The sequence below is a fragment of the Oryza sativa genome, chromosome 12 (genome assembly GCF_034140825.1).
Source record: "Oryza sativa Japonica Group chromosome 12, ASM3414082v1".
NCBI classification, from domain to species: domain Eukaryota; kingdom Viridiplantae; phylum Streptophyta; class Magnoliopsida; order Poales; family Poaceae; genus Oryza; species Oryza sativa.
The window spans coordinates 10456593-10567805 of record NC_089046.1 but is presented as its reverse complement, the minus strand read 5'-3'; the positions used below and the strand labels follow the sequence as shown (position 1 = coordinate 10567805).

Below are 111213 nucleotides of genomic sequence, written 5' to 3'. Positions count from 1 at the left end.
AAAAAATACAGGAATAAGAAAAACATAGGAATAGGATAGAAATTCACATGTAAAATAGAGGATTGTCCTCTCAAAAAAAAAAAAGAGGATTGTAAAGCCATAGGAAATGTATAGGAATATGTGTTTGAATGGAGTATAGGAAAAACATAGGAATATTTGCTTAAGAACTTGGGACCATTTTCCATTTCTAATAAATATATTGCAGCTAAAACAAATTACCATTCATTGCTTGTTCTTCTGTAGTGAAGAAAGTCATTAGGAGCTTGATTGCTTCGATCCTACGTAAAGCAAGTGAAAAATGAGCTCAGACTCCTGTGTTTCTCCCATTGAATCAGCGACGAATGAATATTTCCTTCGGTTTTCCTATGACCAATTCCTACAAATCAAAGGCTGCTACAATGAATGAATCCATAGGAACTCACATACTCCGTTTTTCCTTTGTTTCAAAGGAGCCCTAAATCATCTTAGGGCACCTTTGAATCGTAGAATGAAAAAACGGAAGAATAGAAAAGGCATAGGATTCTGACAGGAATGTAAGCGTATAATAGAGGATTGTAAAACACAGGAAAAACATAGGAATGATCGTTTGATTGGACCACATAATAAACACAGGAATCGGATGAAAGAGATAGACTCAAAGGATTTTTTTTTCCAAGAGGTTGGACCTCTTGCTAAGTTTCCTCCAAAACCTATATACTATGAGCCATTCCATAGGAATTTTGTTGGATTTAGAAAACTTCAATCCTTTGAATCAAAGGGCTACATAGGAATTCCTATAGGATTTCAATCCTGTAAAATTCCTTCGTAATTCCTTTGATTCAAAGGGGCTCTTAAGATTTATATTTTCGTTGTGGTTGATAAGGAATGTATTTTGTATTTGTAGCGGTGTATGTTTTACGGTTATCAGTGGCCCTTATCCCCTCTCCACTAAAAAAGGCAAAATTTGCTACACGACATCCAAAAAAGTATAATTAGTTGTGGGACACCATAAGAACGCGTATCTACTGAAAAAAAACCGGTAATTAGCTATAGTACACTCGTGGCATTATTTTATTATATCCCAAAGAAATGGAGAGAGAAAAAGCTCAGGAAGTACAAATCTGCCCCTTTCTCCACCACCACACACCTCGCTCTCCCAACAATCGCTTCCTGTTATTGCTTGCTCCTGTGCCCAGGACAAAAGGGGAAGGCCGACGGACCCAAGCCCCACTGCGCCACCAGAGCTAGGAATGTAGGATCGAAACACAAGAACTAAGCCAACCAGAGGGGGTGAATGGTTGGTATACCCAAAAACCCAAACTTTTTTGTGGAATAAAAAGTTACCCTCAAATTCGATGGAGATCGGTCTGACCGAGATTGATCTGCTGGTCTGACCAAGTTGATACCGTCGGTCTGACCGGAGTTGATCGCCCGGTCCAACCGCCTAAAGATTGCCTCTGCCTCCTGTCACCGTTGCCGGTCTGACCGCAGGTATGCCGCCGGTTTGACCGTTGCCTTGCTGCCAGTCTGACCGCCGGTGTGTCGCCGGTTAGACTGCTGAACCCTAGCAAACACAAATCGAAGAAATCTCAAAGTAGATGACAACTTTATTACTTATCTATGTATTTACAAAGTGCAACAACACCACTCCTTACGAAAATCTCGACTAAACTCGAAACCCTAACTAAACTATTAACTCAATGCTCTCAAAAGCGATACCGGGAAGCCTCACGCTCCCTCACTATTTATACATGAGGTAGGCAGCCTAAAGCCACAAACCAAACTCATACTAGAAGTCCTAATCCACATAGGAAACCTTCCCGTACAAGAAACAAACTTTACAAACTCCAATCATACCAAATTTGGACTCCTTCCAAATTCGACTCCGCATCCCATACGCACACAATACCTCCATTGTATGACATATCGAATATTCACCAACCACGTGCATTGAACTCTAGCCTAAGTATCCCACATGATATCTGACCGTCACGGACATCGTCTTATCCCCAAGCCGACTCCCGATCCATCACCGGCAATACTCTCCCGAGACATCAAGTCACCTACATATGAATCAAACAAAGAAACCATATTTCAAGACCAAGCTATCCCCAACTTGACTCATTGTTAGCAAACAACAGTATTACATACATATAATATCCATCTAGAAGCCATAAATATGAAACAATCATGGATATCCAAATAAATAACCCGAAACCGAAACTAACACAGAGTCGGCCGGTCAGACCACGGGTTGGCCGGTCTGACCGCTCGATCACCGCTGGTCTGACCGGCACACACAGCCCGGTCTGACCGGACCAAATCACAGACAGCAGTTCCTGTAGATCACCTGTAAAATCCAATCATCTCCAAAACCACTTCGAAAATAAATTCCAAATATCAAAACCAATAATCTCCAATGCCAATTGTTCATCACAAAATAACAATTAAAAACACTTTTATTTTACAATCTCCTTATTCATGAACACATTGGCAAACCCATCAAAAATGTTTTGGTGTTTGGAAAAATAAAAACAAAAAGTGGTAAAAAGCACACTTCGTACAAATGTACACATCGTGCTCAAAATCCGAAAGAAAACTTCTCTCACTTTTGAAAAGAAAGAAATTCCCCTTGAACCAAAAAACATGCTCTTCTCAAACAACTCTCCAACAAAAATTCTTCTCTTCTCCCAAAAACTCTCATTTGCTTCTCCCCCTTTTGACAATGATTTCATCAAGCATAAGAATTATGTTCGTCAATGTTCAAGAGCTTAGCATACATATAGCATATCAAGTCATGAGTTGCAATAAAAAGAAGATGAACCCATCTATAATATAGCAAGCATGCATTAAAGTATAATCATGAATCAAAGATTTTACAATTAAGTTCAAATCAACAATCAAAATTCATGATTTCATAAGATTTATAATGCAACATCTTAACAAGCACATAGGTTGAAAAATAAACACTAAACATATAGACCTATTGCATTTATCACTATTTCTCAAATTAGCTTTAGCACAAAACAACCAAGAGAATTTTTATCTTTTATTTTACTTTAGCCTTTTTGCTCATATTTTTTTTCTCAATTTTTTCCGGGTACGTCCTTGTCGTCAAGACTGTTTCCAAGGATTCGGCACCCATTATTTTTGCTCATATCGAATACGTCCTTGTCGTCAAGACTGTTTCCAAGGATTCGTTATTCATTTTTTTCTCACTCATAAATATTTTTATCTTACACAATGAGCAATTACAAAGCTATTTGAGGAATAACAATTCAATAAAGCATATATATATAAAGCATTTATAAATCAAACCATATGCTAGCATCAATATTGCATATTTTCTTAATTCAAATATAGAATTTAAGTGTCATGCATCATCTCCTTTAAAAGCAATATCTAAGCCTCCTAAAAAGACTAGAATACATACAAGCTATGCTAGAGACAAATAAACCTTCATATTATTGCTAGCATACACAAGAAAATATCATATGTATAAACAAAGATCCAATCATACTTCTGTACTCCTTCTGATCAGCAGCTTCACCATCTTCATTAGGATCCAACACAGCTGTAGAACCAGTTGGTGTTGATATTGGCTTGCAATTCTCCATCTTGAACCGTCTCAAAAGATCTTTCGTGTACTTCGTTCGATGCACAAATGTACCTTGAGGTGTTTTCTTAATTTGCAATCCCAAAAGGAATGAAACTCACCCATCATGCTCATCTCAAATTCACTACCCATAGTCTCAGCAAACTCCACAACCAAAGCGTGAGTTGAACAACCAAAGATGATATCATCCACATAAATCTAAACGAACAGTTGATTATCACCATGCTTAAGAACAAAAAGTGTTTTGTCAACCTTTCCCATTGTAAAATCTTTCACAAGCAAAAAGTTCTTAAGCCTATCATACCATGCTCTACGTGCTTGTTTCAAGCCATACAAAGCTTTAGACAATTTAAAAACATGGTTGGGAAAATCAAGATTTTCAAAACCTGGTGGTTGCTTGACATAAACTTCCTCCTGTATAAAACCATTTAGAAAAGTACTTTTTACATCCATTTGATACAATTTAAAACCTTTTGAAGCAGCAAAAGCCAGCAAAAGTCTAATTGCCTCAATTCAAGTAACAGGAGCAAAAGTTTCATCAAAATCCAAACCCTCCACCTGCGTAAATCCTTGAGCAACAAGTCTAGCTTTATTTATCACAATCAATCCATCCTCGTTTTGTTTATTTTTGAAAACCCACTTGTTTCCAATAATATTATGTCTAGAAGGTGGTTCAACTAAGGTCCAAACTTTGTTTCCCTCAAAATTTTCAAGTTTTTTCATGCATGGCATTAATCCACGATACATCAGTTAATGCATGAGTAACATCTTTGGGTTCAAAAGAAGCAACAAATGCAGAATTTGCACAAACATCATGAGTCATTACCTTAGACCTTGTAGTCCACTCACCTATATTACCAATGATTTGTTTTGGCGGATGTCGTCATTGAATATGCAAAGGAGCAGCGACTTATGATGTTATATCACGTTTTGTACCAGTACTGGTCGAAGTTGTACCCTCTAGAGGACCATCTCGATCAGCATCAACAGAACCGGAAGCCAACGATCCTGGCCAGTCTGACCGCTCATCCTGAGTCGGTCTGACCGGGGGTGTACTGGTCGAAGTTGTACCCTCTGGAGGACCATCTCGATCAGTGTCAACAGAACCGGAAGCCGACGATCCTGGCCGGTCTGACCGCTCATCCTGAGTCGGTATGACCGGAGGTGTGTGTTGACTGTCATTATCAATCAATTTCGACCGTCAATAATACCAAAATAGAGGAGAACTAGTGATGCTTGCAATGCATATAAATGTTACAATAATAATATTCCACTAGTATTTGGTATACTAACCTTTTGCGGGGAGTAACCATAAAGTGGAGGAGAATCGACATCAACACAGACGATAAATCAATCGAATGATGTTGAGAATCAGACTTATGCATGAATGGGCCAGGAATTTGGAATTGACACGATAAATTGGGCCAAAATTCACAAGTCTACAAAGTGAAGCAATAGAGGAGGCCGCCAGCCGAAGATGGGCCGGGATGGCCCAGCCCATGGTTCGGCCGAACCCATCATGGCGCCGTTGGATGCAGGGTTCGGCGTGGACGTCCAGGATTGCATCCCAATGATGGTTGGAGGGCACTTCGGACAATTCCCCTTCCACAACCGTCATAACTACCTCTATATAAGGACTTCACTTTCTCACTTCACTCACACACCTCAAGCAAGCTTTCTCATACTCTCTCAAGTTTAGTTTAGTAGTATCTAGCTGGTGGAATAGGAATATAGTAGAAATCAGGAGTCCGGAAGTCTTCGGAAGAGTTCGGGTATGGCTCTAGTAGCTTTCCTTTCCTCTTTTGTAAGCTTTGTACTTTTATTAGAATACTCTTCTATATACATTTATGGTATTGAAATATTTTTCGAGTATACGAATGCCTACTTTACATTATGTTCATGTTATACTGAATATGCTGCTAGCTTATCTGGGAGATGCTTTGGTGCGGGTATAATGTTTGCATATGCAATTACTCTATGTCATGACGATGATATTAGAGTAGTATCTGGTAGTTTAGACAGGGTGTCTAGATTACGGGATATCATTATTTGGGGTTATATGCTGCGGATGATAGGTGGGCCGCTGATGGTGACAGCTCAGTACGGGTATTCCTCCGCGCCTGTATATAGTCCTAAGTTAATTTCCTGGGGAGGGTATTCCTCCGTTTTAGCCCCGGTTGTATGGTCATGACGGGCTGTCGTAAGGAACTCGGCAGTCAGGGGTGGCTTCTCGAAGTACCAGGAGGGCATCGGATAGAGGGTATTAGCTAGTATATCAGTTAACTAGAATATATGTATACTATGTATACTAGAAGTATAGGAATAGATTATCTCTCTCTCTTTTCTTTCCACTTGGCTTACATCATATATTATGGGAATGAGTAGCAAATGCTTGTGTGTCATTCTACGCTTGGTTTATCTTAACCCATGTTTAGAATATGATTATCACAAGTAACATATAAATTATTAGTCAAGTTCTCTCTACACGATCTTCCCACGGGATAAAATAAATACGATACCCTTGGAATACTCTCGGGTGCAATGCTAAAATGTTATATCCGTGCGCTTGCGGATGAACTCTGTAACCATAATATACCAAGAGTATTTATGCGACATTGCTGTGAAATATATTTCTAATAATGTCGTTAAGAAATACCAATAGTGTGCCGGCGGTCTGACCAGCCTGGCGCCCGGTTTGACCGGCCGAGCCGACCTCGTCGTCATCGTCATCGCTCTCGTCTTCAAAAATACGACCATCCTCCCTCTGAACCTGTGACATTGTACCTGCAATTTTGGCTCTAATACCTGGACTAGCCTCATCAAAAGAAACTTCACGAGTCTCAATAATTTTGTTAGTTTCCAAAACAAGTACACGATAGCCACGTGAATGTGCGGGGTAACCAAGAAACATTCCATTAGTAGAGCGTGCCTCAAACTTATCCAAATTTCCATATTTGAAGACAAAACATTTGCAACCAAAATCACGCAAATGTGAAAGCTCATAAGAAGCTTTTCCAAGTTTTGACCTCAAGAAAACCCGATTTGAAATATAGCATGCAGTGTTAACCGCCTCAGCCCAAAATTTTCTAGGAGTGTGATACTCATCCAACATCGTTCTAGCCATCTCAACCAAAACAGAATTCTTTCTTTCAACAACACCATTTGTTGCGGAACACGAGAAGAAAATTCATGTTCAAGACCTCTTCCGTTGCAAAATTGTTCAAATAAAGCATTTTTAAATTCACCACCATTATCACTTCGAATTATTTTCAAAGAACCAGGAAATTCAAGATCCAATCGAAGATACAAACCACGAAAGTGTTGAAAAGCCTCATCCTTAGTTGCCATGAAAAAAACCCAAGAATATCGAGAAAAATCGTCAACAATAACCAACACATACCACTTTCGTCCAACAGATTGCACTCTAGCTGGACCAACAATGTCCATATGTAACAGCCGTCCTGGTGCATCCGTCATCACAGAAACAATAGGAGCATGTGAAGAAGCAACCATCTTAGCATGACGACACGGTGTACAAATCAAATCAAGATCTTTCTTAAGTTTAGGCAAACCACAAATAAGATCCAAACCACTTAACCTAGTGAGATGATCAAAACAAACATGTCCAAGTCTACGATGCCAAAACATCACATCCTTATCAAACTTAGCGACCAAACATGTTATCACAGGTGAAACAGGATTTCGAAAATCAGCTTTAAACACTCTTCCATAGCGAGAAATATTCAGTACAGAATCACCACAAGAATCAAATACTTTACTTTCAGTTTTCTTAAAATGAACCTCAAAATTTTCATCAACAATTTGTAAAACTGAAAGCAAATTGTACTTTAAATCCTCAACTAAAGCTACGTTTTTCAATTCAATCTGTCATTTACCTTGAGCAAACCTGTAGCGAGAACTGCACTAGTAGAAGCATCACCAAAGATAATCGATTCAGTCTTGGATGCCTGTTTGAGGGAGGAGAACCAATTTTTATCACCGGTCATGTGCCGCGAACAACCGGAATCCACGATCCACACGTTCTCCTTCCTCGCCACCAAAGCCTACACACATGAAGATGTTGAAGCCTCAGGACTGGGGTTAGATAATACAAATTTAGGAATCTAGGACACACGACCAGTAGATCCAATAGGCATATATCCACGTGCAAAAACAGTTTGAGAATTTTCAGAAAAATTTCTCCGAGGCCGGTTTGACCGTAGTACAGTAGCCGGTCTTACCGGGGGCCGGTCTAACCGCTTCTGTACCACCGGTCTGACCGCCGCTCAGTAGCCGGTCTGACCGCGGGACCCACTGCGGTCTGACCGGTTTCCTCGAGGGAAAACCAGATTTTTGCCACTTTGATTTTGCAAAAGCAATTTATCTCTCCTTTTTTCTGTTTACGAGCTAATCTAACCAACAAGATGTCCATCTTTACCACAAAAAAGAACAAGTGTACTTTTCTTTAAAAGAAGATGGTTTTGAAAGATTTGTTTTTTTTCTTTTAGTGTAGCAGAAAGAGAAGGCAAAATTCTAGCAGACTTAAAAACTATTTTCTTAGCACTTGGTTTTGTCAAAATTTCACCATGTTCAGTCACACTCAAAACATTTGGTTGATTTTTGGTGAAATAGTCATGAACATCAAAACCAACACCCTATTGTAACTAGTCACTTTAGATTGATCCAAAATCATGTTAAGTTGTTTCTTACCATCAGAAAATCTTTGCAAAGAATTTTTCAAATAAGAAACCTCTTTTTCCAAATTAGCACAATTTTCACAATTTACCATGACACCTTTGCTTTTACGATATTTGGAGCAAGAAATCACTTCATTAGTTTTCACAACATCTTCCATTGACTCAACACGACCTAAAGCATCTTTTAGTTTCATCTTGTTTAATGTACATGTTGAGCAATCCAAAACATCATGTGGTTATTTTAACTTTTTGGCTCAAATTATGTTAAACATCAAACTAGCACGAAAAGCAATTTGATATTTTTGCAACAACTTTTTAGTCAAAAACAACTCATCCAAAGTGTGTGTGCGCAAGGCAAATCCAAGATCTAGAGAAGATCTATTTTTCAAATCATGTGCAGCATTGACATCTCTAATTTTTGAAATTTCATTCATTAAAACCTCACAACTTTTGCAATCACAATCATTGGGAATAAGATATTTTAATCTAGCAACTTCAGAATTAAGAGATTCAATAATAAACTCCTGTTTTCTATACATCTTCTCACACTTCTTATTTTTTGCACTTAAAATAAGAATAGCTTTCTCAAAAGAACGTACCTCATTGTCTTCACACTCCGAATCCGATTCACCACGTGCCATGAAGCAAACACCGGAAATGTTCTTTCCCTTATCTTCATCTTCACTTTCACCATCTACATCACTTAGTGGCTCAAAAGCAGCATAGACTTGATCAAAAGCCTTCTTGAGAGTCTCCTTCTTCTTCTTCCCTTTGAATGTGCTCTTCGGCTTGTTGTCATTGGTCTTCTCTCCACCATTATCTTCCATCTTGCCTCTTCCAAGCTTTGGACAATGCAAACGAAGGTGATCAAGAGAACCACATTCAAAGCAACAATTTGGACCACCTCTTTTCCTGTACCTAACATTATTCATAGCTCGAGAAAACTTGTTAGTAACCAAAACCAAATCCTCCTCGAATTATTCGAGTTGTTCATCGGATATGCCATTAATTAAAGCAAGAATAAAAGACTTCGATGAAGAGGCACCAACATCCAAAGAAGTCGAGGAAGAAACCTAAGCACTAGACTTAGAATCAACTCTTCGAGAAAGAATATTCATCTCATGTGTTTTGAGTTTTGTGTAAAGCGAATCCAAAGTCAAAGTAGACCTATCAACATATGTCACACCCTGAAAATTCAAAATTTATAAATTGTTGTTTAATTGGAATTATTAGAATTTATTTTTAAAAAAGCCTAGAAGAGAAGATCTAATTTTAATTAATAAATTCCAATATAAAATGGGGCCAGATAAAATTTCATTAAATACTTTGCTTAATTCTATAATTCCTAGATTTTTCTGGGATTTATTTGAGCTAAGGAAGTATTTTTAATAAATGGAATTTCATTTCATGAATAATTTAAATTGAAAAAGGTTTTAAAAAGTCTCTTTTGGCTTTGGGCCGAAAGTCGGCCCAAAACCTTTCTCTCTCTCCTCGGCCCAGTCCGGCCCAGTCCGCCGCGCGCGCGCGTCCGCCCGCTGACAGGTGGGGCCCACCTGTCAGGGTCGTCGTCGACCTCCGGCCGCCGCCGCCCGAAACCCTAGTTTCGCGCCGCCGCCGTTCCTTTCCAAATCCGGCCGTTCCTTTCCGTTTCCGGTGAAATTGATTGAGGGGAAACAATCTTCGGGATCTCCTCTACCTTTTCTCCTTTGGAAACATCGGCTAAATCGGTTTGGAATGTGTTTGATTCGAGTTCGAATCGGATCGGTCTCTTTCCTTCAAACCCCGATCTTTCCTTCTCGTCGCCGGCCGCCGTGGGCCTTCGCCGCTGCCTCCTAGCCCCTTTAAAAGGCTCCCCGGTGTCTCCTCTACCCGTCGCCACCTTCGCCTTCGCCTCTCGTCGTCCGTAGCGCCCTAGCGCCGTGTAACCTAGCGCCGCCGTCGCCGCCGCCGCTCCAGCCGTGCGCCGCCGCCGTTCCAGCCGTCGTCGTCGCTCGGGAAGACCGCCGTCGTGGTCGCCAAGTCGCCGCCGTCCTCGTCCGCCCCTTCGCCGTCGCCGAAGATCACCGGAGCACCGTCGCCGCCGTCGACTCGAAGACCGCCGCCGTTTCAACCTCGCCGCCGTCGCCGTCCGTTGATCTTCCGCCGCTCTTCTGGTCGCCGGTGAGTTCGCCGCGTCGCCCTCTACCCGTTGGTGCCCTCCGTTCGTGCCGTAGTGCAGCCGTTCGCCGGCGAGCGTGCGCCGTCCGAGCTGTCGAGCCGCCGAGCCGTCGCCGCCGGTGGTGACGTCACCGCCGACGTCATCGTCGCCCTCTCCCGTGAGCCGGTCGTGGACCGATCGATCTCGGCCGTCCGTTTTGGATGGATCAATCTCGGCCGTTCGTTCCCGTGAGCCGCCGCCGTGCGCCCGGTCCACCGCAAACCCTATCCGCTGACGCAATAAATCCTCTTTTCCTTTTCAAAAATAATTCATTATTGCGTCATAATTCAATTAAAATCAATATAAGTGTTTTAATCCGATTAAATCTTCAAAAATTCATAACTAATTCATCTTAGCTCGGATTTAGTTGGTTCAAGTCTCTAAATTTTTCTAAAATCGAGATCTACATGTTAAAAATATCCACATGTACTGTTCATGCTTGTTTATGTGTTGTTTTGGTGTTTTTGCTCTTTTCTGCTTAGATTCCGTCGTTTCCGGAGAGTCCGTTTTCGCCGGAGAAGAGTTTGAAGAGTTCCAAGGCCAGCAAGGCAAGTCACACAGATCCCAAACAACTGTCACGTCCTGATAAATTCATCCCGAAATAAAAATCATTCTCTAAAAGGAATAATAGAATTAATTAAAATTCGAAAAGAAATTGGCAAACACTAAAATACGTACAAGAAAAATTCAAATGTGGCCCGGAGAATTTTTGTTAAATTCTCCTTGGTCTAAAAGGAGCCCTCAAATTTTAGTGGAATTTTTAGAGCACAAATAATAATTATTAAGAAATAAACAAAGTTAAAATGGTTTTATAAAAAGAAAAGCTCTAAAAAGTCTTTTTCCCCCCCCCCCTTCCCCCTCTTGGGCCGGCTCGGCCCATCTCCCTCCCTCTCTCTCCTCCTCCCCGCGGCCCACTCGGCCTCTCCCCACGCGCGCGCCGCTGACGGGCGGGCCCGCCCGCCACCCTCGCTGACGGGTGGGGCCCACCTGTCATCCCTATCCTCCCGCCGCTCCCACCGCCTCGCCCGTGCCCTAGCGCCGCCGCCGCCGCGAATCCCGCCGCCTCCCGCCGTCCCCGCGCGCAATAAAGAGGGGGAAATCACTCCCCGTGTTTCCCTCTCTCTTTCCCCCCATTTTTCCCACCCTCTCTCCCTCGAATTCGGTTGGAAACCGCTCCCCTAATCTCGCCGGCGCCATTGATGGCGGCCGACCTCCCGCGCTGGTTTCCTCCCTTCCCCGGCCACCCTCTCTCGCCCCGGCACTATTTAAACCCTCCCCGCACCTCCTCCGTCCGGTTCCGCCTCTCGCCGCCCTTCCTCCTCGCCGGATTTCAGCTCGCGACGTCGCTCTCTCTCTCTCCGCCGTCGCCGCCGAGCTCCGGTCCACCGCCATCGTCACCCCGGACCGCCTCCCGCCTCGGCGTCGCCTCCTTCGGCTTCGCCGCGTCCTCGCCGACCTCGTCCACCCTTCCGTTTCGCCCGCCGACCGCCGGAACGCCGCCGTCCTCGTCAACCCGAGCCGCGCCGCCGCCTTCCTCCGCTCCGGTCGCCGTTCCCGTCGTCGCCGTCGACCCGGGGTGAGCCGTGGACCGCCCATTTCGTTTCCCCCTTCCCTCCCCTCTCTCGGGCGCCGCTCCGCCGCGCCGGTGGTCGCCGGCGGCGACCATCGGGGCGCGGGCGCGCCGCCTCCCGTCGGCTGTGCCGGCGAGGCCGCCTTCGGGCGCGCCCCGCGGCTGCCATGTGGGGCCCGGCCGTCAGCCGCCCGCGCCCTCGGGTGCGGCTGACGCGTGGGACCCACGGCGCCGGCCGGCGTAAGCCGCGTGCACCCGGTCCATCGTGGACCGAGAGGCTGCCGCGTGGGCCCCACTCCCGTGGACCCGGTCCGCGCGCCCCTCCCCTCGGCTGACGCAATAAATCCGATTTTAAATTAAAATTTAAATAAAGAAATTCGTAAATATCCATTTAAAGAGCATATAAACTTCAAATGGCCATAACTTGGCCATTTGAACTCGGAATTGGACCGTTCAAGTCTCTAATTTTTCCTTAAGAAGCCAAGAACCCATTTTTGTGCTTTGTTTCTGCTTGTTATATGGAGTTTAGTAGAGTAAAAGCCTTTTCTTTTCCGTTGGTCGTGTAGACGCTGCAGCTTCGGAAGATCCGCTCTTCGTGGAAGTTGAAGCCGACGTTTGGGAAAGCGAGCAAGGCAAGTCACATCATCCTTGAGCATATTGAATCCCAGTTTATAAAATTATTTTGATTTAAATTAATGCATTATCGCTTTATTTAAATTCCTGCGTTATCACTGTTTTATTTAGCCATGCCTATTTACCTTTGTTATGACCTTATTATTATTGCTATTGTTATTATTACCTTGTTCACCCTAGAATAAACAAAACCCCAACTAGTGGACACTCTATTCATGGTTCCACTAGTATGAATTTAGGTAGATGCTTCGCTGTTTAATTAGGCAACATTAGGTGGTTTTATAACTTTAGACTTGGGGAATTCTCATATCACTTGGATACTATGGAATGGTTGGCTTATTGTGGAATTGGACATACCCCTCTCTTCCTCTTTCAAAGCCCCTAAAACCTGTTTTTCGGTGGGGTTTGGGTGCATGCTAGTTGTGGGAAGTAGCACCCCGGCCACTATAAGGATTAAGCTCGGGCCTCTGTTGCAAAGCACTACCGTACTTCCACATGTCTAGTGGGTAAGGCTTAGTTTGTGGCTCAGTCTGGTTATAAACAAAAGTACACGGATGGAGATGGACGAAGTCGGGGGTCGATGGACATCTCTAGGACAAATGAAGGCTACACGAGCTGCGGCCCGGTAGTCGAGATGTCATGGCACAGGGCCGGTGTCCTGCTGCTAGGGGGCTCAATCCTGCCTGCCTGTCCCGGGGGTTCCGGCCGTAGGTGGGGTTGGGTCGGTACTCTTGTTTATGGCTAGGATGGGTTGGGAACTATGTCACGTCTTCCGTCCGTATACCGTGGTGGTATGTGGCACGTGGTTACACGTGAGGAAGATGTGTCTTGTGGGTAAAGATGTACACCTCTGATCAGAGTATAATCTATTCGAATAGCCGCGCCCTCGGTTATGGGCAAGCCGAGCAATGTACCCAAGTTAGTGTTTTAATTCTTAAAATTTGCTCAACAACTAAAATGTGGAATGGTTGGCCTGGGTTGGCTTGGGACGAGCTGGGACCCAGGGTCGGGTTGCCAGTTCGGTCTGAATCATCGTAGGCCTTGGGTTAAGGCAGGCTCGTGCGGGTTCACGACCCTGATTAATAATACTGTGTAACTCTAGGATCGTCTTTTTAAAATGGCTTTGGGCAACTAAGTGACTTTTAAATGCTGTTTTCTGCAAAACTTAACCCCTATATATTATTACCCCTTGTACCCCCTTGCATTAATCATGCATCTGCCGGTGTGGCTCGCTGAGTACTGTGGTTGTACTCATTCTTGCTCAATCTTTTCCCCCTTCAGTAAGAGAAGCTTTGGAGAAGAAGTCTTAGGTGGAGTCCTGGCTTATACCCCAGTTGAGCGCCTGTGAAGATGGAGCCGTAGGCCCGCTAGTCCGCTGCTGTTTATTTTTGATTGTCAGGCCTTAAGTGCCTTTGTAATAATGTAAATATTATCGATATAATAAAGATGTGTCTTTTATATCATGTTTGTATGGTGTACCCCGGCTTTTCCTGGGACGGGGATTAATACACTAGCGTTCGGGAAAATGCAATTTTCTCGGTCGCGACAAGCTGGTATCAGAGCCATCTCGACTGTAGGATAAGCCAAGTGGATAAAACCTAAGGACATATTTTATACATAAAACTATTTCCGAAAGTCCCTTTTTCCTCCTTTCCCCTGTGCTATTTGCAAAAGGTTTACTCCCTTCTTCCTTCTTCAGATTTCAACTAGTACTAGTTGGTTAGTTTTGCGAAGAAGAAGATGTCGCCAATTGTTCGCCGAAGGTCCGGAAGACCGCAGGGTCCGCTAGCGAAGTGGAGGAAGCAGTGAAGCCAGCTGTGAAGGAGTGAAGATCTTGGGAACTCGTCGCAGAACCTAAGCCACCCTCTAGTGTTTCGTTTGTCGTGTGTTTCCTTGCTTGTGTGTGTAGTGTGTGGTTTGCATCGGTGGGCTGTGATGTGACCATGCTAGGTTGTTTGCTTAATCAACTTGCAGAATAAGTGAAACAAACAACACATCAGCAAGAAGAGTTAGTTCCTTTAAGGTCCTGTCTCTAGTTCTGGTCTATTCTTTCCTGGCTTGTTTTCTCTCTCACCTCAATCCCTGTAACAGATGTTTAACAGAGAAAAAGGAAAGAATGTCAGCGGGTATGCCTCAAGTAACTCCAGTTTTCAACTCAATCCACCACTGGCCTCAAGAGAGTTAACCAGGGCACACCCTTGGTCCATTCCAAGTATGCGGCTTAGTTCACAGCTACCATTGGTTGGAAGTCAAGACCAAAATAAGTATGTGTTTGATCGAGCATTTGCCACCCAGGCCAATGAGCTTCCCATGCCAGAAGAGCATGTCCCCTTTTGTCATGATTGTAGAGAACAAGGACACTATGCCCTGAATTGTCCATGGGTATATGCTAAAGAAGCCCCTTCCTTTGGTTTAGCAGGGCAGACATCGCTAAGCCAGCCTCCTCGCACCAAGTCAAGCTTGCAGCCTAGTGTGCAAAGCAGAGAGCCCAATGAAGAGAATCCATTGAATCCCGGGAATTGCTTTCTTTCTAGCCTTTCGTACCACGTGGGGTCACACACTAAGCAAGCCAAAGGCAAGAAGAGTAAGAATCAGAAGAGAAAAGCGCCGATGCGAACTGAAGAAGAAGTACGTAAGATGACTATTACCAGCACCGAATGGCCTCCAGCAGGGATAACTATTCCTAGACGTCAAAGAGGAAATACCTTCCGAGGTGCACGACAGTTGACCCAGCACCTCCTAAGCCATGGTGGCAGAGTATATGATAGTGAAGGGTCAGATCAAGTCTCCTCGGATTATGAAGATGAGTCTCCCCGACATCTCGGTGAGGAAGAGATGGAATCAAAAGCATGCAACCGTTGTGGAGAAATTGGACACATTGCTAGCATGTGTCTCACACTCTGCCCTCATTGTGGGGAAGACCATCCACCAGGTGAATGTCCCACCCGCAAGGTCACATGTTTTCTGTGCGAAGGTACAAACCATGTGCCCAAGGATTGCCAACTCAGTGTGTTGTTGACCAAGACCGCAGAAATCCAACGAACAACCCTACGATTGTCTCATCAGCTAGTTAGCTCCAACAGCAACATCGACGATATCATCCACAGCACCAATGCTCCTCCTGCTGCACCTGACTCTGCAATAAATCATAGCAATAATACCTTCAGCACCAACCATTCTCTGCACCGACAGCCTCAGCAAAGAATTGTCATCGATGGAAGAAGTTGTGTCTCTCCCCGACCTACTCCAGGCCGAGCAAAGGGCAATCAATCTCAGGAGGGCGATACCAAGCAGAAGACCGTTCTCTGCTTCGAATAGCAATCAGAAGGAAGCTTCTCCTGTGAATGATAGCAATATGCAGTCCTATCACATCATCACAGAACCAATCAAGGATGCAGTCACTAGAACAATGCCAGCTATACCTCTCCAGAATCAGAATGAGTAGCCATGTTTGTGGTTTTCAGTTCGCTACTTATCATTGTGTAATCGGGAGTTTGCAGCAATCATGTAATAAATAAATACATTCATGATTATAAACAATGAGTTTGTTTGCATTGATTACTTTATTCCTTGATACCTTGGGTTATTATAACTTGACTAGTTGAGCTTTATATATTGGTTCAGCTAGATATTAGATATAATTGCTTAGCCATGCTTAGAAACATTAGCACACTATTGGGATAACTTATGACTCACTATTATTTAATGATGGCTTAATGATAGCTCACGATGGTCAATCGTGATTGGTTAATTAATTAATGTGCCAACTAAAACCTGATAATGGTGGGTTGTGAGCACATGGTTTTGAGAGTCGTGCTCATGACAATTAAGGACCGGTTCACGAGTTTCGGTTGTGAAACATTAACCGTGCCAACCACAAGCCAGCATGGGCAACGGCTTTACCTTTTGTATAGCATGGTTCATTGCGGGGCACCAGACTGAGAAGCGGCGGAGATAAGCCCACGGGGGTCGCTGGGGAGTCCATGCCTTGTTTATAAGGGGGTGATTATGATCCAGGAAAGGTGCGCTGCGGTGGATTGTGTTATGCAAGGGGTATTGTCACAACTCCTTTCCGAGGTACCGTGGTGGTATTGAGGCACATGGTGACATGATGTGGGGTTGTGTCTTGTGGGTACAGTGGTACACCTCTGATCAGAGTAAAACTATTCGAATAGCTGTGCCCGCGGTTATGGGCGGGTCTAACAATGTCTTTCGTGATTAGTCTCACCCTTCTCACCATAGTAAATGATGCTATAACTGGTAATAATCTGATTAGCTCCTGGTTTGGAATGGTACATTCCTGGTTTGGAGATAGAACTGTGCAGCCGGGATGGTTGTTCAGAATGGTTGGGCCTATACAACAGGGTATGTTGTATAGCGTTGATTTAATATTGTTTAATTAATACTTAACTGTTTTATTAAATTCAGAAATGTTTGCTAAATGCTGCTTTTGCAAATAAAACCCTATTATGCCATCCTTTGTTATCCTGTGCACTTGCATATTTGCTGCGTGGCTTGCTGAGTATGTCATATACTCACCTTGCAATCATTCATCAGAGGAAGAGTTCTACAATGATGCTGATGGTGTGGAGGATTAGGTGTAGCCTTGGTCAAGCTGTCTGTGGAGTGGAGCCGTCTGCGCCGTTTATTTTATTTTCCGCTGCTTAGATCTTTATTGATTGAGAGGAACTATCTACCTCTGTAATGACATTTTATTCGCTTATTAATTAGAGTAATAATTGTACTCTATTATCAATTTGTTATTGTGTGCCTCGGCTGATTCCTGGACGAGGGTTCACACACATGTAAGCGTTTGGAATTTTGGATAGAAATTTCGGGCGTGACAACATACTCCTGAATTGATGTAAGTTTCATCTCCCAAATAGACATGTCAAGACCATTCAAAAAGTGACGAGAAACCTCAGATTGTGTGTAATTAACATCATAAGAACAATCAATAGATCTAAGATAACTCAAAATTTTGTTAAACCTAGAAAGATAGTCATCCAAAGCTTCTCCAGGTTTCATCTCAAATTTTATATACTCCTTTTTTAAAAGATCCCGATGAAGTTCTTTAATATTGGTAATTCCTTGATGAAAATTACTCAAAACAATCCAAATCTCATTAGCGGTTTGAAGATGAGAAACACGATCATAATCCGAACGAGAAATCCCACTCAAAAGAATATTGCGAGCTTTGCAATTATTTTCAAATTCAATTTTTAAAGCAGCATTATTAATTTGATCAGGAATCACATAAGGATTAGAAACTTTTCTCCAAATATCAAGATCCTCAGCCATAATGTAAGATTGCATCTTACTACACCAAGAAGAAAAATCCGTTCCATCGAAGACATGGGGCGTAGTTGTAAATTTATTAGCCATGGCAAAACAACTCTAGATCAGTTAAAATCCAAAGAAGAAAACAATGCTCTGATACCACTTGTTGGATCGAAACACAAGAACTAAGCCAACCAGAGGGGGGTGAATGGTTGGTATACCCAAAAACCCAAACTTTTTGCGGAATAAAAAGTTACCCTCAAATTTGACGGAGATCGGTCTGACAGAGATTGATCTGCCGGTCTGACTGAGTTGATACCGTCGGTCTGACCGAAGTTGATCGCTGGTCCAACCGCCTGAAGATTGCCTCTGCCTCCTGTCACCGTTGCCGGTCTGACCGCAGGTACGCCGTCGGTCTGACCATTGCCTTGCCGCCGGTCTGACCGCCGGTGTGTCGCCGGTTAGACCGCCGAACCGTAGCAAACACAAATCGAAGAACTCTCAGAGTAGATGACAACTTTATTACTTCTCTATGTGTTTACAAAGTGCAACAACAGCACTTCTTATGAAAATCTCGACTAAACTCGAAACCCTAACTAAACTATCAACTCAATGCTCTCAAAAGCGATACCGGGAAGCCTCACGCTCCCTCACTATTTATACATGAGGTAGGCAGCATAAAGCCATGAACCAATCCTAATCCACATAGGAAACCTTCCCGTACAAGAAACAAACTTTACAAACTCCAATCAAACCAAATTTGGACTCCTCCCAAATTCGAGTCCTCATCCCATACGCACACAATACCTCCATTGTATGCCATATGGAATCTTCACCAACCACGTGCATTGAACTCTAGCCTAAGTATCCCGCAAGATATCTGACCGTCACAAACATCGTCTTATCCCCAAGCCGACTCCCGATCCATCACCGGCAATACTCTCCCGAGGCATCAAGTCACCTAGACATGAATTAAACAAAGAAACCATATTCCAAGACCAAGCTATCCCCAACTTGACTCATTGTTAACAAACAACAGTATTATATATGTATAGTATCCATCTAGAAGCCATAAACATGAAACAATCACGGATATCCAAACAAACAACCCGAAATCGAAACTGACATGGAGTCGGCCAGTCAGACCGCGGGCTGGCCGGTCTGACCGCTCAATCAACGCCGGTCTAACCGGCACACACAGCCCGGTCTGATTGGACCAAATCACAGACAACAGTTCTTGTAGATCACCCGTAAAATCCAATCATCTCCAAAACCACTTCAAAAATAAATTCCAAATATCAAAACCAATAATCTTCGATGCCAATTGTTCATCACAGAATAACAATCAAAAACACTTTGATTTTACAAGGAGATGACAGACGCCACCCTTGCTAGGAGCAACATGGATTCAGGGTGAGGAGGAAACATCCCTACGCTCACCGACGTCGCCGGCATGACAAGCTTGCGACCGCTGCTGGATTTTCTTGTGCCATGTCGAGCTGCTTCTGAACTGTCGTCTCCGAGACCTCGCCGTCACTGTCGGATCTGCTTGCACCGCCCCTAGATCTGTAGTCGATGTTACCAGCGCTGCCGCTCACTTCATCGCCGACCCTCATTCCGCCACTCCTGCTGCTGCTCGCACCCTCGTCGGCGTTGTTTTTTCCATGGTTGACACGGCTGCCGCCGCTGCTTGATGGACTCTACCGCCACCGCCGTTGTTCCTCCTCCGCTGATGGGTGGCCAACCACCATGAGAAAGAAGATAGGAACAGAGAAAGAGATATGTGAGACTGACTAGTGGACCCATGGGCAAACCTGTCTAAAACAAATGTTTCTCTCTCCATTTCCTTCAAAAATAATAAAATAGCGCAGTGGATGTCCAGCAACTAATTACCAGTTTTTTATGCTGCCCTCCTGCAAAAACATGTTCTTACGGTGTCCCCAGCTAATTACGTATTTTTTTTATGTCCTGTAGCAAATTTTGCCAAAAAAAAACTACTCTCATCTCTACTACTACCTCCATCCCAAAATATAAAAAACTAGAATCGAATGAGATATTTCCTAATACTACTAATTTGGATAGGTGGCAGATTCATATTTCTTGTAAATGTTCCATCCGATCGATTCTATGTTCTTATATTTTGACTCATTCAATCGTATGTTATATTTTATGATAGAAGTACTTGTAAATGATAGAAGTACTTAATTAAAGTGGAGATTCATTCTCCTTCCATCCCCTTCTTCCACTAAACGTACACGCTTAGCGTACCTATATGTAACCACATGATTTGATTATTTATTCCTCAATAACACTTATAGCACATCCCTATTTACTTAATCACTCTAATAAGCTATCCTTAATTTAGTTAGGTCTGATCACTCCCTCCATAAAAAGAAAAAAAAGTCAACCTAGTAGATAATGTGTTAGCTTCTTCTTCTTTTTTTTTGGAGGGAGTAGGACGAAAAATCCCATTCGATCTAGGTAAGGGGAGCTGTGTAAAATTAAAAACGAAAACAGTACGGGTGGCTTCTCCGGCATAGTTTACTCCTTAAACTCGCCTACCTGCAACCAGGGTTTACCTTACCGCCGGGGCCGGGGTTACCGCGCCCCGGCAGTAAGCACGGTTACCGCGCGGTAACCGCGGTAACCGTGAAAAACCGTACAAAACCGTGCAAAATTTATCAAAAATTCAAATTATTTTTTAAATTTATTTGTATTTAAGGAGGTTACCGCGGTATTTATATTACCGTACCCCCGCGGTAAGCCCGGTAACCGCGGTAACCGTGCGGTTACCGGCGGTAAGTTAAACCCTGCCTGCAACTGGCACTTGTGTGACAAGTACACAACTCTTGTGGTGGCCCATCCTTCAATGCTCGGTTCTGCAGAGTCCAGATAAGCTGCATCTCATATACTAAAGTAGTATTTGAAAATATTGTTTAGATTGGGAGTATATAATTGTACACATTATTATCTCCATTTGTAGACCCCTTTTATTATAGAAAAAACGTTAAAAAAATTGAAGGATTTTAATCCTGTACTAAAAATTCCTACACTTGAATCAAGGGAAATTTTACTACAGGACACTGTTATTGTGTGGTTTAGCTCTAAAACACCGCAAAAACTAACTTTTGGGGAAAAACACTCCATAATCATGGTATTTTGCCAGTGGACACCGCACCGACTAAAATATAATTTCCGTGCTGACGAGGCGCTAGCGGGCCTGATTTTTTACGCGGTGTGACCGAAATGCCCATGGGACCTCATCCCCTCCCTACTCTACTCCGCTGCATTGCGGCGCACGCCAGCGTCATGTTGCAGGCTCGCCGCGGCCGTTGTTGTTCGAGCTGAGGGCACGCTGCAGGTGCTGACTGGGGCGCTGCCGTGCCGGCGAGCTCTCGTGGCTACTTTGTGCGCGCGGCGACGATAGCGACGGAAGAGGCAGCGAAGAAGATGATGTCCGCATTCATCGCCAAGCCATCTCCATCCCCATCTCTTCTGCGTTCCCTATTCTCCTCATCATGCCAAACAATTATTCTTTCGATACCATCTCATTTCATCCACTGCAGCGATGGGAATGTCGCCATGCCATTGTCGGCTCTGGAGCACGCACCGAGCACTGCCGCCATGATTTCGTCGCCGTTCTGGCCACTGTGAACCACACCAGACCGAGCCACCGAGCCATCGTGACCACCACAGCCTTCTCTCGAAGACCACCCAAGAATCCCCAAGAATCATGCACCGAGGTGGGAGATCAACATCGTCTTCCTCACCTCCGGCCACCGCTTCCCCTTTCCGATTCCGATTCCGCCCCATTCCTTGGGCGTGAAGCTTCCTAGTAGCTCAACTAATCTTGTGCGCATGCTTCCTTGGTAGACCGTGGGCCACTTCTCGCTATCGGCATCATCCTGTCATTTCCGCCAATGCCAGAGCCATTCCTCCCGTCGCCACTACTGTCCTGTCTTCGCCAACCCGCGCATGATGTCGGGTGAGTATCCAAGCACCATGTAGGCACATATGCATGCACGGGTTTGCACTAAAACGAGCTAGAGCTCAACATGCACTAGCATGCCAAAGCTCACCGCCGCTCGTGCTGCCGTCGACACTGATTCCAGTCACCAATGTGCACGATACCATCACCATTAGCTTCACAATCCTCCACTCTACAAATCCTCTTTTGGCCACACCTCGCGAAACCCCGCCGTTCACCGCCGGCGGTCGGCGACCGGCACCGGCGACAAGCTCACCGACCTCCATTGCCTCTGCTCCTCCTCGTGCTGAGTCACTGCCATGTGGGCCCAAGGGCATATTTGACATTTCACATGATTTCTCTCTCCTCTTCAACCGGAAATTATTATTTTAGTAGGCGCGGTATCCACTAGCAAAATACAATGATTATGGAGTGTTTTCCCCTAAATGTTAGTTTGTGTGGTGTCGTAGGGCTAAAACCACACAATATCAGTGTCCTATAGCAAAATTTTCCTTGAATCAAATATCATTTCCTTTGAAATACCTATGTCATGGACAATTCTATAAAGGTTTTGGAAAGTGGTTAGTAAGAGCTCCAATCTTATTTTGACTCTATCTCTCTCATCCTACTCTTACGTTTCACTTACGGTCTACTCAAACAATCATTTATGTATTTTTTTCTATATATTACATATGGAAAAGTACGAATTACCCCCTGAAGTATTGTGTCAGTACGAATTACCCCCCTCCAAACCTAAAAACCAGCCATTTTTCACCCTCAACTATCGATACCGGATGACCCTCCCCCCTCCTCCCGAGCAGCTTTACAAGCGGTTTTGGCCTACGTGGCAGTCCAATCATCAATTCTTTTCTTTTTAAATCAGCGGGCCCCACATGTTAGTCTCTCACCCTCTCTTTTACCCTCACATCTCTATCTCTCTCCAAAATCCTCTCTTCTCCCCTCCTCACCTTGATGGGGCAGCGGAGCTCGGGGCGGTGGAGGGGACAACAGTGAGCGGAACTTAGGGCCGAGTGGGCAGCGGAGCTCGGGGCGGGAGGAGGGGCACCCACAGCCGGCAGCGTGCGGCTCGTCGAGGCAACGGAGGGGACGCCCGCAGCCGCTTCTCTCCGTCCCCGGGACCTCCATGGCCTTCAATGCAGGGAAGTTGCAAAGCTTGCGCTCGATGAGGCGGCCGCCAGCATGGATCTCCTCTTCTAGGGCAAGCTCTACCGCGACAACGGAGCCAGTGCCAGTGACCATGGTTGAACCCTCCTCAAGTTCCTCCGCTCCCGTACCCGCTTCACTGTTGTGCTGCTATCGTCGTCGGTTGCCCAGCGGCCTCTCCACCACCTCCCATCTCCCTGCCTCTCTGCTAGATCCAGAGGATACGGTGGATGCCCTCCATGAGCTAGCAGAGGGCACCTCTCCACCGCCTCAAGCCAACCTCACCGCTGCCTTGTTGTCTCCGACACCCTCCTCAGACTGGCCCTCACCGTCGGTGCTATGTCTGTGGCTCTGTCTTCCTCTCACCAATAGAGAAGCAGAGAAGGGAGAGAAGGAGAGAGAGAAAAACCAACGCTGACAAGCGGGTCCCACTGGTTTTATTTGTTTTTGCTGACTGTATCACCCCGTGTATGCCATGTAGGCTGAAAACCACTTTGGTTTTTGTTAGGGGGATAATTTATCCATATTCAAGGGTTTAGGGTGTCAAATGTCTGGTATTGTAGTTCAGGGAGGTAATTCGATCGACCTCAATAGTTCAAGGGGGTAATTCGTACTTTTCCCTTTACAATTACTTCCTCAGTTTTATATTATAAGACTTTCTAACATTGCATACATTCATATATATGTTAATGAATCCAGACATACATGTGTGCTTAGATTCATTAACATCTATATGAATGTGGGCAATACTATAAAGTTTTATAACCTGAAACGGAGTTAGTATCTATTTTATACATGTATTCCTGTCAAAATAACAGGGATTTTCTATTTTTCTGCTTTTTCAATCGTGTGTTTCAAAGGAGCCATTATGTTGCCTAAACTCGAAGTTTTGCTATTGACAAAAGATTGATCCTATAAGTTCTCATCAGTGAGCTTGTTTTGTACAAAATGCCATCGCAGTTACGTAAGTGTTTTCCTTCCATTTTTACCATCATCGTTAGCTTTTCGTCAAATACACTACGTTACCGGCTTACCGCGTCAAAAAAGGCCCATAGTACCCTTAGAAGTGTATGGCCAAAGCTAAAGAAAAAATCTCATATGGGATTCATACTCAACACAATCCAACTTTACATGTTAGGTATATATCCTTTTTATGATATATGTATTTATCGTTTAAACTATTTTGAAAATGTTAATTATTGATTTCATGTCACGTACTTTGACTTTTCATGTACATTGCATGCACTTTGACTTTTCATGTACATTGCATGCATGAATTAGGCGACAAATAAGATCATATCTCAATATTCCCAGTTTTGTATGTTTCCTCCCAATAGTTTGACTACAATAAATATAAAAATATCATTCCATTCTCCTCAGAAATTACACTAAGAGAATAAATAACAGTGGTAACCTATCATTGCCCTGTCTAAGAGAATTCTGTAAAATTAAAGTGTGGTTGATTATTAATTTGTACCATGTAAGATAATTGGTTTTGATATTTGTAGATAATAGATGAAGTGGTTTTAGGGTCGATCAGACTAGGGTTTGTGTACCGGTCAGACCTGACAAATATTATGAATTGTTTTCAGATGATGAACATGTGTTTCGGTTGTTTGGAGTCGGTCAGACCGGGCGCATGGCCGTTGGTCAGACCGGAGTGGAGCGAGCGGTTAGACCGGCCATCCCGACGGTCTGACCAAACCGACTTTGTGCCGGTTTCGGTTTCAAGTTGTTTATTTGGATATCCGTGATTAATTCATGCTTATGGCTTCTAGATGGATACTATACGTGTATAATACTGTTGTGTGCTAATGTTGATTCAAGTTGGAGAGAACATGTGCTCGGATATGGTTTCTTTATTGGTTCATGTGTAGGTGTGTCGGGGTTAGGGATAAGGCATAATCATGAGATATACGGATACGGTATATCCACAAATATACGGAAAGGAACCGTATAAAATAAAGAAATAGTATTTGCAAAAGTAGAAATAACATAGTCCTACTCGGAGAAGATTAGGATACTATCTAGTCGTACGGGGTCCGTTGTCTCCGAGTTCTACATGGAAACTAAGGTGATCCACGGTATAAACACTAAGCCCCTGAGGTGTACATGGCATCGAATCTTAGTGCAAGACATCTGCCACCACAAACGCAATCCGGAGAACTTGAAGCCTACTCGCCAATAGATCTCGTCGACCTCCCCTCAACGAGGATCTCGGAGTTCAGTTGTTCTCTATTGTACTCTGTGGTTTCTTCCATAATCCCCCGTATAAACTGGATTAGGGCTACTACCTTATGAGGGGTCTGAACCAGTATAATCCTTGTCTTCTTATGTGCTTGGTGTCGTATCGTGTAGATTCTCATACCAATGTACCTCAATACCCTTCGAATACGGTCAACGGGTATCCCCCATCAACAGGGTGAGTCTTGATGCCTGATGAGAGCGTTGTCGGTGATGGATCATGAGTCAACTTGGGAGAAGATGACATCCGAACGATCAAGGTATCATGCGCGTAGTTGGTGAAGATTTTATATGGCATACGACGGAGATGTTGTGTGCGTATGGATGCGGAGTCGAATTTGGAAGAAGTCCAAATTTGGTATGATTGGAGTTTGTAAAGTTTGTTTCTTGTACGGGAAGATTTCCTAGGGGATTAAGACTTCTTGTACAAGTTGGTTTGTGGCTTTAGGCTGTCTACCTCAGGTATAAATAGAGCCTTCCAGCTTCAATTTTGTAAGAGTTGAGTCTAGAGAAAAGTTAGGGTTTTGAGTTTAGTCGAGATTTTTGTGAGGAGAGTTGTTGTTGCACTTTGTAAATATAAATAGAAGTAATAAAGTTTCAAGGCCTCTTTGGTAGAGCTCCAACTCCTAAATTTAGCTTAGAGTTGGGTCTGGAGTATAGTTGTGGAGCAGCCTAAACCCAGCTCCTCCTCTCTAGTTCATTTTGTGACAGTGCTCCACCCAGCTCCGCTCCCATTTTAGGTGGAGTTGAAATTGTTTGGTTTGACTCCAGCTCCAGGAGAGGTGGAGCTGGAGCTGGAGTTGTGCCAAACAGGCCCTGAATTTATTTTGAGAGATCTTCAATTTGTGTTTGCTCGGATTCGGTGATCCAGCTGATGGGACACTGGCGGTTAGACTGATGGCATCGGCCCGGTCAAAACGACTGGACACTGGTGGTCAAATTGACAGCATCAGCCCGGTCAAACCGACGGGTTTATGATGGTCAGACCGGCGGCAGCAACAGGCGTTAGCAGGGCAATGCACAATCAGATCGAGCTTCACTACCGGTCAGATCGGAGGTCTTCGAGCCGTCAGACCGGTGCATCTACTCCGGTCAGACCAATCTATATCGAATTCGAGGGCAACTTTTAATTCCGCTAAAAGTTTTGGTTTTTGGGTACTACAACCATTCACCCCCCTCTGGTTGGTTTAGTTCTTGTTGTATGATCCTACAAATTCTACATAGTGGAGATAGTCGCACGTAATGACAGATCATGGCCATATTATGGTAAGAAGGGGTTCCGTTCTAGTGCCCGGAAATAATATTTGCAGAGCCAGTGTGGAAGGCCTATGTTATAGAGTATATAACTTTGATCGTAGGGATCAATTTCTAGTCGCATAGCTTCATAATAATTCTGCAATGCTTCATAATAATTCTGCAAAGCTTCCACATAATTTCCTTCAGATTGAGACAACATCTATTATGGTCGTTCATTCTATTTAATAAAAATCTCCGCTCCAAAACTATACTCCCTCCGTACTCGTAAAGGAAGTCGTTTAAAGATAATGTTTAAGTCAAACCTTGAGAGTATAAATCATGAATAACTCTCAAGTTGTTGAGTTTGAAAATGTAAAAATTATAAAATACTTTCGTAAAAGTATACATATATTATTTTTCAATAAATATTTTTATAGAAATAAGAAGGCAAAGTTGTGTTTTGGAGACCGTATCGTTGTCCAAAACGATTTCCTTTACGAGTATGGAGGATGTACATGAGGTTTTCACCTCATACGGCTCCTCATAGTAATAATGTAAAAATAGAATTAATTCCATATCATTAGTAGATCGTGCCGTTTAAAAATGATGAGACATGTTATCTGGAGTATACCAATTGTCAATGTTAGAAATGAAAACGGATATCGAGTATATGTGCAATTAATGCATAGTGTCCATGCCGACGTTTGACTAGAAAGAGATGCTTTCTCTCATCATCAATGATGGAGCCTGCTTTGTTTTCTTAATTTGTCATGATCTTTCATCCACAAATATCTCTTGAAATTTGAAGTATCGTTTAAAAGCATTTGCTTTTGATCAAGGAAAATAATAGTGAATTTAATAATTGTATACTTAAAAAAGCGGTTACTTTATCTCTATATAATAGCTCTAACTCCTCCAATCTCCTAGCCAAAGTAATCCATAGAATTCTCTCTCATCCCGATTATATTTTCTCTATAATTTTTCTTTAGATCTGTATAACAACTACATTATTATTTTTAGTTTGTGTGATCTCCATATTAGCCTTCTTACTACCCAACCCTCACTCTAATTATAATACCATTATTTGGCACCGAACTTTATCAAATCAAAGTATTGAAGAGATCTTTTATTCATCATCATCACTATCACGAGTTCACGACCGCCATCGATCTCCTTATCTCAGAGTATCTCAGATCTGAAAAAGTACTTACCTATATTATTATTTCCCTAATTTCGGGCTGAAAAATCTTTCCAAAAACAAGAAGAGCAAACCCCATAACAAAATCCGATCTCCGGCAGTTTCCCCAAATTTTGTTCGAATATATAGTTTCCAAAGGGGCAAATAACGGATTCCATCTCTTGATTTCTACTACCACCGTTCGCATGGAAAGAAAAATAAATAAACAAATAAAAAAACCCCCAAAGAAAATCCCCATCACCTCGTCTTCCCCACCATTTCTCTCTCCTCTCTCCTCTCACTACCCCCAAAGCAGCAGCAAGCGGCATCAGCAGCGAGCACCCAAGCTAAGCCAGCAGCAGCAGCAGCAGCAGCCAAGCCAATTCCCCCAAATCGCCTCCTCCCAAATGCGACTCCTCCTCCTCCCCTGACGAAACCCTCCCCCTCCGCCTCCGCCTCCGCCATGTCGCTGCAGCCGCCGGCGGTGGAGCCGCCGGAGTGGCTGCGGACGCTGCCCGTGGCGCCGGAGTACCACCCGACGCTGGCGGAGTTCGCCGACCCCATCGCCTACATCCTCAGGATCGAGCCGGAGGCGTCCCGCTACGGCATCTGCAAGATCGTGCCCCCGCTCCCGCGGCCCCCCGAGGACGACACCTTCCGCCGCCTCCAGGCCGCCTTCGCCGCCGCGGCCTCCTCCAATGGCGACCCCTCCCCGACCTTCCCCACGCGGCTCCAGCAGGTCGGCCTCTCCGCCAGGAACCGCCGCGCCGCCAGCCGCCGGGTGTGGGAGAGCGGGGAGCGCTACACCCTGGAGGCGTTCCGCGCCAAGGCGGCCGAGTTCGAGCCCCCGAGGCACGCCGCGCCGCCCAGGAACCCCACCCACCTCCAGCTCGAGGCCCTCTTCTGGGCCGCCTGCGCCTCCAGGCCCTTCAGCGTCGAGTACGGCAACGACATGCCCGGCTCCGGCTTCGCCTCCCCCGACGAGCTCCCCGACGCCGCCAATGCCACCGACGTCGGGGAGACGGAGTGGAACATGCGGGTGGCGCCCCGCGCCCGGGGGTCGCTGCTCCGCGCCATGGCCCGCGACGTGGCGGGCGTCACCACCCCGATGCTGTACGTGGCCATGCTCTACAGCTGGTTCGCCTGGCACGTGGAGGACCACGAGCTCCACAGCCTCAACTTCCTCCACTTCGGCAAGGCCAAGACCTGGTACGGCGTCCCCCGCGACGCCATGCTCGCCTTCGAGGAGACGGTGCGCGTCCACGGCTACGCCGACGACCTCAACGCCATCAGTGAGTTGTCCTCAGTCTCCTCCTCCTGCTGCTTTTACTGTTCTTCAGTTTTCTTGCCTGATGAAAGAAAAGGTCGCATGGGTCACCACCCCTTTTCCTTTTGACGCCCAAGAGTCAAAACCTTTTCGTCAGAGAATCTTCACACACCATTGCTAAATTTTTACCGAAATGGGAATTTCTTTTTTTCCTGAAAATATTATGGTGGTTAGTGTGTCGACTACTACTCCAGGTGAGCCATTATGTGACTGCAATAGCTTGTAAATTAAGTAGAAATTGTTGTCCTTTAGAGAAACTATATATGAGCATCATTACTAAGCCTTTTTAGTTACTGAAGCTGTGGACCTAAATACTAAGCCCTCTGCTAGTGTGACTCATCTTACTTCTTAGGCAAACAGGAATAAAGAAATAGCTGATAGTTGCAATTCAGCGAATACAGTAGTCATTATGTTTATGTGATCTGCCACCTGGTTGATTTGCTCATCCACAAACACTAAGAAACAAATTTATGGAGCTATGGAAATGTTGCCCCAATCTGGTTTAACAAAGTATCTGATGCATTGGCCTATTATTAAACCCTTAGAAATCGTAATGATAGGGGATTTCCTTGAAAAGAGAGTATTATAGTGTATTTGTAAGATTCAGATTTGGCTTGACAACCGATTCTACTAGGATTGGACTCCAAGGACATGCAGACATGCAAATTAGAATTTAGAATTACATGTAAAGGGTCTCTACCCAGAGTCATAATGTACATCCTGTTTGGATCCTCCATGTTCAGTTTTAAGATGAAGATGTCTATCCAAGATTCTGCTACATTTTTGTTTACTTCATTTAATGAGCAAGATTAAGGATGCCCTTAACAAGAATGTTGCAACTAAATCCTCCATGATCATGCATATCAAATTTCCTCCACATGTCCTCATCTGTATGTCCCCAAATGTCCCAAAGATATTTGTAACAGATCACTAATATCTTCTATTAGTCATTGTTGTCCTCATCAGTATGTTATCATGTTGCCACGCCACATCAGTCAATCGGGAGCTACTCTCACCATATTTGTTGGTATACTACTCTAGCGTGCCAGCTGTGCTCCTCTTCTGCCTAGTTTCTGTGATATATCCCTTGCCAGTTGCAGTGACTTGGAAAATCATTTTTGGTTGATTTACTTGTGTTTGATTATGTAGACATGAATGTACTACCACAATTTGTTTACTTGAGATTTTAATTTATAATTTCTGTTTGGTCCTTGTAAAAAATTTAATTTACTACCACCTTGTAAGAACCATCAAAATATATCCAATTCTCAAGGTCTTAGGACACCCTAAAAGACCTTAAAGCAACACTCATACAAGTACCAGATGAGATTAGTGCGAAAAATATAGGGGCATGGAAGCAATTGTTGTAGGCTTATACTTTAGGAGATCCTTATGAAAGATAACTCTGCACTCAATGCAATAGTAGGCATAATAAAGGTGGCAACAAAGACCTAGCACAATGTCTGGTGAGACCTTGGGTCTGTATGGATGGAACATTTCTTTTACTGTGAACGAGAATTTAGTTATCTTTTCATATAGTGACAGATATTCCAAACCTCTGATCTGATGATATTTGTATCACTTCCAATTCTGCATTGGATGAACGAATGCTTTATTTGTTGTCAGGAGGTAATGTTCTTTCTTTTCACCATCGTATGGTTGTGATATGTCATATGTGTTTATGCTAATAAAAAGGAGATGGAGATGATGATGCGGTGATTTCTTAATCATGATACATTGCGGTGCCAAGCAGTGAAGGTAGTCCATTGATAAGATCTTCCATGAGAGGGAGAGTGCAACAGTGCATATTTTTTTAGGTTGATTATAAAAAAACAATTCTAACCTCGGTAAATGAATGGTTAGATTCAGTTGCCCACCTTGTTTGTTTGTTTGTTTCGGTAACTCTTTAATTACTGTAAAAGTTTCTCTCAATTTCAGATTTCATTTGATACTAAATCCTGGATGGGTCAAATGAATCCAGTAACAGCTTACCAATGTAAAAGATTTGTAACCTTGAGCAGATCACAGTTCATTATTAGATCATGAGCAGGAGAGAGACACTCTAAAGCTTGGGTTACTTTATATGATTCTTGAATCTGGATAAACCTTTACTCGGTTATAAGTTAATGAAGTGGAGAGGAAAATACTTTATTAATAAGTTATGACTTTTTGAAGTTTTCCTAAGTTGAACAAGCTTACGTGGTTTTTCCAACTCGGTGTTAACCACATAGTTATAGATGTGGTTGTCTAGAGAAATTTCATTGACAAGATGTAATGTTGAATACTCAAGTAAGAATTGCCTCTGATGATCAATGCACTAATGGATTACTTATATCCTATGACTTGCAGTGGCCTTTCAAACGTTAAATGAGAAGACAACTGTCTTATCTCCTGAGGTGCTTCTTTCTGCTGGTGTTCCCTGCTGCAGGTATACCCACATTTCATAATGCCCTTGTTTGGGATATTTACTCTATGACATTATTTTGAGTATCAAGTATAATGTTTAAGAGATATTTCTCCAAAGCAGATTGGTTCAAAAAGCGGGAGAATTTGTTATCACATTCCCTGGAGCTTATCATTCAGGCTTTAGCCATGGTAGGTCATCATGCCCATATCATAGAATGAGTAGTGGAACATATTATCTCCCTTGGAGAAGTTATCTGTTTGGTCCTATATGTATTGTATTGTTCACATCTTCGACTTACTATTCTACAGTGAAGGCTACAAATTTTGGCTAACTCAAGAAATGGAACTCCATCCTTGTTTTGTAGAGAGCTAGCTACTTTCATTTGGTGCCCTTATGGTTTTATTTAGATCTGTTCACAACTAAAATGCCAGCGCAATACCATATAGTGCCAATCAAATATATTTAGAAGGCGGCTATATTTATTTTAAAGTGCTTTAATACATATGGAGTAGTCATATTGTTCTGCACACTTAGTGGAAGATACTGTTTTCAATTTCAAATAATTAAAATTTAAAAGCACTCAAATTATCATTTAGATATGTCCCTCTTAATTCCCTGTTTAAATCAAAACTTGCCGTCAGACCATCATGAATTGTGTGATCACATGTTTAGTTGCCTGGATAGATAACCATGCAGTGTTACTAGCTGTTGATGGCATTTCATATGCCCTAGATGCACAATATCTCCTTTGGCTATGGATCCAACTATCCAAGGTTTCTGTAATGAGATGCTCAAATTTGGTCTGTTTTTGTAAACCATGCAATCAGAATGTCACCCTTGCACAAAAAAGAAAAGAAAAACACAACCATGCATACTAGTTGATATGAGAGAACACGAAAATTAGGTTAGGTTTCATCATTTCAATGCTATAGCATTGTTGGTTTTCTAACATTATCACCTTTGTTATGTACTCCCTTCGTTTTGCAATATGTCATTTCAGAATGGCTATCCACTGAGTAAATCAAGAGTGGGGAGATTAAGTGCCTGTGGCTTACCATACTTTACAACCTCGCATGTACAACAAGCTGCTAATCTAGGCACTTAAGATGAAAATTAACTACCTTTAATGACACGCTGGTGTTTTGGAAACGACTGGCCGTCAAGCCTACTAGTTGGCGCCTCGACTCAAGCAATATGCATAAATACAGTTTTGCCAAAGAAACTAGTGCTTCAACCTAGCTATTGCATTGGAGATTGAGGTTGTTTGGATTGTGCGTAATTGGTTTGGACAGAGATGAGATAGTAACAGTACTGGTGCCCTAAAAACTGAAAACTCATTAATCCCCGAATATGGAACTTCATTAATGAATATTCTTCATGAAAGGAAACATGTCTAGAGTTGCTCAATTGAACTCTACTGCCTTCGATGATCATTTTGTGGTCTTTAATCCTAAGGCCCGAACTTGATTGATTGAACTTGGTATGATGAATTTCTATTATTTATGTAAGTTGATTGATCTCATAGAAGTTGCTTTTATTAAATTACAGACCTTTTGAGACTGAATTAGGCTTTTAAGCATTTTGGTCACTCAAACATCATATCCTGAACTGAACTCAAACCTGATTAGTTAACATGGTATGCACATTAAATAGAAAAATATGAAACCATTTATCTGCCTGCAAATCAAATTCAAAAGTCGCATCCCCAAATTGTTGAAAACAAATGCTGAATGATCAATGAATAGAGGTATTTGGTTCCATCTACTCGTTAGTTTCATGTATTCCAGCCACAAAATGGCTGTTCTATGTCTGAGAGTTTACCATTTTCTCTGTGTTCTTTGAACAGTTATGGTTACTGGTTCTTGTAAAGGATCTTGGTCCCTATGAATAAAATATGTTGTTTAACTTTTTCGCTTCTGCAGGATTTAATTGTGGGGAAGCATCAAATATTGCAACTCCCCATTGGTTACAAGTGGCTAAAGAAGCTGCAATCCGGAGGGCTTCAACTAATTGTGGTCCGATGGTGTCTCATTATCAGCTGCTTTATGAGCTAGCACTCTCATTGCGTCCAAGGTGTGCTGCACTAAAATATGAGGCTAATCCTTACATTAAAATACTGGACGACATCACCTTTATATCTTTATTTTAAATGCACTAAAATAACTAGATATCTTGTTTGGATTCAAATGATCCATGATGGAGGCCTTATAATATCTTTAATTAAACTGGATAGTGGTTGGTGTTGTTGTATGTGTCTGTAATTTCCTATAGGTATTGGAATAATGTAGTTGAATTTATTTTGAAACATTCATTTACAGGGAGCCTAAGAATTTCTATTCTGTTCCAAGAAGCTCACGTTTAAGGGACAAGAATAAGAATGAAGGTGATATAATGGTCAAAGAAAATTTTGTTGGAAGTGTAACCGAAAACAACAATTTGCTTAGCGCCCTTCTGGATAAGAATTCTTGTATAATTGTTCCAAACGCTGATTTCTTCGTTCCATCCTTTCCTGTTGCACTGGAATCTGAAGTTACTGTTAAACAAAGGTTTACAGCTGGTCCCTGCAGTATTAGCCAGCAAGGAGCAGAAAATATGGCTGCTGATCATGTGGCTGTAGACAAGGTTACAGAGATTCAGGACATGAGTGGATCCTTATATCCTTGTGAAACCAGTCTTGTGGGCTGTAGCAATAGAAAACTTTATGAAACAAAATATGGCCAACGGGATGCTGCTGCTTTGTGCTTATCTACTTCAGAGATTCAGAGCAGAGGAATTGATACAGCAAGATCACATCCAGCAGGCGGGATCTTAGATCAAGGACGGTTGCCATGTGTACAGTGCGGAATACTAAGCTTTGCATGTGTAGCCATCATTCAACCTAGAGAAGCAGCAGTACAGTTTATCATGTCTAAAGAGTGCATCTCATCGAGTGCAAAACAAGGAGGAATTGGTGCATCTGATGATACCTCAAACTGGATTGACCAGAGTCATGAGATTAGTCCTCCACCAGGTTAGTAATAACAATCACTGTTACCTGATCGTTCTATGGTAGCCACTTGTCATTTCTTGGCACTGATCTAGCTGTGGTATTGTTTCATGATCTGGATAAAACTCCCTAATCGTAGTCCTCTTCACTTTTTGTCCGACTGGAGTTTGAAATCATCCTGGTATTTTTTGTTGCCATCATGTTAATCAGAATGTTTTCATTTATCATCCATATTAAATTTATTGTGTGAAAGTACCAAGGAATGTTGTTGGACCTTATTTGAAAGTGATTTTTTACATAGATAATAAATTGACCTAATGTAGCTTAATATCGTTTGATTTTGTATACTATTTGCAGCATAAACATTGTAGAACATATTCTCTTTCCTATTTTCTGAGGGTTATTCTTCAGTTGTCATACTGTTTTTCCCTAGGACAGTCAAGACTCAATTACTATATATTTATATGTTTTGCTTCAAATCACATGCCTCTACTGAACAAACAGAATCAATGCAACCATTGTAATATTCCAATACTCAAGTCCTGAAAATAAGTAAAGTGAAGGACTTCCTTTTATAATGAAGTCCGGTTTCTTTCTTCAGACTTTGGAAGTTACATTGTTGGTTTTATCTCTATCAACAGGTCCAGCATCTGGAACAGATGATAATGTAAAGCATGCCGTAAGTTTGGCCCATGTCTCTGATCGGTGTAGAGAACTATATGCCAGCAATACAGATGGATGCACCTCTGCTCTTGGGCTTCTAGCTTCTGCATATGACTCATCAGACTCTGATGATGAAACAACTGAGGATGTTTCAAAACATAGCAAGAAAAATGATTCAGTAAACCAAAGCACGGATCCTCAAATCTTGGAAACATCAGCTAGCTGTTCCAGTACAGTTCAGTGTCAAAAGACAAATTCACACTTGCATGAAGAGGAATGTGAGGCAAGAGCCACATCATTGATGAAACCTGTAAGCCATAATAGTAGGCCCATTAGTCAGTCTAACAGGGATACAGATATCGACCATTTTATAGAACTGGGAAAGTCAGGAACACAGTGTTCAGGTTATCTTGATTTGGTTGATGATCTAACTACATCAGTTTTAAAATCCTCTTCAGATACTTGTGTAAGTGCAGCTAAAGCCTCAATGGATCCAGATGTTTTGACCATGCTCAGGTACAATAAAGACTCTTGCAGAATGCATGTGTTTTGTCTTGAACATGCTTTGGAAACATGGACACAGCTTCAACAAATCGGTGGTGCTAATATTATGCTTTTGTGCCATCCAGGTATTTACCCTGTTTCCTAATTTCTGCAGAGTTCCTAGCCGTTTCCTGAATTATTTATCCTTCTTTGTGTCCTCTTCGTATCTTGGATTTGAGCAACAATTCAAAACTTTAATATTTGCATTACCGACTGATTAGTTGTTGGTGATTATGGCATGTTTTTGAGACATGTTATTTACATCAAGTATGCTGTTTTGTTTTGTTTTGTTTGGATTTTTCCAAAACAGAGAAAAAAAAACATGTGTTTACAACTACATGAGCAACTACACCAAGGGCATAAACTGCAGTGAGCTAATGAGACAATGACTTTTAGGAGTTCAAAATTTTCTGTGCATTTATGTCTATTTTTTGTTTAATTAACAGATTAGCTGTTTTAATTGTTCTTGTAAAATGAAAATGATTGTTTTTCGTTGGTAATTTATAATGTGTTTGCAGAATACCCTAGAGCAGAGTCAGCAGCAAAAGTCATAGCAGAAGAACTTGGTATCAAGCATGATTGGAAAGATATCACTTTCAAAGAAGCAACTGAAGAGGACGTTAAAAAGATTCAGTTGGCTTTACAGGATGAAGATGCTGAACCCACTGGCAGTGACTGGGCAGTCAAAATGGGTATCAACATATATTACAGTGCCAAACAGAGCAAATCACCACTTTACAGCAAGCAGATACCATACAATTCCATCATTTATAAGGCATTTGGCCAAGAAAACCCAGACAGTTTGACAGATTATGGATGTCAAAAGTCAGGCTCAACAAAGAAAAAGGTGGCTGGGTGGTGGTGTGGGAAAGTTTGGATGTCAAATCAAGTTCATCCACTTCTAGCTCGTGAGCGTGAAGAACAGAACAGTAGCGTAGTGTACGGCAAAGCAATGTTCACTACTATTTCCCATGGCAAAGTACAAGATGAAGCGTCAACAAGATGCAATACAAGCAACCGAACCCCATCAAGAAGAACATCAAGAAGAAAAAAGGGGGTATCTGCTGAGAAATCTAAACCAAAAAACAAGAGATCCACTGCTTCTGATGAAGCTAGTATGCTTTGCAGTGGCCTTGGAATGAACTCTGGAGTTATCCATGACCAAACTGAAAACTCTGATGATTATGACAAACATGGCAATGGAGATGAAATTGAGGAAGGAACAAATCCTCAGAAATATCAACAACGTAAATTGCAAAACGTGACCAGGAAATCAAGTTCTAAGAAGCGGAAGGATGAGAAAAGAACAGATAGTTTTCATGAACTATATGACGAGGATAATGGTGTGGATTATTGGCTTAACATGGGTAGTGGAGATGATGCCACACTAGGTAACTCTCGACAACAAAGTCCTGATCCAGTGAAAGTGAAATCTGGAGGCAAATTGCAAGGTAAGAGAAAATCTAGCAAGTACAAGTCCAATGATGATTTGTTGAATGAAGAAAATAAGTTACAAAAGATGAACAAAAAATCAAGCTCTAAGAAGCAAAAGAATGATAAGATAAATAGACAACTTCAAGAAGATCAAACCGAAGATGACCATATGGACCACTTAGTTGACGTAGCGGTTGCAGATGAAGTCACACTAGACAATGAGGATAAAATTACAGAAGACAAAATTGATGACGTGAAAGTGAAATCTAGAGGAAAATCGCAAAATGGTAAGAGAAAAGGCAGCAAACATCAGGCTACCGATGGTTTGCGCGCTGGAAATAAAGTGGCCAAATTTCCGTGTGATATAGAAGGATGTGACATGAGCTTCAGTACCCAGCAGGACTTGTTATTGCATAAGCGTGACATTTGTCCTGTCAAAGGATGCAAGAAGAAGTTCTTCTGCCACAAGTACTTGCTTCAGCACCGGAAGGTGCATATAGATGAAAGGCCACTTAAGTGTACATGGAAGGGGTGTAAGAAGGCATTCAAGTGGCCATGGGCGAGGACGGAGCACATGAGAGTCCATACGGGGGTAAGACCTTACGAGTGCCAGGAACCTGGCTGTGGTCAGACATTCCGATTCGTTTCAGATTTCAGCCGCCACAAGAGAAAGACTGGCCATTCCTCTGATAAGAGAAGAAAGAACAGTACATAACTTCTAACCGCTGTGCGCAAAGTACAGGTTTCTTCTCTGACGATGATCTGAAGAGGGATGCTAATTGAATAATTGCATCAGATTCCATTTATTGTGGGATTAGCCCACATTAGGAGTCTAATTCATTTCATTGTTTGCCGGCTCTGCATAACAGCCAATTTTTCAATTGCTTTAGGTCCAACTGACCTTTTGTTGACTAGGATTTACTCCCAAGTCAATTGTATCAACCGGTCTTCTGTTCATCCTGAAAAATCGGGAATTTCTCCTGTCACCATGGCTTTTAAAGAAGCATGTTAATCTGTTGTTAGCTGTTCCTTAATTTTTCCTTTTTTCTAAAATAAACTGTCAGCATGTAGTAGTTATTTGTTCCTTAATTTTGTGCACGTTTTGGTTCTGCAAAATGTTTTCAACTAGTTTAAATTTATTGGTTTGTTCTCAAAACTTATGATGCCTCGTTGAATTCTAGTTACTGAATGTTCTTGCTTTGGATTTCTTTTCGCTGAATTCAGTTTCTTTTCATCCTCTCTGCTGCCAACATATTTGATAAATCTGACAAAGTGAGAATGCAAGAACTGTATTTGTAGTAGTAGTAACTATCAGAGCAAGGAATAATGGTAAGAATCTTGGATGAAGAAATGTTACCCAAAACTCTTCAGGAGTAAATCGAATGGTAAGTTTTTGGGAAGGCAAATACGAGGTCCAACCTCATGTCTGTGACCTGCATTCTTCGGTTTTTGTGATTTTTTTTCAATGTTCATTATTTTTTGAACTTCTAAAATTAGTTTTAGAAGCAAAATTGAAAAGTTTGTTTTAAAATGAAACTTTTGGCCACTCCACTTCAAAGATAGTGTCATTGTGCGTGGTATGGCAATGTTGTCCTGCCCTCTGAAAATAAAGTTTGAGACGGTTTTCTTGAATTATATTTAAAATTCTAGAAAATGTATATTTGTTTTGTTATGTTTCCATTGTACTCTTGCCTACTTCCAAAGCCAAAAGGTTCAAATTTTCCGATTAATATCTCTATGCCGGTCCAATGCTAAACTAGATAACCGTGCACTGTGCCGAGCTGCCAATTGTCCATCCCCATCGATCGATTCGTCCTGTGGCTAGTGTCAGCATTACCATTGTCGATAAAATTTGACTTCTCCAGTTTACTTTAACGTTGTATTGCATTCTTCACTAAATAGTTAGATTATTACATACATGAAAATTCCTGACTGATTGATAATCTTTTTCATAGAAATAATATCATTTCCAACCGTTTTTATATCTAGATGAAACGTTTCCTAGAATTGGGGTATTTCTTAAAATATAGCATATGATGTAGTCACGAGTCACGGATAATTGGGGTACAATAAGAATTCCTTGTGAACTTAATATTTATTATAGAATAAAGTAATTCTATCATTATCTCTACAACTGCTTTAAAAGCGCAATCGTTCTCCTTCCATTTTCTCCCATTGCACGAACGAGGTCATTCTTTAAGCAACCTCTAACAAATCCAGTGCTTTATCGTCAATCCACTCATCCAACCAATCCCCATTCATATGGGCTCTGATCTATCACCAAGTAATAAATAGGGTATAGCGGGTTGGTAGCGGATTAGTGTCTGAGTAGCGTATTGCGAGTGCTATTTTGGATGCTAAGTTCCAATAGCGGAGTAAAAAAACCGATATAAACATAAAATTTCACTTAAAATTTAGAATTTAGACTACATACTTAATTACCCATGCATTTCATAACATAATGAAATAACATATAAATATATAAGATAAAGAAGACACACGATGCTAAGTTATCATATCCATGTGTGAAGAATATCATTTAAGCATTATAGTGGTCTAATAAAATCAATAGCGGGTTGCTATAGCAGTCACAACTCACAAAGCATTATAGCAGGCTGCTATTGCAGTCGTAAAATGCTATAGCGGTCGCTAAATTCCAACGTGCTATCTTTGGTCCGCTACTGCTACAGCGGCCATTGCAAACGCTATTTATTAGCTTGCCTGCCACCTGTTGCATAGTACAGAAGATGTTTTCATATAAGGGGTTGGCAAAAAATTTTACTCCTGCATGTCACATCGGATATATGGAGACACATTTGAAGTATTAAACATAGTCTAATAACAAAACAAATTATAGATTCCACCAGAAAACTATGATACAAATTTATTAAGCCTAATTAATCCGTCATTAGCAAATGTTTACTATAGCACCACATTATCAAATCATGACGCAATTAGGCTTAAAAGATTTGTCTCGTAATTTTCTAGCGAATTATGTAATTGGGTTTTTTTTTTTACATTTAATACTCCATGCATGTGTCCAAACATTCGATGTGACAGCGCGAAAAATTTTGTTTGGGAACTAAATAGGCCCTAAGAGCAATATCGACTTTCCATCTTCAGCCATAGAATGTGCCAGCCACATCATACCAACCCATGATAGATTGAAGGAGAAACATAGCGTCAAATTACACCGTTTACCTCAAACCTAGATTTTCAAATGATAAACAAGGTTCCAATACATCTGTAATTTGTACACATGAAAAAATGGGTACATATCTGGATTCCTTTAGAAAATTCCAATTAATTTAGTTAGCGCCTACTGGGGTAGTAACAACAAAATTTCTCTGCCAAGGACCTGCTCCCCTTCAACAGTAATCAGGCAGCTCAACAGAAAGAGTGACTTTGATAGCCTTCACATGCTCAGGAGACCATCAAGCTATTTTACAGGTATAAAGATGCTGCAAACACTATATCCCTCTTGATCTTACTGACAGCCTCCTCAAGTTTTGCTTCCAATTGGGTTTCACCGATGGATTTCGATGCCAGAATTAGCTGTTGCAGGACCTCCTCAAGCCTTCTGATGGCCCTGATCAAGCTGCCCTCAAATACTTGGGTCATCTCCATGATTTGATAGAATTTGGATCCTTTGGCCCATGAATACACCGCTTCCATTATATCAGGCCGGAAAGAGTTCACAAAACTCTCCACGTCAATTTGGATCTGTCATCGGCAAGACGAGAACATTTTGTTTCAGCATTAAGATACAATTCTGGAGCAAGTCCACCTAGCTTTATAACAATTATATCAACAAACAATCCATATGATGGCTTAGTTATATCAATTACCTTGCAGTCAAGCTGAAGGTTAGCAACCCTTCTAGCTGTCTCCTGCAACTGGAAGAACAGCAAGTCGAGCTCCTCCCTTGGCTTTGGGGCATCCTGAAGCTTTTCCTGCCAAACAAAGCAAGAAAGCAGCGCTACCATCTGTTCTACTGTAGCATCCTTCAGAGTGCCGCTAAACATAAGCTCTGTCAATGTTAGCTCATCAGCAGAACTTATCTCGCATGCTACTTTGCCCTTCACTTCCACAACATCCTCACTTGTAATATATCTGTCACAAAGTTGATCCTCTGATAAGAATTTATATTTATTTACAAAAGAATGGATACAATTTGACATGCAACTAACATAGGGCATGCCAATTGGGATAGATGGTGTATGTTGTTTCTAATTTGATAGAATAATCCACTGGTTATGTAATTATGCTATGTGTTTGTCAGTTTTTATCTGGTGCCCTTGTAAAGTTGTTTTTCAGCAAGCAAAATTTATACAACAAACATGATCTATCTTATGCATGGCAATCATTAGACATGTAGACACTCATTCTGAATTCCAAATCAGCATATTATCAGAATATACGTGTCAAAGGATGCATCAAAGCATTACCCCAGTCTACGAAGAACCCGTTTTCGGGCCTTGAGCTCATCCTTGAAGGCTAAAGCAGTGGAAGACCGCATTGTTCTTTTAATGGCCTTTATTTTGGTTGATAATTCTTGCTTAGCATGCAACACTTTTAGCTTTTGTTTAATATGTGGAGAATTGTGGACATCGTGCTTCTCAAATAAACTTTCAAGAGCTTCTATTCTTCTGGAAGCTTTCCGGAAAGAGCTTGATTGTACCTGAAAAGAAAAACAAACAAGCTGTTAGAACTACATATATAGAGATAACCTGAGTGATATGCATGATTTTTTTTCTTACTTTCATATCCTCTTCTGGATCCAATAAAGGGATCCCATCTTTAGCAAACCTGGAAATAACTTCATCAACTTTCCTCAATGTGTTTTCTCGAGCTTCTACAGGCAAAAGATCCTTTGGTATGTGCATCCGAATGCTGCTTAGTCCATCAATCTGTGAATTAGACAGAAAACAGACCACTTTGCATTGTTATAAATGTTTAGAACATAAAAAGTTCACCGGTCAAATAGGAAAAGGAAATAACCTGAGAAAGTGGCAAGGAAATCACAACTGGTTCTCCACGGTCTTTCAGAGGAATAATCTTCATTGTCTTCTTTCCACTTTTGTCCTTGCTTACAGAACATCTTGTGAGAACATCAACTGTGTAATCGGAATCCTCAGGCCTCCTATCTGAATTTTTTAATAAAAAAATAAATCAGAACTCAGGAGTAAAGAGAGACACAATAGCTATAAGATGCCCCTGTCATGTGTTCTCAACCAGACAACCAGGCAGTGCTGGAGTTATACATAATGAGACTCATGAAATGCAATTTGCCGAAAAAAAGGGTCCTAATTTTTATGACGACAAAAAAATCCAGGACAGACTATCAAATATCAATCTACCACAATTAATCAAAGCTCATTTAGATTAAGTGCAAGATCATAGAAAAAATAAATGTGGTCATACAAATTTGAACTTTGAAGCAGCGATTAGTCAGCAAGCATATCTTGTGCTGGAGCCTAAACTCAGTTCCAAAACCACCTTAAAATGTCTAATTACAAGACTTGTAGGTTATATAATGGAATTGCATTGCCAAACAACTCGGGGGAAACAACTTCAACAAAAGAGAAAAAGATTACATAACAGTATGGCTCGATCAGATTTTCCATTTAAGTTTTCTGTACCTTCACTATGGGTTTTCACCTTTTCAAAGTTTATTGTAACTCCCCAAGTGATGTTTTCATCAATAGAGAAGGTGGATTGCTCATCAGTACTGTACTGAACGCGAGCAAGCCTTCCTGGTTGCAAGAAAGGTAGAACATATTTAGGAGAATGAACAATATCGCGGACATCCTTCTTTAGATTTTTGTACTGCTGCAAGAGATCATAATAACTCTTTAGGTTCTCCTCCTCCTCAATAATCATGGAATTTCTCTCTAGTTCCAGCTCCTTGACTTGCTTCTGCACAAAATTCAAATAGAGTAATACGTAAGTGCAAATATAGTGCTTCAATAACAGGGTTTTTATGCTAGTGTAATTGCTATTAATTGTGATACTAGGGCACCTGGTACTGGGCGCACTAGTTGGTTTACTGGCATTTTTTTTCCTGAGGGAAAATCAATTTTGGTATGTAATTATTAATTAGAACTGCTCACTTTACTGAATACTAAACATGTAGATCGTTTAGTAATTTGCTCATGGAATCCTCAAGCCCAAAAACTAAGCATAAATATAAATTGACAATGTCAACAAACCTCAAGATCAGGGAGAACTCGATCAGCTTGAAATTGGTAAAATGAGTGCCGAAGAAGCTTTTCAGGATCACCATCTTCACAGCGTATTTGATTTAACAACATATTGTAGCTCAAATGAAAGGCACTGATCAAGAGGAGGATAATCACATGAGAAGTTGAGAACCATGCAAAACAGGAAAAAAAATTGAACGCTCAAAACTATAAGAAACATAACAGTTCAACAAAAAGATATGCCTAAACTAACTTAAGCAATAGTATGATAGCTCAAGGTTTCTTGATATAAGGACCTGAATAGCATGCACAGAAACAGGCTACTTAATTAAAAGGATTGGTAAAGCATAACCATTGTTAATTTAGTAATAGATCAGATAGTTTCAGTCCAATGCCCAGGTTTTCTCATTAACACCATTCATCCAGGCTAAAATGCTAAGTATAAGCAGTGAATCCAGGACACTTACCTGTTCAAACTATCAGCACTTCCTTTCAGAATCATTTTGGCAGTTGAAGGTTCCATTTTCTCATCTACCATCAATATACAGATACCACGCTGATCAATACCTCGGCGACCAGCACGGCCACTCATCTGGATGTATTCTCCACTTGACAACCATCTGAATCGATCACCGTCAAATTTTCGCACATTGGTAAACACAACAGTCTTTGCAGGCATGTTCAAACCAATACTGAATGTTTCTGTGGCAAACAAGCACTACAACACAAGGTTTCAATCTCAGAAGCTAAAAGTTACAACAAAAAGGTATATCTTAAATAGATAAGGCATACAAGTGTGCTAAGCTCCATATAATAAAATTAATATTATGTTAGCATTTTATCACCAAGGTAAGTACAATGAATGGCATGGATCACAAAAGCAGAAAATAGATACCATTTTCATTTCAAATAAAACAAGCAGTTGAAATTATAATTTCATCATAATATAAAAAAAATAAGTACTTCACAAAATTTAGATCTCTCTTTCTATTCAAACCCTACAGTGCAATTGAGTGCAGAAAACTCAAACATCCTAAATATAACAGATGCACTTCACTGTTTGCAAAGGCAAATAGAAGTGCCTAATCTATGAAACTGCAAATAGTCACAGCTATCAGAATATATGTTCTTAGGTGAGCAATCAAGCACCCTTTAAGGTCATCCAGAATCATCTTGAGTAAAAGTGTAAAATATGAATCAAAACATTTGCTTCTAACTATCATTGTTCCATAGATGAGCAGTCAGTCAGTATGCTAATTGAACTGTTGATACACTTTTAGCCATAAGGCTAGGAAATAACAGCAACTGAAGAAGTCATAGGAAACATAAAATAATATAATATGCTAACCTTGATAAGGCCCTCTTGGAAGAGTATCTCAATCACTTCCTTCAAAATGGGCAAAAGACCAGAATGATGTACACCAATGCCACGTTTCAACAAGGGAAGCATGTTTGAAACCTGTGAAAACCCCATGGCTCAATTATCCCAATCGCTCAGTTATCAAAGGAACTAAATGAAAGATAAAATACAAGCACCGGTTGAAGGTATGGACCAATTAATGGTCCCTGTACTAGTAGGTAATTAGTCTGTTGATGCTGGTATAGCACGGTATCAGAGTATCTTGTGACGTGGTACTGGTACAACCTTATTAATTACTATGTCGATAGCAGTCTTCCACCAACACATATGTGCTTTAAAGTTCAAACTTTGAAGAAACAGGAAACTTTGTTAAGAAAAAGAAGAGGCCCAGAAAACCTATTGTATGGGTATAAATGAAAGATGACTGATGTATCATTTGATTGTTTGAAAAATAGTTTCCACAAGACTGTACATATACAAATGAAGTGCATAATAGCTACAGGCAATACATATCCTGTGTGCTAGTAGCTTGAGTTCAAACGTCCTGTCTTTTTGAAAACCTATCTGAATCAACTTAGCCATATAAAACAACTTACCTGGGGAAGCTTCTTATCATCATCTGAAAGCAAATCCATAGCACTCCAAAAAATTGTTTCAATGTTTGCCTTCTCATCATCATCATTCAAGTCCATCTTAGCCATCTATAGCATACAAGAAGGGCAGTAAAAAAAAAAACTAAATCGGCCCGTTTGCCAAATCAATAAAATCTTCTGTTATCTAAATCACAGTAATTTACAGAAGAACATACCTGCATAGCAAGAAATTCACACTCCCTTTTGCTAAAGCTGAAAAGTATCACTGGGTCATATTGACGCTGAATTATCATCTTCACCATCTTGAATATGTCGCTGTCCTCACTAGGTTTTCCTGTCAAGAGACCTTTCTGCCACTTCCCATTTTCCCTCTTTTTGTCATTCTCACTAGCAGGGACAAGCGCATTCAAACCTTTCTGAAAACTATCCTCTCTGAACTTGCTCTTCTCATCAACTACCAGATATAAACCATCACCTCCAGAAGGAAATACATAGTGTTGGAGAGGTGTAGGCCGGTAGTCAGTGTATACTATATGACAAGGTTGCTTATGTACCTGAGAAATAAAGCACTCTCTTATGGTCAAAGAAGATAGATCAAATGCTGATAAATGCTTGATCAAATGTGTTCTAGGGAAGCGTGGCAACAAACCTTAGCCACCCAGTCAGCAAACTCCTTGGCATTAGGCACGGTAGCTGAGAGGAACACAAAACGTGAGTTCTTAGGAGCCATCACTATACTTTCCTCCCACACCACTCCTCTCTCTCTATCACGCATGTAGTGTACTTCATCAAATATAATCCAAGCGACTTCCCTCATGACTTCTGATCCTTTATACTGCATGCTACGCCAAATTTCCGTGGTCATGACCTGCATTTTCAGATCAAGATTAAGTAACAAAACATTTAACATAGATGGGATGATTTCAAAGAATCATAAGGATACCATACCAAACAAGATGCATTTGGCTCAATAGTAACATCCCCAGTCATGAGGCCGACATCAGAGAACTCTTCTTTGAATTCCCTGTACTTTTGGTTACTCAAAGCCTTGATTGGAGATGTATAGATGACACGTTGCTGATTACGCAAAGACATTGCTATTGCATACAATGCAACCACTGTCTTTCCAGCTGATGTGTGAGCTGAGACCTGGAAACTCCCATGAAAACAAAAGTATAAAGGGGTCAATGCTGATTGAAAAACCATAAAATAACTTAAGTGGCATGCCAGACAGATGAATAAATGGCCTGTTTGGTTTCACGAGCGGGATGATGAACTCATCATTTGATACATGATGAGTTAGTTTGGATTGAGGAATGGAACAGGTTTGTCCAGCACCACCTCCACATGCTAAGCTATTGGATGAAGAATGCAGTCATTCCTCAAATTTTGTGGGATTATCCCATGATGGATCACTGATCCTAGATGGTTTGATTCCTCAAACCAAACTACCAAAGAGGACCTAAACTTAACAAGCTGAGCCAAACTCGACAAACTTATGGAGTGGCCTTTTGGTTGCATATGCACATTGTGCGACGAATGAACTCCCCAAAGGCTTAACGTAAAAATCAAAATTGATTCATTTGAGGCTAAACAGAACAACTCATCATCATACATGATAGAATGTGAGGGATGAAATATAGGGCTAAGCGGTGTAGCTGCCAAAAATTGAGCATCATCATCTTGTCTACTTTAGGCGAAACAAACCAAAAGGAAAACACGAGAGGAGCCAATGGAAATCGAAGGTAGAATGCCAGAATAAATCGAAGGTGGAGGGGATTAAATTAGCTTGCAGGTTAATGTACCATGACGGATTCTCCGTTGTCGAGGCATCGGATGGCCTCGGCCTGGAAGGGGTCGAGCTGGAACGGGAAGGTCTTGGCAGGCCCAGCACCCTCGGCGCCGCCGACGCCGTTGAGCAGGTGGGTGGCGGGGGCGGACGGGTCATAGCCTTCCGGGTAGGAGACGTCGTGCACGCAGGCGACGGGCTCGCTGCCCCCGCCGGCGAGGGAAGGCGATTCAGCGAGTGCTTCCGAGCCCCGCGGGGCCTTGGGAGGAGGGGACGCGAGCTCGGCGGCCGCGGAATCGGCCTTACGCTTGAGGGTCGCCATGGCGCGCGGCGGCGGCGACGGCGACGGCGACGACGGCGGCGGCGGCGGCGGCTAGGGTTTAAGGAGTTGCGCGCGAAGGGAGAGGTTAGCGAGACCACGCGACGATGCCATTTTTCTCCCTTTTTTTCTTCGGGTTGGTTTGGTTTGAGGCCTATATTGGCCTTATCAATATTTGGCAATTTCAATAGTGTTTATTGTCTATTTGGTTTGGAGCCAAATTTTGGCATGTCTAAGAAAATAGGCCATTTTAACAGTTAATTTAGGCTATTTCGGCTTCAATCCAAACATAATTTTTCCTTTGCCAAAATTAGCCATGCAAAAGTTGCCAAATTTGACATTGACAAAAATTGGTAAGGCAATTTAGGCCGCAAACCAAACCAGCCCTTCCTTTTTTTTTTTTTGGCTTTCGATGAAAAATAGCACGGCCCACAGAGAAAAGGCCCATGCCCACGATCCGGCCCGCGAAGCCCACAATCGAACCAAAAGCAATATAAGACCCCAAGAATTGCAAACTCTAGAATCGGAATCGCCTCGCATCCGGCACTTGCTATGGCCGCCGCCGCCGGGACTCCGCCGCCGCCGCCGCCGCACGCCCCGTCGGGCCCACTCGTCATACTCCGGTGACGCCGCGCGATGATCCCCGGCGACCACTCCTCCGGACCCGCGGAATTATCCCCCGATTGCTTTGACCCTGAAGCTCCAGGTAACCTAATCGATCTCGCGCTAAATTGCAACTTTTTTTCTCCAATTAAGGACATTGTCATCATGATGATCATACTCCTTCAATTCTTTTGTACTCCCTCCGTCCCCAAAAAACTCAACCAGTATTGGTTTTGATGTTTTCTGTGTCCATATTCGTTGTACTATAAAACGTCCCATCTAATATTAGGTTGAGTTTTTTTAGGACGGATAGAAAACGTCCCATCCAATATTAGTTTGAGTTTTTTTTTTGGGACGGAGGGAGTAATTGTCACGATTATCAGGTAATATCGTCAATAATATGACATCTCTTTTAAGGACCTAATTTTTTCTTTTAACACAAGACGAATGATCAATATTTAAATATCAGTAACGTTTGGTGACAAGTAATGGAGGGAGCATCTGTTAAACTGAGTTCGTGAGAGATCAGAGCACACCAACTGACCCAAACTCAATTTTGTTTGTGAGATATAAAACTAACAAAATTTCGACCAATTTTGTTTCCTGATTTGAAATTTGCTTCTTTTTTTAATATATCTCACAAAGTAAGTTGAGTTTGGATAATATTTTTTACATGATTTTGTACCATTATCTCATCTACGCAGGTGTGATTTTTTTCTTTTTGAATTTAGACAAATTTTTGTATCAATGTTTACATAAATTTTCATCTGGTTGGCTTCTGGCTACGTATTTATCATGAAACCTCATTATATGGCACTGACAGGTGGATCCGTGGCCATTGTATCTGACGGTTGAAGATATATTTATCCATTTAACCCCACACGCGCTATGTACTTTGCGCTCTCTCTCTCCTCTACATGACATTATCACTTTTTTTTTTGTATTTACCGATAGATGATCCAGCCACCTGCTTCGCTCACGACGAGAAGGACTTTGAGTCGAATGAAACCGTTTGGGCACTGTACGAGCGGTGGTGCAGCTTCCATAGTGCGGAGCACGACCACGATGACATGGTCCGGTGGTTCGGATGTTTCAAGGACAGAGCGCGCAGAATTATCGAGTTCAACAAGTCTAGCAAGCCTTATAAGTGGGGGGTTGGGGCCTGGGGGCTCAACATATTTGATGATATGACCCCGGAGGAGCTCTTCGAATTTGGGAATAATTAACTATTTGCCACTTTTACAAGTAGTTCTAAAGGATTTGCCATTGAACCCACACGTCATAGACACATGAGGGCCCACATACATGTCATAGATAGCGAGTGGCAAATTCTTAATTGTTATATCTTAAAAGTGACAAATAGTTAAATGTCCCCCGAATTCAAGTGTCCACTGCTCCTGCAAAGGACTTACTAATTTACCAAGAAGCACTTCAGTGATAATATAATGTTATACTGATTGATCATCTGCTAGCTACTTTAGGTTCAGCCTGAGTAATCTCTACTATACTTAAAAAGAAGCCTAGTGGTGGTCTTGAATCCTTACCAGGCAGACCTGCGAAGTGTGAACCATTCGATCTCCAAATCCAACGGCTCAGATCGAGTTACCCCTTGTTCGCACGCCCACCACATCCCCGTCGTTCGCACGCCCCTATTCCCCCGTTTCTCTTCCCCTCGGCCACCTTTAACGCCGCACCCTAATCGCCACTCGCGCCATCTCCCACCTCGTTGGTACCCTCCGGCGCCCCCAATCTCTGGTTCGTCAACCACCTCCGCGAGCGCTGCCCCCAACTTCCGGCTCGTCAACCACCTCCGTGCGCGCCGCGGGAACACCAACGACCACGCCGCCACCGATTCGGAGTCGCCTTGACGACATCTCATCAGATACTAACTGTTATCCAGTGAAAGTTATCCTTAGCAAAGGTATATTGTTACACACTTCTGCTTCCATATTTTTCGCTTTTCTCTGAGGAATATCTGGCATTATATTGTCATTTCTATGCTTTTTGCATCAACATTGTATCCTACAACAAAATTTACTGTTTAGACTGGACTATATGAGATTCCTTTCAAATGTAGTTTGCACTCTGAATTACAGAATTCTGTTCAGTAAGCCAAACATAAAGTTCAAGATGATATTGTGTGTATAGCCATGTATTCTTAATACATAATCAGGACCAACATCAATGCCAAGCTCAGTTGTATTTCTACGTGATATCGCATTTCTTTAGCATGCACCGAACATTTGTCAAGTCCTCTTTTGACAATCTGTGATGGATGGGTAAAACTGTAAATGTAGTTTACCTACTGTATGTTGAACCATTTGACTTATTTGGAATTTGGACATAGGAGTATCATGTCCATCACAGTATTAGATCCATATGGTTATTCTGGATGGTTATAGACCTACAGAATGATAGTATTGCAGATTTGCAGTGATGTGTCCACTGGATTTTTCGCTATTAGTTGGTTTTGTAATGTTTTGCAGCTTAGTACTGATTTTTCGCTATTAGTTGGTTTGTATTTGTAATGTTTTGCAGCTTAGTACTGATGTTAGCAGATTTCTGAGGTTCTGCTTTAGTTCAGATTTCCAATTGCAGTTTAGAATTTTTTGTAATCATGTAGTTGCAGTCCAGTTTCCAGTGGGGTACTGAATTTCCACTTGAGTGGAGATCGTCTGAACTGAAAGCCAACATTTGAGCTCATGCTATTAGCCTATTACTGTATCAAATAAAACTTTGTTCTTTATCAAAGAAGCCTTATCAGATTGGTGGATCACCACCACCGACGGTAGGTAAGCTCCATCCCTTTTGTTCTATCCAAAATTCCACGAAGATCAGGTTATGGAATGAGATGAACTAATACATCTGGATTGGTGAGATCAGGGTGAATGGGGATGTTTTTTTTTTCAGTTTTGGGATGTTTCTCATTTAAGTGTGATGGTTATATTGAACTATAATGCAGGCAACACTGGCCCTTGATGTTTTTTTCTGAAACAAAAACTGTCAGATTATATCGATCAATCAGTATTAACTTTGGCAACATAATAGGCTCACGGGGAAAGGAAACTCCCTCACGGATTCTTCAATTAGGAGGGACTGCATATTCAGGTACTGTATATTGTGCCTGTATGTTTTTATTACATTTTGCTAAAGGGATACTCATTAAATTGAAGTACATGATTGTGGGAGGAGAACATGTGAAATGCACATTGCTGCCTTTTTTTTATCAGATAACCGTTCATATGTAGGTTTCAGATATGCTTTGATGGTATCATATCCTTCTTATATACTTCATCTCATAAGGTTCCAACGTACACTTCTATACTTTAACAGAAAAGGTTTTTATAACTGCCATGCTGCTGCTTGAAATTAAAAAACTTGACAAAATATTTTGTATCATTTAACAGAAGAAACAAGAGATTTCCAATATACTCTCAACCTGCCTGCAAGTTATTTTCTATTATTTATCTTATTGGCAAATTACTCTGACAAACTCATTTTTAGTTATAGAATGGAAATTTTTGTACTTTTGGTCCTCTTATTTTAAATCATGTCAAACGTTCAAAGGTTTATGTTAAGTGGTGACTTGATGGGATTTTTTTTTTTCTTCAGCCGCTCTCTGCTGCTTAGTGGATACTGGATTTGATTTATGCAATGATCACATCAGAGAGAAATATTATCTGATAGACAATCAAGAGGTTTTAGGTTTTCAGATAAAATTTAGATCATTGCTCAAAAAGAAAACAACATAGTGCTTGGTTACTATGCAGTCCCTTCTGTAGCAAAACTAGCAATACATCATGCCAAATAATCAACTTGGAATTCAATGTTGTGCCTTCTATAAGAGAGTTAAATAGTTTAGAAGAATATGGGTCAGAATTATTATTATTGATTTGCTTCTGTTGTTTGCTACTGTACCATCCTATTCTGTTAATGTACAGTAAATTGTGTAATTTTATGTAACAATTAAATCTGAATACTATTATAACAATGGTATCTTGAAAATTTTGTAGTATTGAAAACCACATTCTGAACATTAGTGCAAGTTCAGTTTTTAATTTTCTGTTTGAAGTTCAAGTTAAGAAATCCTCATTCTTGCTATGTATCTTACCTATTTCAGTACATGCACCAAGTTTTTTTTCTTCATTTTCTTCAGTACAGTCTACTCATCTACTTTGCTGGTAGCTTTTGCATGTCATGATCCCCACATCATGATGTACAATTTTCAGTTTTAGATGCCAGTTTTGGTGTGAGGAACTAAATTGAAACTGAACAGTGATTTTCCAGAGTTGCGGTAAAGCTCTAAACAAGTTAGTTCTACCATGGATAACAATAGTGGCGGTTCCGCACCAACATTTTTTTCATAGACAACACACAACAGAGTTATAAAAAAAATTAGAAAGCAGTAAATTCTGAATTATGTTGCCATTTAGAACGGTAGATCTACCATTTTAGTATGCTTTCTATTTTAATATATTTTTCTTGGGTGATGACTTCAACATGCTAGCACCCTTTATTTTCATCCTAGTCACTGTGTGTATGCAATATGGATGTGTGTTGGCTGGTGGATGTGAAAGTGGTAGTGATGTGGCGGAGATAGGGGGAACTTTTGGTGCAAGTTGTTGTGCCCACGTAACTATGTGACGCATAGTGTGTGCATGCGTGCGACTGGAGGAGAAGGGTGGAAACCCATGAGCCAATCAGACACGGGGAGACCAGCACTGATAGGAGAAGTAGTAGACCAATCGTTCTCGGTGCAGCACGGTGGAAGGAACACATAGTGAATGGTCCATGGAAACCGTGACATCTGGATGGATGGACATGGACTCTGAAGTCTGCCCATGCGAGCGGGCGGCATGCTATTCGGCGGAATGATTTTGGGATCCAGGGCCAATTGTTAGGGCGTCTAATTCCGTGAAGGAAGATTGGATCATTGTGCGTGGATTGATTTACGGGATGGAATTAATTGAAATAAAGGCTTACTAAGTTCTGTCATCACCAAATTACATGAAGCTGGTGAATTATTTACTCTAATCATCGTAACCCTACCAAATTTTAGTACTACCTTAGGCGCGAGCTGATTGTCTGAAGTGATAAGCAAAATAGAGTGTTGACATGGACTGAGAGGCTAACTAAATACATAGATAGTCACAATGGAATTAAACAACATAGTAGATCGAAAATTCAAAAAGAAGATTGAAAAAATCATTCGACTTACCAATTCATCAATTAGTATAAGCCGGATTTGTAGATCGCCGTAAAAATTCTCATGCAGATGCCCTATCCAGACGACCCTCGCACAGACAATCCACCATTTTCAGTGTATGTGATCCATTTGTACCTCGTGGAACCGAACAATTCTGCATAGGGAACACAATATACACAACATGATAGCGTTGCATAATCCATCAACAGAAGAAACAATAGAATGAAGTAAGAGTGACCTCCATGGTTGCACGGCTACGCCATTCTCCATATTGTGTGCTAATCAGTAGTTTGCAATGCACCGGATCTGTAGCAACGGTTATCTTTTTTTTAAGTTCATTATCCAGGAAAAACAATAATATTGAAGGCAACCACCGGTAGCTAAGGCGGACGACGGCGACAACTGATTATTGTTTTTCCTAGATAATGAACTTTTTTTTTGAAAAAAAGATAACCGTTGCTACAATCCAATGCATTGCAAACTACTGATTAGCACACAATATGGAGAATGGCGTAGCCGTGCAACCATGGAGGTCACTCTTCCATCAGTCTATTGTTTCTTTTGTTGATGGATTATGTAACACTACCATGTTGTGTATATTGTCTTTCCCATGCAGAATTGTTCGGTTCCATGAGGTACAAATGGATCACATACACTAGAAATGGTGGATTGTCCGTGCGAGGGTTGTCTGGACAGGGCATTTGCATGAGAATTTTTACGGCGATCTACAAATCTGGCTTATACTAATTGATGAATTTCTAAGTCAAATGGTTTTTTCACTCTTTTTTTTTTAGAATTTTCGATCTACTATGTTGTTTAATTCCATTGTGACTAATCTATGTATTTAGCTAGCCTCTCAGTCCATGTCAACACTTTATTTTGCTTATCACTTCGGACAATCAGCTCGCGCCTAAGGTAGTACTAAAATTTGGTAGGGTTACGATGATTAGAGTAAATAATTCACCAGCTTCATGTAATTTGGTGATGATAGAACTTACTAAGCCTTTATTTCAATTAATCACATCCCGTAAATCAATCCACGCACAATGATCCAATCTTCCTTCACGCAATTAGACGCCCTAACCATTGGCCCTGGATCCCAAAATCAACGCATTTTCCAGCAAATAGCATGTCGCCTGCTCGCATGGGTAGAGTACATGTCCATCCATCCAGATGTCGCGGTTTCCATGGACCATTCACTGTGTGTTCCTTCCACCATGGCGCACCGAGAGAACAATTGGTCTCCCGGTGTCTGACTGCCTCATGGGTTTCCACCCTTCTCCTCCAGTCGCACGCATGAGCACACTATGAGTCACATAGTTATGTGGGCACAATAACTTACACCAAAAGTTCCCCCTTTCTCCGCCACATCACTACCACTTTCACATCCACCATCCAACGCACATCCATATTACATACACACAGTGGCAAATCTAGGATGAAAATAGAGGGTCCTAGCATGTTAAAGTCATCACAGAAGAAAAAAATATTAAATAGAAAGCATACTAAAATGGTAGATCTATCATTCTAAATGGCAACATAATTCAGAATTTACTATTTTTTTATAATTCTGTTGTGTGTTGTCTATTAAAAAAATGTTACATTGTCCGTGCCTAGTATTAGTAGCAGCAGCTAGTTCCAGGTGGCTAGCTGTTTCTTTCTTGCTCTACCTCATCTTTTCTCGTATGTCTCTACGCTTCTCTAACTGAGTAGCGTAAGACTTACAAGGACTAAAGTAAGCCTAGGACCCAGGACAAGGCCGAGCCTGAGGCGGATCTTGTGTTACATACTTATCCCGTAAGTAGATGAAGGTGGGCTCGGGACCCACCAAGGTGGGACCCTTAGCCGCACAATATGGGTGTAGCTTTTTATTTTTGAGGATGGTTTAAGCATGCCATTTATTTTATTTGTAATTGTTTTGCCCCTGGTTGCCATTTCACCGTCAATTCCAATCTCTTGGAAATTTCTATTTGAGTCTATCTCACTCATCCATTCTGACTTTTTTTGGCAGTTCATTCAAACGGTTATTTTTGTGTTTCATAATCTTCTATTTTGCATATGAATTCCTACCAACATAATGTGTTTTCATATTTCTTTATTTTACCATTCCCGTGTTTCAGATGGGCCTAATCAAAGTCCATTTTTCATTCTAAGTTACAAACCCAATTATTTTTATCCCCAACTTATAAAACCGGATAAATACCACCATAAAACCATATTTTACGATGTTATTGACAAATAAGATAGTGCCTTTCTTCTAACATGAACTTGAATTAGGAAAGTGAGGAAAACCCTAGAGAGAGATATTAAGATCATGTCAGGGACTGAGGGGTAAAACCATGAACTGCCTACTTTTATGGTTTAACCCCAGCATAATAGCAATTCGACTCCTATTGTACAACATAATCGTTGAACTTCTATTTTTGGTACGGAAAGTAGACAACGCGTGAAGGTGTATGCAGGAGCGTATCCATCGTTAGGGCTTGTTGAGTCTAGAGCCCTAGCTCGCCAAGCAGATCCCCAGGGAGAGCAAGAGTAGACTAAGGTCTGCCTTAGACCCGACCATGTCCTAGGTCCTGGGCTCACCTTAGTCCTCATAGGTCACATTTCCTGCAAGGAGTGGAGGGTGGAGACATATAATTAGAAGGTATAAACTAAGGTCTGCCTCGATCCAGGCCTCGTCTTGGGATCCAAGCACGCCTTAGTCCCTGTAGTTTCCGCATTATTCTGCAAAGAAGAGCGTCAAAACATACTAAATAACTACATTATCTATTCATCAAAGACATCTTCGAGAAGCTCGCCTAAGAATAGATGAACTATCATCACAAAAAGTGCACTTGCGCAACCTCATGGCTGGCTGGGGAAATGGGCGCGCTCCATGGGTTGTTGTGAAGCGGTCCTCTCCGCCATAAATGAAACAGGTTTATGGGGAGCCCCAGCCAGCCTGGAGCTGAAAGAACGTAGCCAAGACACCAGCGCTGAGTCATTAGCGCCGGTGAAGCCTTGGATGCATGTTGAACATGCCCTACGCCACCTGATTTAGCCAAACGGACAAAAGCGAGGCCGTGGCGCTATTTCAGGCAGCCAGGGTTCCACCAGGGCCACCACTCGTCACGTGGTGGGATAGCTGGCGCGACCCAGCTATCCATAGAAGCCCGGGTACCCCGGGTAATGCATGTTTCAAATCTCAATAGGGTTTCTTGAAGACTGTGTTAGGGAACCAGCTATCAATGACAAGATGGCTGATAAGACATGACAAGGAGTAGATTTGTAATAATGTGAGCCCCTGATTATAAAAGGAACGGGGCAAGCTACGGATGGGGGGTTGGACTCTTTAGATCGGTATACTTCACTTTGTAGCCCCAAAAGGCCTTCTTTGTACTCAACTGATCTAGGGAAGACAACGAAACTAACACAGGAGTAGGGTATTACACCTTCGGGTGGCCTGAACCTGTATAATTCCTGTCTTTTGCTTTGTGGGGAGCTCGAGCCCCGTAGATCCGATCTTGCTTTGATATCTTTCTACACCATTCACCACAAAACCCCTGGTCGAAACTTCACACCTGGGGAGGGGTCTCCACTCCCCGTTGTCCGAGGAATCGCTCCCTCAACAGGAGTTGTGGCTAATTTTCCTCCAAAACCAATATGCATTGATTCTCAAAACATAGGAACTTGAAAAACACAATATTAGAATGTCATCACCTCTTGAATCCTTAGGAATAAAAAACATAGGAAAAGTACACATAAAACCATTTGGATGGAGCACAGGAGAAACAAAAGATTTGGAAAAGAGACAAAGGAAATTTTCCAGAGGTTAGAGCTCATGCTAGAATTCTTCAAAATTCCCATGAAACATTGCATTCCATAGGACTTTCAAAGGATTTTGAGAGACATGACCCTTTGTTGCAAAGGAGCCCTCTGAGCCATTCCTAACGGATTTCATATGATTTGAGGGTCTTTAATCCTTTGTTTCAAAATGGCTAGGTAGGAAAATTTCTTGTTGAATTACAACCCTATATAATCATTTGTTTCAAAGGGTTCCTTAAAAGCTACTTTGGAACGCAAGATTGAAAAAAAAAAGGAAGAATAAAAAAACATAGGATTTTGACCAGTATTCAATTGCCAAATTGGGGATTACAAAACTGAGGAAAAACACAGTGATCATTTGAATAGACTGTAAGAAAATAGGAATTGGATGAGCGAGACTCAAATAAAATTTTCCAAGATGTTTGTGCTCTTACTAATTTTTCTCCAATATCTATATAGGATTATGTATCCCATAGATAATTTCAAGGGATAGGATAGGATTCAATTATTCATTTTAAAGGCCTTCATAGGAATTTTTTTCCGTAGGATTGAAATCATCCAAAGATTCGTATCTTTTTCCTACGAATTAAAAGGAACATAAGAAGAGGCAAACATAGGCTTATGGCTCCTCTGGATTGTAGGTTGCATAGGAATTTTTCCTATTGAGGTAACTTGGATCATACGATTTTAAACATTCCTATACCCCAGGTCCATAAGATTTTAAACATGAGTTCCAACCTCTTGGTTTATTTCCTTTCAGAAAAACCAATGCAGCCTCTCTCTTTCTCTTTCTACTCTCTCTGTCATCTAAGTAGAGCATATAAATCACAAAATCGCTGTATATTTCTTTTCTATAAGCCTTCTAGACGACTGTTTTGAAAATTCTGTTTTTTTCCTTAGGTGCGTTCATTTTCAGCGGTTCACTATCGATTTTTGGTGGCACGTGAAATGAGACAAATCATTAGTCCATGATTAATCAAGTATTAATTATTACAAACTTGACAGTGGAATTATTTAATTTTTTTAGAAAAGCTTTTTATATAGAAAATTTTTACACAACATTACTTTTTTTTTGCAGTTCGAAATGTATGCTAACGGAAAACGAGAAAGTTGTTGTTTAGAGTCGCCAAAAAGAACTCAGCCTTCAATGTGTATTTAGTGAATTACTTCGGTAGATTATTTACTTAATTATATGGATAAAATATTTTTTTAAGAAAAAAACTTAAAAAATGGCTTAAAAGGAGTGATCTAAACAATGTAATAGAAGAAAGTTTTCGAATATAAAGCATATAGCAAATAATCCTTTTCAATAATCCAATGAATAACGATGCAAGAAAAATATAGCCTTTACTCCTCTAATTTCCGTCCAATCTTGTCTGCTCCAAAAGTCAAAAGGTAGTCAAATTCTCGGACTTTGTCTACGCTATGCTAAGGCCCTGTATAGATGGGACTAAAACTTTTAAGTCCCTATCACATCGGATGTTTGGACACTAATTATAAATATTAAACGTAGACTATTAATAAAACCCATCCATAATCTTGGACTAATTCACGAGACGAATATTTTGAGCCTAATTAATCCATGATTAGCCTATGTGATGCTACAGTAAACATTCTCTAATTATGGATTAATTAGGCTTAAAAAATTTGTCTTGCGAATTAGCTTTCATTTATGTAATTAGTTTTGTAAATAGTCTATATTTAATACTCTAAATTAGTGTCTAAATATAGAGACTAAAGTTAAGTCCCTGAATCCAAACACCACCTAAGCGGCCCCATTTAGTTTCCAAAAAGCTTTTCTCAAAAACATCACATCAAATCTTTAGACACATACATGAAGTATTAAATGTAGATTAAAAGAAAAACTAATTGCACAGTGGGGGAGGAAATGACGAGACGAATCTTTTGAGCCTAATTAGTCCATGATTAGCCATAAGTGCTATAATAATCCACATGTGCTAATGATGGATTAATTAGGCTCAAAAGATTCGTCTCGCGGTTTCCATGTGAGTTATGAAATTAGTTTTTTTTATTTGTGTCCGAAACCCCTTCCGGCATCCAGTCAAACATCCGATGTGATATCCAAAAATTTTATATTTCGTAAACTATACAGGCCTTTAAGGTACGTACATATCCATGCCCTGTGCCAATTTACCCATCCCCATCGATTCGTCTTATGGCTACAGTGTTAGCATGACCAGCAGCAGGGTTCCTGTTCGCTTGTGCTGTTTTGGATTTGACGAAGGGTTGTCGCCTTGTGCGCGATGAAGAATCATTAGCCTCGTGACGGTGGAAATAACGTGAGGCCGCAAATCAACCAGCCATATACGCACGCTCCCTCTATTTTAAAGTACCAGGTGTATTAACTTTTTGACATAGTATCTGATTTGAGCTTTGGACCATTAATCTCTTTCGCAATACATCGTCAACGACCATAAAATCTACATCGTACGGAAGTTTTTTTCCTATAAAATTCTACTAATTATTAATCAATAAGTTACATCTATTATACATAGGTAGTGCCAGAGCCAGAAATTTATAAAGATTAGGGCTTAGCAAATATGTTGAGTTGTGATCCAAATTTATTTGCACTTAATAAAATCTAGTTTCTGTCAAGTGGAGCAGAGGCCCGTCGCCGATAGGCTTGGGGTTCCACCATATATATATACCTCTTGTAAGCCGTCGTACGGCGTTGTAACCTCACCCCAGATATAGTGAAGATATTTTTGTTGGCCGGTGCCTGTGGATTTTTCTCTTCTGTTTTCGGAGGGTTTTTCACGTTAAATCTCGTGTCTTCTGTGATTGATCTATTGTTTTTTTATCGTTTGTTTGCCTATCGCTTCCTAACAAAATAAAGAGCAGGGCCCAACAAATGCAGTTTATTGAATCTTTGAATTTTCGATAAACTCTGAAAGAATTTACAAGAGACTAACTAAACAAGCCCAAGCTCCAAGCTCTAATTGTCTTAGGCTTGTCTCCGCCCCTGTGCGCATGGGGTCAGTATCGTCTGCCTGTGCGCATGTGCTATGTTAACCATTGTAGCTCAATCGACTGGGAGCTATCAGGCACTACCCATTGATCTATGTTGCTCATCATCTTAAAAATTATAACAGAATTGTGACTGAAGTAGTTCACATGGTTAGGTTTCTTACCCATCTAGGTTCTATTTTCCAACTTAGCATGGGTGTTTTTTTAGCATGGGTGTTTGTATTTAACTATTTATATGCACTCGTTGTTTCAGTGATAAACGCCATATCTATTTTGTGGTGATTTTGTTAATCTCATTATATATTGGTCTTAACCTCTCTGATATGCTCATAGGGGTATTGTGTGTCACAAACATAAAGAATTATGTGGCTTAGGACCTGGTTGAAACTTCATATTGGAGTAGCATATTAGCATCATGTAAAACATGATGTTTTAAGTATATGATTAATTAAGTACTAATTACTATAAATTTAAAAGATGAATTTATTTGATTTTTAAAAAAAACATCTATATTGATTTTTTCACAACACATACCGTTTAGCAGTTCAGAAAATATGCCAACAACACACGAAAGGTTATAGTTTAAAGTTGAAGTTTTGAACCTGGTCTTATTCTTAATATATCGATACTACTTACTTTAGAAAAACTGTGGTCGTTAAAATAAAATGAACTAGCCGTATTGACAGTATTTCAATAAGAAACAGTCCAAACTTCTAAAATGCACTGTTATTCTAAATTTGATATGTTGTGCCGCAAATTTCAAAAGTACAGACTAGGTTTCGGAACTTACAAAAATATTAATTGCAAAGTAAATCATTTGTACAAATGGTATGCCATCCACATTGGAAATCTTCAGCCCACGGAAGTCTAAAATTCAACAATAAACTTTGATAAAGTTAAAAACCGAAGAGACGTCTATGACAATGTAACAATCGATAGTGAGATGTTTATGAGAGACCTTCATAGGGATGAGCGCATACATATTTTCTTTAGGAATAAACACTATTCACTCATTTGAAATAGAGAATTGTGGTATAGGAAAAGTATAACAAATTTTCCTATGCCATAGATTCCGGAAAAACATATATCCATTGGAACCTCTTTATCGCTAAACCAAGGTAAATTAGTGCTTAAAACTTCAAGTACAACATAAGCATGTTTATTTAATTTAATGTGATTGCTTTGAAAGATTCCGTGTTTACCTAACTCCTTTGTTATGAACACCATATTTTATTTTTTTCTAGGTATTTTAATTCTTTGTTTTCACACATGCAACCCTATCATGGCCCTGTTTAGATTCCAACTTTTTTCTTTAAACTTTTAATTTTTCTGTCATATCGAACTTTCCTACCCACATTAACTTCCAACTTTTCCGTCGTATCGTTCTAATTTTTTTAAACTTCTAATTTTGGTGTGTAACTAAACACAACCCATATGCCCTGCTTCTATGTCTACTTTTTTATTTCTATCTGGCATTTCGTACAAAATGTTTCGAAAATAAAATATGATAAAATTTATGTTGGCATAAAACCCCTCACTACAAACCGTTAGGAAATCAATTACGAGCATCACTAACAGTCCTCCTATATAGCATCACCAGCAGTCCTCCTATATTGTTCCCTTTTGAGGATTTTTATGTGAAAAATCGGATACAACATATTCCCTTACAGCCCTACACACGTTTTGGAGTTTTAACATTAGACCATTTTAGTTTTTTTTATAAAATTTAGACTTTTCTTATAGAGTTAATTTTTTTACTTCTTATTTCCCGTTTAGAAAAAAAACAAATTTTGAGGAAAGATTATCCGTAATCTTGCTGATGCTCTCACACCCCTTATAATCCCTATCCTTCCCAAACGGGCCCGTCGCCTAATCATCGCCCTCCAAAAGAATACCAAAATCAACGGATTTTCCACGGCCGCCCGCATGGATGGACAGTCTACGGAGTCCCCATGTCCATGTCCATCCATCCGCGATTTCCACGAACCTTCCGCGGTGGGGCTCCCTCGCTAGCCCCCTCTCCCCACGGACGGACTCATGCGCGCGCGCCCGCCACCGCACCGCGCCGCACCGAGCGTTCGGTCGGTCGGTCGGTCCACGACGCGCCGGTCTCCCCGCGTCTGACCGCCCCGTGGGCCCCCTCCCCCTCCCTCCGGTCGCACGCGCGCGCGCACTGCGCGTCACATGCGCGCAACAACAGCCCGCGCCGAACAGTTTCACCCTGTCCTCGTCACGTCCCATTTTACATCCACCACCCTAATCCACATCTCTATTTACGAACACACCCTCATCCCTCGCCAAAAGTAGAAGTTCGTGTGATTAGAGGATAATATAGGGGTTGAACTGAAATATTGCGCTGGGGGGTAAAAAGTGGGGTGGGTTTTACGGTTTTACCCTCTCGGGCTTGAGGGGAGAGGGGGGGACCCACGGACGCGGGTCTCGCTTTCTCTCTCTAGGGTTTTTCCCCACTTTCGTTGCTTCGCTTCGCTTCTTCCCCCACCTGCTCTCGTCTCCATCACCATCCCTTCTCTCTCCTCTCTCTCTCTCCAGTCTCCACCTCCGAGGAGAGGCCAATGGCGGACGCCGACGCGAGGGCCCCGCCCAAATCGGACCCCGGCGCCACGCCGATCGGTTCGATCTCCCCTTCCTCCGCCGCCCCCGCCGCCGGGGAGGACGAGGTGGAGGTCGAGGTGGAGGTGGAGGAGCAGCTCGCCGGACTCGCCATCGCCGATCAGGGGGAGGAGCTGCTGCTTCCCAAGCCCACCGGCTGGGAGGATGGCCCTGTTGTTGTTGCTGGAGATGAGGTCTCCGGTGGTGAGAAGCTGCCGGGTGAGGTGGCGGCGGCGGTGGGGGTGGAGGGTGCTGCGGCGGATTCGAGGCCGCGGTTCCCGAGGCGACCCGGGGAGCCGGACTGCACCTACTACGTCAAGTTCGGGAGCTGCCGCTTTGGGATGAAGTGCAAGTTCAATCATCCGGCGAGGAAGAAGAAGAGTAGGGTGGGTGGATTGGTGTTGGAGCTAGTTGTTTAATTATTTTGCGCGATTTTAGGGGGTTTTTTTAATTTTTTTATGAGGGCGTTTTGATCTGGTTTTGGTGATGGCGAGTTGGGGTTTGGTGGTTTGCGGATGGGTGAGACGGAGACGACTTTTGTGAGTGGGTTTTTCTCATGTGTCCGTGACTTCGCGTTGTTTTTGTTTGTTTGTCTCTGCATGCGTGTGTACAGGTGAAAGGTAGTAACGGTGGTAGTGGCAGCGGCGGGAGCAACAGCAGCAGTAACAAAGCCTCCTCGCCTGATGATGAGCAGGTGATTAGCGCTTTTTATGCCTCGTGTTTTACTTCAGCTATTCAGCGCATGCATGTCTGTCTTGATTTGGCACGTTGCTTGGGCTTGTTGTCTTTTCTATTGTATTATTATGTTGCAGCATGCAAATACACTGTTTTTTTTTTGTCTTGAAAGCGGGTAAATGAAACTAATATGATGAATAATTGGAGTGCACGGAGCTTATGTTGCCATGTTGTTCATATAAGTTGTGTGATCTGAATGCAATTAGTTTTGATGCTATGGAGGTCTAATAAATTGCTAAATTTTCACATAAATTTCAGTCACCATATGTCGTGTTTTCGCGGTGGATATTCATGGTTCTACCATATCCATGCTGCTATAAACTAGATGTGTGGCCTATTAAATGTTTAAAAGACAAACAAGTGTTAAACACTTAGCTTACACGGAGTTGATGGAAGTGGCCAATAAGGGTGGACAAAAATTAAAGAGTGGAAAACAAGGGAACGGCAAATTTGGATGGTGGATAAGATATTAAGTTAACACTTGATAGCAAATAACGATTTTTTTTCTTCAGTAAAATTTAATTCGCCTTTCTGTTATTGAATTTAACTTTCCAGCAGGCTCCAAAAGAGGAATACGGAAGCTATGTTCCAGATATTTCACCTGAAGTTGATTCTTTGGTGCGTCATCTTTACTTTATTCTATAATTGAATGTGAAGGAGTAACGCCGAATTCATTGATGACTAAAGCTAGTGTCTGTACTGTGTCCAAGTGATTGAAAAGCAGTTGAAAATGGTTTCAAAAGCTGTGTTGTAGTACACCACCTTGCACGTTGACACTTCGGCAATATTTTTAATATTGTACAAATCTGTGTCCACCATCATGAATTGACTAGTTTGGATGTAACTGCATAGGCATTGCACCAAAATGGTTGTCCTGAAAAGCACGGCATGCCATACTGGCATACCTAGGTGTCGCTAATTTCGGTGATGAATCAACCACCTTGAACTGTGAAGTTCAGATAGCTATTAGAAAAACTTGGCCCCAAGGGGAAAGACCTCCCCTGAGGTCTTTCAATTAAGAAGAGGCACCCAAAACTGGGGCTGAGAAAGGCCACAAAAGCTTGTCCCCCCTACACGATGAGTCGCTCCCTATGGATTGGGCCTTAACCCATGCTTTGAGGTCCCTACCCCACACACGAGGGCACGCCTTCCATTTGGCGATTCTACCCATGTTTTTGGGGGAACCAACAAGTGACCTTTTCTTTTGTGCGAGACCAGGATTTGAACCCTGGTCAGTAGCTTTCCACTGGAAGGCATTACCACCATGCTACAAGCACGTTTGCAGAATTAACTATTAGATGCACAATTTATTTATTTTTTTCCTTTTCTATAATAATTATCTAATGTTAATATCTTATTTTCTCGTAGGGATTTGCTGACAAGGGGAGTGCGTCTAACTTAGAAAACTTTAAGAAATATTCTTATGAGGTTAGCAACCAGAATTTCCTTTCAGCATATCAAGTAATTTATTTGAGATGTATCTATTAATGGTTGAGACTCAAGATACTTGCCTCTTAGTGAGGTGTGATTGTTATGGAGGTGATTTACATTTTACGCCATTCAACCTGTGAAAGCAATTCCAATTTTATACATGCATTCATAGCTAGAAATTGAAAGTATCACAATGTTTGATGTGTTCTGTTTTTCTTTGTTGCAGATTATCGATGTGAAGAAGGGAAGAGTGGAGCCAAAGGAACTTAAGGTTAGCTGTTGCTGCTGTGTGATTGGCATTATACAATATGAATGAACTCTTTTGAGTTGCTTGAGAAATGTAGTTTGAATTTTCAAAATTGTCATATCTTTTGTTGGTTGATTGTGGAGGATATTGAGAAATTAATTTGTTTGATGAAGTTAGATGAAATATATTAAAATGTTCGCAATTTTTATATTATTGAAGCCCCTTTGGCAGCACCTTGATGGTCAGCTGGTCATCCTTTTGTAAAATGTCCATTGTTTGTGTTAAATTTTTTTATCTGCCTTATAATGTTGTATTATGGGATTTTCTTTTTTCCCCATACCTTCATATCTATATATACTGGGTTTCTTGTAGCAAATTGCGTCCTTCATGCCTCCTGTAACTGAGTCTGAACTAACAAATTTATATATTTGCTGTACTTACATGATAACAAACCTCATTGTCATGCAAAATTCTGGTTTTATCTAGGATGTTATAACCTTTTGGTTGATCTGTATTTTGTATAAAGTCTTCATTTTATTATCTCCTGATTATACTATCTTCTTTTTCTGCGAGGTACTGAAGGTTGCCAAAGAGAAAAGGAAGGAATTTATTTCAGAAGGTAGTTCCCAGGAGGAATGCAAGGTTTGTTAGTGATCTTTCACCCTATCGATAAGTCTTTGATCAATTTTGCTCTTAAAGCATAGGGGCCATGTAATATTAACAGCTGAAAATTCCTTGTACTGGATATTATGATGTACAGACTTTCAGTTCCTTGAAAATCCGTCCTAAATGTTCTGTAGATTTTATAAATCGAAGGTTTAGGGGTAAGGTGATTAGGCTTGTCTGAATAACCTGGTTGAGCATGTGGTTTATCTTATTGACCACTCCATCCGATTCCATAATTCTTCTTGTTTTGGACAACGACATGGTCTCCAAAACATATCTTTGATTATGAATTTTCTACTATAATATGTACAATAAATAAATATTTAACTTTTTAAGACTAATCTATACATGTTCTAATGCCTTCAAACTAAAATATTTTTAAAGCTATTGATAGTCAAAGTTCTGATAGTCTGACCTCAATCTTGTCCCAAACAAGAAGAATTATGGAACCAGAGGGGGTACATTTTAGTAAAGTAATGAAGCTGCATTACTCTTTTTGGTTTTATACTTGGAGAAAATAATTTGGGATCAGTAAATCTGTTAATCTTCACAGCTTATTTGGGGGCATTAAACAACCCCATATACCATGCATTGTACATGTGCTTGTGGTCTGGAGCAGTCAACCAATGGAATGGATGGCTGAATCCTGTGTCTGGTCACTGGTGTCTCTGATAGCCTAACAACCTATGTGTTATCAAGGTGAGCTATTCAGCAGAGTAGAATAGCAGCACAGAGCGGAGATCAGAGCAACATGAGAGCCAAATTTTAAAGCAAAGCAAAGCAAACCAGCTAAGCAGAGGACGGCATGTAGGAGATCAGCATAGCAAATCATGAGGCAGATGAAGAGGCAGAGGAAGAGCACAACAGAGTCATAGCATGCAATGGAGGAATAGTGGAGAAGAGGCGGAGGAAGAGCTTACAAGAGTGTGAGCCAGAGGAAGTAGCAGAAGTGGAAGAACAACTGAGCTGGTCGCAAGGGTGAATGGGTGATTGTAGAAAGGCGCTTGCAGTGGCTAGTGTTCCTCTGCTCTGCATGTTTCTCAACTCCCTAAAATTTCACAATTGTTTTCTCTCTTCTATTCCCTGAAACCAACCATTCCAATTCCATGAACCAATAAATTGAAGGGGTTCTTACCCTTGGACCAATCATGGTGGTTCTGGTGCCCAGTTCATTTAGGTGCTAACTTAACTGGTGGGACTTAGGTGAAGGGACATTTTGTCTTCTTGTTGCCACCTGGATGCCATGGCGTCACTTAGATGATGCCTTGATAACATAGGTTGCTACACCAGAACATAAGTTTTAGGGCTTGTTTCGGGAGTTTTTGACAGCTGTAGCTTCTTCCAGAATCAAAAGCTCCCCCAAACAGTCCAACTTTTCATTTAGATTCTGCGAAGCTGTAGTTGTAGAATCCAGAAAATGAACTATAAGCCAGATTCTCACCAGCTGCTTCTCAGAATCTAAAGCTCCCCCAAACAGGCCTTTGGTAACATGCCATGAACGTACAACAAATTATTTATATCAACTCTAGTGTTCTTTTACATATTCTTTAGTAAATTTCTTCATTGTATTGCTATATTTCTGTAAGTTAATTTTGTTTTGTCACCATAGTTGATCCTAGCATGCTACCATAGTTTTCTGTACACACTCGAGCACCCCATTGTAATCTAAGGCCGCCAATTTTGTAGATCTTTCATTACAAAGATATTCCTTGTCCCTTGAGTCTTTTTTTTAACCCTTTTCAGTATTATTCAACACCTGGAGGATGCAAATTTGGTAAAGCTTGTAAATACCTCCACCGTGATGGAAAAGAAGGGAAAACAGACGCTGAAAAGGTTGACCTGAACTTTCTCGGTCTTCCACTTCGTCCAGTAAGTCTTTCATTTGTTTGTCAAGCTTAAATACTCTAGTTGAGTTTATGGTTACCCTATCAGGCTATCTGTGGGCTTTATTTATGTATGTGTGATCCATACATTGTACTGGTGTTATGGGATGCCTCATGCAATCACATAAATCAATAACTAGGTTCAATCAGGGATAGAGCAACTACTGCTGATCTAATCATATGCCAGTGCACTGGACACTGATTGGGATTTCTATTGTTAGTTGTTTTAACCATTGCTATTTACTAAAACAATTCTCGATAATTAGAGTATTAGACATGTTCTAATATCTACAGGATACCTTGTCATTTTTATTCTGTATCCACCATTGGGTGTGACTGTGATCATGTAAACCTCTTCAGTTTGGGTATTATAAGTTCGTAAGTTGACAAGTAAACCTCAGAAACTAAAGTATGGTAGGCTTGGACAATTGTTTGGTTAATGGAATGAAACCTACTAGAAAGCTGTCAATATATCTATAAATTTATTAATTGTTATGTTTGCAAAAAGTAAGTTTTGTCAAATTGTAAATTTGATGAGAAAAGAGTACATGCTACTATAACTCTCCTTTTACTCCTGTAAACTGATCCATAGGTTTGCAAACTAAAATAATTACCACAGGACAAATATTGTACCTAAGATCTTTTCAGAGTTGTGCTGACTTGGTGCCAAACCAGAGTGATTTTCATGATTGCACTTAATTTTTACAGCAGTGTGCAATAAATATGTTCATGATATTAATAGTCATTTCTTAAATATTCCTTTTCTATACAATTGTGGTGTTAATCTTGCAGGGGGAAAAGGAGTGTCCCTACTACATGCGTACTGGGAGCTGCAAGTACGCCACTAACTGCAAGTTTCACCATCCTGATCCTTCTAATGTTGCTTCTAAAGATCCACAGTTGGAGCATGAGAATGGGGATGCTCCACAGCAAGATGTTCAAGGATCATCGTCTCAGCCAAATGCTTCAATTTGGCCCGATCAGAGAACAGTGAATGAGCATCATGTTCCGTTTATAGCTCCATCTCCATCGTACAGTGCAGGGATGCTTCCTCCTCAAGGAATGTATCCACCTCCTGAATGGAATGGGTATCATCAGGTAAATTAAAGATTCACCTATGATGCCAAAATGTTCTCTCCGCTCCATCTCAGATGGACGGAGTAAATATTGCAAGTTGCTTTTCGTTGAAGTGAAAATTGAGCATATTGGCATGTTTTGCTGACTTCTTTCTGTCGACTTTCTTATAAGAACTAATTGAAATTTGTAAAATTGCATTAGAAATTGGCTATTATTACTTTTTCCAATATTAACTAGAAATTTCCTGGCTGAAATCAAGGAAGATAGTACCCTCCATTCCTTTTTACTTGTAATTGTGGTCCTTAACGTATGTTTTTTGATTGTTACATAATTAAATCATATGTTGCAAAACAATATTGAAAATAGGATGTATGAGGTGCATTTGAATGCTTGATACAAATTTGCCAAATACATTTCCATGTCGAGTTACTTTTATGTATTGGAATGTGATCAGATTTTATATGTTGGCTGCCATTTCTCGGACAAGTACATAGGAATTATGTTTCTATTAGTCCAGTTCTCCAGTTTATCCTTCAAATGTCTTCTTCGAGAAAGCACCTTTCTTTACAATTGATACATTATCTTGGGTAACAATTTCACGTGTAACTATTTCCTTTTCAGGTTCCGTTGAATCCATATTATCCTCCTGGAGTCCCTTTCCAACATTTTCCAGCTGCTCCTATAAATCATCCTATGTACAAGGCACCAGAAATACCTGGACATCAGCAGGTTCCTTCCGAGGAATACCCAGAGAGACCTGGCCAACCTGAATGTCAGCATTTTGTGAAGAGTGGTTTTTGCAAATTTAGGATGAAGTGCAAATATCACCACCCAAGGTCACCGGTGCCTCCAGCAGGAGCTCTTAGCCCTCTTGGCTTGCCTATAAAACCTGTATGTTCCTTCTTCCATTTATTTCCTCAATTTTAGGTGATATCATTCATTTAGCTCTGTTGGGACTGTTTGTTACAGCTTCAACCCCAGGTTTGGTATCTCTAGTTCAAAAAATTCTTAAGTTGGGAGGTGGGGTTAGATTAAGATTATTATAGCTAAGACATTTTGTACATATTTTAGACTAAAAGAATAGAGTTAACTCACTTTAGTTTAAGCTATAAACTCTATTCCTGATGGTTGCAGCTGTTGTTAACTGACAACTCTATGCTAATAACTTATGATTTATTTTTGTTTACCTCTTCTGACCCCATCATTTGCAATCTAAATCAGATAATGCTTGATCGCTATTTTTTTAATGTTTTATTTCTTGCCATATTTGTTTCAGGATCAGCCTGTGTGCACATACTATGGTCGCTATGGGGTCTGCAAATTTGGGCCAGCTTGCGCATACAATCACCCCTTCAATTTTAGCCCTGTACCTGCAGCGGGACCTCCTCTCCTCCCTGCTCAATACCCAACTCCAGGAAACTACACTCTCTGAAGCAGGCACGAGCGATTTTTCATCGTCGCCGTGATGCTTGTAATAACTTCACTTGTAAGATAGCGTAGCTGAAAGCTGTACGTGGGTTCACTCACTGACAGTGGGAGAGATCTGGCTTGGAAAGTGGCAACGAAGTTGCATCAAGCTGGGTACATTGCCGCTGGAATTCATGAAATTAAACAAAACCTGTCAAAACTCTTTACATTGTACAGCATCGTCGCGTTTAGTATACAACTATGGCGTCGGGCTGAATCCCATATTGCAGTTTTACATCTTCCATGACACCCGGGTTTACCGTTCATGTCGTGGACTAAAGGGAGAGTTGACGGGCAGTTTGGTTTGATCCGTACGCCCCTTAGCCTTTTTTTTCCTCGGGCCGAGGAAAGGAATATGCTGGTCTACCACTATCTGTGTCTCACTCATCAAATCAGGTATCAGAACTTGTCATCACATTGAAGTTATGTGATGATCACATGATCATCTTAGGGAATCTGTTAGTGCTGACTGCACTAATAAGTACGACAGGAGCATATGGTACTCCTAGCTACCAACATGTTAAACAGGGGACTGGCAGCCTAAAAAGCCCAAAGGAATGGCTGCCTCCATACTTCTTTTTTTCTTTGAGCGGCTACTGATTTTCAAGGGCGTTGATGGGTACGGACGCCCACTCCCTCAGTCTTGATTACTGTATGTAGGAATTTTTGTGATTTTTCACATGGCTTAGTTCATTTTCTCTAGAATTTTCTAAATACACTTCAGTCAGGGTTTACAAAACAACGTGGTTTTATCATGGTTACCATGCATGGTAACCTTTTCAGTTTTTGAAACCACGGTATGTCTCGCGGTTACCACGATAACCACCTTACCGTGGAGGTTCGGTAACTCCGCCGAAAATGATAAGGGGAACCATGTTTTAACCTACAAATTCTAATTGTTAGGGTGGAAAGAATCGGGCTGAATTTTGCGAAAAAGTTAGTTAGCGCACGTGTTTTCTGGGAGAACTAGCCTAACTACCGTATTAGAACTAGCCTAACTACCGTATTAGTTATAGACAATGACGGTAGTTAAGATAAAATTTTCTTTTTTGGGAGGTTTTTTACTAACAGATTGAAAATAAATCTATACATAAAAGAAACTTTCACGTAAAATTTAAAATTTTATATTGAAAAATAAAAACTATACATAAAATTTAAAACTACTCAAAATTTAAAAGTCTAAACTCATTTTTTAAAAATTTTCAACTCAAAATTTGAACTTTCAAGTTAAATTTGAAAACTTTTGACTAAAGATTTAAACTTTGAAGTCAAATTTTAAAAACTTTGAACTCAAACTCTGAAAATTTTTAACTTGAAATTTAAATTTGTAAGACAAATTTTGAAAAATTTTAACTCATATTTAAAAACTTTTGACTCGGATTTAAAAAATTTCGACTCAGATTTTAAAATTTTCAACTTGAGATTTGAAACTTCCAATTCAGATTTAAAATTTTTTAGGACAATATAAACTTTCAACTCAAGATTTGAAAACTTTCAACTCAAACATTTGAAAACACGTGTGCTGAAGATAAAAGAACATAAAAAATGCGAAAAATGAACGTTAAAAATTGGAGAAAATCGCCAAAAAAAAAAGAAAGAGCGTAGGGAGGGGTGCCAGCTGGCGCGCGCGCCAGATAGTTATCCCCTGGATTTTGTATATTTGTTTGAGCTAAACGGAAAAATGAAATGAGTTGGGTTGTGCAAGGGTCATGGGTATGGCCCATTATAAACGTCTACTAAAGGAGCTCAAAACATAAGTTTATCAGAATATTTTGCATGATTAATTTAATTTCCACTAAAATTCTCCAAAATTCATTTTTCATTCCAATCCAAAGTAGCCCTTTTTTTTTTTACTTGAGGTGATGTTCTCTGCTCTAATAATAACTAACGTGAGCACGGGTGACATCTCTTTGTGCTATGGGTTGTTAATCATCGAAAGATCGAGCCACCCATGTTCATATAAGTAATTATATGCCATTCTCTCATTTTCCACATACATAGTTGGTTGATATGGCTAAAATACCACGGAGTTCCTTAATAATTTACTCCTTTTGTCACACCATACAATTAAATTCTAAAATTGCTCCTCTATTTTTCTTAGGCCCTCTCTCTTCTCCAAGTCCAATCCATGCTTGAGTGCAGGGGTGGAGCTAGAGCAAAATAGAGAGGAGTGTCACATGCTTGATCTTTAGACTATATTTAAGGTGATACGGGTGCCTAAGTTTATACTTAGGGAATGTATATAATGATTGGGACCCCTAAGTACTCTGGGCCCTTGGCGGCGACCCCTCTCGCACTCCCTCAGGAACGGCCTAACTATGTGGCAATTTTCTTTTCAAGGGAAGAACCATGTGTCATTTTGGCAATGAGAACCAATTGTGTGAAAAAGATGGAGGATGTCACACAACTGTGTGGCAAACGAGAAGTTCTCCCTAATTAATTTGGCAGCATGGTATGCAGTAATGTAGGAGATGGCGTGCCACAAAAAAGCATCCTACTTGACTACTTGTAGGCTGTAGCTTCTATTTCCATCACATTCTGTTGGCACAACCTTTAATTCTTCCCTACGACATTTGCTCTACGCATATCGACGGGATGCTGGTCTAGATACTTGGGCAGTGGCACTTGTACACCTGGTTTCCTGGATCTACTTTGTTAGCCAATTCAGTCAGGTAGAGAGGTAGCCAGCTGTAGGGATGACAAAGCGTCTAGGAAGGCACAACAATGGAGATTATCGAGAGTTTTCTTTTTCCCGAGGAGGGCTGGAATCGATTCTCTTACATAATGTAACAAAACATATGTTTAGCTAGCGAGTCTGATATATATATAATTGTTGCAAGTAATCTATATTTCATCTCCAAACATGTTTTTTCTTGAGAAAAATTCCTTCTATGGGATAAGAGATTTGCTCCGGTCCGTCAAAAGTACCTAGAGATACCGGTACCTCACGGTACCAAATCGTTTTCGATCGTTAGATGTTTGTTTGTTTTGGTAAGGAGGGCTGGAATTCTCCCTATTCTAGTACCAAAACATTCGTCCAGCTAGTCTGACTTATAGAACTACACAAATACCTCATATTTCACATTCAAATATATCTTTTTTTTCTTGCAAAAAGTCATCTTTTAGACAAATCAGGGAGAAAAATGTTGTTCTCTCTCTGTTTTCTTTTGAGGAGGATTGGATTTGATCTCGCAAGTACGAAAATATCTGTCCAGTGAATGCACAGAATTGTTGCAAACACTCCATATTTCACATTCAAATATGGCATTTTTTAGACATAATAAATCATGGAACAGAATGTTGATCTTTTAAGTCCCACTCCAATGCTCTCTATTTTGTAGTAGAAAGTAATCCGAACCGTTGAATTCATTTGATCGTAGGGTTGAGATCTATTTCTACTACCATCATACTCCCTCCGTATTTTAATATATAACGCCGTTAACTTTTTGATCAATGTTTGACCATTCATTTTATTTAAATTTTTTGTGCAAATATAAAAATATTTATATCATGCTTAAAGAATATTTGATGATGAATCAAGTCACATTAAAATAAGAGATAATCCATAAAATACCATTGACAAGCGGTCAAGTCCTAGAAATGACATCAACAAGTGTGAGTTCCAAGAAATGCCATCGTACAAACGATTTTGTCCCAAAAATGCCATCGCCGTTAGGGTTCCGTCCATTCCACGCCGTTAAGTTCTATAGGATGAACAGTGTATTTAACGGCGTGAAATGGACGAAACCCTAACGGCGATGGCATTTTTGGGACAAAATCGCTTGTACGATGGCATTTCTTGGAACTCACACTTGTCGATGGCATTTCTTGGAACTCACACTTATCGATGGCATTTCTGAGACTTAGATGCTTGTCAATGGCATTTCATGGATTACCTCTTAAAATAAATGATAATTATGTAAATTTTTTGAATAAGACGAATGGTCAAACGTTAAACAAAAAGTCAACAGCGTCATACATTAAAATATGGAGATAATACTTAATAGTAGTAGAAGCGTGGAGGGGTATTTTTATCTAGGAAAAAAAAATGTGCGGAGAGGTATAATCGTAATCGTTAAAGTGCCAAATATTTTCACCGCCACCGCAAATCGCTTCCCCGCCCCTGTAGCCCGTGCCCCTCCCTCGCCGCATCCGTCACCTACTCACCTCCCCGCCCTCGCCGCCTTTCTCACCGCCCTCGTATATATCTTTTTTACAAACATGATCGATTAAATTATCGGTTGCAATTAACACTGCAACTGATCAGATCTTTTTGGTTGGAAATAAAGGAGCAACGGGCATTTGACTCTGTAATTTTCTCTGAAACTTGTCAAGATCCGAGGAGCTCGATGACTCGAACGTGGAGACCTTTCGGCATTTTCTGCCCATCAACGATGCCCTGGGCGCGAAGTCGAAGCCGGAGCTGGCCTTGTCGAGCACGGACTGGAGCGCGCGGCGGACCGAGGATATGGCGGCGGCGGCGGCGTCGCGAGACCCACACGAGACAAGGAAAGCGAGGCAAGAGGTCGATCGGCGCTTGACCTCCAGCCCCAGCCGGAGTCACGCTCTCCACCGTCGTTCGGTTTCGATGGATGAGGGAGCGAACGACGCTGACCATGGGACCCACAAGGAGAAAAAAAATTCTAAGTGTCAAATTTACCCCTAATTAATATAAGTACTTTTACTAATCTACCCTTAAAAATAAATGGTTCAGATTAGCTCTACTGGTTGTATAAGGGTATTCCCAACCCAATGACTAGGATGGTGTCCATAACATTAAATAAGTTGCCACCTGAACAAAAAATGATATGGCAAGTGAATAAATGAGGAAAGAGAAGGAAACCATGTCTTGCATGAGACATGGGTTCTACACAACATCTAAAACATCACGTGAGATAAGTAGCATTAAATTGAAGTATGGAATGGTGGTGTTTGCATTGGAAGAGTAGTGCCTAATACTAGTTTCTTGATGATGTGGAGTTTATGGAAACCATGTCTAGTGTTATGGGTTGGGATTGCCCTAATACTATCAGTAGAGAGCACCGGAGCATCGCCCTTTTTTAGGAGGGCTGGATTTGATCTCGTCAAGTGTCAAAATATTTGTCCATCGTGTCTTATGCATATAATTATCACAAATACTTCATATGCCACATCCAAATATGGCATATTTTAGACAAAAATCATGAAGAAAACCGTTGATTTTTCCCAAGATAAATATATCTGGATATATATGACATTTGGACTGAACGCCTGAACCAGTGAACATGGGACACCCTGCTCTGAACTGTTTCATTCATTTCAAGTTTTCAACGGATAACAACTTGTCTTATTTAGTGCTAAATCTTCTGCAGTGAATAGGCATAAAAGAGGAGAAGATATATGCCTACTCCACTATAAATTGATAGGTCCATATGCTACTGAAAGCGAGATACACATTCAATATGAGCATCGCAATCTGTCTTGACTATCTACGATACATGCTGGTCCTAGGCGGTACTCCAAGACTCCAGCTATTTTAAGACAGATTAAGCAAGAGGTTAATAAACTACCCCCTCCATCTCATTTTGATCATTCCCTACGGTTTTTAAGGTCTTTCTAAAATGTTGATAATCTAACAAGTGTCTATTCGTTTATTTGTGCAAAGAATAAATATGCATCTGTCGAGGCGTGATCCTCTCTAGCAGGAAGTCGTGAGACCCCCTTTCGTGAGTTCGGCCGGGGGAGTGAGTGAGATCCGAGGTTTTGGTGAGCGATGCTGTGTGATCTTGAGGGAGTTCAATCCCCCAAAGACGATGGGACAAAAGGGGTTTATATAGGTTCGGGCCGCTAGGAAGCGTAATACCCTACTCCTGTGCTTGGTTGATTGAGTGTAGAACACAAGTGCTTGGGGTTGCGAGACCCAAGCGCCCGTTCGCTCGGAAGTCCCCCCCTCCACCACTAGGCCTAGACCTCCTTTTATACCTCAAGGGGTTACCACATGGTCCCAACAACCTAACCTAGCTCCGGTGGAGAAGTATTATAATCTTTACATTAAATGCATGTCTTGTCACTTGACTTGGGAAGCCAAGTGCACGTCGTCTTGATGATGGGGCCTGTCAAATCTTACCGCCTAACACGGGGGTGCCCCTGTCAGTCACCATTTAATGGGTGAAGACTTCTGGGCTTCTATTACACCGGGAAAGAGGAGCCTTGCTTTGACCAGAGCGGGAGGACCGACTCCGGCTGGGATAAGAGGATGAGAACCTCTCACCATTATTATTTGATGGGATATGTCGGGCTGCACGTCGCCTGACACACGCGATGGTGCGCCTGACATCCTGGGTCCCATCAGTCATTCGACCGGTCACAGACCGGTTGAGTGCACTGCACACCGCATTAAATGCGGCGTGGCGCGACCGCTCGGGTCGCCATAAATATGGGTAGGTGGGCACCTGGAGGCGGACACCTAACCCACCGTACGTGGTGACCTAGAGAGGGGGTTGGGAGAGCCTGACCCCTAGTCACGGGAGGGGGCGGCTGCCGCCCGACCTTGGGCCTGATCCCCCCTCGGGAGGGAGCCACGTGGCGCCTGGGGTGGCCTTCTCCCTCTAGTCTCGGCCAAGGAGTGGCCGCCGCCCTACCTCGGGCCCGACCCCCCTCGGGGGAGGGCCACGTGGCATTGGAGGGCAGACTCCTCCATCCAGTCTCTGGGAAGGAGTGGCCACCGCCCCACCTCGGGCCTGACTCCCCTCGTGGGAGGGCCACGTGGCATCGGGGGGCAGCCTCCTCCGACTAGTCTTTGGGGAAGGAGTGGCCGCCATCCCACCTCGGGCCTGACTCCCCTCGGGGGAGGGCCACGTGGCATCGGGGGGCAGCCTCCTCCGACTATTCTTTGGGAAGGAGTGGCCGCCGCCCTACCTCGGGCCTGACTCCCCTCGGGGGAGGGCCACGTGGCGTCGGGGGGCAACCTCCTCCGACTAGTCTTTGGGGAAGGAGTGGCCGCCACCCCACCTCGGGCCTGACTCCCCTCGGGGGAGGGCCACGTGGCATCGAGGGGCAGCCTCCTCCCTCTAAACCTGATACCCCAGGCCCATATCACCGACAGCATCATTGAATATGTTGCATGCAACCAACTAAGATTAATTTCTATCGGTGCAATATCATGCAATATTTAAAACATGAACAATCCATGAGACACGAAGCGATGTAGTGCATTAACAGATAAGGATTAATTTGAGAATGATGAATATTTTTGTTTCCTTAGTCTTGGTGTATTTTACTTAGGGAATGATTAAACTGGGATGGATGGCCGAAATTTTGACAATTTGACCCTTTGCAAAAGCTTATTCTAAGAATAGTTTGTACTAAAAACTTATTTCAAAAATAAGCCGTGACCTCAGCGCCATAGAGATTGGCGCTGAGATCCACCATCTCAGCGCCACTCATTTTGGCACTAGCCTCCATCCGAGGTGGCATGTATTAGCCACATCATAAGTGGTTGGCGCCATACTCTTTGGCGCTAACTTTGACAGTAGCTAAAATTCAGAAAATGGTGTTTTCTATCATGTAGGTATCGTTGGTGTAGTGGTTATGTGCTAAAGATTCTTGCAGTAGGTTCTGGGTTCGAAGTCAACAACATGCACATTTTTTTTACTTCCTCCTACTATTTGCTATAGCCTAATTTGCTACCAACATCATAAGTTTGGCTTATAAAAATCATTTTATTCTGGACTAGACAATATGAAAAGGATACATATTATAAAACTTTTTAGATATTTCTATTTATTATAGATTAATAAAATTATAATATATTCGCAACATTTAAAAATTATTTTGAACTTCAGAAAAATGTAAAAAGATGAAACAAGAAAAATGATACATATTATAAAACTTTTTAGATATTTCCATTTATTATAGATCAATAAAATTATAATATAGCCTAATTTATAAAAATTATTTTGAACTTCAGAAAAATGTAAAAAGATGAAACAAGCTAGATTAAATCACTTCCACCACTGAGCTACCGTAACCACATAGTTATGAATGGGAGGTTCGCTTTTTTAACTAGTACAGTGGTGAGCGCCAATTAATATGGCGCTGACATATGATGATGATGTGGCTAGTTTGTGCCACCTCAGATGAGAGATTAGCGCCAAAATTAATGGCGCTGAGATGTTAGACCTCAGCACTAATTCCAATGGCGCTGAGGTCACGGCTCACTTTTGAAATAAATTTTTAGCACAGACTATTCTTAGAATAAATTTTTACAAAGGGTTAAATTGTCAAAATTACGGGACGGAGGGAGTATGTACTATCCTTTCATACTGGATAGAGGACAAGGAGGAACTATTGATTGGATGGCTAAAACGAGACAAAAAGAATATTGTATTAAAAAGATTTAGTACACCTGCTTTAAAAATATACTCCCTCCGTTTTATAATATAAAACTTTCTAGCATTGTCCACCTACATATATATATATATATATATATATATATATAGATTCATTAGCATCTATATGAAGGTGGACAATGCTAGAAAGTCTTATATTGTGAAACGGAGGAAGTAGTATTTATGAGACAAATTCGTGGTTTAAACTACAGTTAGAGACGGGAGATTCAAAACTTAAGATCGATCACACATATACACATATATGTATTTTAACAATGTAAGCTAGCTTGTTGTAATCGACACCATTAAGTTGGTACAACAGTTTTGAAAATTTTGTTCAATGTAGTAGTACTCCGTTTACAGCCATATGACAGAGGAATTAGGGTTACATCATAGACAAGGCATGATTTCCACGTTTTAAGTACACCGTGCCGCGTAGAATGAAGAAAACAAAATTAGCTGAGAATCTGAAAACAAAGTTTTTTAGGAGTAAAGGGTAGGAGCTCTGCCAATTTCATAATAGGAGAAGTAGAAAACAAAGTTTTTTTACAAACTATGGTTACAAGAGAAAACCATGGATTCCCTGAGAATCTGAAAAGCAGGATGGAAGGATTTCCGCATAAAAAAAAGTCATACTACCTTTTCTTGTTCAGATTATAAGAAGCTTTGAGTTTTCAATAAAATTATACATGAAACCATATATATGTTTTATATATGCGTCTAAATTTATATATGTATGTTAATGAATATATAGATAAAAAATAGAAAGGCTAATATGGGGGTGGGGGGGAAGTATTTTATATTCGTACCGACAACATATGAGACGGATGGCTACACCCGACGATATCCAAGCATAACATTAATTTCTTGGAATATCTCAATTGGTCAATCTACTTGCCAAGCTAGAAGCTATCACACTCAACCTTATAGTGGGCCAGATAAAACACATGAACTTTTGATGTGTCATGCCCACTCTCGCTGATTCCTACACAACCTTAAAATTAATAAATACCACTACCATCATAGAGAACTTTTGGTGCGCCATGCGGCCATGCCTCGGCTGATCTAACACAATGAATAGATACCAAACAAGGTGGAATCTATAGCATGCCATGTCCATTCTTGATGATGCAATACTTGATTCCATATGTAAATAAAAAAAATGCTAGATTTGTAGTCAGAAAATGATTATTTATCAATTTCGCTATCCGTCTGTCGAGTGATTTTTTGTTATGGCTCTTTTGTTTTCTCAGCCGTTGGATAAGTTGCTATAAGATTCGTGCTGAATGGATGGGTCAGTCTGGATCTAATTTTGCTATAGATGTGCCATTCATATTTTTTTGGTTAGATATTATTCGTAGGGATATATCGAGTTTTGATCTAGAAAAAGCTGTATTATAAGTTACAACATAATTACACTATAGTTATAATGCAATTATACTATAATTACAATGTAACTTGTAGTAGATATAATATAATAATATATTAAATACATAGTGTAATATAAGTACTCTCTCCGTAAAAAAAAACTTAACCTAGGATGAGATGTGACCCCTCCTAGAAGTCTAAAACAACGAATCTGAACAAATGGTAGTCGAGATTCATTGTCCTAGGAGAGGATGTAGGTTGAGTTTTTTTTTGGGACGGAGGGAGTACTTATATATACTTGAAGCTCTCAAGTGTTAAAAATATGATTAAAAAATTTGACTAATTTCATTAGGAGTGTTTTTACTTGAGATACTTTTTGTTTTTATTTAACTTTTATGAGTGTCGTATTATTCGCATGTTTTAATCATTTAATACTCCCTCCGTCCCAAAATATAGTAACTTTTGGTTGGATGAGATATATTCTAGTACTACGAATCTGAATATATGTTTGAACTACTACATTTTGGGACGGAGGGAGTATAAGTTAGTATTACTACATGTTAATCATGGTTTAAAAATGAAGTGAACAATAGCTAGTCCAATCCTTGAAAAAACATGTGAGTTTTAACCAAAAGAAAAAAAAAACTGTGGAGTGATGCAAGCTAGTCCCCCTACGGTGCAACACATCGCCACGTCAGCGTATCTCAGGGCCATCCGCACGCCAGGACGGAATCCCGTTCCGTTACTAGTTATTACACCCCTCAACCTACGCCAGCCACCACGACCATCCATCCTCTGCTGCACTGGCACGAACGTCGCCGGGATCCCGACCCGGTTCGTCCCTCCCAAGCCCCAACCCGAGGAGCAAAGCCGGGGCATGGCAGAACCGTGAATAAGCCGCAACCTCTGTGGCGGTTTCCGACCAATCCCCTTCTTCTCCACCCAACCAGGTGAGAAATGCGATTGGGCGATGGCTTCGCTTTCCTCGCGCTATAAATTCCGCGGGCAACAATAAAGAATTGGAGCGGAGCAGCAAGTGGTGGGAGGGAGAATCCGGAATCCCAAAGCAACAGCAGCTAGGGTGAAGGGAGGGAGGGAGGGGGAGAGGGAGAACCGCGGCGATGTCGTCGTGGAACTCGGTGGGGATGGAGGTGCTGTACCAGGTGCTCGGGTGGGTCGCCTTCTTCGCTTGGTCCTTCAGCTTCTACCCGCAGGTCTTCCTCAACTTCAAGCGCAAGAGGTGACGGATTTTTCTATCTCCCTTTTCCCCCCTCATCCTCTGATTTGCTCGTGGCTAGCCATTTCTTGGCTTATATTATTGCTGTGTTTGAATTCTGTGTTTATTTGTTGGTGTATGTATTATTTGAGGGAGATTACCCTCTTTAATTGCGTGCTTAGGTTAATCTGATTCATGAGATTTGTTCATCCATAGCCTTTGCAAGCTGCAACGGGCGACGAATCTTTGGATGTATGGGTGGAGCTGACCTCAATTTTGGGTAAAGATTATGGAGTCGTCCTTACTGAGCTGATTGCTCAACCAGTGGAAATTGTCAATTGTTGTCGGATGCCGCCATAATTTGATGGAGAATGCAAAATTTAGGAGGAGAACAAAGCAAAAGTTAAGAGTAGATTGAATGTTTTCGCAAACTCTGGCAGTAAGGAGTGCAGGACATGTGGCTCTTACAACTCCATCTGCTCATTTAATAAATTCCGCTTCTGTTCTACCGTCCACCATGACCGTGGTGTGTGGATTATTAAGAAGCACCATCTGCAGTGTAACTAAGATTAACACCAGAGTTTGTTCTTACAAATCTAGTAGATCCATTTCCTGCGCTTGGAATAGCCTGTAGTTATGATAAATGGGCAAAAACTAACCTTATAAGCTCATGCTTTCTTACCATCACAAGGTTTTCACTTGGGCATAATTAGTTCTTTAGGGAACATTCTTGTTGTCACTGAGTTTTTCGCAATCAAATGTGATCTTCACATGTGGGCGAATTATTTTGCACTTGTTCATTGGCCAATGGGGTGTTTTCTTTAAGTTCTTTGTCGGCATATCCGTACACTCCTTCTGTTCTGGAAAGCAACTAAAATATCCAAAGTATTTAACTCCTTCCATATGCTGCCTACTACGTCATGGAATCATGTCGTTTTGTACATGCTTCAAGTCAAACTTTGCAAACTTTATGTATCAAGTTCTTTTAACTATTTAGATTGGATGAATGAAAATTATGTACACAGACTTGCCTCGAAAAGTACCTTTTATAATATTATAATTTTATCGAGTTTACTAAATATTTAGCAAGAGAAGTTAGTGGCCAAAGTCATATGTTTAAGATAGTGGCGATGTCCAAAATGGCATGTCTTCATGATCAGGAGTGCATTCATGAATAAACCTTCAGAGTTTGAACTAATCAGAGTTAAAACAGTAATATAACCTTCATAACAATCTATTTCCTTAATTGAGTTGGAAATTGCCACCTGTGTCAATCTGTTTTACACTGTACGGTGCTCTGGATGTCTGGTGGTTTGGGGACAGACGGTTCAGTCTGTTAGATTAAGATATTTATTTTTTATATTCATGTTTCTTGTCACGTGGTTTAACTGGATTAATTGATTGCAGTGTGGTGGGTCTGAACTTTGATTTTCTGGTGTTGAACTTGACAAAGCACTCATCCTACCTCATATACAATGCTGCTCTATTCTTCAGCCCCTTCATCCAGAGACAGTATCATGAGACATATGGTGATAAAGAGGTTAGCCATATCGACCTTTAAAATATTTTTATCTTGTCTGGATATGAAATGGTACTATGTAAATTAAAATGTTCGTAGTGTAAATGATGGACAATATGAGCAAAGCTAGTTGTATCTAGTCAGATACCTGCTGTCCTGATTCCCAACTTCCATACTATCTCCATGTTGACAATGAGTGTACTGTAACGAGTGGTCTCTATTCTAGTTGTTTTGTTCCAGAACATCAGGAGCAAAATAGGACTGGTGCAGCTGAGTACATAGAACACATTCCATCATAACAGTAAATGAGAGATTAATGCTTGCATTTACACATAGATAATATATTAACAAATTAGTAATTTGGATGCCACAGCATGGGCATGGTGTTGGTACTATCCATTGGAAGGACTATTAGAATCGTGTAGCTAGCCTGACATCAGGGTCTATCAAGAGTCTGGTTAGAACATGAAGCCCCATCTTTCATGTGCATCAAAGCGAACGTACTACCTTCCCTGAGTAATGGAATTCCTTCTTTACAAAAAATCGGTGTTATATGTGGCTAATATGCTGGAATGGCGTTTGCATGTGTGTATTTCATTGCAAAGTAGGGAGATTGTTTGTGATCATTTTGGTACATTATTTTCGTCATATTATTGAATGAAAACCTTTGCTGAGGTAAATAATTTTTCAACATTAGGTTTTGAAACTTCAGCGCGCTTCTTATTTTTTTCCTTCTGCATCATAACAAACTGGCATCCTAGTTAAAAAAAAAAACTGGCAAAGTAGCTGGACAGGGCAGAATTTGTTTTGTATTATCTGGCATTTAAAACCATTTACAATTTGTATGATTGACCAATATGTTCTTCTCATTATCAATCCACACGTCTTTGCATTATTTTGTGGGATTCTAATGATGGCTCATTTCATGATTGCATTTGTTTTTTTATTTTAAGCTAATATTAGGATTGTGCAAGCACCATGCCTGTCACTAGTATTGCATGTAAATTTGGTTGATATCCATGAGGACTAATATTTTAGCTGATGTACTGGTACCTTACTGTTTGGTATACCACTGAGGCACTGAACTCTTCCAAATCCTGTTGGCATTATGAGGATGCCTTTGATGTGAAAATTAATTTTTTGCTGTTTAAACACCATCAGTGAGGAGGTTTGTGATGATAGATTTGGTCTATTGTAAGAATATTAAGCCCTTGATTCTTGTTTGATGGACAAAAATGCTAATAATAACCTTGATTTTAGTGTAAATTCCCAGCCTGTTCACATGGATGCCTTTGATGTGAAAAGTCATTTTGTGATGTTTAAACACCATCCGAGCTGGGGTTTGTGGCTTTATGTCGGCAGATTTGGTCTATTATAAGATTATTAAGCCCTTTATTCTTGTTTTGGTGGACAAAAACTCTAATCATAAACCATGATTTTAGTGTAACTCCCAGCCTGTTCACGTGGATGGGCCAGAATTTTGGGCCACCTAAACAAGATCTAAAGAGTGATGTACATCAGCTCGGTAGTTGTCTTGTACATATAAAAAAAACAACATAGAGTCTGTATTCTACAACTATTTAAATATTTCTATCTTGTTTAGTAAAGTCTTACTACTGTTCCTGTCAAAAGAAATTTGGTGATTGCCTATGCCTCTTTTGGATCAATGCTTGAAATCTGGAACTGTGCTGACTTGTTATCAATTATCTTCTCTCGAGTGCCAAGGGTTGTTGTAATGTACATATAATTTTGATTCTTGTAGTTGCTCCAGTATTTGAGAGAAAAGAAAGCTGTACCCCAATGAATCGATATCCTTTGTTTTTGTTGTGTAATTGTAATGAGACCACCTTGGTGTCATTCTTCTTCATGTTTATTAGCTTTAAACTGTATTTGCTAAGCCTAAATCAAACATATTATTTTGTATCATTTGATGCAGATGATTCCTGTCGCGGCAAATGATGTTGCCTTTTCTGTACACGCGGTTGCCTTGACAGCTTTTACCCTTTTTCAAGTATTCATCTACGAGGTTAGTTAAACAGCTGTATGAACCACAGTTACTTATTTTCACTCTGTCAGTATCTGATACTTCAGTACAATATACAGCGAGGAAACCAGAAAATCTCCAAAGTCTGCATATCAATCACTGCTATTGTGTGGACAGCTGCTATTGTTTGCCTTATTGTAGCTTGGCCAAAAAGTAACTGGCTCTGGCTTATAGATGTGTTCAAGTAAGTTCTTTCTTCACTGTTCTACAAAATATCTCTCTAATCAAGTTCAGTTATGCTAATTGTTTGTTATTGACATATATTGCTCCATTTTGCTCTAGTGGAACTGATTTCTTTCTCTTAATGTGTACTTTAGTTCAATACAGGTTGGGATGACAGCAATCAAATACATTCCTCAGGTAGTCATATGTTCTTGTTACTATATTTAGTCAGTTACATGGTTATCCTAATGGTGAAAAATGAATAGGGAACTAGCAAAATCCTTGATTTAGAGTATAATATGTGGTCAATTTTTTTTTAGATAATGGAATAAAATATCCCGGCCTTTGCTCAAACGAGCTACAGCCAATTATTACATAATTCACATAAAAGCAAACTCACACAATTAGTCCAGAACCACAGAATGAAAATTTTAAACAAGCACAAACTAATAGACACCAGCTATGTGGTCAATTAAAGGCAGGGTGAGTATATGTGTCTAGACCTGATAATAGAAGTTGAGCACAAGCTTATGTTGGCACAATATACACTTCAAGTTATGCTGATCTCTGTTGTCTTACCAGACAATTTCTAATGGCTTTGCTGTGTAGGATTTTACTCTAGTTTGAATGAAATAAAAAAAAATGCCTATGCTTGCTTACTGTTGTATAACCTAATTTGATCCTACTGCATGTAGCCGCTAAAATGAAAAGTGTGCCGTTATTTGTTGCTAACGATTCTGTTTCCTGTTTATCTTAGGCCATCATGAACTTCAGGAGGAAGAGTACAATTGGTTGGAGTATTGGCAATATTTTACTTGATCTTACAGGAGGGGTGCTAAACTTTGGCCAGATGGGTGTGCAATCAATAGATCAACGTAAGCTGCATTGGTCCTTTGATCATAGTGTATGATATATATTAAGTATGTCAGATATTTTTACTGACTGAACATATTGTGTTGCAGACACGCTAGTGAACTTCTATGGAAATATTGGGAAAACCCTTCTTTCATTGGTGAGCAGGACTTGTTTTACTCTAATAATACTATCTTTACCACTTAAGGATTTCTAACTACAAGCCCTTCTCAATGTTAAATAATAATAATAAGAACAACTCTTAATGTTTGCTAAACTCGAGTAACTAAAATGACATGTCTTTGATATTGTAGGAAGTCGTTTTCTTCGACATCTTATTCATAATCCAACACTATGTGCTGTACCCTGTCAAACGAGATGAGAATGGTAAGGCTATCATTTCTGAAAGGGTAGCTCCTCTTATCAGGCCTTCAGACAAGCCTGAAGAAGATAGTGTGTGATATACCTATTGTATTTCACCTTTTTTATGGCCCTGATTACATTCGCTTCAGGGTATAGTCCCAACTATCCATTCATATGAAACAAATGCATTTTTCGTAAAACTAAATTTTGTACATATTTGTTTACGGATTAATGTAAAGATGTAGATACAATAGGCCTTTGATACTAGTCTTAAAACAATGTTTGTGATTATGTAAGTGTAAGTATACTTACAATATCTATCACGGATTTGTCATGAGTATGTTTTGTAGTTCGGTATTTACATTGTTGTTATTTTGGGTTATTTTCAGCATCAGTTTCAGGTTATTTACCCCTATTGTTAACTGTAGTTTGATTGTTTTTAACCCAGTTGTTCTCCTTTTCAGTTCCTTTTATATAATTCGCTGCGTTTTTTAATCAACAAAATGATTTGTGATCTTTGGAATATTTTGGCTGGCACTTTCACTCTATATGTTACCACTTGTTCTTAAAAAATATTTTGTATTCTGCAACCATCTTAGACAAAAATATTAGCCACCTAATTGAAAAACAGCCTTGCTAAACTGTCACGCCCAGGAACATCCCACTGCAGCTAACATCGCAATGTCACGCGGACAGTGTTATTTTTTTCTTCTAATATTGCTAATGTTTTAAAATAAGCCTTTCATTGTTTCTCTTTCGTTTTTTTGAGAGAAAATAAACCTTTCATATGTTACGCGGCTCATGTGTCCATGTCACTCCATGGTATTTTGTCGCCCTTTCTGGCGTGGCCGGTTTACTTAACAATGCGTTATGATAGATATATTGTCAAATTTTGTCTTCAAAATTTCCTTGCGTCAAAATATTGGCTTCATACAATCCGGCATCAACGGAATGGATATATCAAGCGGATACACTATTAATATACTGTCCCTCCTTTCGCATCATGTGTTTTTAGAACAAAGGTGCACCAAAATATCTTGTAAATTTATCATTCAAAACACTTAGGCATTTCAGTGTTTGGGCTGGGATTTTCTCTGGCACAAAAATGAGATAGGCCATTATCAAAGTACTAATTATTATCGACTTAAAAAATGAATTTATTTGATTTTTTAGAAAAATCTTATAGAAAATTTTTATACGAACAATTTAGGAAATGTGCTCACGTAGAGCGAGAAGCCATTAGAAAAACCTGCTTAGAGCAGGTACAAGCTATTGCCTGTTATGCTAATTTTTCATAGTGAGATGATGAGAGAGCAGTTAAACAAGCGCTAGATATACGCGTGCTCCAAGGCAGCCTGATCAATCCAGCAGTGTCATGCACTACCAAGAGATAGGGTGAGATGAGAAGAAAAAATAGTAGTTTAAATAGAGTGCAGAGGTCATGTAATAGTTAGTCCTTCCACCGATAATATTAGTTGTTTGAAATAAAAGGAAGTTAGACTTTAAAATCTTCGACTATAAATAATTTTTAAAATATTTATCTTAGAAATATGAAGCCATATGTATAAATTAGTCTTAAAAAATATTTCAATAAAATTAAATTTTATTTGTTGATATTTCTATATAAATTATAATAGAAGTTGTCAAAGTTATTTTTTTTTAAGACCGAGTTCTTATCCATGTAACAAATATTATCAACTTGGAAGAAGCATTATACATACATTAACGTGGCATTTTGGAGTAAGCAGCCGACGACCTACTAGACTGGCTCTTAGAGCAAGTTAATAATAGTATAGCCAACTACTGACTCCAAATCATCTATGGCTGTGTTTAGTTCATGCTAAAATTGGAAGTTTGGTTGAAATTGGAACGATGTGACGGAAAAGTTGGAAGTTTGTGTGTGTAGGAAAGTTTTGATGTGATGAAAAAATTAGAAGTTTGAAGAAAAACTTTGAAACTAAACACGGCCTATAGCCAACCTAATAGCTCATTCATACAATAGTTATCTATAAACCATTAATATATAGTTCCACCTCTTATACACACGTAACATATTGGAGTTCGTGTTACAGCTGGCTACAAATTCATTCCTTCTCTCTCTTCTCTTTCCTCCTCCACATGTGTTTACAGCTGACTTGTAATCTGCTATTGTACTTGCTCTTAGAACGCACAGCTGACAGCAAAATTCTACCGTACATTTTTGAGAAAATTTAGTAATTATTATTTTTTACATCGTCATGGTTGGGACCAATATTTTGTGAGAAATTAAACGGAAAACCCTTTTTTTTTTGCCGTGGTTTATTCTTGTTAAAAGAAACAATATGCTGATCGCTTTAAATACTACCAATGTATGTAGTACACATTTTTATTTGCTAAAAAAATGTCAATTCCAAGTTAATGTTTTTCTATGAAGCAAACTGCAAAGTTAATCTCACTCAATTATTTTACATTGTTTGACTATGTCGTTTTTATTTTTTCGCAGCAGCCAATGGCTATCCAATTCTCCCCATCGAAGCAAAACACGTGGCGGCAGCATAAAACTTTAAGCTGGAGAAGATGGGCCCTGTTGCCATTAGGTGGGCCGAGAAAAGGGCCCAGACTATTTAGAAATGCTCCAAGCCCATCCAAAGAAGCGTAAAATCTCTTTGGCAAGAATTTGGCTTTGTACATCATCCAAGATGGATAACGAAGATCAGATGTATCGAGATGGAATTGTCCTAGTTTATTTTCATCAATGTAAGCAAAAATGTATCATGGAATATTTTTTAGTCAATTTAAGTATTCTTCTAGTCATAAATCTCCGTTGAAGCAAAAAAAACGTGTATGGGTGAAGCGAGAATACTAATGCGCAAGCTGTCACGATCCTCTTACGTGTGCGGTCAGTGGGGTTTTCACGTTTGTCCCACACTCTTTTCTGTTTTTGTATGGTATTTTTTGCCGTCAGGTTTGGCCTAGTGTAAGGCACACCAAAAATTATACTGCCGGGTGTCACTTGTGACCATCACATGGTTTTAGCTGAGTGGGATCTATACACGCATAATAGCCACTCAAGCCTCAATATGCCTCATGATCCCAAGTAAACACCATTAAATATAATTTAAGTAGTGCCAAATATTGAGCAAAAATAGATATTGCTGGGACTTAGCATGTTAATTAACTTTAGCATGAGATGTGCCCGTCAAACCACACGAAAGAGGCGACCAGATGTGTTACACATCCCAGAAGATTTGACTTAGTTTGTTAAGCTATACATCTAGTTTGTTCATCACATACTCATGTCTAGATAGTTCTATCTAGAATATACCAAAACGCTTTCATCAAAATAAATGGTATCCATAAAGAAGGAATACTAACACACGAATAATTTATAGTCTAAATTTAGAATCCATTTGGCTGACCAGCCTTATGATAGGTTCGCACGGAAATTTATCTACCCAATACCCATAAGCAATCCGACTAGGGATAGACCCCTAATGAACCATCTTGAAGAGATCAATGGATCCTACAACACTCAACTAAACATGCAAAACAAATTAACCAATGATCCAAAAAAGATACAAGTATCAGATTGGCATGGCAATACAATCCTACATACATGCAAGCTCTAAATATCAAACAAGAAGCTATTTGTAGGTTCATATGCATAAAGCTAGGTTGTTTTACAATATTTCACAAACGGTAAATTTGTAAAGCATTTAAAAAATAAATATGTAAAGTAAAGCACAATTGTCAGTATAAATAATTGTAGCAACATAATTATCATTTCTCATTAACATCATCAGTGTCGGTGATATGGACCCGGGGGTATCATGTTTAGAGCGAGGAGGTCGCCCCCAAACCCATGTGGCATCCCCTGAGGAGGGTGACGCCCGGGTGGAGCGGCGACCGTCCCCTCCCAGCTTAGGGTACGGAGGCTGCCCCCAGGCCCACGTGGCCCTCCCCCGAGGGGAGTCAGGCCCGAGGTAGGGCGGCGGCCACTCCCTGGCCGAGACTCGATGGAGGAGGATGCCCCCCGATGCCACGTGGCCCTCTCCCGAGGAGAGTTAGGTCCAAGGTAGGGTGGCGGCCACTCCTTCCCAGAGACTGGATGGAGGAGGCTGCCCCCCGATGCCACGTGGCCCTCCCCCGAGAGGGGAGTCAGGCCCAAGGTAGGGTGGCGGCCACTTTTTCCCAGAGACTGGATGGAGGAGGCTGCCCCCCGATGCCACGTGGCCCTCCCCCGAGGGGAGTCAGGCCCGAGGTGGGGCGGCGGCCACTCCCTGGCCGAGACTAGAGGGAGAAGGCTGCCCCAGGCGCCACGTGGCCCTCCCCCGAGGGGGGATCGGGCCCGAGGTCGGGCGGCGGCCGCCCCCTCCCGTGACTAGGGGCTCCCCCGACCCCCTCTCTAGGTCACCATGTACGGTGGGTTAAGTGTCCGCCTCCAGGTGCCTACCTACCCGCATTTATGGCGGCCCGAGTAGTCACGCCACGCCGCATTTAATGTGGCGTGCAATGCATTCAACCGGTCTGTGACTGGTCGAATGACCGATGGGACTGGGGTAGTGCGCCTGTGCGCTGCTCATGTGTCAGGCGACGTGCAGCCTGACATGCCCCATCAAATAATGATGGTGAGAGGTTCTCATCCTCTTATCCCAGCCGGAGTCGGTCCTCCCGCTCTGGTCAAAGCAAGGCTCCCGTTTCCCGGTGTAATAGGAGCCCAGAAGTCCTCACCCATTAAATGGTGACTGACATGTGCACCCCCCGTGTCAGGCGGCAAGATTTGACAGGCCTCATCATCAAGATGACGTGCGCTTGCTTCCCAAGTCAAGAGATAAGACATGCATTTAATGCAAAGATTGTAATCCTTCTCCACCGGAGCTAGGTTAGGTTGTTGGGCCCATGTGGTAACCCCTTGAGGTATAAAAGGAGGTCCAGGCCTAGTAGTGGAAAAAAAGGTGGGGGGGACTCCCAAGCGAACTGGCGCTTGAGTTTCGCAACCCCAAGCACTAGTGTTCTACACTCAATCAATCAAGCACAGGAGTAGGGTATTACGCTTATCAGTGGTCCGAACCTGTATAAACCCCTTTTGTCTCATCGTCTTTGGGGATGGAACCCCTTGAAGGTCACACAGCTTCGCTCCCCAAACCCTCGAATCTCACCCGCTGCCCCCGACCGAACTCACAATGGGGGGCCTCACAGTCCCCTGATGGAGGAGTTTATTCTTTGACATCTGGCGCGCCAGGTAGGGGGCGCGTTCGTGATTTTTGAGGTTCTTTCGAGCGCCGGCGTGACGAGCGTCGCGGCGCCAATGCGGGGGAAGGCGCAGCCTCCTCAGGAGGGTCGCATCGCCCCAAGCAGGGGGCTAGGCTCCCCACATTCTCATCAGAAAAAGCTAGCGGCCAGGTTTTTGTGGCGAGTCTTCGGAATGTCCGATGGCCCCCAAAGTTCCGGCCCAGCCTCACTGAGAGGTACCACGGTAGCGTCAACCCCTCCGAGTCCCTCCAGATCCATACGACGATCATAGAGGCGGCGTGGGGTGATGACCGGGTCAAGGCGAATTTCTTCCCCATGGCCCTCCAGGGCCAAGCACGGGGATCGCTCATGAACCTACCACCTGCCTCGGTCTACTCCTGGGAGGGCTCTTGCAGTTGAGCTCCGGGTGCCGTCGAAGCCCGGGAACCCCTGTGCGGGCTCTTCCGTAGCGGCTAGCTTTGGTCCCGCCGGCTGGCTATGGTGCCCGGCCCGGCTCAACTAATCGTCCTTTCAAGCTTCAAGTATTTTCAATTTTTCAATTCATCAGCTTAATACAGCTTGAAGTCTTATATTTATTTTCCCCCTGTTCTTTTCTCATGGCCCTGTGACGCTCACGTGTTGCGCATTTGTTTGCTCCCTCGGTGATAAGAGCCCAACCTCTCTCCCATCTACATGAACATTTCCTCACTAAGTGTGGGGGCTAAGTTTTCTAGCCCTATTCCAGCCTTAAGTTGAGCTCTGGGTGCCGTCGAAGCCCGGGACCACCTGTGCTGGCTCTTCTGTAGCGGCTAGCTTTGGTCCTGCCGGCTGGCTACGGTGCCCGGCCCGGCTCAACTGTAGACGGGAATCGCTGGCTTTAGAGTTTTTCGGCTCTCACACTCGTGCGAAAGTAGTCGTCCGTGTAGAAGGGAGAGATATTGGAAGGAGGCCACCGAAAGGAAAGAGCAAACAGAATGTGTAGTGTGGGGACACAGGCTCGTGGGAACCTTACCTCGTTTGCTAAGTGGTCACAGGCTTCCCAAAATGGTTCGGAACCCATGGTGGGGGGCCCTCTTCGAGCTAAAGGTTTGAAAGGTCGCGACATGCAAGCAAGGTTTGTGTTTGCCTCATTCATACAAGCAATTCTTTGCTATAAGTGTGGGGGCTACGATTCCTAGCTCTATCCTAGCCCTGCGTCGAGCTCTAGGTACCGTCGATGCCTGAGGCCCCCTGTGCTAGCTTTTCCGTAGCGGCTAGCTTTGACCCCGTCGGCTGGTTACGACGGTCAGCTTCGCTTGATCGCAGGCGAAGATTGCTGGCTATAGAAAGTTCAGTCCTCACACTCGCGCGAAGATAATCGTTTGCATAGAATTATTATTGCTTATATTTATCTCTCGCTCATCTCTTCCTCGCGGTCCCCCGGTACCTATGTGTCGCGCGCCGGCTTGCCTCCCTTGGTAACAAAATGTTTGTATTCGCTTCATCCATTCAAACGATTCTTTGCTTAAAAGTGCGGGAGTTACGATTCCTAGCTCTATCCTAGCCCTGCGTCGAGCTCTGGGTACCGTCAACGCCCGGGGCCCCCTGTGCTAGCTCTTCCGTAGCGGCTGGCTTTGGCCCCGCCGGCTGGCTATGGCACCCAGCTTAGCTTGATCGCGGGTGAAGATTGCTGGCTATAGAAAGTTCAGTCCTCACACTTGCGAAAATAATCGTTTGAATAGATGAAGTAGAACATGAACAGAGGTTAACAAATGGCAGGGGCAAGCGAGGAACGCGGCGTAAGGTCACGGGCCCGAGAGAATCTAACAACGTTTGCTGAATATATATAGAAAATAAGTTCACAGCCTAAGGTACGGGCTAGCGAGTCGCCCTCAAGCTGGGGCGAAAAAGGCGCATGGGTCTTAGTGCCAGCAAAGAAGAAGAGGCCGGGCCCGCATATCATCAGACTAGGAGAGTGGCATTAACCCTGACCACCTGGGGAAGGTTTTGGTCAGGGCTAATGCCGGGGGCTACTTTCGGTGATATGGACCCGGGGGTATCATGTTTAGAGCGAGGAGGTCGCCCCCAAACCCATGTGGCATCCCCTGAGGAGGGTGACGCCCGGGTGGAGCGGCGACCGCCCCCTCCCACCTTAGGGTACGAAGGCTGCCCCCAGACCCACGTGGCCCTCCCCCGAGGGGAGTCAGGCCCGAGGTAGTGCGGCGGCCACTCCCAGGCCGAGACTCGATGGAGGAGGCTGCCCCCCGATGCCACGTGGCCCTCCCCCGAGGGTAGTCAGGCCCAAGGTAGGGTGGCGGCCACTCCTTTCCAGAGACTGGATGGAGGAGGCTGCCCCCCGATGCCACGTGGCCCTCCCCCGAGGGGGGAGTCAGGTCCAAGGTAGGGTGGTGGCCACTCCTTCCCAGAGATTGGATGGAGGAGGCTGCCCCCCGATGCCACGTGGCCCTCCCCCGAGGGGAGTCAGGCCCGAGATGGGGCGGCGGCCACTCCCTTGCCAAGACTAGAGGGAGAAGGCTGCCCCAGGCGCCACGTGGCCCTCCCCCGAGGGGGGATCGGGCCCGAGGTCGGGCGGCGGCCGCCCCCTCCCGTGACTAGGGGTCGGGCTCCCCTGACCCCCTCTCTAGGTCACCATGTACGGTGGGTTAAGTGTCCGCCTCCAGGTGCCCACCTACCCGCATTTATGGCGGCCCGAGTAGTCACGCCATGCCGCATTTAATGCGGAGTGCAATGCACTCAACCGGTCTGTGACCGGTCGAATGACCGATGGGACTAGGGTAGTGCGCCTGTGCGCTGCTCGTGTGTCAGGCAACGTGCAGCCTGACATGTCCCATCAAATAATGATGGTGAGAGGTTCTCATCCTCTTATCCCAGCCGGAGTCGGTCCTCCCGCTCTGGTCAAAGCCAGGCTCCCGTTTCCCGGTGTAATAGGAGCCCAGAAGTTCTCACCCATTAAATGGTGACTGACAGGGGCACCCCCCGTATCAGGCGGCAAGATTTGACAGGCCTCATCATCAAGATGACGTGCGCTTGCTTCCCAAGTCAAGAGACAAGACATGCATTTAATGCAAAGATTGTAATCCTTCTCCACCGGAGCTAGGTTAGGTGTGGTAACCCCTTGAGGTATAAAAGGAGGTCCAGGCCTAGTAGTGGAAAAAAGGGGGGGACTCCCGAGCGAACTGGCGCTTGAGTTTCGCAACCCCAAGCACTGATGTTCTACACTCAATCAATCAAGCACAGGAGTAGGGTATTACGCTTATCGGTGGCCCGAACCTATATAAACCCCTTTTGTCTCATCGTCTTTGGGGATGGTACCCCTTGAAGGTCACACAGCTTCGCTCACCAAACCCTTGAATCTCACCCGCTGCCCCCGGCCGAACTCACAATGGGGGGCCTCACAGTCCCCTGATGGAGGAGTTAATTCTCCGACAATCAGAAATCATAAAACATCATACTTGCACCTTCCACGTTAGCAAGTCATAATTATAATTAAAACCATCATCAAGTTCCCATTCTCAACCATATTTAAAAGCGTTTTTAGAAAGATTAAAATTATACTCATGCTGCTCCCTCCGTCCCCCCCCCCCCAAAAAAAAACAACCTCACAACCTCATACTAGGATGCGATACATCCTAGTATGTTCAGATTAGTTGCACTAGGATGTGTCACATCCTAGTATAAGGTTAGCTTTTTTGGGACGGATGGAGTACTTCCCAAGTCGCTTTTGGCCACGAGCACGGCTAACCGGTTAGTTTTATCTCTGCAGAGTTCGTACAAATCCACATGACTCTAGTTGGTTTGGTGCCAGCCTAACACCCCACACTCTACATATTGAGGGCAGGCTAGAGGTCACAACATAACCGTTACATTGTCTAGTGTCTAGCCTTGTATCAGCGACGACAAGTGTGACTCCACCCTAGGAATGACCCAGAGCCGCTAGGTGGTGGGCCTATCCCTTAAACTTAACACCGTGGCGGCAAACACATATGTTTCCCCACGATGCACTAAACCATTGTATTGGACAAAGTAAGGCGCCCAAACTACTCTTAGCGAGCAAATAGGTAGCTCCTCTGAATAATCGTTAAGACTAATTCATACTACTCCAGCCTACCAATATGCAAGGCTAAATCGCTAAGACGAATGCTCCCCCTATCAGTGCACAACTACTACCATATGTACACCACTCGTCACTGTTGACGGCTGTTAAGTGCCAAATTAACGCCGTCAATACCTGCATAAAACCATAGATGTAAAACATCCAACATAGTGGTAGGATTTATTTCTAACAATTTCCACGAGTGTTAGTGTATATTCGTATACAGGAGACAAACTACCTATGTTGAGAAGAAATATATATGAAGGAGGAGGAGAATCAAACTCGTATCCAAACATATGGAGTTTTAGACCTAAAAACCCAATTAAACACCTCCAAATGGGTCAAACATTCATACCAATGGATTGAAGGGCCCAAAATGAGTGTCTAGGCTGAAAACCGGGGCCAACAGAGCCGGCAAGGGTTCGGCCGATCCTGACAGAGGCCGCTGGCCCAGGGCGAAGTTGCATCCGGTAGATAACGCTCTCCCAATGACAGTTATGACCATTTCCGACACTCCAACCGTCATCCAAATGGACACTTGGCATGAGGAGAGTGAATATGCTCATTGGATGCCATGGAGGATCTCCACACTCCCAAGCAAGCTCCACACTATAAATACCCCTATCATCTCCCTCATTCACACACACCAAGGTATGAGTTGAATTACAAGAGGCTCTACTGTACTTTATTATATATTAGAATAGGGAGAGAGTAAGGTAGAAGAAATCGGAGGAATCCTGGAGTTATCGGCAATCTCCTCTTACTTTTGTATCTTGTTAATTACTCTACTTTAATAGAAATATCATTCTGAGTAATTAAGATTCGCTTAGTGAGAATTACTTCTTGGTTAGTTCCTAATTAGCATGCGTGATAATTGTTCTCTATAGTCCATTAATTTATAGTGATTGCTTTAGTGTTTGATCGGCACTAGAGTAGTTATTAATTATGTAGATGCGGTGTCAGGGTAATTAATTTTCAGTGGTTGCTACGTATTCCATAGTACGTTTGAGGTGGGTGTAGAGGTGGTGACAGCCCTCAAGAGCACTTAAGTCCTCCCTGTCCGGGTACGTAATAGAGTGATATCTGGGAACAGCGGGTTGTCAGTGCCTGAACTATTGCGTTAAGATTAAAGTTAAGCTTTCCCTAGACATTGTTTCTTATTAGGAAATCATCTCTGCCCTCTGCCCACATTAGCTTTGTGTCCTTGGATGAACCTGACGAGGAGTTGAACTCATACGTTCCCTGTGGAAATTGATACTCTAAAATACTTCTGGGTGAAGTGCTACATCGGTTTCTTCCATGCGTTTGCGGATTCTATCTGTGACGTTAAGAAATACCAATAGCCACCCAAGTCTAGAATCATGTTTTTCCTCCATTTTAGTTCACAAATAAATAGAGGCACTGTGGGGGAGTCCATCCGCCACATCCGGCGTTGCGGGTCTGACTTGCGGCCATCCCAGCGCTTCAAGCCGTCCCCACCCACCCACCAGCCATCCATCGCAGAGGTCCGGCGAGCCATCGGCCTCGACAACGATGACCCTTCGGTGTCCTCCCGCCGTGGGGAGAGGCAGTTCGTGTTCCGGCAGCCGAAGGACGATGGGGTGGGGGGGGGAGGGAGAGGGGGTTGAGCTGCCTTGTCCACCACCACCGCCGCTGCCGGATATAGAGGAGGAGAAGATGGGATGGAGAGAGGATGAGGAGGGGAGGAGGAGAAGGACAAGAGGAATGGCGGATGAAGAGGATTAGGTGTGAGAGAGAGAGAGAGGGCGATGGTGTGTGGTGAGACGAGCGGATAAGGTCGAGTTGGCTTGGCTTAGTTTTTGTGACGAATGCAGCCATCATGATCCTGTATACCAAAGGGGTATTGTCCAACAAACAGATATGTTGCTCAACCCTTGAAGCTACCCATAGTTGTCATGTTGTGGCTTTAACCATGCACTCTCTCGGGACATCCAGGCCTTGTGCACTTCATGTCATACATCATCCTATTTTGAAATCTTCACCCTAAAATCCCGCCTCTGTAGAAATGCCCACCTCTTCACGACATAATGTAGGTACCCTTTGTCATGAAACATCTGTCGAACTGCACCTGCTTACAACCATACCGCCAGTGGTCATCTAAACCATCGTTAATCCTCAGACGACTCATCGATATGGTTGTTCAATCATCAGGTACGTTCGTTTCCTCGTTTTTTAGTTCTACCTCTTCCGCTGTCGCCTCATTCTCCTCCATTACGTCAACAACCAAAGGTGAGTCCGACTCATCGTCATCCTATTCATTGGCCGGGCAATTACTATCAGGCACAACGAACTCTACCAGTGCAATAACCTCTTTCGGTGCTTTGCCTTGACCACTCGTACAAACACTAACTTCTTCCACGACCACAATAGGAGATTGTTCCACCTCCGTGCAGCTTGTCTCGCGGTTCCAAAAACATCTATTTTCTTCTGCACCAGTATTGCCAGACTATACCCTTTCTCCTTTACTTTAGCCACAAAATTTCTCCAACTCCCAGTAGATGCAAGCCCCTTACCGGCCACACATCTTTTATGATAAAAATTTTCAACAACGGATCTACCTTGAACATATTATGTAGCCACCCTAGCACATTGTTCATAATAAACTGCCTTGGATTTGGTAAAAAAAAAAACTGCCTTGGTGCATTCAGGCTAGTATCGACGAATGCATATACAGTCGAATCTACTCCACTGTCACAAAGTTGTATGGGAACATCGCCATAATACCACGAAAAGGCACATCACCTAACATCCTAAAATAACATGCCAAATTGTCTTACCATGTTACTACCCAATAAAGTCTTCTTAGTGATCACTACTTGAAAATTAATAGATTGCTACTCACCTCACAAAATATGTACTAACTTCGAACTAATTTTAACATATAACTAATTTAATATATGTACTAACATTGAACAATGAGAAATGATTAACAAATTATACGTATTAACATTCAACAATGAGAAACGATTAACAAATAACAAGCATCATACTTTGGGATTAAAACTTCACAAGCCTCATACTTCGGGATTACAAATTCACATGCCTCATACTTAAGGATTAAAAGTTCATACCTTAACCACCGTCGCCTCCCCTTCCCTCCGGCCCATGATGGCTCTCCCGCGCGATGGCGACGGCAACGACGATGTGGTCTTGAGCTCCTTCAACGAAAATATGTGCACAATTGGCTCGGTGGGGAGGTGATATAAATGGGCCTGTTAACCTCCCATTGTTCAATAGGGTTGGTGAGGGGGGGGGGAGGGGGCTGTCGTACTACGGTTGCCAGGCGATGGGGCCTGTTGAATGGCCGAAGTTCGACATGTTCCCTATCGAACGCCCGCAGCTCGACATGTTCCAGTCGAACACACCTCGTTTGATTGCCTGGCCTATCGATCCTTTGTCGTTCGATAGACCCTATTTTGGCGGATAAATCCGGATGCCAACTATTATTGTGATTTTCCATTAAAATAATAATATTTCTAAAAAAATCCATGTTTGGGCAACCAGACTAAACACACTATGCCCTCTAGCTAGCGATTACTCTTGGCTTGAGCACAATTAAAAAAAAGAAAGAAAAACAACGAGAATGGGCAGCGATACACGGATGAAAAAAGAAAAAGAGGGGAGCTTCTCCCGTAGAAATAAAAAGAGGAAATGTGTAAAAAAAGAGGAAAATGTTGGTTGCATGGAGAACAAGGCAAGTGGGAGACATACACTATAAGGTGAGATACACGGATGAAAAAAGAAAAAGAGGGGAGCTTCTCCCGTAGAAATAAAAAGAGGAAATGTGTAAAAAAAGAGGAAAATGTTGGTTGCGTGGAGAACAAGGCAAGTGGGAGACAGACACTATAGGGTGAGACATCATAGGCCTAGTTTAGTTCCCTAATTTTTTTCCCAAAAACATCATTTTGAATCTTTGGACATATACATGGAGCATTAAATATAGATTAAAAAAACTACTTGCACAGTTATGGAAAACTTGCGAGACGAATCTTTTGAGCCTAATTAGTCCATGATTAGTCATAAGTACTACAGTAACCTACATATGCTAATAACGAATTAATTAATTAGCGTCAAAAGATTCGTCTCGCGGTTTTCAGGCGAGTTAATTATGAAATTAGTTTTTTCATTTGTGTTCGAAAACCCTTTCTGACATCCGGTCAAACATCCGATGTGACACCTAAAATTTTTTTGTATGCACTATTATTCAATGGTTTTTGTGTGAGATTTGATCTGCTATAACATGAGTATAACATGAGTGTGACTTACAAATCTGTTGACTGCACTAATTTGATTAGCATACAGTATTTCTAAGCTATAAAGAGGGGAAAATAACTGGGTTGAAGACACATGACTTCCACCTGCTTTTGCATCGAATACTTCCAATTGGAATTTGAGGGTATTTGCAGAAAGACATTTGTGATGCACTATTACAGTTAGGTAGCTTTTTTCGTCAACTATGCTCTAAGTCATTGAAGCTTGATGTGCTGGAAAAGTTAGAAGAACAAATAATATTTGTGTTGTGCAAATTGGAAATGATTTTTCCACCTGCATTTTTTGATATTGTGGTACACTTAGCAGTCCATTTACCACAACAAGCAAGACTTGGTGGACCTGTACAGTATAGATGGATGTTTTTTATTGAAAGGTATGTGTTGATTAGGATCCTTCTGTTTGTTCTATAATTTTGTCGTTGTACTGTAGTAAGTGTATATTATTGGTATGTAGGTTCCTTGGTACTTTGAAAGGCATGGTGAGCAATAGGGCACATCCAGAGGGTTCAATCGCGGAAGCCTATATTATGAAGGAGTGCTCAACATTTTGCTCTATGTATCTCAATGGAATTGAGACAAGGTTCAATAGGGAAGAGAGAAACTATGATGGAGAGAGGCAATTCGCTGATCACTACTCAATATTTTCATCTAGATTCCGTGCTTTTGGTCACAAGAATGACGTAATCCTAACACAAGATCAATATAATTCCCTGTGTTGGTACGTGCTCAATAATTGTGAAGAACTGCAAGGGTTCCTATAGTAAGTAAAATAAAATGATATTTCAATAATAGTTACAAATAATTACATAGTTACTTGTACTAATATATCACATGTCGCAACAACATTTTAGTGAGCATGAGGACGTTTTAGAGGCACAAGGTGTGGGAAATATAGCAAATAGACAGAAACAAGAGTTTGCTACATGGCTGCGCCAAAGAGTAAGCTCACACTTGGCTTCACATAAACTATATGTCCATTGTTTGCATTAGCTAACATGCATTATTTTTGGCAATAAGGTTATAGATTTGTGCAAGGATGGTTCATCCCAAGTATCTGATTGTTTATATGCCCTTGCAATTGGACCACACAAAAAAGTACATAAATACTCTGGATGTATTATTGGTGGAGTTAGATTTTTAACAAAGGAGCGGGAGGAAGGTCGAAAAACTCAAAACAGTGGAGTATGCGTTGAGGGTCCACATAAAGGGAAAATCATAACATACTATGGTACTCTCACAGACATATATGTCTTGGATTATCCTAATGATCGGCAAGTTGCATTGTTTATGTGTGATTGGTACGATCTGGAGAGAAACAAACCAGTGATCATTGACAATGACTTTGTTAGTATTAATATAAGCAAAAGGTGGTACACAGATGACAATTATGTATTGGCTAGTCAAGTTAAGCAGGTCTTTTATGTACTTCATACTAAATTGAAGGGGAATTGGCAAGTAGTGCAAAAGGTTAACCATCGGCACCTATTTGATCCAGAGGTTTGGAGTGCTGGGAGTGAAAGTGCTTTAGACATCGGTGCTAATGAAGATATTGCCTTTCAAGAAGAAGAGGGTGGTGATATTGTTCTGGATGATACTTTTGAAGCTAATACATTGAGTCGCGATGATGTGATTCCAGAAATTGTTAGTGATCCAAAAGAGATAGCATCTTTAAAGGAGGGTCCTGTTTCTCGAAGTGAATGTGAAGAAGAAACTGAGAATTAGATTTCTTGTGATTCTATTATACATCAGTAAGTATGGAAGTAAATTAATGAATGTTTTCCTTCATATAACTTATGTTACATATTTTAATTATTGCTCTAGTTATATATGAACTAATAATGCTGTCAAAACTTCTTACTCTTATCAATTGTTTGTGCAGTTTGTTTGTTTTTATTTATTTATTTGTTACTCCATTACTTGATTATGCTCACTTATTTATTTATTGTTAGCTGCAGATGGCACCTGGACAGAAAGTTTGGCCTCCAAGAAACTCACAACCATCTAATTGCCCACAAACTCAGCATGTTTCTACTTCCAACTCCAAGAAAGTGCGTGGAAAGAATAAATCAAAAGGTCTGGAGCTCCTGATAAAAAAAGCTGGTCACCCACTGAACTTGAATATTTCAGTAGAGAGGAGGCCAATTGGAGAAAATCATGAACTACTTTCAAGGGAGATTGGGATTGTTACTAGGTACCATGCACCTATCAAACGCATTGGTTGGAACAATTTTAGTGAGGCTGACAAAGAACCTGTCACGCCCAGAAATTTAACCCAAATTTCCAGACTATTTTGCGTATTAAATCCCTGTCCAGGACCATCCAGGGTACACAAAACGACAAGTAATATACAGTTCCAAACGTAAATAAAGCGTAAAATACTTACGGAAGAGGCACTTAGTCCTCACACCGAAATAGAACGACAGCAGCGGAAAAAGGCGATCCTAGCGGGGCTTCAGCTCCACTCCACAGGCAAAACTCAACTGGGGTCTGAGCCTTGGTCCTCTAACTCCATCTTCAGCTCAGAAGCACTACACTTCTGAAAAAGGGGGAATAATAGCAAGACTGAGTACAACTACCGTACTCAGCAAGCCACACCAACGATGCAGATGTGCAAGGGGATACAAGGATGGTTTGTGGCTATTTGCATAATGGCGGTTGTAAAACATTTTATTGAGCAAAACAGTAAAACGGTTGAGTAATTAAAGTAATATTGAATCTCCACTGATCAACGCTACACCACGTTGAACAGGCCCAACCAACCCACCTGAACTACAGTGTATTGAGTCGATTTATTAAGGTGGGACTAATCACGGTGAATCTGGTCGACCGCCCATAACCGCGGGCACGGCTATTCGAATAGCTTTACTCTGATCAGAGGTGTACAACTGTACCCACAAGACACAGCCCCACGACACGTTTCCGTGCGCCGACATGCCACCACGACATACCGGAAAGAGGCCGTGACAGGACCCTTCGCATAACCCCCTCTAACCAAGCACACCACACCTCAGGTTTCACCCTCACTCCTCGCAAGGCAGCGGGCAGTCCCCTCTCGTGCCTAGGTGAATCCGGAAGCCGCATAGGCCGTCGCAGGGCCCATCCAAACTCCATCACACCCACCCTTGCCTGGATGCGTCGGCTAGAGGAAAGCTACACTACAAGCCCAGCCGTTGCCCACGCTGGCTTGTGGTAAGTACGATAAGTTCTTCCAGGGCATCCCGTGAACTGGTCCTTAATTGCCATGGGTGCGACTAGCAAAACCATGCACCCACAGCCCACCATTCAGTCGCATTTTAGTTGGATAATTACGACCATGAAGCATGGCCAGATGTCTCGAGCACGCAGCTCACTCTGATACTAAAAAGGTCTAATACTGTAATTATCCCATCAACTGAGCTAGGTCACATAAGTAACATGAGCTAGTCGATTCATTACCCAAGGTTGATAAAGAACAGATATCAAGTAAATATGGCACAAGCGAGCAGATAGGTAATACCCGGATCCCATGTAATTAGCAAAACATGCCTATTTATTTGTAAACGGTAAAACATTTATAAATTGGGATCAACATGCTCAAGGGGAATGTGTGACTTGCCTTGCTTCTTCACTTGGATCTTATGAACTCTTATCCTTGCGAACGCGATCTTCCGAAACGACGGGAACTACACGCTGGCATGCAAAACGAGGAAAACTCTAATAAAAACCAAGGAAACAGTACATAAAAAGTAAACAAACATGTAGAGCTCAATTTTAGATGAATTTTGCAAGTTGAATGGCCCAATTTGGAGTTCGAATGAATTAGATATGAATTTTAGAAGTTTTGAGCCATTTAAATGGATTTCTATAATTATTAATGATTTATTGCGCAATTATCAATTATTTTCTCAAAGGAAAAGGCATTCGCTGACGTCAGCAAGGGGCGCCGGCGCCGACAGGCGGGCCCCACACGTCAGCGAGACGAGGTGGCGGTCCACCGTGGACCGGGACCACAATGGACGGTCCACCGCCGGTCCACGGGTTGGACGGCCCAGATCGGCCAAGGCCAATCGGACGGCTGGGGACGGCCGGGCGACGCGGCCTGGCCAGCGCGCACACAAGGCTGGCGGCGGCGGCGGCTGGGACCAAAGCGACGGCGGCACACGGGCTGGGCGGCCACCGGCGGCGGCGGCACGGCGCGCGCAAGCACGGGAGGCGGCCGGCCAAGGGGAGAAACAGGGAAGAGGGAGGAGTGCTCACCGAGGGCGGCGACGGCGAGACGACCACGGAGAGGCGACCGGCGGCGGAAAGGATGGCGGCGGTCGGCACGGGAGGCGACGAGAACGGCGTTCCGACGACGCCCGACCACGGCGGAGCCGCGGCCGAGGGGCGGTGGGATGCAGCGAATGCGGTGGAGGCGGTGGCGTGGCGTGAGGTAGATGGGGACGGCGGCAAGAGGCGGCCGGTTGGCGGCAGTTAGTGGTGGGGCTCGGGTTTGAGGTGGGAATGGTGTTCCAAGGGGTGCGAGTGGAAAAGGAGGGGCGGACGGGCAGCGGCAAGGCACGGCGAAGCCGACGGCGGTGTTGGCGCGGCGTGGCAGCGGCGGCGAGGTGCGACCGGAGGCGGTGAATATGTCGGCGACCTCGGGTGCACGGTGAAATGGTGGTTTCGGTAGGGAAAGGGGAAAACGGAGCGGTGGCTGAGCTAGCCCGCGTGGCGGAGAAGCTGGCGATGTTGGCGGCGCGAAGCGGCGACGGCTATGGTGGCGGTGGTGCGCGGCTGGAGTTGGCGATGGTGGAGGAAAGAGATGGTGCGCGTGGCGGCGGTGCTTCGGAGGCGGGGAGGGGAAATGGAGCGGATGCCAGGGTGCGGTGGGGCGATGCAAAGCTATAGGTGGCAGCGGCGCAGTGCGGGGGCGACGGAAACGGTGATGGCGCGCGGCTGGATGGTCGCCGGCGTGCGGCGGCGCACGAGAGCGGCGTGGGGAGCTCGAGAGAGCGCGCGGGAGGGGGCGGCGAGTTGGGGAAATGGATGAGGGGAGGCCGGGGTACACTTTTATAGGCCCCGGAGGGGGAGATCGTGGCCGAGTGGGGCGGCAACGGCCGGCGAAGTGGCGAGGCATCGTGGGATCGTGGGGGGGCCAAACTGGCGCCGGTTTTTGGGGAAAAACGGGGGAGGAGGTGGAGGAGAGGGGTGGCTTCCGGTCCCACGCGAGAGAGGGCTCGAGGAGGCCGGGAATGGCGGCGACGTGGGCGGTTTTCGGCGGCCATGGCGGCAACGGCAGTTGCCGGCCTGAGGTTGGGGATGACAGGTGGGCCCATGGGTCCCATCTGTTGGCCAAAGAGGAGAGGGAGGCCGGCTGGGGAGGCAGAGTAGACTTCGGGGAGGAGAGGGCCGAGCGGCGAGCTAGGCCGAGGGAGAGAGAGAGCCCGAGAGGGGGAGGGGGAAGGAGAGAGGGGCGAGCGGGCCAAGGAGGGGGAAAAGATCTTGGGCCGAAAGCGGCCCAAAGACAAAGAGGGGAAATTTTGTTTGTTTTCTTTTTATTTTAATTGATTAAATGAACTTTGTGCTATTAAAGTTATTTCTTGAGCTCCGAAAATTCACTAGAAATTTCAGAGAGTATTTTAAGGCACAAAGAATATTACAAAATATTCCCGGCCAATGATTTTAAGGGAAAATTTTAATTCTCCCATTAATTCATTCGAATAAATTGCTTTAACTTTTAATATAATTTCTAGAAATGCATTATTAAATGATTTTTAAACCCGAACGAAAATCGGGGCGTTACAGAACCTTTGTATGAGCTTCTGAAGGTGTATAATATTATCATTTTTATTCCTTTATGTAATATCTTTGACTTCTCTGGAGTGATCTTGCAAATACTAACATCTGAATTCTATCTTTTGCAGATGAAATTCAACTTAGATTTATCTGAACCTCATGTTAAAGGCTGTCTGGAGCTACTATTTTCATCAAGCTATAAAACATTTCACCATAGATGCTATACTCATTATCTCAAGTCTGGTGGTGGGGACAGTACTCGTAACAGTCCATATGAACCCCTTCGTGACAGACCTGGTGATTGGACTTGGCTTTGTGATCATTTCGAAACAGAAGAATTTCATGTATATGATTCTTTGCATGCTTTATCTTATATCTGAATGCATGCCTCTTAACAACTAGCTAAATTTATTTCTTCTTCATATTAACTAAGGCATTTTCTATGTGTTCCTTTGGCTATTCTTGCCATATGTAGAAAAAATCAGTTATAGGGAAAGCTAATCGGATGAAACTGTCATATGTTCATAAAAAGGGAACCAAACCATTTGTGGCACTTCAGCATGAATTAGTAAGCTAAATTTCATCTACTTTCCGTATGATTTATTTTTCGTAAGCATCTGTTTAAGTAAATATTATGTCTTGGCAGAGTTGTGATCAAATCTCATTGTACAAGGAATGCTATTGTAGTGACAAAGGATGGGCGTCAAGAGATGCTAGACAGAACTATGTAAGTATCATTCTAACGAGTCATTTTCACTATAGTTAAGTGTCTTCTTGTGCTAACAAAAACTTTTGATTTTTTTCTGTATAAAGGAAACAATGTTACAGATGCAGCATGAAAATGAGCAAGAAGGTGCAATCCAGCTGACAGAGCAACAAATTTGTGAGAAGGTGCTTGGGAAGGCATATGGATATATTAGAGGGAGAGGTCATGGTCCGAAACCTAATAGAAGAGCTTCATCAACTTCAGCAAACACCTATCAACAAATGGAAGAAGAATTGGCTTCTACAAAACAAACTGCGGCAGTTCAACAAAACCAGCTTGCAGTACAACAAAATCAGCTTGAATCTCAACAAAAGCAACTTGATTGGTTGCGCAGTGTCGTGTCCAAACTTGCTGGTATTCCACCTCCTGCTATGGATGATAATGATGCCTCAGGACCATCCCACACAACCACAACTTCAATTGATGGATCCGCTATGCAACATTTTTTTCTTCTAAAAGAAAAACAGAATATAGTGTTATAATACATAGAAATGCCAATTAACTTTTGTTAAATTTATTTGATAGGTTCACTGGTTTTGGATGGAATGTCAAGGAGATCATGATTTTGAAGATCTTTGATTAGGAGGTATTACTACTAGAAATTGATTGCCCAAACCATATGGAAACTTGAGCATGCATGTTGTACTGCTTCTATAAATTCATGTTTGAATTGAATCTCTAATGTATACGCTGGAATTCTATAAATTTTCCAATCGACTTTTTATGTCCTGTTTCTATTAAAACTCCACTGTAGTCATAGCACTGTTCTGAATTTTTTTCAATTAAATTTTAGCAATGTTTCCCATACTCCATGCATCTTAAAGTTGCAACTAAATTGAAACTTCGTTCCTTTGAAATAAGTTCGTCATTAACAATTTTAAAGAAGACAGGATTAGAGGATCGACCAGATCAACATAGTAGTGAATACGAACATTTTATATATGTGATCCAGTCCATGACATTTTCTAATTTCCCTGAGATTAGCCAGGAACACCGCAACGTAATCTCCCAGGCTACTACATCATCTTGACAATACTCATCATGGTGTTTCAAAACAAGCATCAGGTTGCGATACTCCAAGAGACTTGTATAAACTCAACCATAGTACTACAGAAATTTTGTTTACTTGGTGGTACAGTGATTCGTAGTTCTATTCAGATAGAAGTGATTCATATTTTTCTTCAAATAGATTACTCCTTTAGAAGTTGACTTTTGGGTATAATGATTTCCTTGTAAGACTGCACATCAGTTTTAATGTGTTACCGTGTCAAGCATGTACTCAAAGGTGAAGCTTGAGATGAGTTTATTGTAGCACTATTCTGCAGTTGATGCTATGGTAACCTAGTTGATTCATATATGAATTGCACATCAAATTGCCATAGTACTATAGTTTCTATTAATTGCTCTGTCTGAATTGAATTATGCAGTGGGTGAACAAACCTTTAGTCACCAAGGTAATTAATGTTCTAGCTGGCAGGATGTATGTACTTACCAAGGAGGGTTGGACACAGCATACTTTTAGTTGCCAATTACTTAGTGGCAAATTATAAATAGTCACCAAGCAACCTTGGTTATTAGATATTTTTAGTTACCAAGTACCACTTGGTTCTAAAAAATATATAGTTACCAACATTTTGTTGGTGACTATTGCTTTTACATATTGTTACCAACTATGGTTGGTAAGTAATGATATTATCTTTAACAACCGAGGAGATCACACGTTGGTTACAAAATACATTTAGCAAACCGGGTTGTAGCCACCAAGATGCGACCAAGGTTCATTGGTAGCGAAAACTCAATAGCAACTAGCTTGTAGCTTATTGTCACCAACCACCTTGGTAACTAATGGTCTGTTTTCTTGTAGTGTTATGAAATTAGTTTTTTTATTTGTGTTCGAAAACCCTTTCTGACATCCGGTCAAACATTCGATGTGACACCTAAATTTTTTTTTTCGCGAACTAAACAGAGTTAAGTTTGTCGAGCAAGTCATTTGACCGATATGTGGGGCGCTTAGTGTTGTGGGCCCCACATGGCCGTGAGTGAGGCTATAATACGAGTCGTGACTCGTGTGCTTAATACGACATGTGCGGCGATGGGGGGCCACTCGCCCGAACGGATCGCGCTGCGAGCAACCGTGGATGAAGATTCTACGGTCCAGATGATCTCGATCGATTAGTTTGGGGGTCCATAGAAAGGTTCGCAAATTAAGCAAACAAATTTCTTTTGCTAGCCGATCCAACTGCATGCCATATGCATGCTTCGCAATAACAATTAATTAAAATAAATAAGGTCATTTTGTACACTGCCTTGTCTTAATTTCTCATCACTTGATTTTCACATGCATACTTTTAAAACTGATAAATGGTATTTTTTAGAAGTTATAGAAAAATGTAGTTTAAATCACACGATAATATGCTGTTCCGTTTTACGTGTTACTCCCTTCCGTTTTATAATGTAAAACTTTCTAGCATTGCCTACATACATATGTCTAGATTCATTAATATCTAAATGAATATGGGCAATGCTAGAAAGTTTTACATTGTGAAACGGAGGAAGTAGAACTTAGGAGTATTCTCGACCCTTTCTAAAGAAACTCAGCCTAAGTACTCCAATTAAGATACTTATTTGTTTTGAGATATATATAATTTATTAGGAAAATGCTACACACACGACTACGGCGTCCGACTGTCGTACGACCACGGCGTAAGCGACGTGATCTATTCCCAAGTCGAAGCTAAGCAGCTAAATAAACGTTTGCTTTGCATATCTTGTGAAACAGTGATCAAACTTGGTTGTATTCTTTGTAATTTCAATCGGTGAACTAAACAGAACATTTGCATGTTTTATTTTTATTTAAGATTTAGAAACTATGCTTGTGGTTTTGGACATCACTGCATTTATATTTTGTTTAATACAACCTGTTATAGCCATAAAAATAGAACTTGAAACTGTGGTATATACTCTCTCCGTTTCATATTATAAGTTAAACTACTTTGATATTGATCAAAGTTAAACTACTTTAAATTTAACTAAGTTTATAGATAAATATAGTAATATTTGTAATATCTTGGAGTGAAAATATTACTATTTTTTTACGAACTTGGTCAAACTTCAAACAATTTAACTTTGATCAAAGTCAAAACTTTTTGTAACCTGAAACGGAGGAGTATATTAAGAGGGTTAAAAAAAAACTTGTATGGAAAATGGGCATCTGCAGCTGTGAAAACATTACAAGAGAATGTTAGAGATCGAAGTTAGCAGGCAGTGATTCAGATCGACCAAAATTCCGGCAGAAATGTCGTATAGCCATGTCCGCCATGTTAATGCTGTCTTCCAGAGTTTGGGCTTAGAGTCTAGACTTGTATATGGGCTTGCATGGCATTAGACCGATTCATATATAGAGTCGTCTCACGTCGTCACGTTGTTTATTGTTGCCGTTTCAATCGTATGGTAGTCGGATGATTTACGTTGGACTTATAGCAGGGTTGAATTTATTATGCTGTGTTTGAATGTTTAATTTTGAACGGAGGAAGGAAGGATGATTACGCACGCTGTCTATACTACTACTAGTAGCAGCGCGCTGTGTATTGCATTAATTAAATTGCTAGCTGTAGCTAGTAATCTCCTCTCCACCCACGCCCAGACCCAGCGCTACACTATTACGAGAGAGTTTCTTAGCATCAATCAATCGAGAGGCGAGAGATGATCTATTAGAATCGAAAGAGGAGGCGCCGCACCACGCACACCACCATTTACAGATTCTTCCACTCGATCCTCTCGTCTCCGCGCCTCTCCATCTCCTCGTCTCGATCGCCTCCGCCGCCCGCACCTCGATCGATCGCGCGCCGCGCGCGCGCGTCATGGCCACCGACGGAGATCCTCCACCGCCACCGCCGTCGTCGTCGCCGTCGCCACCGCCACCGCCACCGCCACCGCCGCCGGAGCGGATGGTAGCAGCAGAACGGTACGCGCACACGATCGATCGAATCCCTCCCCGTTCCCGTCCAATTAATCCAGTAGCGTTGCTACTTTGCTTTAAGCCCCAGCGAGCGTGCGAGCGTGCGTGCGTGCTGCTTGTTGGATTTGATTTGGACTTTTGATTTCTCGTTCGCCGACTCGCTTCGTGGATCTCTTACTGCGCCGCGATTTTGCTTGCTGGATCGCACACATCTATCTCTGCTTACTAGTGTGCTGCTTAATTTGTTTTAATTCATGAGTTAAGCGTTCGATCGTTCGATCGATACCTGTGTTTGGTGTTAATTAAAACTCCATCGATCGTTGTGATTTGCTTGCATTGTTCGTTAATCTCCGATGGATGGATACGATTCCTACCCGTCTGCACGTACACGTACACGTACCGACGTACGCGTCCCCTCAATCGATCACTACCTTTTGCAAGCGAAATTAGTGCTTCGTTGGATAGTGTTTTATTTTGCTAATTAACTACCGTTAGTCCGATTGATCGATATGATCATTGCCTGGGTTTCATTTAATGTTTCACTTTCTCTCTCCTTTAATTTGCTTGCGCTTCCGTTGAATCTGTGATGTGGAATCCATCGATACGATAGCGCATTCGTGCTAGCTTGAGCTAATTAGTTGGATGATGTTTTATTTGCTCCATGATCTAGCTGCTATACCTTAGTTAATTGCAGTCTATTTGCGGCCACGCTGGTATATACGTACGTGTTGATTGCTTGTACTGTTCGTTTGTTCGAGTTCGTGTGCTGTATACATGCATGCTCCATCGACGATCGATCAGCTATCGATCAACCTGTTCTATATATGTGTCTGTTAACTACCCCCAAGAACAGAGGAAGAATCGTCCAAACAGAACAACGATACACACACAGAGATAGATTTCACCAACCCGACAGGGTTGATGCCGCCGCCGCCTTCGCCGCCTAGTTCATCCTCAACTCATCCAAATGAATACAGAGTTAGTTTTAAGATGCTCTCTCTCTCACACGCAACTATCGACAGCCTGAACATGGTGCTCATATGGCCCATTCCGGCCCACTCACTCTAGGATTACATACTCGGTGCCTAACAGGTCTTCCTTCCTTAGTCTGCTTAACCTCCTTGGTCTTGACAGTGTTC

General features: G+C 42.0%; 4 protein-coding genes and 3 long non-coding RNA genes across 14 annotated transcripts; 6 read left to right on the top strand and 1 right to left on the bottom strand.

Moving 5' to 3' along the window:
- Nucleotides 1–28090: 28090 nt before the first annotated feature.
- On the top strand, nt 28091–38149 carry LOC4351981 (lysine-specific demethylase JMJ705-like). 2 transcript variants are annotated; one of them, XM_015765140.3, is made up of 7 exons: nt 28091–29052; nt 31437–31515; nt 31615–31682; nt 33417–33567; nt 33813–34504; nt 35122–35772; nt 36205–38149. In XM_015765140.3, exons 1-7 carry the CDS (start codon nt 28224–28226, stop codon nt 37833–37835), a joined length of 4101 nt encoding a protein of 1366 aa, XP_015620626.1. In that variant the 5' UTR covers nt 28091–28223; the 3' UTR covers nt 37836–38149. The 2 variants fall into 2 exon arrangements, with proteins under 2 accessions (XP_015620626.1, XP_066162624.1); XM_066306527.1 differs by having other exon boundaries at nt 31612–31682.
- Nucleotides 38150–40264: 2115 nt separating this feature from the next.
- LOC9268439 (DExH-box ATP-dependent RNA helicase DExH9) lies at nt 40265–47474 on the bottom strand. Its single transcript, XM_015765141.3, has 14 exons — nt 47082–47474; nt 46225–46425; nt 45926–46144; nt 45492–45830; nt 45280–45384; nt 44672–44782; nt 43791–44041; nt 43333–43456; nt 42763–43039; nt 42122–42267; nt 41881–42030; nt 41569–41801; nt 40969–41233; nt 40265–40843 (listed from the first exon to the last, which is right to left on the bottom strand). The coding sequence occupies exons 1-14, from the start codon at nt 47385–47387 to the stop codon at nt 40565–40567; spliced, it is 3006 nt and encodes a 1001-aa protein (XP_015620627.1). The 5' UTR covers nt 47388–47474; the 3' UTR covers nt 40265–40564.
- Nucleotides 47475–47909: 435 nt separating this feature from the next.
- On the top strand, nt 47910–52045 carry LOC4351979 (uncharacterized). 2 transcript variants are annotated; one of them, XR_010738508.1, is made up of 4 exons: nt 47910–48090; nt 48811–49908; nt 51036–51095; nt 51600–52045. It is a non-coding gene; the product is annotated as an uncharacterized lncRNA (long non-coding RNA). The 2 variants fall into 2 exon arrangements; XR_010738507.1 differs by lacking the exon at nt 48811–49908.
- A 10385-nt stretch (nt 52046–62430) lies between these two features.
- LOC4351978 (zinc finger CCCH domain-containing protein 65-like) lies at nt 62431–70339 on the top strand. 4 transcript variants are annotated; one of them, NM_001404724.1, is made up of 10 exons: nt 62431–62984; nt 63212–63292; nt 63892–63951; nt 64702–64761; nt 64991–65035; nt 65594–65653; nt 67421–67546; nt 68353–68658; nt 69259–69528; nt 69914–70339. In NM_001404724.1, exons 1-10 carry the CDS (start codon nt 62562–62564, stop codon nt 70067–70069), a joined length of 1587 nt encoding a protein of 528 aa, NP_001391653.1. In that variant the 5' UTR covers nt 62431–62561; the 3' UTR covers nt 70070–70339. The 4 variants fall into 4 exon arrangements, with proteins under 4 accessions (NP_001391653.1, XP_015620302.1, XP_015620306.1 ...); XM_015764816.3 differs by having other exon boundaries at nt 62465–62984; nt 63889–63951; XM_015764820.3 differs by lacking the exon at nt 64702–64761 and having other exon boundaries at nt 62465–62984; nt 63889–63951.
- Nucleotides 70340–80862: 10523 nt separating this feature from the next.
- LOC4351977 (cystinosin homolog) lies at nt 80863–88794 on the top strand. Of its 3 annotated transcripts, none has more exons than XM_015765313.3 (9): nt 80863–81081; nt 82465–82597; nt 84513–84602; nt 84680–84804; nt 84938–84980; nt 85540–85657; nt 85745–85794; nt 85949–86021; nt 88483–88794. In XM_015765313.3, exons 1-9 carry the CDS (start codon nt 80963–80965, stop codon nt 88533–88535), a joined length of 804 nt encoding a protein of 267 aa, XP_015620799.1. In that variant the 5' UTR covers nt 80863–80962; the 3' UTR covers nt 88536–88794. The 3 variants fall into 3 exon arrangements, with proteins under 3 accessions (XP_015620799.1, XP_015620798.1, XP_015620796.1); XM_015765312.2 differs by having other exon boundaries at nt 88480–88794; XM_015765310.3 differs by lacking the exon at nt 88483–88794 and having other exon boundaries at nt 85949–86337.
- Nucleotides 88795–99634: 10840 nt separating this feature from the next.
- Nucleotides 99635–100534, top strand: LOC112937360 (uncharacterized). Its single transcript, XR_003239898.2, has 3 exons — nt 99635–99967; nt 100048–100353; nt 100445–100534. It is a non-coding gene; the product is annotated as an uncharacterized lncRNA (long non-coding RNA).
- A 5308-nt stretch (nt 100535–105842) lies between these two features.
- LOC107279582 (uncharacterized) lies at nt 105843–106568 on the top strand. Its single transcript, XR_001541901.3, has 3 exons — nt 105843–105918; nt 105997–106077; nt 106164–106568. It is a non-coding gene; the product is annotated as an uncharacterized lncRNA (long non-coding RNA).
- The last annotated feature ends 4645 nt before the right edge of the window (nt 106569–111213 follow it).

Coding starts and splice junctions, on each gene's coding strand:
- LOC4351981 (XM_066306527.1), top strand. CDS start 28,224: ATGTCGCTGCAGCCGCCGGCGGTGGAGCCGCCGGAGTGGCTGCGGACG. Junction 34,505..35,121: donor TGAGATTAGTCCTCCACCAG/GTTAGTAATAAC, acceptor CTCTATCAACAG/GTCCAGCATCTGGAACAGAT. Junction 35,773..36,204: donor TATGCTTTTGTGCCATCCAG/GTATTTACCCTG, acceptor ATGTGTTTGCAG/AATACCCTAGAGCAGAGTCA.
- LOC9268439 (XM_015765141.3), bottom strand. CDS start 47,387: ATGGCGACCCTCAAGCGTAAGGCCGATTCCGCGGCCGCCGAGCTCGCG. Junction 44,042..44,671: donor TCCAAGAGGGCCTTATCAAG/GTTAGCATATTA, acceptor CTTGTGTTGTAG/TGCTTGTTTGCCACAGAAAC. Junction 42,031..42,121: donor TTTCCTTGCCACTTTCTCAG/GTTATTTCCTTT, acceptor TCTAATTCACAG/ATTGATGGACTAAGCAGCAT.
- LOC4351978 (XM_015764816.3), top strand. CDS start 62,562: ATGGCGGACGCCGACGCGAGGGCCCCGCCCAAATCGGACCCCGGCGCC. Junction 64,762..64,990: donor TTAAGAAATATTCTTATGAG/GTTAGCAACCAG, acceptor TCTTTGTTGCAG/ATTATCGATGTGAAGAAGGG. Junction 69,529..69,913: donor TTGGCTTGCCTATAAAACCT/GTATGTTCCTTC, acceptor TATTTGTTTCAG/GATCAGCCTGTGTGCACATA.
- LOC4351977 (XM_015765310.3), top strand. CDS start 80,963: ATGTCGTCGTGGAACTCGGTGGGGATGGAGGTGCTGTACCAGGTGCTC. Junction 84,603..84,679: donor TTCAAGTATTCATCTACGAG/GTTAGTTAAACA, acceptor TACAATATACAG/CGAGGAAACCAGAAAATCTC. Junction 85,795..85,948: donor GGAAAACCCTTCTTTCATTG/GTGAGCAGGACT, acceptor TTGATATTGTAG/GAAGTCGTTTTCTTCGACAT.